This window comes from Conger conger, chromosome 14, assembly GCF_963514075.1.
Source record: "Conger conger chromosome 14, fConCon1.1, whole genome shotgun sequence".
NCBI lineage: Eukaryota > Metazoa > Chordata > Actinopteri > Anguilliformes > Congridae > Conger > Conger conger.
In genome coordinates this window covers 11,459,796-11,577,370 of record NC_083773.1, presented here as the reverse complement: position 1 = coordinate 11,577,370, position 117,575 = coordinate 11,459,796, and the positions used below count along the sequence as shown (strand labels likewise).

Here is a 117,575-nt window from a genome sequence, read left to right as displayed (position 1 = left end):
TGGAGGTACAACCACTGTAGAGTAGCTCCACAATGTACATACTCAAGCCCGTGCACCCTCAGTGCATTAGCAGTACAGCTACCATGGGGCAGCTCCACACATTCACATCCCTCACAGTCATGCCACACACACAGTGGTGCCGATAGTGGAGAGCAGCTGTTCCACTGCACAGGCCCGTAAGAGCAGAGATGTTCTCCAGAGCATTTCTGCAGTACCCTAACTCTTCACTAAGTCAAAAGTAGGTACTTTGGAAGTAATGGTTCCTCAACATGAAGCAAGTAAGTGTTGTCACTCCTGATTTAATATGTGCTGATTCTGCACTTTTTAAAGGCTAATTTCATTTAGGGATCAAACCAACAGGAATGAAATATAACCTCACAACTCTTTTTATATATTCCAAGTTTGTGTTGTCAATCTTATTCGCTGATATCTCTTGAATGCTGTTGTGATTAGTTTTATTCTGATGCTGTTTTTCAATTTTATTCCAATCAATAATGGTTGACGCACAAGAAGCATTGAACAGTTTTTTAATATAGAGAGATGCAAGTCAACCAATTTAAAGCAAAATAAAATTTCACATTTCAGGAAATTATAAATATATGTCAATTAGATAGGTACTAGAAAAGTCATTCATACCAAGAATCCCTCAAATATGCATTCCATTGCTTTGGATGGGAAATTGCTGGGGCCATTTCATCGTGGAGGAAAACTTTACCATTCCCATCAGGTCAACAATATTGGGAACTGAAAATGTAAATGTACATAAATTCAAAGTAATCCACATGTAGTACATTTATGGCCGCACCTGATTCAGATGAAGCTAATGTGCACAGGTAATGCTAATGTGCACAGGTAATGTGCGTGGAATTGCATCCCATGGCACCATGGTGCTCGGAGGTTCCAGGTAAGTGTTTCTTTTTGTGAAAATGTTACTTTCCAAGGATAAGAGCAACTTATTTTCTGGAACTAACAGATGTACTGAAACGGAAATCGAATATCGTTGCTTCGTTGTCGGCATACAAATCAGGCCATCGTGCAATTCTGAGGGCCAAATTAAAAAAAACATTGACTTTCCCATATAATATGTCTTCAGGACTTGATAGATTGGAAATGCTGGATCCTGTCTTCTCCCACAGGAAATAGAATTAACCTACAAATCTGTAGCTCTGCAACATGTAAATATAAATGATTGGCCTTTGAAGTTGCATGCTTAAATCTGTAATCTGCTAAAGGGATTACATTCTATTTAATCTGGTTTTCTTTCTTTTGAATTTACCCCTGAATTTACAGAACCAACAGTGGCCTTAACTGGCTATTTTACAAGTAAATATGGCAGCAGTTGCATCTTTTTGCTGCATAAAATATACAGTAATAATGCATGATTGATTGTTTGCAATACGCTGACTAAACGAAAGGCTTTATGAAATGGCGTCTCTGGCAGTCCTGCTTAAGAGCTCTTGTGATTAGATCAGATTCCAGGTATTGAACAGCAGGGTTCAATAATAAGCCATTAATAACTACAGGTCAAAGTATTTATGCTCAATAAATTCAAGCGATGGACGTGACCACAAGTCAGAGAGAAAGAGCAGGCTATTTACGGTTGAAGAATGTCAATGATCTTGTTATGAGCTAAATGAAATCCAATTTTTCTTTTCAGACGATTTTACATACAGTAATTCTTGATGTCAATCTATAGCTAAAGGTATTTACAGGTATGTGCTATAGCAATGTAATGCAATGGATAAAAGAATTGCTGAGACGTTAAGCCCAGCATTGCACTTATACACTTATACCACCCTAAAGCTAAATTAAATCTCCAATGTCCAACACATATATATTTTTAAAATCAATACATTAAAAAAAAATAATGAATAAATAAAATAAAATAAAATAAAGATTTATAGACAAAAGACCTTAGTGCTGTGCTAGGGGTAGCGACATGATTTATTGCCTTGGTTCATTTTTATATTTCATGTTTGATTAACAAAACCCCTCAGCTCTGTATTTTTGATTTGGCCTCCTCGAAGCAGCCGCGGTGATATTTCTGTCTGGAGTTAAGAGATCTCTCTTGTTACACTGAAGGCTTTCTGCATGTGATTTAGCTCTGTACGTGGGCCTGTAGACATCAGACCCCAGCCTTTAGTCATACCACTGTCAGGCTCTCTCAGCTTCAGCTTCAGTTAGGAGTCAGACTGTTACACTGTTCATACTTCACCTCTTTTATGATCATCTGCTCATACGGCTCTAACGGAGATATTCATGTATTATCCATAGCCGCCCATTCATTCTAGATTCATATTAAAGATTAAGTCAACAAAGAAAAAAGTGCACTGCATGCAACTATGTATTTTGTGCTCTCTCGCTCTCTCGCTCTCTCTCTCTCTCTCTCTCTCTCTCTCTCTCTCTCTCTCTCTCTATTCAATTCAATATGCATTATTATTTTATTATTTGCATGATAAATTTGTACATTTGTATTGTCAAAGCATGTTAGACCCATGAAAATATATTTAAAATAAACTAAAACAATAGAAGTAAATAGTAACAATAACAGTAAACATTTGCTCTCTCTCTCTCTCTCTCTCTCTCTCTCTCTCTCTCGCACACACACACACACACACACACACCACAGGATGATGAATATTGATTCTGTCTGGTTCTCTTAGTCAATACTAATTGATCACAGTAACATATTGTACTTCTAGGTAAATCTCAGGAAAGGCTGAATTAGTAGAGCTAGCCTAATCCCTGGGCATCCGGGTGTATTTTCCCATGAGAGGGTAGGGCAGATGCTGACAGACTGCTGACTACCAGAGACATAAATATAATCATTACAGTATGACCACAATTATTTTTTTCTTTTTTCTTTTTTCACCAGGAGGACGGGTGAAAATGATGACTACTGACTACTGAACAGTGGCATCAGATTCCAAAACTTTCTGTCAGGACTGAAAGCCTTTTGGTGAAGTGCATTTCCCAGTGCCAGCACCTAAATTTCCCTTGCGGCTAAGCTCCTTAACAGCTAAAACTGCTGCACCCTGAAGTCTAGCCATCGGCTATTGGACTGCAATGCGGGAATCTCATTCTTTCCACTGGAAAGTACAGGAATGAGGAGAGAGCTCCAACAGGCACAGAGCAGAAGGAGGAGGAGAACACATTCATTCATCTGAAGATAAAAATAAAAAAACAGCATCAAAGCAGAGTGTGTGATCGAACTAATCTCTCCGCATCAAGGGAGAATGTTCCGGAAATTGATTGCGAGTGCTTTTGTTTGCCTTATATGCCATATTGTTATCTCCCATTAAAGAGTGTGTACACAGCTTTCTCCCAGGACATAAATCATAGAGTCTAGGTTCAGTCAGCCTTGTAGAGAAGCAATCAATTACATTCCTGCAGACAGAGACAGTGCCACTTCCCTGGCTGGTCCTATTATCATAATGATTTCTTTTAAAGTAACGCAGATTAAAACCCACTATGAAAAACCATGTACGATCATTTCCAGCAGTCAAAAACAATAGGGCTATATGACAAGTTAGAGATAAATATAGAAACGATATGGGCAACTAAATATACGGAAATGTAAACTTGAACACTGTAGACAGTACCTAATAATGGTACTGTGACTTTCAATAATGTTTCAACGGGAATTTATATTAATATTTATGATTTATATATATACATATATAAATATGTATTATATATATGGCATGCTGCCAGAAACTTGAAACTGCATGTTCTAAGTATTCTTCATCACATGTAAAAACTGTATGGGCCAGTTGAAAACATGCAATATACTGAAATACTGAAATAATATACTTAAAAAAACAGAAAGGTAGTACTTCAAAGGTAGTAAATGCACAGTAAATCAAGAGGCTGCCTGGTTTTAATTGTTGTGCTCACGGCGTTTAATTCACTTTGTTCTATTAATCCCTAAAGCGGTTAGACTGAGCCTATCAGACTACATCAGTCTGACGTTGTGATGAGGATGAGGGAAGACTGAGGCAAAGTCAGGTCAGTGACCTCTGACCCCAGCGGTCATCCATGAGTGGACTTCACTCACCTGTGCTCTCTGTACTCCTTATACTCACTCAGCCAGATTAAAATAATGCTCCAACATGGACATCAAAATTAATTATCTGCTGCTAAAGCCAGTAGAGAATGACACATCTCGTGGCTCTCAGATGGAGACAAAAATAAAATAAATTTAAGTAACTATTGAATTAATGTAGCCCAAAACCAAATTTCTGTACAACAGAAGTTGTAGAGTATGGGTTCAAATTTGGATGCGGTGCGGTGCAGTTTGTGTGCCTGCGCATGAACAAATGTGTGAAAAGTCCAGGGTATTTGAAACAGATGGGGCGACCATCTTGTGAAAGATACTCAAAATTACCTCCAGTTTCGTGGTGCATCATGCAGAGCATTTTTATTCCTGCCATTTCTATAACCATATGCTTATATCTGTCACTTTTCACACAAGAAACACAATGTTTTTTTCTTGTTTTATCTTAATTATGCAAAGCCATGACAGCCAAGTTGGTGTGCTGTTACAGAACACCACAAAGCACTGTAGATTGGACAGAAAACAAATTCACAAAAAGTTATGTTTATCTAAAAAAAAATGAGTCCCTCCATCTGATAAGGTGTCCTTTGGTGGCCCTTGGTGTACTGTATACACCAATTAATCTAAGTAAGAAAATGGGTAAACAACCTTGTCCTTACAGGCAGATGTGACTCCCAGCATAAATTAAATGAATCAGATGCGAAACTTATTTATAGCTGCACACTTCTCTTTTCTGGGAATTCACTCTGCTTTTTTATATATTCTTAAACTTCACAAACCTCGCAACAGTTCACTGGTAACTGAAACTAAAAATATTTTTGAAGACAAATTAATTTTGGCATTCTTTGCATTTCTAAAGAAATTGTTTATGACTGAATCTAGTCTAGGGGTCAGTGTTAGAAACTGAATGATTTAGACCAAGAATAGTATTACAATAGAAGACCTATAGAGCAAACAAACTTCTTCTTGCAGCTTTAGTGAGGTATTGCTACTGTCTTGTTTTCTGTAAATCTGTATACTTGGTCCTACATGTCCTAAAAGCGGTATGTGTTTTTGTTCCCCCTCTCTGCTGTGGTATCCTGTTTGTGTATAGCCCTGGGAGCGTGTTGAGCCAGTTGTTTGTTTTGTATGGCATTATTATGGTACGCATCAAGCATCAGCAACAGTAGAGGAATCACTTGCACTGCAATACCGACTTGCACTCAGTGATCACTTTATTAAGTAGACCTGTTCTGTATTTGCTAATATTGCACCCCTTTTTTATGCATTTTTTACAGCCAGCGATAAATATGTTTCCATCCATCTTCTGATTAAAACAAATATCAAGAGTTTGCGTGTGAATGATAGTCTGTCGAAATCCAATCCATTGTGTCTGACCCACAGAGGACACAGCAGTCCCTGATTGGATGGTGCTATCTAATACTACTCCAGTCTTATCTTTCCCTGATATTGTCGATTGGCCTCTCTCCTTCTCTACTTTTGTTAGTCAGGAGATATTAGTGGCCATGAACAAACTCCATTCATCTGTGTAATGAAACAGGAGCATTTCATTCCTCTCTAATTTCTCAATTCCAGTCCTCAAAGGCAGGTGTACATTCATACTATGGTAATTTTTAGTGGCCATGTGATTCAGCACTGCACTTATTCACAGACTGGTTGGCTTAGGGCCCTTTTGAATTCACCTTAACCCCCAACCTGTTTTTTTTCCAAGACACTTTAAGAAACCCCTGAGACTTTTCTTTAGAGAAGACAAAGATATGTTTTATTCCTGGAAGCCAGTGAGGATGATGGCCTTGGTGTTGTCGTAGCAAAACTCGGATACATTGATATGCCAGTTTAGCCAAAAGTTTCCTCACAACAGGCAACCAATTTCCTTTCTGGGAAACTGTGAATACAATTCAGTGGATTTTAGTCCAGGGACACCATAACCTCTAGGCTGCCTATTGATCGAGTCTTGTGTGCTGAAAGGCAACTTGAAACTTCTCATTCTTTGCCAAAAATCTGCTTATACTCCTAAAAAAACTCCACACACAGGTAAGTAAGTGTGCCAAGGTTGAGATATCGGCCAAAGTACCCAGTGGAAACCAGGAAAACTAGGCCCATGTGAATAGACTGCACAAATAAAGACATAATAAGGGAACTTAATTAGCTTTTTAAGCTGCAGAAAAACAGAGCAGCAAGGTTCCTGGAAAAAAGCTGCTGTACAATAGTGATCACAATGGCAAGCACAAAACACACAATTCTCTCATGCTGTTGGAATACATTTGGTTTTCAAAATGGTAAATCCCAACAGCTTTCACAAAACCTGCTCCATTACCACTGTGTCTTTCTTTCTCTTCTGCAAAGATGTGCAGGGATTCAAACCACGGGGCTGTTTTCAGAAGCAATTTTACTCTATTAATTTCTTCAAAACCTCACTTTCCCTTTAAACAATTGCTTTACAGTGATTGATGAATGGATATTTTAACAGTTTTTGTACAAACTGAAAGCCAATTTTTACACAGCCACCCCTTTCTTCGTGTTATTTTACAAGAATAGCTTTGAAATGTCATTACCCCAACTGTGACCCCAGGTTTAGTTTTTCAAACTTCACAAACATGATTTTGAAACGGCAACCTGAAATCCTAAATGCGAACCATTCCAAGGAGCTGGTGAACCACTCGTCCCCAAATACGCAGTCTCTAAAGAACTACAGGACCATTCAAGTGAGTTATATAAAGTAACTGAAGAAGTGAAAATTAAGAAAAGATTTTGAAAATTCCGTTGGAGATTGCTTTGACAAAGGTCTGCCCTTTGTAAAGCCTTTATAAGCCCTCATTCTGGATTTTCTTTACTTTCTGTTTGTTATTATTTCAGATCCCACCACAGTATCCTTTCATACGCACACCCATCTGAATAAGGGAGGCCAGATTCCTGTCACAATGTCATATATTCCAAGAAATTAGTATCTGTAATAAACTGGTTCAGTGTTAAGACGGACCAATGTTAAGAGGCCCTGTAACTGGACACTGTTTTGGCAGGTTCACAAATATGTGGTAATCTCATTCTTTACAGTCATCAATCCCGAACCCTTCGAGAGAGGCATGTTAATCATCACAGCAATTGTGAAAAGGAGAAACCAAAAAACCCCCAAAAAACTTACACCACTGTTTTGAAAGCTCATCAAATATAAAACAATAATTTATTATTTCTCTCATTTTACAAGACATCAAATTGTTTTGCTAACTAAAAATTTGTTAAGCTGCAATATTTTGCTCAATACATGGAGTCCTACTAATGCATGGCTACTACAATGGGTTTTACTAACACAGAAAGATTTGGATATTAACAAATGTATGACAAAGGCTTTGTCTCTTTCTGTACATGCATAATGCTTTTATGTCATCAGTCAGCATCTGTAAAAAGATCAGACCATTTGTAGCATGATATACCTTCAGGAAAATGTCTTCCTTTATTCTGCAACAAACTAAAAAGCTGTTTGCATAAAAATGATAAATTCTGTTAAATTTACAAAAGTCCCTCTGAAAAAAGGATTCTGTGTTGACCTTGAAGCTTTTTTCCATATTTCTGTTTTTGTAATAAGCAAGACAAATGCATAAACAGTAAAATACTGATAAAAGATAATTGTTTCCAAAAAAGAATAAATGTTGGCTGTTAACTCTTGGCAAGCAGTTTTTTCCACCGCTGAAAAACCTGCGCAAGGTTTCAAAAGAAAAAAAAAAGGCATACGAATTGTAAGTTTTTTTTTGTTGTTTTTTTTACATATTATTTAAAATAACGAGTACAAAGGTAGAAAGGCTATCGAAAAGCGTGTGAAAACATTTTCATATCACCTTCAAAGTTTCACAGACCGTTCGCAAACCACTCTCTCAACCGTCTTTTCCACTTGCGGATTCTCGAGTTCCTCGGGAAAAAAAAAAAAGTCTCCCCTCGCTTCGTATTTACAAAAGAAAGTTGCCGCATTGAACGAGGCAGGTATCTCTACCCCAACCGGAGGTGTCCTATTTACAGTACATTACACAAAGAGGGGGGGGAGGGGCCGCCGATCCTACACGGTGGTGACGGACAGGAGCGAGTTGTACACCCGCGTCCCGTCGGGCGACTTGGTGCCGTGCGTCAGCAGTTCCTGGATGGTCATCCAGTTGTCGAAGATCTTCTTGTTCCTCTTCTTCATCATCTTCTTGTGGCTGAGCTCCAGGATGTTGGGCTCCCGGCGGTCCTCGGCGGCGCTCTGCTCCTTCAGGCAGTCGATGCGGCTCTGCTTCATGTGCTCCCGCCGCTGCCGCTGCTCCTTGGCGCGCACCACGTGCTGCTTGCGCTCCTCCTTGCTCCAGTAGCGGCCCATCTTCATCTCGCTGACGGCGTCGTCGTCCGTGGTCATGCCGCTGCGCTCCTCGCGGATGCGCAGGGCGCGCTCCTTCAGCAGCTTGTCGCGGACGGGCCGCTTGGTGATGTAGCGCGTGCCGTCGCTCCGCACCTTCACCTTCCACTCCATCTTGGGCTCCAGGTCGCCGGGGGACGCCGGGTCCCGGCACATGCTCACCAGGCTCATCTGGCTCTGGGCGTACTCCACCGCCGACTTCTGCTGTATCAGCTGCATGTAGCTCTGGTAGTGCTGGGCGTGGGCGGGGATGTGCGCGTGCTTGTAGGGCGAGCGGGGGTGGGGGGACAGAGAGCCCTTCTTGCCGGCCTCGCCCTGCTTGCACTCCTTCCCGTCCGGCTGGGGGCCGAGCTCGGCCTCCTTGGGCCGCGGCCTGGCGGGGCTGGCCTCCTGCACGGGCGACAGCAGCGGTTTAGGGAGCCGGGCGGCGGCCCCCGCGCCCTCGGGCCCGCCCTCGTCTCCGCGGCGCAGGGAGTTGTCGGGCGACAGCTCGAGGGTCAGCGGGGTGCTGCGGCAGCTCTCGCCCGTGTTGTAGGCGCTGGAGCTGTCCTTGTCCGACTTCTCGGGCAGCTCGGTGATGTCGGAGAGCTCGTGGCGGCGCGCGTCGATGCTGGTGTTGTAGTTGCGGAAGCCGCTGTTGTGCAGCATCCAGGACTCGCGGTACTGCTCGCGAAGCTGCTGCATGCGGTGCGCCCGCACGATGTTCAGGCACTCCAGCTCGATGCTGCGGAGCTCCTCGTTCAGCAGCTCCAGCTCCTTGTCCACGCCGGCCTCCTGGTCGCCGCCGGCGACGGCGCAGTACCCGCCCGCGCTCTTCACCTGGCACTTGAGCTCCAGAAGCTCCCGGAAGCGCTCGCACTCGTCCGCCGGGATGCCCAGGAAGTCGACGTCGGCGCAGTCGGCGGAGATGAAGGACTCGCCGCTGAAGGGCAGGTCCCCGCTGCCCAGCGTGTCCTGACTGTAGGCCAGCTTCCTGCCGCTGCCCAGCGTGTCCTGGCTGTAGGCCAGCTTCCTGCCGCAGCCCAGCGAGGCGCTGTGCTCGTCGCCCAGGTTCTCCTGCTCCGAGCTCTCGTCGTTGCGCGTGCTCTCGTCCGTCCGGCCCACCCCGCTGTCCTTCTCCAGATGGTTGGACAGGAGGGTGGCCGTGTCCGTGGTGCCCCCGTCTTCTTCGTGCTTCTTCTGAAACGAGTGAAAGACAAATCGAGATATTTAAAACTTAATACAGATATGATATGGCAACCAAATAATCAGTATATGCATCATAAGTATCAGGGGGTCATGATATGCTTGTCACACTCCACTGGGCTCCAGAGCAATGGCGTACAGATCTTTAAAGTGGTTAGCTTCAATGTTGAGGTGGCGGCTGGGTGTAGTTCTGCCCTGGGCCACTAGGAGGTGCCCACGCATTGGGTCCTCTGTGTGTAATTACCCCTGATGAGTTTCAGCCGTGTGAGCTCTATATTAGGCTCCCTGTTTCCTTGGCTCGGCAGACTCATTGGCAATTGCTACATAGCACTATCCTGTGTTGTCCTTCTAGTGTGTAGGGGTGCGCCAATCTGCAGAGGTTACCGTGTAAATCCAATCGACAAGATTTCAGCACCATTTAGTAGGTTCTCTCAACAGACCTAGTCTTAGCTCTGTGGAGGACCTCACTCTTTGCCCCCGTCAGACCCGCTTTACTGCGTATGTCTTTTTCCTTTGGCTTCCCTCTTGTTTCCCTCCCCTTTTGCCATTATATTGGATACTCATAGATACCCTTCTATCACTTACCGATTTCAGTGGTTATCCCTTTGGGTTAACTTATCGTATATTCTCTCGGTCTGTGACTGTGTCCCCGTCCCTAGTCCCCAGACAGTAGATGCAAAACAGAAGGTTTTGCAGCACTATAGCTACAACTTCATTTCGCATGACAGTGTGACAGATAATTAAGGTTAAGGGTCTGCTCACCAATGCTAGCAGGCAGATTTTAATATCAATATTTTTATGTATTTTTGAACAACACATTTTGTGATTCCATACTAAATGCCTCTGACTTCAAAGATTTAATAGGAATGAACACCACATTAACAAGTAACACACACACACACACATGCACAGGCACACACACACATATTCATAAATTGAGTGCAACCACACATGGCTTAAAATAAATGTACACGGAAACAACAAGTATGAGGTTGTAACTCTAATCTTTGAGACCTTCTGTACAGCATGGAAATATGACTCACTTGGATCATAGGTGACTCATTTAATCAAGGCTTTCCTTGAGGGCATAAGTTAGATGGCAGCAACGCAAGAACACATCAAATCAATGTACAATATAGGAAGTCATAAACTGATATAATTATGGCTGTGGGCACATTTTACTTTTTTATTTCTGTGGAAAATTGCAACGGAGAAGAAGGCACATTGATGGGCTACAAGGAGAGCTAGGCTTGATGATACTGTTTGATATAGTATATTGATGCAATAATCTGATAATCTGCTTTTGCCTTGTTACACAGGCCTTCTGTAATTTAGTATCTGGGGTAAAATCCTGGCTAGCAGTGGCTTTTCTGGCAGAGGATGCAAGGGAATATTTTACACTGTGGCCCGCTGGGGCATCTACACATAAATGCAAGAGGTGCATTTTAAAATGATCACCACTAATAAGATAATACTCCCAGGCAATAATTCATATTGCTCTGTCTTTGTGAATCAAAAAGTTAAATTAGGATGGAATGTCACCAATTCGAATTCTACCTAATCTTCATTCGATACAGTGTTGCTGGATTGGGCAAAATATACTCATGTTCTCTACATCAATTCCTCCAAATTGTACTTAAGTTCAGTAACAAAGTATTTCTATTAAAAGTATATTCTGTACTTCTGCCAATATTTTTGATGGCAATTGAATCATTCAAATGAGTAAGCACTAAATGTGTAAATGAATAAATTAATATCTAACACTCTCCTGAGGGAAGCTGCAGAGTGTGAGGAGAGAGAAATGAGCGTGCTTTCACATGCTGTTATTTTCAGAAGGAAAACATATATTTGTGATTTCTAAATAAATCCCGTTCCCCCAGACTAGATTGAGAGCACCACAGCAGACTGGGGATAATTACATTTTTCCCACAGGAAAAAAACATTGGGGAAGAAATTACATAGTCAGTAACATTGGAAAAGGTCTCTGAGTTCATTTTTAAAAAGTGGCTAAATTTGTGGCTAGGTGCATTTAGGGGAAGTTAAGCTAGGGGAGGCTGAAAGTGGTTAGATCAAGCCACAAAGTGGCTGAATTGGCACACTGAAGGTGGGGAGATTTATTTTCCCCCGATGGGAAGAAATTTCGCCAGGAACCCGGCTCTGGAGGGGGAGCCCTCCTCTGCTGGTCGACCCAGCGTGACACTTCCAGCTGAGTCCCAGCAGTGGACCCGGGAAGCCGTTTTACTGCGGAGGAAGCGCCCTGCCTGCCGTACCTGCTGCAGCATGCTGGCGGTGAACTGCATGGCCTGGTGGTGCTGTTGCTCCAGCATGTCCATGTGGAGGTCGTCCAGAAAGTCGTTCCTGTCATCGTCCATCCACCCCTCATCCAGCTGGGTCACACAAACGGGAAGTCACATTGTCACCCGCACCGCCCAGCCAGGTCTCTCTCAACAAGCCAGGAGGGGATGTGGAAATGCGCTTAAAGACCTCTGAGTCTCCGCAGCAGGCAAATGTGAATGACTAATCTGAGCACGAATTCACAGTGAGAGACAGGAGGGAGTTGTTTTTATAACATCCGACAAATGTTATGATTCAGCGTTCTTCGGTGCTGGACTAATGCTTGTCGAGCTCGATCTGAATGCTGGCCCAAAAGCTATACTCATGATGACAGACAGCCTCTGTCTGTTCTTGGTGTGGGTGGATGTGAAAGTGAGAGAGTGAGACATTTAGCTTCCCTTGAGGCATTTAGCTTTAGTCCCTGTCACTGCTGGCAGAAGCCAAATAAAGCGGTGGCAGCAACGGCTTTGGAGCTAGTTTCTTTGTCGGAAGGCTAGCCAATTAAACATTTTTTTTCTTTATTTAAACAGGGAAGGTTGACGAAGCACATGTGTTCATTTACAACAATGCCCTATTCATTTCCCATCCTCCAGTATCCCGAATTGTGGGAGGAAACCTGAGCAGGTTACCCTGAGGAAACCCACACAGCCATGGGGAGGACGTGCAAGCTCCACACATAATGGCCCCAGCCGGGATTCAAACCCAAGGCCTTCTTGCTGCGAGGCGACAGTGCTCTCCTAAATTGCTTCTATATCACCCAGATGTATACATAATAGCAGACATAACGCTCATGAAATTGTAAATCAAGTGTGTGACACCTGTTTTTCTGTCACCATTATGACAAACTGGCGACTGCTATACACAGTTTGTATGCATACTACAATGTCCTTTAACCTGCTTTATTGTATACGACTGACTATACTGCCACATCCCAGGTGGAGTATTGCATTGTGCCAGGTAGTTAACCTGCCTCGTTTCACAATAAATTGCAACCCCACGAATGATACAATCTTCGCAATGTAAGTCACCACTGACAAGGTTATCTACAATGAAAAAACTTGATATGCAGTGTAGAATAAGCTCAGCGATAGCAGCCCTGTATGCCCATGTGAAAGCCCCTTTCTGCGCGGTGTGTGTGCGGTGAGCGGCTGTGTGTACGCGTTACCTGCATCTCCGGCCGAGCCACGAGCAGGCACACGTTCTTGTTCTCCTCGCTGGTCAGCAGTGCCACTGCCTCCTCCCGGTTCTGCACCTCGATGCCATTGATCTTCAGAAACGGGGGAAACAATGAGCCGCACACTCGGGGAAACAGAAACCCAACTGCTGCTCGCACACAAAGAGAGCGGAGTGCACAGTACCTGGATAATCCGGTCTCCTTCTCTAATCCGACCGTCCTTCGCCGCAATGCTGTTCGGGTCAATCTAAACAAAACCAAAAAAACCCCAAAAAAACATTATTTCCCATCTTAAATACATTTATATCTTATCGTAAAGAGGATATTTATATGTTCAGAATTTGAATGTTACAGACTATTTAGGTTCTATTGGTAAAGCAGGACTGATTGCAGAGTAACCCTGTTGTTATCTGCATAAGTGATATTAAACATGCTGTGGTACCACCAGTAATCCTTTAAAAAGAGCTAATGAAGATTAATTTGGCTTAAAAAAAAAGTTGTCAACAACTCTGTTCATTTTAATTTATAACATTTCTAAATTATTACATCAGGCTAGAATTCAATTTCAATTGAAGTTTATACTGTCTGTGTATAAAAACATTTTGTATTCCTGGGGCAGACTTGGATGAAAGAGAAGATCATCTGTTTCTTTCCCAAGCGACATGATAAATGGCTTTCATTCATAAGAGTGCTTCTTGACATCGGAAAATTACAATTAATGATAAATTAGGCCCAACCCATATGTGATTGTATCTTGTTTCCAACATTGCCTGGCAAATATCTATTTGCTGTTTGTCTAGTTAAATGTGATTAATTAAAGTGAGGTATTTATTTTCTTTCACAGTATATTCCATGTATTACAGTGCTGTAAATGCTGTGCTGGGAGACCAAAATAAATAAATGAAAACAATAATTAAATTTTCATAAACCATAAATATGAATGAAGCAAGTGATTAACACATTGCTACTATTCTTATCTGGGCCACACATGAGAAGTAAGGAGTCATAAAAAAACAAAGTTAAAAAAATAAACCAAAGAAAAAAGATATAACCATGGTCCCCTGTCATTCACTCTGCACTCTTCTTGTGTTTGCTTTCTATTCTACCCACAATGCTGTTCTGCAACACACCTCGCTCACATAAATCCCAGTCTCATCTTCATCGTCAGTCCTGTAACAAACTGTCAGTCCCAGCTTGTCCTGGATATTTACTCTGTATAAATCCACTTCCTGAAAAGACGAAAGAGCAGAGTTGAACCATTTTTTAACAGAAGAGTACACTTACCAATTACAGTCATTACAATCCTGACATACAAACCGACAATTCATCACCTTCCTGACAACGGCAGTTGAGGGACTCTTACAACATAAGATACACAGACATCAATTTAAAACCATACACACCACAAAAACCCATACGCCTAAAAAAAAAAAACCACACAACCGAGAAAATATTTGCAGCAATCACTCTTGTTAAAAATGGACCGCAGCTGCAATTACGGGAACATGATTCTGAGCTTGTCAGATAGGGAGTCGTGACAGAATGAAAGATGTCTAATTTATTCACATATCAGAGGAACATCTGCCAGGCAGCGGTTGAGCGCTTTCCCCACTCTTCACCTGTCAGCACCTGTAATCTGTTAGATACGGGCGCATACACTGCCTCTCCTCTCTCTGTTGTGGAACGAGTTACTGCCCCAGTGAGGCTCAATTCTAGCTTTTCACAACAGCAAACTTTCATCTAGGTAAACAACAGAACAAGCGTGTACATGCCTATAATCTACAGGAGAGAATGCATAACCATTTCAGCCGAGACATGCTGACTACACAGAGCTTGAAATCACTGTATGAGATTTCTGCTTCTCTGGAACAGCTCTTTGTATAATACAGAATACAAAATGGGATTTTATTCATTTCAGTGGATTTATCTTCAAAATCTCTTCGACGTTATATCCAAGTACATTAGCACCTTTAGCAGATCTTTCAATCGCAGCCAAATGTGCTCAGTCATGAACTTTGACTAATGAATTCACTTCATTTTCTATAGAGCACATTAATGCTTTACTTTATTCTCAAAGGAACAATGACAAAATGGCAGCCTGTTCATTCCTTGATGTTAAAGATAGTGCACTGTGGCTCCGTTGAATAGAAGCCAAAAATCTTAAGCCAGGTGGAAGAAAAGTTGGATGCCATTCTAAAACCAACCAGCCAACCCCAAACTGCCGAGAAGACAACTCACAACAATGACCTCACAACAAATTAGCAGCTTCAGGACGGTTTTTACGACAAGGCCTGAGAGGAAGCTGTGGTGCTTGGGGAGCCCTGGAGTGCTTGCCTCTCCATTAGTGCTTGCCGCTGCACAGTGGTCTTCAGATGGGCTTCAGCGCAGTGATAGGGAACATTTATCAGTCCTAACAAAGCTCGAACCTGCAGGGGGCTGTTAGGGCTTTGTCACTGCCCCTGAACCAACCATTCATCTTTGTCTGCGGGATCTCGGCAAGGTTCCTCAGTGGTCTTCAGGTCTAGAGCGGGGTCGGGGGAAGGCGGGACAGTGTCCGTCTGCCCGGAAGCCTCAGAAGTTCACCTCTCGAGCCCACGGCACGTGTCGGAGACGCCGTTATTAATGGCGAGCACCCGGTGACCTTAAAAACTTCATTTTTTACATGCATATTTCTATCGGTGCTTTAATCATTGTTCACACACATCACGCCAGGCATCACTCTCCCATTGTCTCTGTCATCCAATTATCTTCTTCTTGGCCTGATCTGTGAGGAGCCTCCGGGCAGGTTGTGTCCAAAGATGTATTATTTGTTGTCACAAATAAATAATGACGTTACCGTCTGGCATCTGCTCGGGGTGCGCGGCGCGTGGCCTTCTCGATCGGTGTCTGGCCTGCACTTTAATCTCCATACAAGGATGAATTAGTGCGAGTTCATCAATAACACATATATCCTATAAGCCCCGGCGCTCTGGCGACACGGGTGTCCAAACACTGGAAACAAAGGCACTCTGAGCTGGGTGGGTTAGAAGGATATGGCTCCTGAGGGACCACACGTGGGAGAATGTTTGGTAGTGTGTGAGCGCATATATGCGCGTGTGTGTGTGGTGCATTTTTGGGTGCATGTGTGAGTGTGTATGTACGTGTGTGAGAAGCATTTTTGGGTGGACGTGTATGAGGGGTGTACTGGTTTTTGGGTGTGTGTGGGGGTGTACATGTGTGTGTGTGTGTGCGCGGATATGTGTGTGTGCGTGCAAGGCACATTTTTGGGTGCATGTGTGTGTGTGTGTGTGTATGTACATGTGTTAGAAGCATTTTTGGGTGGATGTGTATGAGGGGTGTACTGGTTTTTGGGTGTGTGTGTGGAGGTGTGCATGCGTGTGTGTATGTACATGTATGAGAAGCATTTTTTGGTGAACATGTGAGGGTGTGCACATACTTTTGGGTGTGTGTGTGTGTGTGTGTGTGAATCTGCATGTACATACACGTGTTTGGTAGAAGAGACAGTTACCTCGTATTCCAGCTCCTCTCTCTCCATGTCCTGCTGCATGCCCTCGAGGAAGTCACTGGGGTCAAAGTATTCATGGCCTGGAGAGTGTCTATGAAAACAATACCATCTCATATAAATATACACAAGGAAATAACACCCTCAGACACCCATAATGCACTACTGGGGAGAATTTTACAAGATCGTTCAATAATAAATGTATCATTACCAATGATATTGATGTGTAAAATTAATGTAGAAAATATTGCTTTCATGTTGAAAAACTAAAGCCAAGAGAGCAAAATACCCACAAAAGTGAGCAGGCATCAAGCTAACTGATCCCAAGTGCAATGAATTTACTAGCAGGCATTTCGAGCACAGTGAATGTACTTATATTACAGTGTTATTGAGTAGTTTTGATGCAGGCTGTTGGAAAAGTGATGCATTATTTCCCCCAGGCTATCGGTGCACCAGCAGGGGTTCTCAACCCTGACCTGGAGAGCTGTAGGGTCTGCCTTTTCTTTTCTTTTTTTAACCCAGCTCAGACACAAGAAGACAGATGAGGTGAGTTAACTGTGTCGTAAAGTGCTTTCACTGGCAAATGAAGTGCTGAGTAACAGGGAGACCTGGCGGACCGTGTGACCCTCCAGGTTGCGGTAAATGAGGCCTGTCTGAGTTTTTAGAGAGATTGCGGAGGGTGACGTCTCGTCTAGCCTGTCACGCATTCGCGAATTAGAAGAAGCTGTAATTGCGCTACCTGCCCTGGGCCTAAGCCCTGACAGGTGTAATACCTGTGTGCACTGCATCGCCGAGATATGAGTCGCAAAGCCAGCTTGTGGAAGAATGGCAGATTTTAATTTCCTTAACAAGCAGAAAGTTTTGTTTGAAGACTAAGAAGGCCCGAGGAGAGTCGCGAGGGCTTCCAGAACATTTCAAACCGCTCCGACCCTCCGACACAATGCGTACGTGGAAACTTCTGAGGGATATTTTCAGCTTGTCGTCGAATGCAAGGCTTTGAGAAGCTAAGAAGTCGGAACGGCTGGCTGTGATGTGGGGTGATGTGATGTGAGTACTGGGGGCTAGGCTGACATCACAAAGCGGAAGATCACACGCCACGCGGCAGGGACACACGGGCTCTGAGATAGCACGCATCGCGGCTGAATGGAGCGCTGACCCTGGCAGCTGTGTTTCCCTGATAAAGCCCATTTGGATTCTCCGTCCGCGTAACAATGCAGATCATGTCCGTCCCTATCCATCCCATCCATATTGTAGATGAGTGAGGTATGCAGATCTATCTCGAGTCATTGTGGAGACGGAGGATCATTTTGAAATTCATTATACAGTGTATTAAACAGCGATTGAGAAATATACTGTATTGTGAATGTGGAAATAATTCCAATTTCACATTTCTGCATATATTACAGTATAAAAGTGACACAATGTATATACATGGCATGACACATTCTATAGAATATGTAACTTGCTTAAGTCCCTTCATGTCCTTATTTAATCGGTTTGTCCCCTCTGATCATGCAAATATAAACATGGCATGGCATATAAGGACACATCCTTTATGTAACTGGTTTAAGTCCCCTTCTGTCCTTATTTAATCTGTCCTCTCTGAACACTCTCATGCCTGTATATACATGGCATGACATACACTCAATGAGCAATTTATTAGATAGACCTGTACACCAGCTTGTTAATGCAAATATTTAATCAGCCAATCATGTTGCAGCAATTAAAAGCATTAATGTTTGCAGATGTGGTCAAGAGGTTCAGCTGTTGTCCAGACCAAGTGTTAGAATGGGAAAGAAATCTGATCTAAGTGACTTTGACCATGGACATCCAATGAGTAGAAGTTCTGTGGGCAGTTCTGCGTCTTGTTAATGAGAGCTCAGAGAAGGGCCAGACTGGTCGAAGCTGACAGGAAGGTGACAGTAACGCAAATAACCACACATTACAACACTGGTATCCAGAAGAGCATCTCTGAACATATCAAACCTCTAAGTGGATAGGTTACAGCAGCAGAACACCAATAAGTAAAACAAAATAAGTCTAATAAATACCCAATAAAGTGCTCACTGAGTCTATAAGGACACATTCTTTAGAACATGGCTTAAGTCCCCTTATGTCTGTATTTAACCTGTCCTCTCTGAACACAGGACCCCAGCACAGACAGCCGCATGATTGACAGGTGTCACTCACTCCTCGGGCAGCAGGTACTGCTCCAGCACGTCGACAGGCGGGGTGGAGGCGGGCAGTTTGGTGAGGGCCATGATGTGCTGGAAGGTGATGTCCGTCTGCGTGCTGATGTCCACCACCAGGGCGTCAGAGGCGGGGCCCACGGCTTTGGGGCGGGGCGCCCGGCGCAGCACCTGGACCACGATTGGCTCCTTAGCCGTACGGAAGGCCTCCACCGCCTGGTCATGGGTGGCCTTGGATAGGTCCTTCCCATTCACCTGTGAGGACAGGAAACACATTTTACTTTCTCAAGTAAAAATATTCGCTTGTTTCAAAACAACCAAAAGGTTTGTTACTTTACTTTACTTTTAACTTTACTTTTTTTACCCCATTGGAACATTTTTTCACCTCATTGGAAATGTTTTTTATTAAAAATGTTATTTAGCAAAAAAAGTAATAGAAATAAGATTTTAAGACAAAAATGCTTGTTAAGATTGACTTCTTTTTTGTTTTTGACACTGTATATTTTGATTAACTCAAAAATATAGAAATGTTTGGTGACATAACATTTGGTGAATTAATGAATGGCTGTGTGTTGTTTTACATTCATTCAGTCATTTGGTTTTCAAACAATAGTAAAAAAATCACTTTGTACATTAAGTGTTGTCATTAGATCCCAGTAGGCTGTGATAAGCAAGCTCTGTAACTCTCCTTATAAAGAATTTAGCAGGAACAGCACTGCTACAGCCCAGAATCGATCCAGTCAATGCAAACATCACATGAGCTGACCCTAAATCAGCTCCTGAAAGCCTAGCTGTGGGTCAATGAGGTCACGGTTACCACGGAGCTGAGCGAATATTTGCCTTTTCCACCCTGGTCGTGTTGTATTGCTTTACAGATTATGCCGCTTAACCCAAAATGGCTGCTCTGACATTCCAAGTGCATAGTTCCCAGTAGCCACTGCAATACCTCCAATCATTCTAAACTGCTGTTGGAAATCTTCCCCCAGCACTAAAAGAACCCACCCAGGGACAGGACTCATCACAATAAGTGCAATAATGAGTGGATAAGTAGGTATTGAGAGGCTCAAACAATTAGGCCTGGAGAAAAGGATGGGTTCTGTTCTGTCTTTAATAAGCCAAGAGGAGTCATTCATCACAGGTGTTATTGAAGACGTGAAGGGCAGGACTGTTGAACTGACCTTTCCAGACTCTCACTGAAGCTACCGCACTGGGACAGAGAGGGAGAGAGGGGATGGGGGGAGACTTGTCTTTGTGTGGGGCTCATAACATCCTGATAAATAGGAAAAGGTGATTTATATCACTCTCTCTCTCTCTCTCTCTCTCACACTCTCTCTCTTGCACTCACACACACACACACACACACACAGATGCAGGACTAAGGGAGTATATTAAGCGATCTAAGGATGAACTAGTGGTGTTGATACAGCCTTTCATCACCTGAGTACATGTTTTTGTTGCTGATGAACAGCTGTACGGATCTTCCACTGCCTCACCTGGACTGTTCTCGTCCTCAAATCCCAGCAAAACAAACTTCAGCCAGCCCTGCCTTTAACTCGAAAATACCAAGCAAACTTCTGCAATAAATAAAACAACTTTATAAATAAAATATAGAGAACTAAAAGGTGGTAAGGCAACACTAGGATTTGGTGGACTACTCTATGTTAATTTCTTATGAATATTCAATTCCGGCGACGATGAGAAGTATGATAACTTGTTAATGCCTCTTATTGGTTTATCGGGTCAGAGCAGGACGAGGCAGAATGGGACGTTAATTAGAATGAGCCCCGGCTTTCATTAATAAAGGTCGTTAGGCAACTCGAAACGAGGTGCCCTCATTTAGCTAAGTAATTTCTGCCCGGTGAAAAATGTGGCTTCCCCTAGGAGGATTATCAGTGTGCAGTATGTTAACCTGCTAAGACTCATTTGCGGGAAAGGCTACGGCGTGTCGCTGAGATGAAGCTAATTAAGTGTGCATGAGCCACTCGACCCCGCGCCTGGCTGCAGCCAATGGCGGACGAGAGCACGCTGCTGCTGACAAGAGCCTCATAAGAACCCAGATACATGATACTGCGTGTTAATCGTTAGCATTTTATGCTAAACATTTCCTATGCACGAGTGAGCACTGTGAAAGCATTTCCGCAGCACTGTACTATTCAAAGTGTAGTAGTTCTCCTAACATCTTACCTGAAAAACATTTGACACTATGGGTTAATGGGACATACAACGAGTAGAAAGCACCAGGAAATTCAAGAGTGCCATCGCTGCCTTAGCCTCCACTATTTGTTCACAAACACAGTACAAAGCTTCAGATACAGCACACTTCAGAATGTTCTAATGGTCCAATGCAATATTACTGTAGCATAGACCAATGTAATCAATGTCAGTAATATGCATGATTGAATAGGTAAGTGCTGTATTGCACAGTATTCCTACAGAAGTGATGAAAACACTTCAGCTGTCAAAGAAACTCCATGTACCCGTAGACCTCAAATGTCATGTGAAGCACTGGCCTGTCTCATTAGATGTCCTTCATTTACAATGATAACTGACATGAGCAGAAATAAACATATTCATATGCACATGTAAATTTGTTTTCCCAGTATTGGAGTTCGAGAAGGAAGCCAGAAAGTATTATAGGTATAAAATATACAGAATAAATTAAGGATAAAGATCCTGTGATTTCAATCGTTTTGCCATGATTAACATGCAGACAAACAGAAAGTGGCATGAATAAGCTGAACTACTTAATCAAAGGCAACAGCCCAATGGCACACATCCATGGGAATAGCCCAGAGGAAGGGGCTAGCCGTTTGCAGGCTAACGCACTGGATCGCACAGCCTCATTAAAATGCTGGACACTAGAGCCGAGATCGCCCACCTGCTAACGGCGGATTTCGCTCGGGCCCAGATGACCGACCCTCAGCTTATCGCCGTTCCCACAACTACTCCAGGTCCCTTCCTCCATCCATGCGGCGTTTGGAATTTGTTCGTTTCTGATTCCAGGATGCGGGAGAGCTTAGGAGTAATCTGCACCCCGGGCTCTTTCTCATTTCAGATACGCGCTTGCTGCTAATGCTGCCGACCAGAACAGGCTTCCTCCAGGAGTGATGAAACCCTCGAAAATTCACATGAAATGTAGTGACGCAACAGTGGACAACCTGTGTTTTTACACGGGAAACAGTGGAATTCACACAGAGAGGTAATGACTAGCTACTGCTATTTCTGGTAAGGGTGATAACTTTTACCACTGACAACTTCTCATTCTCCTTTCCAGATCACGGCTTTGTAGTTATGAGATAACCCAACCGGAACTACAGGAATTTGTCAATCACGCCTACGTTTGAATTATAACACTGGCACACTTTTAGGCATTGTTTACATTCATTTATATTCATTGCTTTTAATACAAGGCTAGCGGGTCGGAGATTAACATGAGAATTTGGGTGCTTTTTTAACCCAGTGTCCAATATGTTTCACCCCCCGCTGATATCTACATTAACAGAAAGGAAAGTGCAGAGGGATGGGTGGAAATTGCGCTCTTCAACTTTGAAGAGGTTATGTGCTCGCTAATAACTAAAAAGGATTAATGCTAATCCGGGCCTGCAGGATAATTGGATCATCCCAGATGGGTTCAACTTCTACTTCAGAAACAGCAAAACTTGTCAAATAAGACATATACTTATTATATGTCTTCCAACATTTGCGTGCACAATTTGTAAGTTCAAGGCAATTGTATACGACTGCTATAACTGGATATTAATGTCAATGGTGATAATGCAATGGCAGGGATTGAATATGGAGGATGTAGGCATTCGATTAATACACTACTGCTATAAAATTGAACCCTTACCAAAGACATCATTTACAAAAACCACAGGAAAAGAACTGCTTCATAAGTTGGATGCTAGACACTATTCCCTGAGCTACATGGAGTCTTCATATACTGCTGAAAATAATGAACCTTTTCCTCATTAAAATCCAAGACACAACTTTGGCTTGAAAGTACACAAGCAAGAAGTAACATGCCTCCCCTCCCCCTTCTCTCTCTCTCTCTCCTCCCTCTCTCTCACACTCTCCGTCTCCCTCTCTCTCACATATACACACACACTCGCTCTCTCTCTCTCTCTCTCTCTCTCTCTCTCTCTCTCTCTCTCTCTCTCTCTCTCTCTCTCTCTCTCTCTCCTCTCTCTCTCTCTCTCTCCTCTCTCTCTCCTCTCTCTCTCTCTCTCTCTCTCTCTCTCTCTCTCTCTCTCTCTCTCTCTCTCTCTCTCTCTGGAGCAGTCCTTCCTGCAGTGTGAGGGAGTTGCAGTGGGAGGGATATAAGCTTCCCTATGTGGGTCTCCAGGCTTGTTCTCTGGACTCCGGGTGCCTTGTTGCCCTGGAATCCCACTGTTCCGTGTAGGCAGCGACCCCTGAATAGAGCCCCGCCCCTTCCACAGAGGCCACAGTATTCCACTTGAGTGCACACGAGGGGGGCATTCCCACCCTATGGGGGGGCTAAGCATGGTCCCCATTCACTGAACTCACCTCTGACACCACGCAGCTCTGCAGGGAGAGGCCGAAACTCTGCGCTCACCAGTGCTGCACTCCCCAACACTAAATGTGTTTGAACCCACCTCTGTTTCTAACACCTCATAGCACCTCTTTTAAACTAGACTGCTCATGCACCAACTGCCCATCGTGTGGCAGACCCACCATAGGAATTCCCAACAGAAGCTTCAGTAGAACAGAAGCAGTCTGCAGTATAGCTGACCAATCAAGAGTGATGCTTTTTTTTTTGCTGCACCACCTCACACAGTGCAGAATTGAGGAGCGTAAGCTTTCTTTCAAGTGAGGGAGTAACCCTGGATCAGGTGACGTAAGCTTACCCAATTCCTGCGGCAATTATCGCTAACATCTATCACTAACTGTCACCTTCCGTACGGTGTAATGTTAAAGCAGTCAGTTCAGGGGCAAAGACCTCGTAAACCCTTCTTAATGCGGGGCCGTGTGCGATATTCAAAGTGACGAATAGCAATGAGGTCTGATACCACAGCTCTGCGTACTTGTGGGTGTTGGGATACAAGGGAAATTTATTCAGCAGCCTGCCTAGTATTCAGAGGCCCTGATAGAGAAGCAGTGCCTCCTTCAATTAAGATATCAGGCCTGCATTGACTCGGTAGAGAAGTACAGGGTTTTTTTCCCCCTCTCGGTGGGGCGAGGCATCCCCCACCGGCTCCTGCTCAACTGCGGTGTGTCCTCGAAGCTTGCTACGATCCGTGCCTTCATCCCGGAAGCTAATTAAGAGCTTCCGATGGGAACGACAGCACGTTCCCCCACCCCTGCGCTGGACCCGGGGATGTGGACCAAGCCTGATTGAGTTCTCCATGCTTGGCAGCAGGTATGTGTGTGTGTGGGGCATAGCTTGGTCATCTGATCTGCTGCCAGAGAACACGCGCTGGACTTCACTGGAGCAACGGCTGATGAGAACACGAAGACTTCATAAGCAAACGCATACAAAATTGCCACCTGTATGATCCACGATTTACAAATTTATGGATGATTCCATGTGCTTATGCTTCTCTGAATTTTAGGCTTTGTTTTTCATATAGACCCTTTTTGACCCTAGAATGAGTAAGACATTTGCACTCAATCAGAACTTTATTAGGTAGACCTGTACACCAGCTCGTTAATGCAAATATCTAATCAGCCAATCGTGTGGCAGCAACTCAATGTGTAATAGCATGCAGACATGGTCAAGATGTTTAGTTGTGGTTCAGGCCAAACATCAGAATAAGGAAGAAATGCGACTGTGATTGCTGGTGCCAGACAGGGTGGTTTGAGTATCTCCTGGGATTTTCACAGACAACAGAATCGACAGTTTGCTGAGTAAAACAAAAAAACATCCAGTAGGCGGTAGTTCTGTGGGCAAAAATGTATTGTTAATGAGAGAGGTCAGAGGAGAAGGGCCAGATTGGATCAAGCTGACAGGAAGGCAACAGTAATTCAAATAACCATGAGTTACAACAGTGGTGTGCAGACCAGCGTCTGTGAACACACAACACATCCAACCTTGAAGTCGATGGGCTACAGCAGATGACCAATATGTAAAAAAAAGAAGCCTAATAAATACATAATAAAGTGGTCACTGAGCGTAGTTTAGTTGTACCAAGAACACACCATGTGACTAATTTCCCAATGGGAATGTCCATACAAATGGCACTACCATGTGTTTTTAAACAGCCTTTTAATGAGATATTAAGCAGACAACTTAAGTGTTGGCTTGCTCTACATCTCATGGCCTGGAGGAAGGGGCCAGACTCAGCCTCCTATGTGAGACTCTGAGTGAACGGGAGAGCTGCCAAGCAGAAGCAGGACAGACCTTCACTTGTACAGAACTGTGAGAGTCCTGGGAAACATAGTCTACACATGCCTGTTCAGCAGGCCACCAATGTCACATGCTCTTCTTTAAGTCTCTCTTTATGGTCCGATACACTTCTTAAGCAAATTCTTCAGTCCGTATTTTAAGAGGGGGGTGGGGGGCTCACAACGGCTGATTTGATAGAGAACACTGAAAGCTTACTTTGAGACGCTGGGCGGTTGAGTGGTGGAGGAAGTTCTAAATGTGGGTCAATTTTGCTTTAAACAACAGCTAATCCGTCTTTTCTTTCACATTTAACAGTTCTGACAAAAAAAAAAAAAACGCAACACAATTCTGTTAAGCCTGGTTATGGCCTTTCTCTGCATACGTGTTTTATTCTTTTCACTGACTGAGGAGAAACAGTTTCTCTGAAAGAGCGAATCTCCTCTGGGTTTGCTCGGAACACAGTGGCCATTATTTACCATAGGTTGCTGTGTTACCGGGGAACGCGGAACAAATAGAGCAAAACACAAGTATTTAATAGGCATAGCTGTCTGAAATAAAACACCATTATTTACTCTCTCCTAATCTCATTTAAGCAAACGACATTTGAGTTATCCTCAAAAAATCAATATCACTTCCTTCAGGCTTTTTGCACTGCTTTCCTTTCTTGATCAAAACTCCTTCAAGTGTTTATCAAAGCAAGTATTTTCCTTCTTTTTTTTCACACTCAAAGAAACAAATCAAAGCAGGCTTCACTCAGAGCTGTATGTGTATTTGAGTCAAGAACATGCCGGAAAATCCCCACTCTTCACACAAGCAGCCCCCAGAGCTTTTCACAGTGAAAAGAGCCAATGCTGTTGTGCGTTCTGAACGGAGAAGTAATCGGCACCCATTGAACGGACACTGGGCTCTTTCCAATCGCTTTATTTCATAATTTTTTTCAGAATTTTATTATTTTTTTCACCTCCTTCCTTTCCCTTCTCCTTTTCTTGCTCATGTTTTCTTGCTCACTTAACGGATTGGAATTTTCCTTAAAGATGGCGAACCTCAATCGATTTCCGGGTCAGGACATGAGCAAGGAGAAAGGTAAGAAATATGATTGAGCCCAGTGCCTGACTGATGTAGAGAGGGGAGTAGGAGAGGAGAGGGGGCGTTAGTAGGGCAGCAGTTTGAGTGAAGGGTCCTGTCTCCTGTTATTAGAGCACTAATCTCGGCTCTGAGCCTCCCAATCTCCGTGTGCCAGCCGGGAGACAAGCTCGCTTCACCCTGTCATCTGTGTAAGGCTCGACAGGAAGCCGTATTTCCCAGCTCAAATAAAAACGCTGCATCTCCCACCTCCAGACCTGGGTCACACACTCACACACACACACACACACACACATAAACACACACACGCACACACACATACATACACAAACGCGTAAGCGTGCACACACACACACATACACACACACAAAGAATGCACACACATACACACGTGGAAGCACGCACGCACGCACACACACTCACACAGAATGCTCACACACATACACACACACACGCACACTCTCACTGAATGCACACACACACACATACGCACACACAGTCCAGTCCTGTTTTCCAGATATCCCCATCTCACCCTGGTGCTGAAGTACTACACACATACAGGAGAGCCCCTGGTTTACAGAAGGGACCCAGCACCGGTCCCAGTTAAGGTAATGCACACAGTCCACTTTACCCCCATCCCCACCACTGTATTAACCCTTAATGAGGGGGCCTAAAAGCCGCGCTCTCCTTCCCACCGGCCACATGGGGTCCGCTCGGTCCGCAGACTGATAATGAGCAGTAATGGCACTCCATCACTGGCGTTTAAAAAGGCGCTGCGACTCGCTTCGCTTTAATAAGCGCTTAAATCCCGCAGTCCTCATCTTTTATTCATGACTCCTCCGCCGAATGCGGGGCCACATTGTTGTATTCACCGGGTACATGTGTACAAAGATGATTCATTCTCCTAATCAAGCGCTATTGCTGTCAAATGCCTTCTTGGCTGACGGTAAACAATTGAACACGGGAACATTTGCACTTCTCACTGGCAGGATATAACCATAAGACAGGCAGCGAAATTGCGTTGCTTTGAGTTTTGAAAGGAAAAATGAACGGGTTTTTCTCCCATAATGCGTACCGCAACATTACGCTAGCTCAATCTGATAGACAAACATTACATACTGTGACAAGTAACCTGCATAAATGCTGAAAACACAGACTGTATTTGATCATGACAGATTTTATCAACAGTAACAGCTGTTTTTGTTAATCCCTGTAAATCAGCTCTCTGATATGAGATTCAAATTTAGTTTGAAAAGACGTCATGCTGCCAGAAATGTGTCACATTGTTGCATCTCTCAGCTAATTCTGTTGCATGCAGTGACCCCTCTCTTGTGACTGTCAAAGGTTAACAAGGGCAAAGGACTGGTTTTCAAGAATGAAAGCCTACATCTTTTGTGTTTTCCTTAATAAAGCATATTATACCAATCTAAGTAACAGTATTAGCGATCCCATGGTCAATAATAAGATAATATTTGTGCACTTTTTCATGTACATCTCTTTTCGTGTAGCAAAATCTAAAGTGCTTTTCTCAGTACTTGTCTGTGTTGGTTTGTGTGCACATAACTCCAAACTGTGTTGAGTAATTTCCGCTTCGTGTTTTGTGTTGTGAGTACATACCTCTGTGTTTACTGTCTAATGTGTTGTTTTCTTGTGTATCAGTCCCATACGCTCTTACTGTGTTAAAGTGTAGAGCCAACATGGTGGTGATCCACCTGTGCAGATTAGTGTGTGCTAAACGTCACAGTGCTGTGATATGCCATGCTGCTCCATCTCTCCACTTTGCTTTGTTACACTGCAAAAAATGTTTCTTATATTAACACTTAAGATCTTATTATTTTCTCTTACTGTAACTAAAAAATGTTAGCTTGCTTTAAGATATTGTTTGCTAGACAAGTTAAATGTTCTTACCCCACTGGCAAATCTTGAAACGAGTCAGACCGTCTTACCTCATTGGTAATATTTCTCTTATTTGGCAAGACAGCAAAATAAATATGATTATGAATTTTATTTTAGTCTCAATATGAGACTAAAACCCTTACTGAGATTGACTGGTGTTTTGGTTTTTGCATTGTAAACTACACGTGCTGTGTGTTGCTGTGACTGGTGACACTGCAGACTGCAGAGGGCCTCTGAGCGCTCCCCTGTGGCTGAGAGCCACCTGCTCCTCTGGTGTTAAACAGATGTGGCGGCGCAGGGGTGAATCTGCCTGTTATTAAAGGGCCGGTGCCGCGTAGCGTAGCCCCCCTCCTCGTGCGCTAACGGCTTTGTTATTACACCCGGTCTCCCCCGACAGGCCTCATTAGGGTGTGCGCTGTCTCTGTCGCGGCTAACATTAAAGACAAAGCTGTCTTCGCCGCTTTTTTTCCCCTCGTGATAAGAGAGTAACTGTTCCTCCTTTTTTCCCAATGTCTTCCCCTCCGTCTGACTCTTGACGCGTCAGTAGTTACCTCCTACAGCGTGCCCAAATCCCACGTACCTCGTGCAGTCAGCCCTGTGTAAGTTTCACGGTCTTTTTTCAGGAGATTTAAAATGTCTGACGCAATTCTAATTAAACAACTCAAGCAGAATCGAGCGAAAGCTATGTTTAATGTTTCCACAGTGTATATTAAAACCGATTTAATGCTACTCCGCTGACATCGCTGAGAATAATTCATGTTGTGGTTAACAGAGAGAAAAGTGTTTTGGGTAATGAGCGACAGAGGACCTCTGGAGAACGTGTCTGCGGCTCACCTCTGTAAACACATATTAGAAAAGCTGACAATGAAAACGCACGTTCCGTAATTACATCGCCGTGGATGAAAATGTGCCATCGAACGTGGCCTCTGTTGCCTAGTCTGCTCCCGAATTACACACAAGACCCAACGCAAGCAAAAAACAAAAAGAAACTACAAAAAAACAAAGCCGAAGAGAAACAGCGAGCAATCAAACGGAGTAGATCGAGCAGACGACTGCAGGAGCGGCCTCGCTGTGAGTGCGTCTGGCTGGAGGACCTCGGCGGCCAGCTTTGCGGTTTTTTAAAGTCCTAATTAAACGGGAGTCTTGTGAAGCGCAGACAGGCGCCACGGCCATTACAGGCCACTTTAGGAGAGATTAGGAGCCTCCGGACTGTCAAACAGTGTTGTGGAGCTCTTTACCGCTGCCTCTCTGACGGAACCACTGGAGCTTGTATCTCTGCGTGGCACATACCTTTCCGCTTTGAAGAGGGAGCCCTGGGTTCAGCGCTGTTAGTGAGGTCAAGTTTACACAGGGAGCCCGAGCAGTCCCTGAGCATTGCTTTCCCCCTGCTCTAATTATCTTAACTGACAGAGAAAAGTGCCTTCAGGCAGCCTCTAAAACTCACTCGCTAATACTCTTTCTGCGAGGGCGGCCTCCAGGTCCGCTTCACGTGCCGTGAAAGTAATCATCGCTGCTGATATCGGGTGTTGTTTGTGTCCCTCGCACTGTAATTGCCTGAGAATAAGTTTGAATAAATATAAATAAAAAAAGCCGCGCGGCGTATGCAAACAATTCTGAATTATACGTTCATTAGCGCCAATTTTACGGGAGACGCGCCGGCTTAGCAAGCCGTGTTTTTCTGAGCAGAAAGCTCTAAAGAGCTGCGTTTTCATGTCAAAAGCCAACTCCCCCTGGCAAATTGAAGAAGCTAATGATGATGACTACGCACCAGTGACTACAACAGAATCAAAAGAACACAAATTAGCAAAGGGGGGAAGCCAATTCTTCACAGGGAGTTTTTCCATCGCAAAATAACAATGTTTTCACTGTTATCAGTGACAATAAGCAAGTAGCTATTACTTCTTTGCCTGATTGCAGAGCAATATGGTATGTGTGCAACAAGAGAGTAGAGAGGTGTTCTGCATCATTAAATCCCCAGAGATGTGAAAGGAAAATTCTGGCGGTGTGCCACATACCCGAATAAAGAGGAACTCTGTGAATGTGCATTATCTGTGTGTGAGGCAGGACCATGGCCCTGCTGCGTTAGAACCCCCACACCCTGTGATGTGTGTCCAGTGTTCCCATGAGCTGAGCTACACACAGACCAGTTAACACACTTACACACTGGCTGAGGCAGTGCACTGGACTTTGGAAGGTGCGCAAGTCACTTTTAAAATTCATGTGTCCATAAAGCTCTTTAGAGCCATACTCCACAAGCGTCTTTGACACCACTGACAAAAGGCAGCAATGGAACCAACGTTTAATTCACTAATACAAGGATACATCCCACATAATGGCAGAACATCTTTGGTCCTGAAAGTCCGAAATCAGCCAAACGGTTTCCTCAAACACATGACCGTACTACGTACCCAGCTGTGCCCTCTCCCTGCCCCCAAAACACCGGCGTCCATTTTGTGCAAGTCAATCCCGTTTTTTTTTGGGCCTTATCCTAAACTCATCAGGCGGGGCCGCGTCATGCCCCCAGGACACCAGAGCATCTTTATGACCTGTCAGTCGAGACGGCGGAGGGCTGCCACAAAACACCGCGCGCGTCGTCAACTGCGCCCGGGCGCTATCTGTGCAATCACAGGCACCTGAAATGGGGTGTCAGGGCGCGGTTTGGTGATAAATGGCGTGCGGGGCAGAACGCGGCGTGCCGGCTTTGTGTCCCTCGGCACTCCGACAGGTCAGGTGGCGCTCCCGGTCGGGGTAATTGGCAGACGAGGGAACGCCATAAGACTGCCAGCGTGGGTCCGTCGGCTAACGGCCAGCCAATCAATGGTAATTGACAGATAGCATGACAGACCCGCTGCTGATCAAGTGTGAGGACACAAAGGGTCTCATCCCCACGTTTGTCATGAGGAAGTCTGTCTATGCCTGCTCAGCTCACATCATCTGTTAGCTGTGTTGGGCAAACAAGCCATTAAGCATGACAAAACACAGCCTGCCAGTGTCAGGCAAACCTTTTAGTCCTCCGAGCAGAGCCGGGCATGATCAAAGCCCGGCTCTTTGAAGACGAAAAACTGAAATGCCAGGCGACACCTTGGAACCTTTGAGTAACGTGAAAGAACAGCTTTCTTTCTGTATAATACAGAGCGAAAAGTAAAAAAAGAAAGACAGCCAGCTCATTAAATTAACGTAAATAAATAAATTAATAAAAACAGACCCCGCATTCACTGTTCTCTAATGGGGCTGGAAATTACAGCTATACGAGTGTTCATCTTGTGTCTTTCACGGCTAGCGCAGAAAGGATGCCGTGGGAAGATGCGTTCCTTTCATGGTGATAAGTTAGCAGAATGCTATCAATGCTCTGAATGGCAAAGCTTGTGTTAATCCACAGGCCAGAGTTACGGTATCTTTCCAGTTAAACACAATATGATTGGTTCATAAATCCTTTTAGACCTCAGTGCTGCCATCCTATAGATACAGTACAGAGGGGAATATGAGGCAGGGGAGACATCATGGGAAATGGAGGCTTTAATTCTCCCCCTGCTGCTCAAAAGAGGAGATTTACTTCAGTACCTCCTCCCAGAATGTCCTCCATCTGTCTTCATCATTGACATACAACTTAAATAAATATGGAAACAACGAATCAAGTCCTCATGCCATGGTCAGCTTAGCTAAGTGACACCAGTAGAACGAAACACACGCTTTTACAACAGACAATGACACTTGACCACAGCACACACAGACACAGGGACACATGCTGATGTTCAGTTCACCTGAGGACACAGGAGATGGAGAGGACTTGTGATGCAGTGCACAATTTGCAGATTTCAATTTGTTTCTCAGCATAAAAATGATTAGACATAAATGAGGGTAGGCTACATACTGTATGTGTCTAATGAATTTTCAGTTGTAGCTGATTTGAACGAGGAGATGCTTGGAAAGCCTTAGGGGAGTGTTCTGGCTGTTAATTTCTGCATACTTCTTTAGCTTCTTTGCACATTCTCACAGCCCTTTAATTTGCCCCACACAAGCACATTTTCCATGCTGGACTTCCAAATCTCCATTTAATCACTAATCGCTTCAAAGACTAATCTAACAAAAACTTTTTTTTTTTGTTCATTCAGAAAGCATATTATGAAAGACAGGCCAAGTGAAAACGAGGTGGTTCCACACCACACCACAAGACAACACAAAACAAAACAAACCTAAACTAAAACACGCCGCATAAGTGGTTGCTCATTAAACATAAACCCGGGCAGGAGTCAAACTGGGGTTACAGGCTGGGCACCCCGCAGTCAGCACTCAGGAACACAGGAGGAGGGGGCGGGCTGGAAACTGCACGTGCGGACGGAAACATTCAGCCGCCTGTCACTGCTCCGGTCGCCCTCCTTCTTTCTAAAGTACGTGACCATGCCCCGACCCTGCGCTCACAGACCGCGGCTACTAAACACCCCCACCCCCGCCCCCACAGCCCCCACGCATACATTTCAGCCCTCCATGCTGTCACTCTAACTGCAAACTAACTGCAACAAACAGACACCGCTTACTTATTGCCCAGCAAAGGCACACCAAAAAAACTACAATCCCCAGGGTAGGAATATCATCCACCAACACTAGCAGTGATACTCAGAGATGTAGTTCATCCTGAAGTCACGCACATTCTAAAGCCCCTTCGGACAGCACAACGTTCCTCCTTAGCTTCGCATGCAGGACACACTGAATGAAAGTGGCAGGCGCTCCGTCTGCGTTACCTGACAGACTTCGTACAGCAGTTTGTACTGCTCCTCCGGCTTCTGCAGAGTACAGAGGCGGCATCCCATGGTGGAGAAGCGTCCCTCTCTTTTCCGAGCGGGGAAGAGAGAGACCTCAGCTGGCTTCTCCCACAGCGGGCTCACATGTGGCTGCTCTCCGTCTGCCCCTCTATCTCACTCCTTCTCTCACTTCCCCACTCCTTTTCGCTCCCTCGCTCTCTCTCTCCCCCGCTCTCTCTCGTGCTGAGGGTATGGGTTCGTCTAAATGGATTTACATGGATGCTGCAGGCTCTGGCCCCAGCATGTGAGTGTGTGTGTGGGTCCCTTACTTTCACTCACTCACTCTCTCCCTCTCTCTCCCTCTCGCTCCCTCTCGCTCGTTCCCTCAGTAAGTCAGACCCCCCTCTACTCCCTCCTCGAGGCTCACGGCTGCCTATATACACAGCCCCGCTCCTGCATATTAAGCGGCAGCTCATTGAATATTCATGAGGCTCTGCCTCATAGAAGGTGGAGTACGGGTGTAATTGCGGACTACAGCAAATTAAGTTTCATTAATTGACAATCATTACTTCCATTGTGCTGGCACACAATGGAGTGGAGATCTTTTATTACTGCCACGCACAAGCCTTTCTCCGGGCCAGACCCGCATATCCATTCCATAGTGAAAGCCTCTTTTATTAGGTTCACTCCATAGTCAATAAGCTGACCACAACAACCACTCAAGTAGAGAGCAGTTTATTTTTCTTCTTTTGGATGTAAAATCAGACATACATCTCTACTGAAGGAACATCATGGAATGAAAGCTCAGTGGTCAGTATTGACCCAAGGGGGGGGGGGGGGGGGGCATTAACTTTGCAATGGGAAACATGTAACCAGTTAAGAGGGCTTTCTTCTAGTGAAAGGCTTCCTTTTGTACTCCCAGCTCTGACCTTTGACATACATATTCTCCAGTAAAAGGTGAATAAAAGGGAAACTCATCTCTTCTAGAGCTGGACCGAACATATGGGGCCGCATACAAACAGAGAAGGCACAGGGACTGTCCGGCTGACGGAAAGGGACACACATTGGTAGCGACGGCGCTGTAGCCCTCGGTCGCGTTCGGAGAGGACGGTCACTCTGGGGACCTGGCGGTGGAGGTGGGCTCAGCCAGCGCAGATCTGGCATCCCGCTTGGCGTCTTGCCAGGTGCGAAGCGGCCAACCGACACAAAAGCCAATTACAGCACCCGGGGCGGGCGCAGGGGCACCCTCTCGCTGATTACGCCCCGACGGCATCGCCTCCCAACAACAGAGAGGCTTTGTCTGACGACGAGCCCCGCACTGCCTCACACAATTACTGAGTGCCTTGCCCGAGCCTCATGTCCCCGGACATTTTAATTACCGCCCTGGGACACTGACCACTCTGACCACCGTTCCGCATCCTCGGCCCGAGGTACTTTCCTTCCCTCAAAGAAGCCTGGAAGGCAGCAGCTCGGAGAACTAGAATCACGACGGGTTTAGCACACTAGCTGGCTGAGTAACGTAGATACGATGGCCGTGGTGGCAGACACCCTCCTTGATGGAATGTTTTAATACCGGGCTCGGCTGCAGAGGAAATTTGGTGGAGCCAAAAAATTTGGTCGAGCCGTCCTACCGTCTTATCTGTCCGTCGCGTTTACGAAATGTTGTTCCTGAAATTCAGCCACAGCCTTGCTCCACCCGTCTGGAGTCCAGCCTAATTCATACAGAATACGTCTCTAGACGAGAGATTAACTTCAGGTTGGCCGAGAAGACCGAAGCTTATATACCTGTATGGATTTCATGGTCTAATTCGGTCCGTGGTGTTTTTCATGGTTCGTGAGGAAAGGGAGATAGGAGCTTCCTGACTCCAGATGTTCCCACAGATTCTTATCCTTTAGAGATTCCTGTGGCTTCCCAGTGCCACCATGGCAACTGAAAAAATACAACCCCCTTTTATACGGACTGTAAACCCTTGGTTTAAAGTGTCAGTTAAAAATATTCACATTATTTCATCATTTTCCTTAAGTAATCACATTGACACCAGCAAAGGATTATGGTGTATTTTCCCACAACCTTGGCTTCAAAATTCTTAGACTGGTTCTCACACATTCAAGGTCATGGCAAGACATCCCATAATCCAACTACATAATGAGAACGGGGGAGAAAAATGCCAGAGGCATCTTGAAAGAGGTCAAAGTACAGTAATTGCAATTATACTTTAGCTCTTTATCTTTCACATTGTCCCAAAGGTTGTTTGTTTCTTTATCAAAATAATCGTCCTGATGGCTGCTGTCTGGGCACCATCATGGAAAGCACCTCGTATTTAGCTTAGCACAAGCCTGGGTAGCCTGCAGTCATGATGTAGAAGAGAGATTTAGAGATAGCTATCGCCACATTTACAGGTTTTCGAGGAGCTTAAACTATACACTCAGAAATAAAGGAAAGGTAGGAAAAGGTACAATTGCTTACCATTACCACAATACCTTATATGTGCATAAAATTGTACCCCTAGCCAGTAATATATAATTAATTTGTACCTTGTACTTTTTTGCTTGGAAATCATACTAATTTGTACCCAAAGAGAACTGCACATTCAGGGTAAAACTGGGAGATTTGATCCTTGAAGAGCAAAAATGTACCTCCACTGTCACTATAGTATAGGACCACAGCTACCTTTTCTTCAGTCTTCAGAAACGTGTATTTGGGGAGTTCAAAGGGCTGGCTAGCATACAGCTCCCAGAGCTTGAAAGAGCAGTTTGGAAAAGGGACCGAGATAAGGAAATGAACGAAGGGATAAATCAATAAGCGGACGGAAACAAAAGCCAATCTACGCCCACTCGTCGTCCTCCTCGGAGATGACAGTCGAGCGACACAAAAAAACACCCGTCACAAAACACACACTCCGCATTTGTCAAATTAATTTCTTGTTGCCGTGCCAACGTAGCGCCCCCCTCCCTCTGAACCACCAGGACACGGGGGCTGAAACCTGTGCTTTCGGTAAACACGCTTCAAACAGCGTTTTGATCCGCGGTGAACAGTGGCGGTGCTTAATTAGCGGGGAGCATATTCCTGCACTTCGCCGTCAGTAACAAGTGAAGCTAAAGGTAATGATGTAATCCCGCCTGTCGCGGGCGGAACGTGACAGAGGGGCGCGGGGGGTGGCGGGTGCCTGGGGAGGGGTACTGTGGTGTCCCCTCCCTAATTAACTAACTGATCCTTTAAAGTGTCAGACCCCAGCTCCATGCTCTGCCAGGTCATTCATATTCATAACCAGCCAGTCTGCACACATCAGGGTCCTGGCCTATCCAGGCAAACTGTGCTGTCTCTCTGATGTGTTTAAACAGTGTGTTAAATAGTGCGCTGGAGGATCAGGGGCCCACAGCGGACTCTCTCTCTCTCTCACTCTCTCTTTCTCTCCCTCTCATATTCTCTTTCTCTCTCTCCCTCTCTGTCACTATCTGTTTCTCTCTCTCTCTCACTCTTTCTCTTTGTCTGTTTTTCTCCCTCATTCCCGTCTCTCTGTTTTCCTGTCTGTCTCCATCTCTTCCCCCTTTCTCCCTTTCAATTTGAGGAACGGTGCTTGTCTGGATCTACTGACTAAATAATTTCCCTGGAGTTCATCAAATGTAACTAACCATTTTTTTCTCAGCACGAAACAGCACTTGATGCTCTTCAAGAGCAAAAACAAAGTGGTAAAACTTTCTCCGTCTCTGGTGGTGGTTGTGATGTTGTAGAGGCTGTCAGCTTTGAATTACCTCACACAGGCGCAGTTCATATCGGGCCAGGAACACGCTCCATTGGGAAATGTGGGAAGAGGTTATCATCACGTCTGTCGCGGTGTCTGATGCCGGGTCCGTGGCCCGCGCGTCCGTGGGAGGAGTTAATGCGCGCTGACCCCCCGCCATTTCCATGGACCCAGGGAAAATGTCAAGCTCTCAGGTTTATGATTGGCTGGCCCCGTCTGAAGAAAGTTCTCCAGATTTTAATCCGGATTTTATGAGGCGGATCAAAGAGCGCAGTGATTAAACTGCGGAGGGCCGCCGACTGATTAACTGGGTGTGAGGAGGTGACAATTTGGGGCACGGCGGTGACAAGTTGGCGGTGGGATAAAATAAATAGAACAAACTCCATGAAGCGATATCCAGACAGCGCTCCCTGTATAAAAACTTCAATCTCATTTCATCTTAAAAGATGCACAGGCAGCCTCAAAAATGAAAGTTAAGTGAAACTGAGAGACGACAAGAACTTTAGGATTAGTGTAAACAACTTTCCTCAGTTCACTTAAATACTAAATTTAAGGCAGCCTGGACACTAACTTTTTAAAGTTGAATCAATTATTTTTTTACAGAGATGGATAGTCTTTGTTTCACCCTGAGTGTCCACAAGCGACACGTGCACTAATGCCACCTTGTGAGTTATTTTGGCTGTGGCATGCCCCCTCTCTCTCTCGCCGTACTGCATGTCTGTCTCCCCTAAGCCTGCCAGACCCCGCTCTGCTGGGGGAAACAGGGGGAGGTAATCCCACGGTCCACAGAGACCGGCGATAGCGGGAGATTAGCGCCGTCTTCCACCCCACTGACGCGGGCCACAGACAGAGGTGTGTGCTTATTAGCCCCTAATCTACAGAGGATATGAGTCTGAACAGGGATCCTGTAATAGAACCTCACTGTTTGTACAACGGGGAGACCAGGTCAGAGCCGCTGGGGGGGGGGGGGGGGGGGGGGGGCGGAATGAGCTCTGCCACAGAATGCCCTGACCCCCTACCAGACTGGTCTCTCTGTCCACAACTGGAGCGATCGTGAGCATACATCATCAGACAGCTGTCACGCTGTTATCTACTGCGGTAAACACATCCCTGACGACACGGACAACAGTCAGGGGAATTGAAGCCGCTACATCATTTTAATTGGGGGAAAATAAAATAATAATGTCCTATCTGTCATTTAAAGCCATTAATGAGCCTGTCTGTGGTAATAGCCCAGTGTCGGGGTGAGCGGGGGTCTAGGGAGCCCCCTTATGCGTGTGGAGACAAAAGGCAAAGCAACACATAGCAGAAACGGTGCAGGACACCACCACAGCGATGCCACACACTCCACACACCACAGGCTCCATACACAGTATCAGGCCGTCTACAGACGTGCCTGTCAACAAACGTTTTTAAACCCCTATCAAAGAGACACAAAAGCATCCATCTTGTATCTCTCTACCGGATGTGGAAATACTACACACACGGTTTTAAACCCCTATCAAAGAAACACAAAAGCATCCGTCTTGTATCTCTTTACCGGATGTGAAAATACTACACACACGGTTTTGAGATGCCTCGTAATTCTCAAAGGAGGCTCTCAAGAAAGATGAAAAAGAAAATCATCAAACTAATATTTTTTTTTCTCAAACCGACATCAGTGTTGTGTTTCTGTCATGTTTAAATTTAGGAGGAAATCAAACGGTTGCACATAAAAGTAGGAATAAGCTGATAAAGACCTATCGAACGTTAGATAAACATGCAACAAAGGGCTCTGTGAGCGACACAGAAACATCCGGAAAGCTGTGTTAGGCAGAAACGTCTGGGCTGGGCAGCAGAGAGGAAGGACACGATGTGAGTTTGCAGGGGGTTTAATTCTCACCGCGGCCGCTGGACTGCTGAAGGGGAGAGGCCAGTCTCACATGAGGGATAAAGAAGGATTTGAATATAAATAAATTGGTGGGGGTGATGACAGCGCGTGAATCTGGTGGCGGTAAATGGATCCCTCCCCCGTCCTGGCTGACAGATCTAATATGTCTTCGGGGTTTGGCGGCCCTCCAATCCGTAAATGACAGACCGGTGCTCAAAGCGGAATTAGCGTGCGTATTAGGGCGGCTAAAACCGCGCCCTAACCTCTGCCGGTGCAGAAGTCCGCGAGGTAAACGGCCGCGACCAGACATAAAAACTATTTACGATTAATTACCTAAATGCCGCGGCATTCCTTCCCGCAGGTAAGTCATGCCGCTTGTCAACACGGTTATTAAGTGGGATATTAAGGAGTTCATATTTCATGTGCAGGGCTACAAGCGCCGGTGTCCCAGGCATGTGGACATAGGCAGTGGTGGGGCCTACTGCGCCTGCCTCCATCAACAGGAAGACAAGTCTGTCATGGCCCTGCTCCGTGTCACTGGGCTCGCTCCCATGGTGTTATTACTGTCGCGCTCCCCGGTGTATGAACCGAACGTAAGGTCATGGGCGTGCCCGAATCGCGTTTGCTCAGGCGCAGACGGACGTACCGCGCTGAGTGAATTGGTGTTACGGCGTTACCCGTCCTGTCCTGTCTCTAGGGGTTGAGTTATTGGCCGCCGATCTCGTTACATTACCGCGCTTTCAGAAACGAAGCCACCGACTGCAGGACACGAGCGGTGATGTCAGCGGCGGATGAAATCACGGCGTGTCAGTCCCGTCGTAAAAGATCCCGAACGAGGGCCGCAATTTGCGAAATGGAGCCGCGATGAGTGATGAGCGGTCGCAACGGCAAATACCGCAGACCATACTTTCATTTCATATTCAAAATTCTCCACCCTTTCAGTCCAGCTGTTCTTAGCTGTTTTAATGCCGCTAATCCTGAATTAAAAGTAAAAAAAAAAACTTGAATGTCCAAGATAAGAAACTATGTCGTCACTACAACACTGAAATATTCCATTTTGGTAACACCTGCCAATTAACTGGCACTAAGTTGAATTTAGAGACCACGCTGGAGATAATCTCTCGATGATAAGACACTGACAGGGGCAAGTGAGAAGCGGAATGAGCCTGAGAATAATGTGGGTCTATCCCCTCCTCTGCTGTACTGTAGCCATTTCACATCTGATGGGAAGTATCTCCACAGCCATCAGAGTCTGAGCCCGGATTCTAGATCGTTCCAAGCCATCACGATTCAGCCAGCCAGACGTTCAATTCAAAATCCCTTCCCAAAGACCCTTGCAGCTAATAGAATGCTCTGCCGCACATTGATAGTATGCAAATGTACCATGTTTCTGTATGTTTTAACAGTCAGGGGACCAATATACTACAGAAAATTATGTCTTTCTATGACATGTAGGCTAAATACGCCTGGAGCAACTGGGTTCGAAATTAAATTGAGTACAGGGCAGAAATGGACAGATAGGCTATAGTGAGAAAATGTGGGCACCATAATGTTATTGGGTGAGAGAAAGAGTTTAATTTCTTTTCTTTTTTTTTATATTATATTAGCCTTTACACGGATGGAAACAGCATGTCTTGTTGGATTCAGTAAGATAAAACACCCACACAAACACATAAGCATCCACATAATGGGAATGAACTCACATACACACCCACCCACACACACACACACACACACACCATTGCGCACACACACACCCATAACACACACACACCCCGTTCACAGCAATAGAATGCCTACTGCTCAGCCCTACTACAGAAAGCTCAGGTCCTGAGTATATAACCCCACTCATAACCCCACTCTCCACTGGAGCCACACAGAATCATCAGTTTTGTGACCTTGGGGTCAGAGTTCACACAAAGCATGACCCAGGGGATTCCCCAGCTCTGGGCTGTTTTTACCCCCTTCTACTGCTCGTCCACAAGCTAACTGTTCACCCACGGGGAAGACCTTTTCTCAAATGATCAGCGGAGATAAACATAAGATAAACATATTTCCCATTAAAAGGACAAAAACAGTTCTATAAAAATAAGAGTTTAAAAACACATTTTACATTTTACAAAAAAGCACCATCCTCTAAAATGATACCACTTTCAAACAATATTTGAACTTTCCCCAAAAAAATATTAAGACCTTTATGCTATTTAAGTTATCTTTTTCCTGGAATTAATGTGTTTGCCTGAAACTAACTGATTTGAAGCCTTTTGTTTCATGTCTCACAGTCAAACAGTGAACATTATTTAGTTTGTCTTTGACTCTCTAGAAATAAATAGATAAATACATATCAACCATGTCTTATGCGTCACAACTCATCCACACAGACAGAAGAAAATAAAGTTCCTCCAGCCATTTATTAATGGTGGGATCCTGGCAGAAATGAAATCATCAAAGCCGTATCGACGCAGGCCCATCTAGTACCTCGGGCGAGCTGTAGAACCTCGGCAAGCGCCCGCGTTTGATAGCTAAACTGATTACGCTAAACGGAAACTGAGAACAATCGCCCGACAAAGCTGACACTTTCACTTTCTTTCCTCTTTCTGTTCAATCCCACGATATTCGCACTGAACAATCAGCACTTCCCACAGCTTAACAGCAGCCTCTGGCGAGATAAATTACCGAGCGCCATCGATGAAAAATCCCCGCCGATAAAAACACACAAGCCTCCCAGCCCAGTGGAGCTGCGTTACTCTGCCATGCCGACCTGACTCACAGACGCACGCTTCTTTTCACCGGTGGAAATGGAGCGACATTATAGATATGCACTGAAGTGCGTTTCACGGCTGACCATCAGGGAGATAAAGGCACTAATGTAGTTATTTGTTCTGACTAGGTGTGCTCTAGCTATCCGAACACGCGGCTAAATTAATAGAGGTCTTCTGGTCAGTCGTTTGTCACTGGACAGACACCCGGGGGCTTTTGGTCGATGCGGACACTTCAGCTTCTACCCTCAAATGGACCTCTGGGACCCAGAATGCACCAGGGTGTCCCTGGGCGGACAGCCAGGCCACTGCTGCTTAGCCGCTGTGCGTCTAGCTGTCGCCTCCCCTAGCGCCCGCAACGCATCTGAACGATACAATGCAAACCTCATTTGGCTGATAAGTAAATTCAATAAGCCACTTCCAGCACATCAAAGTCCAATTTATCAGAGCTGCTCTTCCTGTTTGCCTCCTGAACGCTGATATTCAAATAGTGTTTGCTCTTAGGCTAAGAGAGGCTAATCCGTTTAGCAGCGATGAAAAATACATTTGTAACAGTTGGCGTTATTGAACTTTCAATCTCCATTTTTAACCACTCGTAATGCACTTTGCTGACGTACCGCTCAGCGAGAAGCCAATGGAAACAGGGCTTGGGGAACAGTAATAATTATTTAACAAATGTGAAAGGAAGAGTCTGGGCTGCATGACAATTCTTATCTCCTGTACTATATATTTTACCCAAATAGAAATTACACCTTTATTAAACATATATTGCAATTGTATCAGTAACAGTCTTATGCTTATGTATTATATCTTATTTATCTGGTCAAATAGAAAGCACCAAATCTCTCTTCCCTTCCCTGAAGACAGTGGGCTGTCATGCATTACCTCATCATGTAAAAGACTGTCTGTGTGCTGTAACGGGCAAAAATCACAGCTTTTCCTCTTAAAAGCCACACTGTCAGTGTCCACAGCGCATGCTGCCATTAGCGGTAATGTTATTCTCTGAGTGTGGTAACTGCACAAAGAAGCGGGGCTGTGTGAAGATAATAAACACCGCAAATTTCGCCTCTCACACACACCGCCGCACCCCCACTTCAACCCCAACACGCCGCCTATCTACCCAAATGGAATGGAAGAGCTTGTGTGTGTGTGGAGGGGGGGGTCTGGTTTAAAAGAACCTTGGTATATAATTTTCATCCAATCCAAACTTCATTTGAAGTGAAGAGCACAGAAAACACTGTCATTACGGAGCACAATGCTTCAGCACACTGAGAAGGGAGAGTGGAACCCATTAAACAAAGGACGGATCAGCAAAGGGTCTTATAGAGAGAGTGAGAGGGGGAAAGACAGACAGAGAGAGAGAGATAAATTAAACATCTTGTCACAGAACAGAGAGAGGCCCTCAGGTGTAATAAGGACAAGCTGCAGGACACAGACGGAACACCAGTGGCCTCTGACACTCACTCTGAAGTACATCTGCGCTTTGTCCGAGGTTCGGATGCAGGTGGGGGGAGAGGGCTATCAAAAGCAAGGAAATACAAAAGTAAAATAATATAAAAATACGCGAATGCTCCTCATTAAACACAGAGCTTGTGGAATAAATTGTTTCTGTCTCTAGCCCTCCAGGGTAGCTGTTTAGGCCCTGGCCCCATAATGAGTGAGTGTTATATTCAACCACACACTTACTGATTCATACAGTACAAAGTTGCACCCATTCTACTAGCAAAAAAGCTGTATTACTGGTGCTACAACACAAGGAGGAGTGTAAGGATACAAAACAGGGCCTTTCAAAATATATCGACACATCTCCAGATCCTACTATATCCACAGAGAAACACTGACCCACAGTTTATTTGAGATCAAAGTGTGAAAAAAAAAAAAAAAAATGAAATAAGCTTGGCATTTTGAACCATTCAGAATCTCAAATTTGTTGGAAACGTCCCAAGCATATTTCTTTCTCTTTCTTTCTAATTTCCATTTACTGTGCAGCCTAATGCTGGACCAGTCAAAACAGACAATGCTCCAGTGACTTGGCTCATGAAGTCTAGCTGTGTAATTGCAAAAAAAACTCCAGTACTCACAAGCTGATTTCTAATGACACATACAGACCTGGTAAAGTGTGAAGGTTGTTAACATTGCTCATTTGCATCGTGGCTTTAAAACAGAGTTGTTAATTGTTCCACGTGCACTTACAACTTAATGTACCAGCATAAAACAAATGTATTTAAAAGGTCTAAAGTGTGCTGTTTGCTTACGGCTTTCCTTAACCTAGGCTTTTCAAAAGTGAGCAGTTAGTCACGCTGGCATCGCAAGAAGCTATTTAACACCTTTTTATTGCACAGAGCATGACCGCATATCCTGTTATAACACACAACCTGAGCTAAATATTGCATCAATTGAAAGATCTATGTCCTAGGGGACAAATGTTGGGCAGTGGCTTTCCGCCTTGTATGTGTGTGAGTGAGTTTGCTAATGTCATTTACCCATTGGTCTGACAGTACAGCAGACCTGGGTTCAAATAGCATCTGTTTTGGATTCAAATATATTTCTGCATTTGACTACGCTTGTCTGGTGCATTGGAACAAATGAAATGATGCCAAAACTGTAAACCCTGTCCACCTGCTCCTGCTTGCAGGCTCCAATACACCAGGCAAGATCAATAGAGCACAGAAAAATAATTTCAATCCAAAACAAACACTATGTGAACCCAGGTCTGCAGTAGAGCTAGACCAGAAAGCCCAGTTACGTGTTCCCAGCTCTCCTACACACATTCACTGAGTAAGATCTGAGACAATCACAGCAAACAAAGCTTATCTTGCTAGTACCCTTCCTTCAATTTCCTTCAATTTCCCCCCAGAAGTGAGAGACTCACCCCTCCAGGACAAAAATCCTCCTTACTACAATTGATTAAACAGTTGGATTGGGATATTTGAATCATTTAGGATGTAAATAACAAATGCGACAACTGAAGGATAAGTTCAAGTTGACCTGATCTGAGCCACTCTGTATTAGAATATTTAGGCTAAACTCTATCAGACAAAAGACAAAACAAAACAGAATAATGATTATAAAAATATATTAAGATTGAACTATATTAACAAGTATTAAGAGATGAAGAATGGATTAAGAATATTAAGGATGAAGATCTGTGGTTGATTTTGTGCACTGAACAATTCAGTAGATGACATACTGTTACCTGGTGTCTAAAACACAGCAGTAGAGGTATTAGAAAGATTGTTCTAGCAGTACACTGCCTGGTAAGAAGAGTCTTAGAGCATCATTGCCCACAACCAATGACAACAACTGGGTACAGTCTTCATCAATACTTACTTCTAAAGTAGCTGGTTAGTATGGACTTCACGTACATAGTTACATACATATAGTTCATCATAAAAAATTCCCATTTACCCCCTGTGGTGCAAACTGGATCCATATACACTCAGAATTAATTGGCAAAAGGCTTCCGATATGCACCATCACAATAGGATTTAGAGAAGCTGTCCTTGAATTTTTCCTCTGTCGTATACAGTACTCCCAAGCAAATGTGTCATTTGGATAGCTGCTGTACTTATTTATACGCTACAATAGCACAGACGGTGTCAGGTAGGCGTAAGCGATAACTGAAGTTAATTTCTAATGTTGTTGCGAGGCTGGCAGTACTGTAGACGAGGCCCTGTAAATTGAAAGGTGAATCGCCACACCACCCCATTGGAACTGCACACATAAAACAAAGGTGGGTAGGTGGAAAGTGGCTTTACAGTACGTATAAATCTTCATGCCTGCAAATCAATAAACTGGTTTGTTTTTCCTCCTTTGCAAGCAGAACATCAAGCTGAAAATATGCCTTTGAGAACACAGAGGCGTGTTTAGCCAGAAGAAACACAAACCCTGCCCTCTACGTTCTCAAAGTGACATGGAGTGCGCAAAGTCTCCTCTGCCTTTCAACTAGACTGCACTTTTCCCAGTCCGTTAATAAACTTAACAGCAATGAACAAATTGCAGGGCAAACAAAACTAGGTTGCTTGATGAGGCACACACACATAATACCACTGCTCAAAAGGGAACAAAATCCTTTTGAAACCAGGCTTGAAATAATCAAATATCTTAACAGACACAGTTTCAAGGCTTCTACCTTGAGTTTCTAACCACAGAATTAGTCACTCACTCGCTTAATTTAAGTCTTTATGGAAACAGGAATACAAACTTTTTTCCCTGTCTAGACAAATTAATGGCACTTCAAAGCTACATACAGTAGCATATTGAAAGAGCAGGATTACACTTCTTTTGCCTGAAAGTCAATGTCAAACTGAGCCAGCATGCATGGAAAGGGATGTGAGGTGGATTTCTGGGGCCTAAAGCCTTGATGTTGTGTTCAGCAGCTTGACTCATCTGTCATCACCTACACACTCTGCTGAAAGAAACAGCTCAAGCTAGGTTTTGACCAGCTCCCAGCTCAACGTGGTTTTGCTGGTTGACCAGTTCAGACCAGCTCCCATGGTTTGACCAGCTCAAGCTATGTTTTGAAACAGCCGGTAGCTGGGTGACCAGCTCATACTCAGCTAGACCAATGTTATGACCAGCTTGGCCATGCTGGTTGACCAGCTCATACCCAGCTACACCAGCTTATGACCAGCTTCTCATGTTGGCTGACCTGCTCATACCCAGCTAGACCAGCTTGACCAGCTCAAAATTCCACTCAAGTCATCTGCAACATGTGTCAGATATCATGAGGTAGGAGTGTAGGTAACCATGGTCCTTGGGTATGACATGTTTTTGGTCCACCCAAGCATCCTGTGTGATGAGATTCAGTGTCAGAGTTAGTGACTGCAGGCGACATAGTGCAAGAGGTAGGCCTCCTTAACAATTCACCATTCTGGCTCAGAGTTAACAATCTATCAAACTGCTATGAAGCATAAATAAATCACACACCAAACATATCTGGCTCCCCAGGACCATGGTTACCTCTCCTTTCTTTATTCACACCAGAATAGCCACAGATTTTTAAATGGCACTCTGCTTTACTGCTTTAAGGATCCAGTAATGGATTGAAAATGCACCAAAGAGGCATTTCCACAGGGTAAATGTGTGACAGTATGAATAACCTCTCAGCATTACTCTGCATGCCGGTCTTGCCTCTTTCTAGCTGAGATTTCGCCCTCACAGGTCTCGGTCATACATTCACGCCTCGGGGCACAAACGTTCACCCCAAATGACTTAAATACGGGGTTTACGTTTTATATAAAAGCCCTGTTCCAGCCCCTGCTGAACTGTTTATACGCGGCTCTGAGAAAAAGCTTCGCCGGGGTCTCCGGTCACTGTTATCGGTCAGCTCATATTTACTCGAGCGCAACCTCCCTTTGCCACCAATTCAGTGTCTTCATTGTCACATGTTTTCAATTACTGCACGGGTGCACAAAGCCAGCCTCCGTGGCGATTCAATAAGAACACAATGGAGCGAGGGGGACCATGTGTCGCGCCCGGCGCATTGTCCGGGCGACGGATGAGTGACAGGGCCGATTCTGCCCCCTCTCTCTGGGGGAGCCCGGGGTAGTGAATCGTTACTTTGTACCTGTCACTCAAGCGCTGACACGGGGACCCCTCCGCGTTTTCAGAGGTGTCCCCCCAGATCAGGGGAGGTGAGGAGGTCCCCAAAATCAGCGGAGTGTCACAGGCGGCAGGTTTTTCTGCCTCACTCGACACCCCCCGAAATAGAGACGAAACAATTACCTTCACGTCACATAGAAAAAAACACAGAACAATTACCTTCTGATAAAAAACAACAACACTGAACAATTACCTTCACATCAGATCGGTGAACCAAAACATGGAATCACCTGCTAATCCCTAATTACGAACTGAATGAAATACACGGCCTACAATAGGAGAGCAAACATTATTAAACTGGGTTTTTCACTCTATGTCACACACACACACACACACACACACACACACAACCATTATAGTATGCACACACGCATAGAAAAAAAAAGTAGCTGTCTCTATCAGTTTTGATTGCCGGATAGATCAAGGTTTATCAGCGTATATTCATCTGTCATGTTCACTGGGACATGTTGTAGATTGATTGACTAAGTACAGCTTTCAACTGACATTCAGGTTCAGATACGCATCTCCCTCTCCCATCTGCTCCTCTCTCTCACCCAGACCCCTACTCCACCACACGCACGACTCATCTTCTGCCCTCCGCTCCATCAGGCTAATTATAATACAGCTTCATTTATGCAGAGGAGTCAATATGAAAGAGAACAAAACAATCAATTTCTACTGATTAATGACAAATGTGAAAGGCCATTATGCGCCAATCAAAGCTCCCCATGCTTTCAAATTAATGAGCACTGTTTCAGGCTGGGGTCACCAACAGGGCCAGAGAGTCGGACCGACTCAAGCTTTCTGAGCGCAGATTACATTAATGAAACCACGCTGGCAAAACAGGGACCGAAACCAGGGGAGAAAATGAACTGTGCTGGCCTTGGTAAACAGGATTACAGTCAAGTCCAGGTTCCTGCTTGTCGTGTAGCTGACTTTGGGAGGGACAAGCCAGGGGAAGAGGCGACTTTCTGTGGTAGAACGTCCTGACTATGCAGCTCTAAAAGATTACTGGTCATTCAGAACACAGCTCATGGGATAGCATACACTATGGTCCATGTATTTAAGCCACACTGTGGCTCACACATTGGTCCATGTATTTAAGCCACACTGTGGCTCACACATTGGTCCATGTATCTAAGCCACACTGTGGCTCACACTATGGTCCATGTATTTAAGCCACACTGTGGCTCACACTATGGTCCATGTATCTAAGCCACACTGTGGCTCACACATTGGTCCATGTAGCTACTGGTTGATATTCTCAAAAAGACTGTCAGAACAAGCTCACCAAACATGTCCCTTCACATGAATAGGTGCCTCTTCTTTGTGTTCTCCCAGTCTACTGTGTGCTGTGTGCTGGGTGGGATACAGCGCAGGTCAAGTGCAATGGATCATCTACGGCGTTGGTTCAGAGTGTAGGGTTAGTTAAAATACAGGTCCAGTGTGGTGGGTTAGTTAAAATACAGGTCCAGTGTGTTCCAGTGTGGTGGATTAGTTAAAATACAGGTCCAGTGTGGCGGGTTAGTTAAAATACAGGTCCAGTGTGGTGGGTTAGTTAAAATACAGGTCCAGTGTGTTCCAGTGTGTTGGGTTAGTTAAAATACAGGTCCGGTGTGGTGGGTTAGTTAAAATACAGGTCCAGTGTGTTCCAGTGTGTTGGGTTAGTTAAAGTACAGGTCCAGTGTGGTGGGTTAGTTAAAATACAGGTCCAGTCTGTTCCAGTGTGTTGGGTTAGTTTAAAAAAGAACAGGTCGAAGGTGTGGGTTAATCATGTAGCAGGTCTAGAGCATTGCATTAGCTATGAAGCAGTTCAGTGTGTCGGGTGAGTTGCAGTGCAGCTTCACTGCGTACACTGCAGAGCTCCACTGTATTAGTGGTGCTCAGCGTGTTGCAGTGACTACCTGCTCTCCCCTCTGATCAGCAGAGGTCCGGCTCCGCGGTGGGGAGTCATTAGAGCTCACACGGGATTGTGTTCCTGGGACTGATGGCACCTCATTACCACAAAGCCAGGCTGCTTTGATGCCGTTTTCACGCTTCGCAGGGCACCGAGCCCTAATGAGGCCAACAGGTGAACGCTCCTTTAAATCCGTTCGGAAAACAAACGGCACTCGCACACATACCCGGAGCGTGGCTGGGAACACCGGCAGTCACACGCATACGTGGAGCGTCGGAGGGAACACCAGCAGTCACACACACATACACGGAGCGTTGCTGAGAACATCGGCAATCACACTTATAAATGGAGCGGCGTTAGCAACGCCACAGTCACACACATACACGGATCATTGCTGAGAACATCGGTACTCACACGCATACACACAGCGTTGCTGGGAACACCAGCGCTCACACACATTCACGGATCATTGCTGAGAACACCAGCACAAACACATACACACGGAGCATCGCTGGGAACACAACACTCACACATATACACGGAGAGTCACTGGGAACACAACACTCACACATATACACGGAGAGTTGCTGGGAACACTGACACTCACACATACACACGGAGTGTTGCTGGGAACACCGACACACACATATACACGGGAGCATCATTTATTATCCCTGTTGTTTCTGCTGAAGCTTCTATGAGGTCAGCGTTCCCCATGGGCGTGACCGGTGGAGCAGAGAGCACCATGGGAGTAATATCTGGGGCACGTGCATTCTCCTCTTCGAGGAGCCTGGGCGCACGCATCGTGTTCCCAGGCCTGAGCAGACAGACGGACGGACAGACAGACTGCTGGTGTCTGAGAAGCAATAACAGGGGGCCGAGGGCAGTTGTCAAGGAAACGGGCACTGTTATTGTCTGTTACCATGGCACCTTGTCTGCCGAAAGCGCCTGGCGTTCTTTTTCCCGGAGAGTAGGAGGGTTTTAAGATGCTTCTGAAGGCGTCAACACATCACTAACTCAGAGTTGGCCTCTTTCATGCTCAATGCAAACATTCTCCCAAAGCACAGACTGCAGAAAGTGATCGTTTTTTTAATTCACTACAAGTTCAGTGCTGAGTGCGACACACTCACAAACCAGCCTTCTGCCTATGCTAAGACCCAACAAGTTTTGCTGACAGCATAAAAATGAATACCTTTTTGAAGAGCATGCTTTTCTACATCTTTGGGATGTAAGGTTTATTCCAGTGGGTAAGAAGGCACTCTGAAAATACATTTTAAATCAGTCGCTCCACATACTCATATTGGCCCCTGGTAATAAACTTTCGTGATAAATTCTGCACTTGACATTTCCCTTACGGAATTAATCAACTACTTTATCTTCTATATAAATATCCATTAGGGGTCATTTATTACCAAATCCAGTGATAAGAGCCATCCTAGAATCTCATCATTACATTTGAACATGGTTTATGTGGCAAATAAACCCATGTTTAAAACCTTATATTTCTTAGTTATGGCGGAGATTTATCACATGTCATATAGCCTAGGGTGAACACTTACAGAACATTACACTTCAAAAGTTATAGACACAGTATCACCTCTTTAATGTTTCTCACTGGTGTCCCTGTTTCAAAACGGCATTTGCTTGAGAGTGCAATGTCTTTATTTGGGCACCTAAATAAATATTACATTATTGGCATTTGGCATATTAAGCACTATACAACCAGTACTGCTGGCATTAATATTCATACTCAACTCTAAAAGAAACCTGTTAATAAAAACATCTTGCTTTGTACTAACCATCAACTTCCCAGCTTTTAGACATCTCCTAAACCCAGAGAGTCACTCCTAAATGGCACAGGGTGCAGGGTAGGCTTAGGGCACTCTGAGTACTAATGGTAAATGGTAAATGGCTGGCACTTATATTGCACCTTTTGCCAAAGCGCTGTACAATTGATGCTTCTCATTCATCCATTCATACGCACACTCACATACCAATGGCGATTGGAATACAAGGCACCAACCCGGCTCGTTTGCTAAGGAACACTTCGACACCACCAGGGCGGAATTGAACCGGCAACCCTCCGACTGCCAGGTGACTGCTCTCACCGCCTGAGCCAACGTCACCCTGAGTGAGTGTGCAGCTCAGGTGAGCTGGAGTTTTTCTCCACAGTGCGTGCACGGGTAATGAGATTATCAGTGAACATCAGTACTGCTGTAATGGCTGGGGCTAGACAGTCCGGATAGGGCTTGAACCGGAGGATCTATTCAGTGAAACTGCTGCGGGAAAGGGATTCATTCTTACTTACACAAGAAACCTGCATCCAGTTAAAGCTGGCCCCATTCTTCATTTCTATCTCGCGCTTCGGAAGTGCAGTAGATTATATCCCCTCGAGGATTTCGCTCACTTTGGGTACCGTGTGACATATGGAATCGGTGGAGTGCGTAACCTTAAGTGAGCGATGTAGTTACGCAGTCTCCGTATTTAAGGGTGTTCCGCGTGGAAACTGGAGAGAGGTGCTGGTTTATATTCCCCACTGAGAGGATTAATATACAGTTCAAAAGGTCATGTGACTATTTCCATCCTGCTCAGGGTAACTGCTGTAGCATTGTTCTCCCAGACTGCCTTCACTAACCTGAGACTGAGCTGAGACTACAGGAACAGGACTGTGCAGTACCAGTGGAGCACAAAGATACATGTACTCTATACTAGCAGTCTTCCTCAATAGTACCTTGGAAGTATATATCAACAATAACACATTTATTAATAAAAATAAATGCTCATTCATCGATCTCCTTCAGCCAATAAACTAATTGAACTCCGGAATGTTCGAAATGTACAGTATCATAGCATGAAAAAAAGATGCAGTCTAATGAGAAAGCCATGCCAGAATTTTCTCCCTGACAAAATGGTTCCCCTTTTTATTTAATCTTGGCTAATCTGATAGCATGCCTGAAAATGAATGTGTCGTGCATGCCTCTGCCATATGTGCAGTCCATCTTTTTACCAAAAGCATAAGGCAATCTGCTTCTCGTTTACTTGTGTAAACAACATTCTTCTTATAAAATTGCAAGCAGTATTTGTTTGTAGGGGCACTTAATGTCTCAATATATCTATATCTACAATACAGCAAATATTCTAAAAGAAAGAATAAAAAATAAATAAAGACTAAGGAGCCTCAATCTCCTGTCATTCACAAAATACACTGATAGAGGCTGTTTATGGAACTGCAATTCCAGGTCTCCTATGTATACATTAGCCAATGATTCACCTCTCTGCGAATGAAAGGCATGAGCGAGTGCACTAAAATATTAATGCCACTCAATGTACACCCAAAGGTATTTCTGGACTGGAATTGGAATTGAAATGGAATTTCTACAAACGAGAAATTCAAATCAAACTATGATGAGTTTAGTCATTTAAAATGTGTTTTATTATGTTATGCTCCCCCCTGCTGGTGATGCGTATTATTACAGTAATGTGATTGCGGGAAATTCAAAAGTATGCGTGGTAATTCGTTGACTGATTTGAGAGTGGGTGAAACTGCTTAGTGAAAACTTTAGAGAACACATTTACAGTGCTGAAACTAATTTATAGATGAGACCATTTATTTGAGATGCAAATAGGTATCCAGAGACTTTGTTCTGAAAAGTGTCAAGAGACACCAATGAAACATGTAAAAAAATTCCCATATTCTACATTTGAGATGCAATTTTTAGTAATAAATAAACCAAAAATAAATCAGAATCTACTACAAATGTTATGGCACAATAATCAATAAATGTGTTCATGCAGAGTGACACAGAGCCAAGGGGAGGCCAGACTTGGTGGATACAGAGCCGCGGAGTTTCGTACCAAACTGAAAATGTGTGCTAACAGTTTCAACAAGTGCCCTCATCGCAGGCCTGTGTCTTCTGCTGCTCTCTTATTTACCTGCTAGATTCTAGAGCAGGTTACCATGGCCACCGCCTACTCTTCCCTCGGTTTCCCTGTGCTTACACTCTCTCTCTCTCTCTCTCTCCCCAGCGTGCAAGAGCCAGAATGTGAATTTCTAGGTTAACCCCGGATGTAGCCTCGCTACGTCCTACTCGGCTAGAAAATGTTCACGTTTCAACCAAATGTAGCCCTCATCTGAAGGCCTAGACGGCATTCCATCACAGAAATGTGCTCCGAGTTGCTCTATCGCTCTCACTGTAAGATTGATCCACTCTCATAATTGCCGTGACGAGCCTAACGTGGCGTTTTGGAAGCACACGGCCGCATAAATCTCACAATCTCTCTCCTCTCTCTTCCCACCTCCTCCGTAACTGTCCACCCATTCCGCTATCTGCCACATCCTCCCCCCCTCCTTTCCTCTCCCTCCTCTCTCCCCCTGTCTTCCTCTCCTCCTCTCACCTCTCCCTCCTCTCCCCCCCTTCCTCTGTGGGAACAGCTGGATCTGAGCGGGGGTGTGGGAGGTGGGGGGAGGGGCGCCCTGGCTCCAGGAGTGTGACTCACACAGAGTGTGTCCCTCCCCCCAGGAGAACACCCGCCCTCCCCCCACTCCCTCCCCCCCCAAGCCTCCTGTAATTAACCAGGTAGCCCAGAGAGAGAACCGTTTAGAAAGAAAGGCTCACTTTCCCTTAACATCCGTTTCCATGACCCGGAGCACTCTCCGCTCTACACAACAACAACAGTCCGTTCGTCCGTAATTGCATTAGCGGGGACGTCTGTTTGGGATTTTCCCCCGGAACGCTCTGGTTTAGATGAATGAGAGGGCTGAGGGAAGATCGGACAGAGGGTGAGAAGTGTGGAGCCAAGGACTCGGTTTGGGAATGTGACACTCGGGAGAGCAAACGGGACAACGTCCCCACCGCTGACACTTTTACAGCCCAGGGGACACGGCCACCTGTTCAAACAGCGGCTAATGCTAACCTGAAGAAACCAGGACTCCCATTCCCTGGTCCTCACACAAAATCCTGCTTCCCGTGCAGTGTTTCCACAGCTGGTCCCCGGCCGGTCCGCCTGACTATCTGAACATCCAGTACGACAGCGAGTCCCCCTCAAAGCTGAATCATCTGACCTACTTCAGCACAAAATAATATTTTATCTACATTTTCAGGAGGAAAAGAAAATGTCAACATTAGAAAGTAAAGCTGTTTTTAATCTTGCTCTGGTGTACTTTTTTCCCAACTTTGAATTAACAAACATTCTCAGCGGTTATGCACTGTGGGCTTTAAAGTTTTTTGTAAATCGAGCAACCCGCAAACATTTTTTTAAATCAAATGAACAACAGTTGATTTTTTTAGGGCATTCATCTGCCAGTGTTGGTTCTGTAAGCTACATGTTTTAGAGGAGTGCCAAGTTTCAGAAGCAATGAAAGGCATTCTAAACACAAAAAAGGTACACAAACAAGATTAATTGCCATCTTGTTTTAATTCAATGTGTAATGAAGTCTGTACCCTGTGTGACCTTGCCAAGGGGTCTCTAGGTGATTTCCGCGTGATTTCCCACATTCCTGAGGAACGGCAGATTGAGGAAGGAGGCTGCAAGGCATGCTGGGTAATTACACCATGGTGTCACTCAGGCACCAGATAATGTGTGTTAAAAAAATAATAATAATCTGTCATACAGCAGTCTATACCTGCTCCACTCTACAGTAAACACCAGCAAAACAACCCCGATCGCCATAGCGATACCGATCGGGACCAATCAAATAAGGCACAGCAGGAGCCGACTGCAACCAAATGACATCACCCTCTTTATTAGGAGACTAATGCACTGCCTCCGCCGCCTATTACAACTACTAAACCAAACCAGGGGCTCGCCGGTTTAACAAGACTCCAAAACAAACAGAAGCAAGACCAACAGTCTCTCGCCCTACGACAGCGCTCGTACGATTCACCTCATCGGAACCCCGACAGGGCTGCCAGCCCAATTCCCGAGACAAGGATCGATAATAAGGACAAATTCCTGATGTCTTCGGCTGTATTCCGGACACATTTTTACTTATCGGCGGAATGTGCCGGAATGATATTTCTCTCCCGCGCTGACCTCGCATACTTTCTGCCCGCATTACCATTCCTCTCTCATCAGCGTGAGCTGCATTGGAGCTTCAATTAGTGCCGGCTAAATACCTGCCGTAAAACAGTTAATTAGCCAACCCGCTCTTGATTATTTAAGCGTTCATTTTAATAAGGATCTCCTCTCAGCTGCTTGTTTCCTTTTTAGATGATTTCATCTAATGTGGTGGAATTACCCTGGACACCTTCAAAATTAAATAATTTTTCATAATCACTGATCACAGCAGTGGCTTAATTGCAACAAATTTCCTTGATTATAAGAGAGGGATTGGAGATCTCGCTACATAAATAATTTTGATATTATGGATATTTTTATGCTCCAGATTGACACGGGACATGAGTCTTCTGATGGCTGATCCTTATTTTAACTGGTGCACTTTTTAAATACACAGCACACAATTACAACTAGCAGCCCAGGCCCACCAACCTTTTTTTAATAGATGCCACACTAATGTATAGTAGTTTACAGCCACCCTATTAAGCATGTTCCATGTGATTTAACATTGTGTAAATATTTAGAATATGTGTTCAGTGAACCGTAAAAGAAATCAATAAAAACACTGCATGCAAAGGTAAAATACTGGAATACGACACTGCTGCTTGAATCAATTAGGAGCACAAGGAGAGAAACATATATAACTGTGTCTGCATGGAAACTAAACATATCAATATTCAGCAGATTTAGCAATGAGATACTGTTTTGAATGGGGTGTGAAAGAACACTGCCAACATAGATTTGTCCACTGGGTGGCTCTATATTCCTCATCTGACATCTTTTATAGTCTGAATTCTTGCCAGATTGAACTGTGCCCAAATACTGCTGAGATTCTCCTTTGAATAAAGTGATTACCTCTACAAAACCTTTAGCGTTAAAACAGAGAAGTGAAACGAGGTTAAATAGATGACAGCTTCAATTACACTTGAAATGCTTTTTTTTCCAGAAAGCTTATAAACATTTTATGGTATTGCCAGAGCTGGCTCAAAGCCAAAAATATTCCCTTTGCCTTGTGAAAATATGAATGAAAACATTCAGGTCCTGTACTTGTAAGTTCAGCTAAATCTCCCATTTTGCCCTGGCCTGGTCACGCTCCCCTCGTATTGTGTAATGGCAGCAGCAGATCAGATTCTACAGCATGCAGCTACAGCTCACATGGCGGTCTGTGTGCACCGCACAACATGCAGCTCCTGACCGCGACAGCAAGAGGGTCAGGTCACATCCACGCGTTAAAACCCGCTTCTCTTACCGGCATGTACACGGCGCGCGTCGGAAAACACGGAGAAACGCGCAAACGCGCAAACGCTCGAGGCTCCGTCCTTTCCACACAGTCACAGTCACCGTCCAGATGTTTGTGACGTGCGCGTTGGTCAGCGGAATAGCTGAGCGAGTACGGGAAAAATGTGAGAAGACAGAGAAGAAAGATAGAGGGGGAGAAGGAGAGAGAGGGAGAGAGAGAAAGGGAGGGAGAGAGGGGGAGAGAAGCAGTGTGTGTGAGAGAGGGAGAGAGAGAGAGAGAGAGAGAGAGATAAACTGAAATCACTCCCAGTGGTCTCTTGGGGATAAAGAGCAGTGTCGACAGTGAACTCACAGTTGAGTAAACCCATCATGGACTCACTCGGGCTGCGGACAGGAAACACCTGGGCTCCCAGGCCGGCTCTCTGCGCTCCGTGAAGCAGCCCCACTGTACGCGGCGCATCAGCCCGACTGGAATAAATATCTGTCTCCTTGTTGCCCAACATTCAGCCTCCTCGCCTGTAAACAAACACAGCTCCTTCTGAAGCGGAGGGGCCTGGGGACAGGGCTCGGCGGTAATGCGTTCTCACTGCGCAGCCAGGGCCGGGAGGGGCCATATGGCGGGTCTATCAGAGGCAGACAAAGCGCCCCGGCCACACTCCACTTCCTCCCGAGCCTTGTGTCACGAGGCGAAACGCGGTTTGCGCTTTTCCTCGGCCTGTATCGACCATAGGCTGCTGAAAAATACGGCCCAAGTGCCTGTTACGTCACCCACTGTCTGTCCACGGGCTGGTGAAAAGGATTTTTGAAGCCCAGGAAGTTTAGAGGAGCCACCATGTTGTACAGTTTGGAGCCAGAGACTGCACAGTAGGGAAGCTGATGTGGCTCCTCCACTAAGCGTGAGAGAGAGTGATGTAGTCTGTCCCTGATTCGTCCACACAGTATTGCTGTATTGTCCTAATAACACAATACCTTAAAGAAAATCGGCACATGGGGAGACATTAGAAGACACTGATTACGACTACTTTTCTTGTCCACTTCTTATTTTCTTGTCGGGAAAAAAGTATTGACTTCGTATTTTGACCGCAATTGTACCATTGACTTTCCATTGAAGACATGTCTGAATGACCTATACTGGAGCCAAACACAGCTCTCAGCATGACTTGGAAATGAGCTTCAAAAGAGAAGCCCGGTTTTTCAACCCGAAAAAAACCATGGGCGATATCCATGCAGGTGTGGCCACTGGAAGGGGGTGGTGGGGATTGGGCATGGGGGTTAGGACACTGGAGGGGTCAGCGTGAGCCCTGTCTAACTCAGACTGCATGCGAAGCAGGCGAACGGCCCAATGTAAACAGCTTGTTTCAGCAGAGGAGGAGGGAGGGGGACCTGGGCTGGATAGCTCTTGTAATTATGTTGTTGGTATGACTGCTCGTGAGTGGAAGAAAGAAAAAAGGGCCCAGGCAATGATAGTGATCTTTATCTGCGGAAAATTCCCAGGGATTAATAAAAGCAGAGCCTGGAGTGGAGGGAGGGGGGAAAGAACAGTCACTGTTAGGGCTGAGGCAGTGGCTGAATGCTCCGAGCTCTTTTAGGTACTGCCAGTACACTGGAGGACATGTACATTAAGGTACATACAGAAGCTGATAGTTTGGAAAGGCCTACTTTTATCCAGTGCGCCTTTGGTTTCGATAAAACCGCCTCAGTTGTATGTCCTGAAAGAGTGACCTCATCTGCCTGAGAGCTGGATACTACATGTGGAATCTGTTTAAAAACATCTTCTGCTAACCAAATTTCTAATGTCTCCAACAGACCTTCAGGAAAAAGGGCTTCATACCTGCATATCAACACTGCACAGAGCCTCTGCTTTCTGGAAAACCTGTTTCTCATCTCTAATATCATAGTCAAGTCCAAAGAACATTTTTCAGAAGACATTTTTGCTAAATTACTCAAGCATAATATCTCCTAATTCTTCTTCTTTCTTTTCTTCTTCTTCTTCTTCTTCTCATAATAATAATAATCCTCCTCCTCATCTTCATGATAATAATACTACAACACTACAAGCTAATTGATGCTCAAGCTTTGCACAAGACAACTCTCTGCTTTCCCAGCTATTGAGTTGAGCCTTCTGTTCTGCATGGATGAATAGAGCCCTTTTCTCCAACATGAACTACAACTTGTTAACCAGAAGGAGCTCATATGTTTACCATTAAAAGTCCATTAGAAGGAGGTAATAACATGTGCCCCCAGCATTGTGTCCCAAACTCACACTTGCTGGAAGACTTTTTACTGAACATTAGGGAGCAAGAGAAGCACAAACACCATCAACAACACTAAATACCTACAGCCATGATGTTCTGCAACAGCTGCTTCTGGATATCTTTAAATGGAGTGACCACAAAATGGTAATATATTTTACATTGTATTTTGTTTTGTATTTTCTTGAAAATACTGTTAGTATTTATCTTGCTGTAACCCCCAAGACATTATCTGCATGATGCATAATTAAGACGACACGAAATACATCTGTTCTTCAGCTAAAATAGACAAACATAGTTTTTGCTCTGCCTTAACTGATGTCATCGTCTGCTCGGGCTTGGGGCCTCCTGATTGGGGGGGTGGTTATTGTTTGCATCCTTACAAGTGCAACAGGCAGACATGGGGCACAGACCTAGTGTCACTGTTTATTTCATGCGATCCCTCACCACACCAAACGAGTGCGTGCAGGGCTAGACCACGGCCCAGGATCACATTCTCGCTTTTTCAGAGGGAACTCGGAGGAAAGATCATGGCAATATGCAAACTAACTTGCGAGGCTCGTCTTGGCTGTACATGGTAACTCACAAGGCTCAGCTTGGCAACATGATCTGACACTCGACTGTCATGCAACTTAACTCTGAGGTCTGGGTAGGGTAAGGGGGCCACCCGTTTGAAATACCTACAGCCACGATGTTCAGCAACAGCTAGTTCTTGATATCTTTGAATGGAGTGACCATGAAACAGTAATCTACAAGCTAATCATGGTCACCAAGGTCTCCAGAACAGTACCATTGACTTTGCCCTCAACCTCATCTGACATTCTATTGTCATGTAACTTAATGGAATCTGAGGGGCAAGACTAGGTATGGAGAAGGGGGACCCTTTCTAAATACCTACAGCCATGATGTTCAGCAACAACTGGTTCTTGATGTCTTTGGATGGAGTGACCACACATTCATATATGGTCATCAAGCTCCTTAGAACACTACCATGGCTTTACCCTCAATGTGACTCAACTTTCTATTGTCGTGTCAACGTAGACTCTGAGGGAGAAGTCTGGATAGTCTGGTTATGGTGGGGGACCACCCTCTCTGTTCAGCAACAGCTGTTTCTTGATATCTTTGAAGATTGACCACAAAAGTATAATTTACAGGTCACACTTGGTCAACGAGCTCTTTAGAACACTGCCATTGACTTTGCCCTCAACATGATTACCCCCGACCTTGTATTGTCATGTAACTTAACAGACTCTAAGAGGGAAGTCTGAGTAGGGTCGGAGGAGGGGGGTGGCCACCCTTTCCGTACCCCACGCGATCGTCCAGGTCCCCCCGCACGTCAACCGGCCCTCTGGAACGCGTCTCCAGAGTTGGGGCCCCAGCTCTTGATGAACAGGCGAATGAGCTGGTGCGGAGATGTGGGATCAGGTAGCGGCGGAGGAGCGGGTGACCCCGACGCCAGGATTAAACCCCCCTTTATGCGCTGATTACACAGCACTTACCCCCGGAGCTGAGCATGTCAGGTGCGCCCCGCGAAGATTAGCGCAAAGCTCCCCGTAATGAAAGGGAGAATACCCCCTCTTCCTGCGTTCCGTTTGAAGTAAGATCAGTCCGTCCCAATAAAAGGAATTCCCGAGGAGGGGACCCCGGAGGAGACAGAGCCGGGCTGCCAGCTCCGGGCGGAGGCCGGGATTAGCTGATCCGCGCTCTTCCTTGTGTTTTAATTCAATTAAACGGGCGAAGGCAGAGTTAGGGCCCTTCTGACAGGCTGAGGTGGGGAGGACAGAGAGCAAAGTGTCTTTAATCTAATCGAATTCACTCTACTGGAAGCAGGCCAACACTTTTATAAGGTCGGCAGCAGCCAAGAAGCTAGATATACAGCTTATGAGAGCCGGGCTGCGTTCTGCTTTGGGAAAGGGGGCGAGGAGCTACAAAATGGAGCCGGCTTGTTGTGAGGGTGAAGCTTTCGCCCTTAAATTGAGCATGAAATACAGACTTTAATGAAACTGTGCTGAAAGAATGTGCTGGGGATGCAGAAAATAGGCAAAACGGAGCAGATGAAATAGTAATTGTGAATATGGAAAACAAAATAAACTTCAAAGGAGAAAGCTGAGCTGGCAACAGAAGGAGGAATTATCAAACAGAGACAGAGAGAGCCTGGGAGCTGCAGCGCGGGGCATGGCTGGGAAACGGAGGCCTGAGACTGACACGTCTGTGATTGCACTAACAAGGCTGCTGCAGCATCATGCACGTGTGCACAACAATCAGCCCCCACACACACATACACATACAAACACACACACACACATACACATACAAACACACACACACACCCACACTCTGACACTAACACACACATACACACACACACCCCCACACACATACACATGCAAACAGATACACACACGCACACACACACATACACACACAGACGCATGCAAACAGACACACATACACACACACACTCAGTAATGTGGAACAGCCCATTTTTCCCTCTCCCCATCACTCCTGTTTTGTCACAGGAGACATGCTCCAGTGCTCCCACCTGATACATGTCTTCTCTCTTCCGTAACAATGAATTTTAAGGAGACAACATGGTTCTAATTCTAACCGCCAAACTAAAGCGCTCTGAGTCACGGGCACTGCAAGGGCTAGAATGTTCTAGAATGCACTTATTTCCATGGCGCTCTCCCCAGCTGTGTGGCAGGAGAGTTATTAAAAGAACAGCAGAGAGAGAAAGAGAGAGAGAAAAAGGGAGAGAGAGATTAATGTGGCATTGTTCATTTTCACTGTCGTCTAATCCAGTACCTTTCCTTCTTATTCCTATTTTTCCAGCGTGAAGTTGAAGTTTACACTGTACCCTGCTAAAGTTTACACTGTACTGCCAAAATGAAACTACAGAGAGAAAAGAACTGCTCCCCACAGCAAGGAAAGCATTTCCCTTCCTCTCCCTTTAAATCTGGCCTGCAATATAGTTCCAAAGCACACAGCCAGCCCTGCATTGTGAATCAGCCAGTCAGATACGAATAAAAAGCACAAAGCATTCAGCTGTGCTATAGCAGGGCTACGCACCACACTGTACATCTTAAATCCCACCCACCTCCATATGCAGGCTCAGCCGAGCAATAAAAATATATTTTTACTTAAAGGAAGAAAGATCAGTAGAAGATTTCCTTTTGGCAGAAGTGACTCCTACTTGTTTAGCCCACGCTAGTTTCACCCTGACCACTGAATATGTTTGTGAAAACGCAGCGTATAAGAAGCAGATTGAGGTGCGATGCAGGTGGACTATCGGAGGTCCACGTATCGGAGAGAGAGCTCGCGGGAAGATAAGCTCTCCCATCAGGCAGGCAGATGGCCGGGGCTGTGGGCAGCTACAGTAATTATCCACGCTCGCTGCATGACTTGGCACATCTCCCCCTGCATGAGAACAGTCCGCTGCAATGCCTCAGCTCTTTAGCTCCCCCGTAGTCTCAAATAGCCTGGCAGCTCTGCCTTTCGTGTCAGCCATTTCCGACAGGCGGGGAAATAAGAGAAACGATCGGAGGCTTTAAACGTCGTCCCGACAGCAGCGCGCTTGTCGTTGTGCTGCTCGCTATGGAATCAAACGCTCCTATGTTCGTTTCTCAAACATTTAGTTTTCCCCAGTTCCTCAGATCTTGGTGTTTTGTCTTCCACAGCGAAAGTTCACCTCTGCCTTCTGTTCCAGATATGGAAATACATATGGGAGTCTCATTTTCAAGACGAGGGGGTGGGGAGTCTATAGCCAGATTATTCTTGTTTCAGAGCTTCTGAAAATCCTGAGTAAAATGTGACCTTTCACACTACTCTTTTGCCAGTGTTGAGAAATCACTGATGCACTCATATATTTATACAAGCAAGGCCACGCTCCCAACAGCACCATGGTTTGTTACTCAAAAGTGCCAAACTCAATATTAATATCCATTTTTCCAATGCAATACTTGGACCGGTACTGTAGCCAGCTCCGAATAAACACAATTAAATTAGGAATCTTCCTACGAAAGCCGTTTGCTCAACATGAATGTTTATGTAGTCTCTGCAAAAACGACAGAGCATTTAGTAAAATAAACATAATTACAGACGAGTATTAAAACTAAGAGAATCCTAATTTGACAGCGTTCCTTCACAGATCCTGGGAGCGAATGCCAGGTAAGTACGGACCGCCGTATAATTTTCTACCACATACTTCTTCAGCAGTGAGTCAGAGTAAGCCTAGAATGCCGTATGAGGATGATTTGTGGTCTGGGTTGGATATACGATGGTCTGGAAGAGAAACAAGGCCGCATATACAGCCGGTTTTACAGTGCCTCCAACTGCAGCGTTGAAAACTCAAGAGCATTTATTCTGAAGAAATGTAACCAAAAATTGAACATACAATTATCTAATAGCCTGGAAATTGGGTGAAACTCAGGGTGGGATCATCATTGCTCTATGGGAAACGCTACTAGTTAGCAAATATGACACAAAGAGACATTGTCTGCATTTAATCCCATGTAATCAACTGAAAGTAAATTCCAATGCAGTTGTCTATCCGAAAACAAGACCGTGCTACTGCTACACAGCGTGCTCCACTACCTGTGCTTGCACATTATTTAGCATGTTCAGCGTGTGATTTACACTGGCCAGGGCAACACACTGATGAAGTGCAGGAGAGGAGGGGAATAATGGAGTGTACTTTGTGGCAGCGTGCTTTACAAGAGGCAGACATCTCTGTAAAGTAGTTCAAAATGAAAGTATAACATTTATGGTAAGGAGTCTCATACTGCCTAAATGAATAGGATGTACAACTTGTCAACTACTACACACGTACGGACACAAATGCACGCACACACACACGCAAACACGCACAGGCACAGACACACACACTCTCACACACACACACACACACACACAGACACTGTAACAGAATTTTATTTCTTTTTCTTACAGTTTTTTTTTGGTTGTGATATCCTGGTGCAATGATAGTTGTTTATACTGTAGTAACAGAAGTTCAGCTCAATGAAAAAAAACAAGGTCGGATATGTTCAGAACCGCTATAAATCTCTTGTGGTTTCATTTAAACCTATAATACTTCACAGGACCTTTCATGAGTATTAACTGCATCTTAAATAAATAAAAAAAACACTCCAGTTAACAAATCAGTTGAAATCAATGGAAAAGAAAGGGAATGGTGAAACAGACTGATGCTTGCAATGCTTATTCCGGAGTCCGGGTGAGTAGTGAGAAGAGAAACAGCTCCTGAAGTAGTTGGAGAGGTACGCTATGTTCCTGCAACACAGCCAGCTGTTTACAGATCTTCCTGGCTCTGATAACTCAGGGTCATGTTTTCTTTCCCTGCAACTTGGGCGTCTTCACCGGGGAGAGGGGGGAGAGTACTTATCACCAGCTGCCAATTACTGACCTCCTGCTATCCCATACTCCCCTGCAGCAAGCCAGGGGTGACGCACGGGGGGCAGGGGCGGGGGAAGGGAGGGTTTCTGCCGACACCTCCCGAGGGACCTCCGCTCCGCTACTGCCCTCACCCCGAACACCGACAAAGCCCTCGCCGCATGAACGTATCTCCGTCCGCTCTTGATGTCTGCTCGACAGGCGCAACCAAACTCTTTGTTTTCCACTCCCCCCTCCTAAGCCTCCAGCGTCGCAATGCAGCGGGATTAAAATTCTCACATGCGTCTTTATCCCAGCCGCTATCGGCCTTGTAGTAATTACAGACACTCTGGAAGTTACTCTTTAGCGCGGATTATGCAAAAGAGTAAGTCAATACAGGTTAAGTCTCTATTATCGCTAAACCAATACCGTCGGTGCAAAATTGCGGACGGGTAAATGGCTCCTTTATGCCTCTAGAACAATAGACAAGAGATAGCGCGGGCTTGTGCCAGCAATCATGAGGCGTTGTTTGACCGACATGTCGGATTATGGTGTCATACCATCCCGCGATATGACAGATCAGGAGGAGCGGTAGCCGGCCGCAGACGATCCCAACGCTTTCCGGGGAAAGGCAGGCCTCGCCTTCATCCGTCACAACAGCTTTTATTCCAAAGTGCGGTGCATGTATAAGGCATGAGGGGAAACGCATTGTACAGTACTTACACTGCCGATCAGAGGCTTCAAGAACGAGCGGAGACTCACCTGCAACAAAGCAAAGACAAAAAAGGACTAAGTGAAAAGAAGAAGAGAAAAAAAAGATTTCCAAACAGATGTACATTTACATTTCTTTATACTGCGTTCATATTTCTTCTCTTTTTTTCTTTCCAATGCGACTTAAAAGGTCAAACAAACATGAAAAGTAGGTTACGGGTTTCTCTGAGCGATCTTTTTGGAGGGTTATTTGCATACTAATGTCCGGTGTCGGCGTTAGAGTGGCTCCTTTCTGTGTCAGCTGGCTGGGTCCTGAAACAATGGCCTTATTTGGTGCTGCGGGGCAGAGACGTCCATTAGCCGTGTCTGTTTAATAGCAGAGCGGGCTGGTCTCACCGGGCACTCTCCAGAGTTCCCATCCCATTTCGTCTACACCCCGTTCATCTCAAACAGATGTCCTCTTTTAGCTCTTGTGTTCCCCGCCACTCCTCCCGTGTGGCCTACATGGGGCTCCGATCCGGAGGAAAAGTACACCGTTTTCTCATTGTTTTCATATCGCGGCCTTTTCTCTCGTGTTTTCTTTAATCGCGCGCTTTCTCCGCACCCGGCTCCTTTCAACCCCGATCGACTTAATTATCCCCCGCCCTCCTGCAAAATCCCCAGGATTCCCCAGGCTTAGCTGAATAACATAAATCTAATTTGCGCCCTGTTAAGGACAAACTGAAATATTCCACACAGGGTGCCAGCAGGCTAGGAGGGCACGCAAGCTTTCTGAAAAGGCGTTTATTATACGCAGGAAAATATTAATCACAATGTCACGTACAATGATATATGATGCAGAAGCAGGGATAAATAACAGATTGAAATGGCAGCCAACTTGTGGAGGGTGAGGAATGGTCTGGGAAAGCCAATGACAACAATACGAAAAGCAAGAGAAAATGGCGGAGGAAGTATCCCAAACAATGTAACTGCATGCAATCTTACAAGAGTAAATTGGCCATGTCCTCTTTCCAAAGGTGAAGATAAGTGATTAGTAACCTCAGGAAAAAAATATAAAAATCATTTTGAATTCTTCATGCTGATTGGCCAGAGAAGGAGCTCCCTTCTGGCTTCGCCTGCTGACTGAGGGTTGCAGATTTAACAGGTCTGTTCCTAATCCCCGCAGCCCACTTCAAAGAGGGATTAGGGATTAGGGGCTGGAATGAAATGAGGCGAGGGAAAGGGGCGGGGAAAGACCAGGACGCAGTACCCAGCATCCTTTCTCTGCCAATTTCACAGGTTGCTAAGCACATTCTAGTGAAGCTAACACCCAGCGCACCATTAGCCTGGGCCTCAGTGTCTGGAGCCGTCTCCGAGGGTCTTGTGAATAGGGACACTGTTAACCCGCTCTTCAATTAGCCGCTCCACGAACTGTTTTCACCAGCGCGCTCCGTACCTTTTATCAAGCCCACTACTTGTTGCGTTACAAACCTGACTCCTGTTTGGCCTTAAGAACAAAGGCTTCACTCACTAACTTTCAAATCCAGAGGTGCAAACTGCACACCGGGCCCCCTAAAACAACGAGTGATGTCGCCGAAGATTTGGAGAGAGTTGCGCAGTTTATGGAATTACACCAGCATTCGATGTTGGCATCAATGCTAGCAAAAATGTTGTTCAGTTATCAGCCCAGATACTTAGCATTTGGCCTACCTCCCAACATGTTGGTTCTGAGACAGAACACAATTACCGGGGTTGGCTTGACTGCTACAGTGCCTCTCGTGAAGCCGGTCTCTGCCACACATTTTACATCCAGCGCCAGCTCGAAATTCGATCGCGGGCTACGAAAAGGTTGTGTCGTGCCCAGGAAATGGAAGGAGGGTTTTAGGCGAGCCGTGGCTCCCCCAGCGTGGGGTGACAGGCGGCGGGAACAGAGGCTGGCTGCGGGCGGGATGTGTCTGTCCACAGGTTTAAATTTAGAGCACCTCAGGCTCACGCTCATGCCATCACAAGCCTTCAGTCCGCCTGCAGTCAAAGGGGGCATTATCATTCTTGAGAGTCAGGCTACAAAGAAACACCCTGGGACAGTGCATACTAGCACGTTTTGTTAGCACGTTGTGTTAGCACCTGCGCTAGCTCATTGGCGAATCATGCTTCGAATGAATAATCGACCATTCAGATCTCTGCTGAAAACAGCTCACGCTAGGATCTGAAACAGCTGGTAGCTGCCAATTTCAAGCTGCTCATAGCTGGATTTTACACACACAGAATATTCTAGTTCCGCAGTTCAAAATGTGTTCACTTCATATTCTGTACATATTTTTATTTGACGGAGCGTCCAAGTTAATTTAGGCATCTGTAGCACGTTTTCCAAACAAAGGAAAGCAATCACCGCTAAGATGACACATTTTCTCAGTGAAGGATTAGAACCGAGGCTTGAGCTGAAGGAATGAAAATTGATTTGACCAAAAAAGACAAAATTGATATTCAACACCGTTTAAAAACCAAAATAGACCTTGCTGAATGTCATAGCTGTAGAAGTCTCTGAAGATCGTCCAAGCGGAAAGGCGGACAAGTGTGTTTACAGAATGCGACGCGCTTCCTTCCTCCTGCGCCGGTTTTCCTGATTCCGGTATTCGCTATCCGATTGCGGCTCATTAAAACGGAAAGATAAGGGCAACTGAGGCGGCGATGTCGCCTCTCATGTCAAACATTTGGATGCCTCATAAATCTTATCTGCGCCTGCCAGTTCTTTGTGTGCCTTAGAGCACAGAGTAGAGTGCTCTTGGCTTTCTGCTCCTCTGCTGGAATATTCCAGAACAGACTCTCTGGAGTCGATGCAGCTGTTTCGCACTGGCCGCAAAAGCAGCTTTTAATTGAATCTGAATGCAAAGGCAGAGGCTTTTAATTTGGCCGGGCTATAGAGACACGCACTGGGCATAGTGCGGGAGTGGGGGGGGGGGGGCAGCACCATCTTCCCAAATTTCACCCAGCCCTGACCATCCCCGCCCCTCCTCTTGCTGGTAAAAAAACATATATTGCTGCAATTATACACCTCTAATAGCTAACAATGACACCGGGTCTTTGGGAAAAGACAACAAATAATCATCCCATTAAACGGGCTCAGATTGCAGAGGGGTGTTTAAAGCAGCCTGCATAATGGTGTGTTTAGACTGGAGCGGATTTGAATAGTTTTGTCTCGAGCACGCAGAATGTACAGTTCGCCCCAAAGGCAGAGAAACTACGAGCTTCTGGAAGTGGAAGACTGGTCAGCCTTCGGCTGGGATTTTCCAAGGCCTGCGTGTTTATAAATAGGGTTAACTCTGTGATAAGTCAATCGGAGCCCTGTAGACATCGTGACGCAACATTGCTTTTCCTCTCTGAAAAGAAGGACCTGCACTTTAAAAACAATGGAAAACACTGCATGAGTAAAGATGGAAAGCCAAGCACAGAGCCTGGTAGATAGTCATATGGATTTCATTCCGACTCTGCTGTAGGTACGGGCAGGGGGAAATGGACTGAATGGTTTCACGTAATCAAACTCCAAATGACGGCTAACAAGCAATGGCACAGGTTTGTGGCACTCTAAAAGGTGCTGGCTTTACCTTCTGCCATCAACATACATATTTTTCCATTACAAAACTAATTCTGAGCAGCTCTCTGTCTTTCTCTTACCCTCCTTCTGTCTCCCTCTCTTTCTCTTTCTATCTCTATCTCTATCTCGCTCTTTCGCTTGCTCTATCGCTCTCTCTAGCTCTCTCGCTCTGTCTCTCTATTACTCTCTCTCTCTTTTGCTTTCTCAAATGTGGGACTGTTTAACTTTGCTGATGATCTCAGTCCATTTCAAAACAACCTTTCTCCCACCCCCCGAAGTAATGGTGGCACAAAGGCTGCTTAAGAATCTCACACACACACACACACACACACACACACACACACACACACACACACACACACACACACACACACACACGCAGACACACATCGGAGAGCATGTGATGACAGAGCAGAGCATGTGTTCTGTATCTGCCCGTGAAACAGCCACACTCTCTCTGTACGAGCCTCTCACTGTAGATGGGTTCGCACACTCAATTCAGCAGGGCGTTTTTTACGGCTCTTGGAGAAAAGGTCCAGTACATGTGAAAACTACACTACAGTAAGCAGACTGACCGACACACATTCTGGGGCTCAGCTCTGCCTGGTGCGGCCTGTTTCCACAAGCTCTGGAACACTGCCCGTGTAAATATGTGTTTATGTGTGCATCTTCCACATTCACTCCCGAGGCACACTACAGAAAGCTGGAGCAGCAGCAGCGAAGCCATTAAAATACAAAAAATACAGGCAAAGAAAATATTCAGCCTGAGAAAGGGTATTGGAAAGGTTAATTGTTTGTAGTACTTTGCTTTCTGATGCCACCGGCATATATAAACAAACACAGCACTCTTTATGGTAGGAAACAGAAAACAAAAAGATGCGTCACTTAAAAAAAAACATTTTAATGGTTTATCAGTGAGGTGTTAAAATGAATAAAGTCAACAGGAAGGGCCTTCAGCGAAGCCATTTTTGCTTGCATTTTCTTTTTTTCAAATTGCATCTGGAGATGTTTAAACGTCATTAAAATATGTGCTGGGTGAACCGGCGGGGCTCAAATTACTGCCAAAAACGGTCCGAGGAGCACGGATTCCTTCTGCTTTCCGACATGGCCGGGCTCTCTCCCGCGAGGCTCCCTCTCTCCGAACACCCATCGCTCCGGACGGACGGGCCAGCAGAAGGAATCCGTGCTCCTCGGACCGTCTTCCGGGGAGAAGGGGGCGAAGGCTTTAATGGGGGGTGGGGTGGGGTGGGGGGGGGCGCATGTTAAAACAAAGAAACTGGAGGAAAGAACAGACGGAGACGGTCGAACGGGAGAGAGAAAGTGGTCGGGAGCTCTCTCCCGCTCCTCTGCCAGAGACTGCGCTCGTCCCCCCGTGCCAAGAAAAACAAGGCCCGGGCGATCTGATTTCACCAGAGGAGCAGGGCAGGAAGTGCTGGGGTGGGGGGGGGGACACGCAGAGCTCCTCGAAATTCACTCTGCGCCCGACTCTCGCTGGGGTCCGCCGCTCCCCCGCCACGCCGCGGCTGGACAGAGGGGCCTTTGTGGGGTCCGCTCGCGCCCAACGCTGCCCGGACCCGTGCGGCAGGAAAGTTACCATTGTGTGATTGAGTTTTATATCGGCCCTGACAGACGGCACGGCACGGGTACTGTGTTACTGATCGCGGCAGGGGAGATGTGTCTCTGCAGAATAACTTATGTCCGGGAGAACGGAGAGCCGATATCTGCATCTGGATCTCAATCCCCAAAAAAAGTCAAAAATAAACATGGTTCGAGCCATATTCCCCTCACGTGATGATACTTTGCTCTTCTTTTCACTTTGCATGGAGTTGCACTTCTTCCTTTTGTTACCTTGTACTGTACATTCAAGATTACACCAGACTTGCACTGCAACATGCCAGACTGCCTGACAACTACTGCATGAAGGGCCTTGCTTATATTCATGTATCACTGCGGAGAAACATGGTAATCAAAACAGCCCGTGTCACCACGAATGCCCATTAGAGGTGGTGATATCTGAGGTGGTGAAAGAGAGAGAGAGAGAGAGAGAGAGAGAGAGAGGCAAGACCTACTGCTACTGAGCACAACCTGGGCCAGCCAATAACTATGGCAACCGTCATGAGAGAGCAGGAGCGATGTTGTCAGCTTACAGCAGAAAGCTGATGGTCTGATAAAGAGAAGAGAGAACTCACAGGAGGGGTGGGGTGGAGTACGAGACCATTTCCTCTCGCAAACATAGTTCATATCAGGCATTCTCTACGGACAACCTTGAATTTATCCCATTATATCCACACTTTAATAATGCTAGTGGGTGTTCATTTTAACAGCATTATGTTTATATTGTATATTGTTCCCTTTAGGGGCATCAGATGGGCTCCATAGCTAGGTGCATGCATATTTTGTGTTATGGAAAATAGACTATAATTGTCTATAATACAGATAATTTAACAATGGAAACCACAGGGGTACCGTGCGCCAGCAATTCTGTTTAACTAAATGATACAGGAGTGCTGAGAAACGGCTCCATGCCACGCTAGCAAAAAAGACAGGGGAGCGTATCTGCATATCTCCACACTACCAGCCTGAACCCCCCCCAACAGATAGACTGCACACACACACACACACACACACACACAAGCACACTCAGACACGCACACACACACACGCACACACAAGCACACTCATGCACGCACACACACACGCACACACACATGCACACACACACATACGCACATGCATACGCACACACACAGGCACATACATGCGCACATGCACACACACACACACACACGCATATGTACACACACACATATGCACGCACACACACACACACATGCACACACACACACACACACACACACATATGTACACACACACATATGCACGCACACACACATGCACATGCACACACGCACGCACATGCATGCACATGCACACACACACACACACACGCACATACATGCGCACATACACATATGCACGCACACTCGCACACGTACACATACACACACATACTCAGAAACATACACATATACTCACAAGCATACACATACACAGACACAACGGGGTTCGCGGAGGCGAGAGCCAGCCCCCCCCCAGGACCGGCGTGATTTAAACGCGGAAGAGGCGATACCAGATGTGGCCAATTGGCCCGATAAAGGGCTGTGACCCAAAGCACAGCTGGATGGAGAGCACACACACACACACACACACTAACTCCCCCTCCTGACTGTGCCGATAAGGACCCTGGGACCGGCTGTCCACTCCACCTCCTGCTGTCTACAGTAACGGGGGAGGGGGGTGGTGTCAGGACCAGCGAAGGTATTGGCTGCTCTGGGACATATGGGCGTAATGTGACATTTTCTTCGCCTCGCCAAGCAATTTCCAACACTAATCTCACCTCCAGCTGAACTCTTTTTCTAATCCAAATAATTTTTAATCCATTCCACTGTCCCGTGAAATGGCACATTTTGACAACCTCTTTAAAGCAGATGAAAAAGCTATGATTCATAACACAGAGGTGCTAGGGGCGTGTGGGAATTAGACAGCAGAAATTTACATACAGAGGGCGAGCCAAATGCTAGAGAAATGGAATTGTTGTTTAATTTAGTGTTCTTAGACACACTTCTGACCTGCACGGCAGTAAACTGAGGCTGTCTGTATATCACTTTTTGTGCTTTTCTGCAGTTTGGCGGGGAGACGGGGCAGCCAGGAGGGGAGAGGGAGGCTTATCAGTGGGAGTTGTTAATGCACTTCCCCAAAACGAATGCACGAGAGCAGCCAGTTCCATTAATGAGGTGGCTTAACATGTGCGGACATCTCTCCAGATGTGCTGCGGGCTAAAGGAAATTGCACGAGCGTTTCCACCTCTTGATTTAAAAAAAATAAAATAACGGTCACCGTTTCGCCTGGGGGACGTCGTCCCGAGGCGGGGAAGGTCTGAAATAGTCTGCATTCACATTTAAAAAATGAGATGCAGTTGAAAGTTTAGGAAGATTGGAGCACTTCACTGGAATATAAATCTCGCCCGTCCCCTGGCCTCCGTCACGTTTGTATTCTCCTTGATTGATTTCCCAAAAGCCAGAAACCAAGCTTTCCCCAAACATAATGTCCTCTGCAGAAATGTACTTAACAGCTTCTCAGAGGTATTTCTCACATTGTTCCCACGAGAGCTGACGCAGTTAAACTCAAGAACCGTACAAGAGCCGTTCTGTTCCTTCTCCTCGGGGCCGGGCCGCTCCAGCAGGCCTCGGTTCAGCCTTGACGTGGACGTTCGAGAGCCCTCCCGCGTAATTAAAACCCCATGCCGCACGCACTGCGTTTGGGCCCCCGAATAAAACTATGACTCAAGGGGGGGACGCGTGCGGCAAACAAACAGGCCAAGGGAGAGAGAGAGAGCCTGCCTGCACGGGCGTTCCCGTCTCTGAATCCCGCCCATTCCCTGCGCTCCCCGCTCCTTCGGACTCAGATTTCCTCCTCTTTCTCGAAAGCAGATCCCTGTCGTCCGTTCCACCGCGGCTGCGTCACACTCTCCCGGCCGAACGCCGCCGTTCGTTGGAAATCCGCTCGGAGAAGGACGCGTAGCCGCGTTTGCCGCCGCCGGCTCGCTGAGAAGGGGCCGAGGCGCTGATGCAAGCGGCTCGTGTGTCTGTGATTGGATCTGACGTTTTGAGGCCTTTCTGTAGCGGAACAGGCAACAGCAGAAGACAGCCGTTGAACGTGCTCGTAGGCGATGAAGCGGGTTTTCTGCATCGCGAAGGCCCGGGTGATCGGCGGACATCACCATGAGCCAGCGTATACACCTTTGCCGGGATTCAGGTCTGCCTATCATCAGGCACCGATATATCTTCAGGTGGATTTAACACTATCGTTGAGCGCTGTCATACTTTGATCTCTACGGGCATGGTGGAGCAACAGCTACAGTTCCCTCGGTTAATGAAGTCTGATTAATGGCACATCTTGGATAGATAATGTGTTACGTCAAACGGAGTTAACGGCAGCCCATAATTCCAAGGAGTAGACGCTCTTGAGTGCTGTCAGTGGAAGACAGCTGAGGTGCACTGTGAGAAGGTCAATGCTCCGTGCTAAAGTGCTGTGAATCTCATGTCACCACAGAAACAACACACATGCTGTACAAGAGCAACGAGGCAAACTCACTGCTCTTCCCAGACAATGATTCATCATTGATAATACAGTATAAACACAATGATTATATAACTGATTGAAAATCATGATATAGTACATAGGTCTACTGTACACTTGTGAGTTGGAATTAAGCAATTCCTAGTGTTTGAGTTAAATTATATACAATTTGACAGCATTCACTGAAGACACTGCAGGAAGAAGTAATGCTGTCAGTACTGTATGTGGTGGACACACTGAAGAAATCGACAGGGCTCCTTTCTAATCACACTTTAACATGGCACAGAAGAAACCAGAGTGCCTGGTAGTTATACAGCAGCCTATCACAGAAAGAGTCCTTTCCTAACACCATCTGGGAAGACAAAAGGCCAGGTAGGCAGGTGGTAGAAAGACATATTAGAAGCAAGGGAGATATGGTAGTGTGAGTGCTGTGGGCCTAAACAACAAAGAAGGAATTATATGTGGTTGTAGCCACAGGTCATGTAGCATCAACAACAGAAGCATTGAGAGACCTGTTAAAAACACTCATTATTATAACTTGCAGCACTACAATTACTGCAGATGTCTGTTCCATGTCAAGTTACTGTTTTGTCAACTAGAGTGAAAACAAAAATCAATTAGCTCCATTCTTCATAAAGGCTTGCCATGGCAAAAACAACACGGTGAAAACCAGTGGATACTTCATGAAAACCTCAGTTTCCACGCACTCCCACCAGCAACAGGGTCAACAGGTACATTCAGCCCGACCGCTCCTTGAAGCAGCCTCTTTGAAAACCGGGCCCTGCTGCAGGAGTTCAAGCACACTTCACTTGACACCGCCAACGAGATTTCAGGCTGAAAAAAAGGACCACACGGGCAATTCTGAGACAAATCTCAGCGGACGTGGCCTTAAGAGACAAAAATATTCCATCTGCTTCCCCTATTAACTCAAAACCAACCCTGTGAAGTAAGCTCAGCTCCAGCTGGAAGCGGAGGAAGAAGCCATAACTCAGCTCTCCCCACATTACGGATTATCCACATCCACAAATTAGCCAAATCAGCCAATCAGTCACACAGGGGGGGGAAAATAATTTGTATATTATCAGTGTGTTTGATCGGTTCTATTTCATTCATCACAAGTCCAGGCTGCCTGTTAGTCAAATTAGGAACAGAATTACTGGTGTGTGTACAGTCAGCATGCACCGGCTGGAATGCACAGGGAGATTTATGGACACCAGGAACGGGCAGATTTCTGTCCCAGTCTAAATCATGCACGTAGCTGCAGGTAGGTTTGCTAAGGAGGAAAGCAGACAGGCCGTTGGCCACGGAAGCGTGGGTCTGGGACGCAGGGAGGCCTGTCTCTCCTCTAGACCCCCGAGCCACAGGGGAACTGGCATCCCCCTCCGAATCATCCCAATCGCTAACCGCCAACGGCTTTCTGAGCGCAATTACTGTGTGCATATGTGCGCTGTTCCCTCAGAAATAACAGGGAAAAACAGGTGCATCACTGTGGTCTATACATATAAACATAAAAAATAATACAGTATAAACACAACTTATAACAAAAATACAATACAAATGTTAACTAATATTGGAGAAATGCACCTTTTTTTTCTAAATTTTTTTTATAGTTTTATAGTATATTTTTTAAAACACATTGTCATATGATTTGTTTAATGTAATCAGGGGCTTAAATATATTTGAGATATATTGCTGAAAGCCCAGACAGTAAATATTAATTCCACTCTAACATTTAGAGTCCAATGCGATTAAATATCGTCTATCAGATAAATTTTTTTACATCTTACTTGAATGTGATATTTCTACACCACATTCAACTAAGATGCTTAATCTTTATCTGACTGAGGATATTTGATCCCATTTGGACTCAAATAAACTGCGTTAGAGTGGAATTTAAACAGGAGTGGAAATCAACAGAGTGTCTTGCCAAACACACTCCAAGATAGACTCCAAAGAGTCTGAAAGAGCCCACTGTCACAAGGCAAACAAGAGTCACAACAGCACAATAAAAAGCATACCGTACAGAGGCTTTTTATTAAAGACCCAAGCAGAGTATTCCCTGTTCGCACATCTGAATTTCCCCAGTTTTATAAGTGCAGAGAGCATGTCACGGGCATGAGTAACATCCGTTTACGATCGAGACATTCCTAGGGACCGAACCAGGGACCTGAAGCCAGTACGGTCCATAGCTCCTGCCCCAACGGAGGACCATGTGTCTGCAATTTGCAAGCAGCTGATGTTGATTAGGCCAGGCATGACAATTCCCAAGCTCAGCTGTGTCCGAGCGAGAATGAAGAAAGCCCTAATTAAGCAGGGGTGCGTACACACTGGGCCCATCTGACGGCCAGCGGCCAACGGGCACCTCGGTCAGGGGAGCTACGGGGTTGTTACTCCATATGGGATCGGCTCTGTTGGGTAAATACTCCCCACCGCTCCCCGCCATGTGTTCAGACACTGGGGCTGATTTAAACGGCAGGGGCAGCGAGTTTGAGCTCCACAGATCACATCTGTCTGATTAGAAAAGCGCAGAAACAAAAACACAGGCTTCACCTCGCTGTGAGCTCGGGTCAAGGCGCTCCTCAGCTCCTGCTGTAAAATGGCTGCCATTCGCACGACATGGGAGACACGCCGCCTCCTTCTGATGGATTCTCATCGTGATTTACCTTCCCTAGTTTCAGGGCATGGATGTGACTGGATATACATGACACTTTCTGACAAGCTCTAACAAGGTATCCCTGCTGAAAAAAACAGCTGAACTACTATAGCTTTTGAAGAAGCTGGTAGCTGGTTGACCAGTTCAGACAAGTTCCCAGTTCGACACGGTGTAGTTGGTTGACCAGTTCCGACCATCTCTAAGCTTGACATGGTCTGACCAACTCAACCTATGTTTTGAAACAGCTGGTAGCTCATACCCAGCTAGGCCAGTTTATGACCAGCTTGACCAGCTCAATTTTCTGGTCAAGCTGGCATAGCTGGATTTTACAGCAGGAATGTGTTATATGTATAATGTTTATGTCAGTATATTAAAAACTTCTACAAAGCCCCACATTCTACAGTAACAGCCTTTGGTTTCTAGTTGCTGGAATTGTGTTTCTTCTCTTTCCCTAAATTGTTTGTGTGCTTGTGCTTATGTGTGTGTGTGTGTGACCCAGATATATGACAGGACATCAGATGATTGTGGGTGCTGTTTTGGTCGCAGGAGGGAACCTCTCAGCCCCAAATGCAGCTCCTCTCCCTGGCTTGTCTCCACAGGGCCTGTGGGAGTGTAATTACACGCAGGATTGCGCTCCTTAAGTCTGCTTTTCACAGAACACACGCAGTCACATACACCTTAAGCTGGGGGCTCACAGCGCTGTTGATTTTTCATTCTTTTAGCAGGCGTGGTGGGTCCTGTGTTTACAGCAAGCAGAGAAAATCTCCCATCCCTCAACATGGTTCCCCCCCCTTACGCCCAGACCACCACACTCTGTCTCAGTCACGCACTGATCGAGAGATAGCTCTAAGGTCATCCTCAAAGGACACAGGCTCCACTAAGGAATCTGAAGAATTAAAACTTTCTTGTTCACAAGGCAGGGAATGCTAGGTCTAATCAGCGTTGTAACATCACTGTAGTTATGGCCAATCAGTTAGGTAAGCACTCAGTAGGAACAGTTTTGATGAGAAGAAAGGTACAACCTTGAGCTAAATATGTTATATTTACTTTACACAAGTTGTTTTTCTCATTCTTTGGGAGAACTGAGGACACGATTGCAACTATTGGTAGCATTCATCTTTACCTCAGGCACTGAAATTGCCAAATTTCTGTAGCTACAATCCATCAATAAATCCTGAGCCCAACTGACTGAAGCCAGCAGGAGGAGGACAGACTGGAATTGGGTTCAAAAATCCATTAACAGCTTTTGACAACGAAGCTCAATTGCAAGTATTGAATTTCATGTAATGGCTATCCTATGGGAAATACCTATAACATTCCACAGGTAAGGATTGTTAAAATCTATATGTGCAGTGTGTGACATCACAGAGAGACCTATAGTGCTGTATACAGGCCCATAATAACACAGTATAGTGGAAGCTACTTTATCAGAGTGGAATGTAATCTATTTCACTTCTTTGTAGAGAAATCCAGTGCTGAAAAGCAGTTTGGAGAAACCAACCTTGGTACACAGCAAAGAGACAAACTCCCTGGTAGTGTAGCGAGACCAGTGTTACTCCAGTGCATCAAGGAGCATGAGACCAAGTGAAGTACAATGAAGTGAGGCCTACAGTACTGGGCCAACAGTGTGGAGAGATTTTCGACAGTACAAGAGAGATATACTGCAGAGCAATGAAGACAGTTACTGCCATACAGTAGAGAACACCACTACTGTAGAGTGGAGAGATGACCTACCATATACAGTAATAGAGCCAAACTACCTACAGTACAGTGAAGACACGTACGCCAGAACCGTGAACAAAGACTTGCAGTAGAGTAGCACTGCTGTGCAGGTAAGAGACCTGAGAGAGGATGTAATGCTGTATGAGTGCAGATAGATCTACTGAAGAACAATGGGGACTGCTGAGGCAGTGTATGAGAGACCTACAATAGACCTTACAGCAGAGGATCATGGTCCCTGTAGTTGAGTAAAAGTGGCCCCGCACCCCCTCTTGCCGGTGGTCTTCTTCCCCACGGCAGGAGTCAGCCGCCGCAGCCAGCACAGACCACACAAAGGGCTCAATGGGAGCCTTGGCTTAAAGTAAGCACTGGGTCAAAACTGAAGTAGCCACGCTTAAATAAGCAGAACAAGGCGGCCGTCCCTCCGGAACAATGCGCAGGCTCACCAGAGGCTTAGAGCCCTGCGCCCACCGAGCCGGGGCTCCTCCTCCACATCCGCTCCCACAGTGGACACGTGTGCCCGCAAACAGGACCTCCTCCGAGGCTCCAGGGCTCCCCGGGCCCTCTGCTCTCCGCCCCTGGGGAAAAGTCACTCTGCCACAGCCTCTTTTTCCACTCGACCGCAGGGCCGCAGAGAGCCGTCCCAATCGCGGCAGCGCCTCAAACCCTCTCCGCACTACAGACTTTGTCATCTGTTATAATTCACATTTTCTCTGGTTGGGTGGATTACCGTCATTTTCATTGGCACTGTTCTGCTGCCATTTAACAGAGCTCGCCACGTTATACTTCACTTATTTTTTTTATTATTTTTAGTCTGACATCTCGGATCACATCATGCCAGGAAATATTGTGTGTGACAATGGGATTCGATATATAGATATATATATAGTAGAAATTGAAGATGTTTTAGTAATTCAACCACAAATTTTTGGTACCATGAATAATTACATATAGACTTAGTCAACATAAAATTTTAGGTTAAAAATATAATCTTGGGTTTAAAAAATGCATATACATATACAAACTACACTGTGTCCATACATCCAGTGACACACATTACGCATAGTTTTCAACAGTGGAGGTCATGACATACTTTCCCTCAAGTCTTCCTTCTTCTCACTTCCTTGTCTCCTTTAAAAGAGACAATACTCTTTTCAGAGAGAGCCTGCAGCCCTGAACACCCTGCTGAAAAGCCATGACCTCGAACGTGCTAATCAACCCTTCTGACTTCCTTTGCAGAGAAGATATGGAATTTGGCCTTTTGCCTGGTAGAACCTGTGGATATCTCTGAAACACACGCTGAGAGCTAAAAATGAAAAGACAAGAAGATTCTATCAGCAAGTCAAGTTTTCAGACATCAGGCATTAGGATCATCAAACCTAATACCATACCAGTGTGCTGTATTACCTCTATGTTATCTTGTAATGCAAAAAGATACAACAATGTTAATAACTCATTTTTGTCCATTCTCAGCTTGCAAAAACGCAAACCATAATGCTGAAAGAGCCTATCTTTAAGAAACAGCCCTATCCAGTTATCAGTGTACCGTGAGAATAACCACGTAGGAAACATCAAGATAATTATACATTTCAAGTTATTCTGATCCTCTTTTCCTGTTAAAAAATAGTTATATGTGAAAATAAAATCCAGAAAAAAAACATTTACTGGGCGAGGCAGTCACAAATCAACTTTTTATGGGCCTTTGACTGGGTGTACATCTGGTTTGTCCAACTAAAGACTTTCACTGGGGTTCAGTTTCAAGACCTTTGCCAGAACATATAAAATATTGGCTCCATGTTAAATGATATCTGAAATGTGAACACAGGAAACTTCAGAGAAAAGCCCCAGGGCCAAGCCTAAGGCCAGTATCTCTTTTTATCAATCTTTCACATGGCTCTCCCTCATAATTTATTGCAATGGAAATTCATAGGTCTTCTATTGTAAATTATGCAAAGTGTCTGAAAATAACAGAATTCAGAATATAATTAGGTTTAGAAGTAGTTGGGTGTTGTGGCTATAGGGGAGTCAGTACATTGCAAAGCTAGATATTAATTTATGTTGAAAAAATAAAATAAAATAAAATACAAAAAAAACCTAATAATTCTGAAATCATAATGCATTCTGTGAATATAACAAGTCGACCAAGTAGCTGATTTGGTATAACATCAATGAAAACCTGCTGACATATTATGAGACAAGACTACATTGAAAAACCCACACACTGCCAACAGCATTTGGTAAATGGTAAATGGTTGGCATTGATATAGCGCCTTTATCCAAAGCGCTGTACAATTGATGCTTCTCATTCACCCATTCATACACACACTCACGCCGATTGGCTGCCATGCAAGGCACCGACCAGCTCGTCAGGAGCATTTAGGGGGTTAGGTGTCTTGCTCAGGGATACTTCGACACAGCCCGGGCAGGGGATCGAACCGGCAACCCTCCGACTGCCAGATGATCATTTGTATAATATTTATATAATATTTATATAATATTCACTGTTTATATTTTTCAAAAATGCTACATTTCTCTTTAAACACGCTCTGAGACATGACCCCAGCCTACATGAAGTGACCTGAAGGAAGCTGTCAGATAAATTTAATAAATTCAGCTACAGATCTGGCCCTTATCTAAGATCTTAGTCCCAGCTATAAACACTAGCAATTACAGGGCGTTATCACACCCAGGACCCCTGCTTGTCTCGAGCCGAAGCCCTGCAGTAGATGACGCCGTGTGTGTGCGCGTGTGTGTAGAGTATATGGGTGCATGTAAATGCGTTTCTATTTGTGAAATCCCTAATGGAAGCTCAGCGGTTGGGGGGGGGGGGGGGCTGGTCGCGGGTTAATCACATGTTTTGCTGCACGCTTGGATCGAGAGCCGCGGGGTTAGAGCCGTCGCTAACTCCTCCACTTCCACACCGCTGGGCTCTGGCGGGCGCAGGACCCGCTAGTTAATCAATTAGCGCTAAGTCTCTGGAATGAAGGGCTAAAAAGGAGGAATCTCGGAGGACGTATTAAAAGCGGCGTCAAACGAAGGGCCTAATTAAGTTAGCGGATCACGTGTTTTTCGCCGCCGCTGCTCGGCTCCAGATGAGCGGCTCCTGTCCTTGTGATTTGGGGGGGGAAAAACCGAGAGGGAGGGGGTGCAGTCATCTGTGAAATCCAACACAACCTGATTTTCGCAGGAGCAGCGACAACAGCAGGATCAGGGAGGACGCCGGGGCTAATCAGACCGGGGCTAATCGGGGGAGCGGTCCCGTTCCGAGCGACAGAACTGACCTGCAGCGAAGTCTGTTCCCTCCGTATGGGCGCTCCGCTTCTGCAGGGGGAGCGGAGAGGCTGATGACGGAGATAGCGACGGGATCGCATTCCTCCCTGAGCTGGATGTCTGCACGCCACACCGTGAGCAATAAACTCTTACACGGTACGCGACTCTCGGATTTCACTGGGCCTTATCTGAATGATGAGAGTGTGCATCGCGACTGTCAGTGAACGTGACAATATGCCAAAAGCTCTTATTTCTAAAGATAGTTCTTCTTGGGAGTAATTTAAGAGGGCGACCATTTCATCTTTCCCTTCGTTTTAAAATACGCATTTAATTATTTTCCACATTATACTATACAATTATACATTTAAAAGTATAATTGTAGATTCAATTACTGTATAAATTGTTTTCCAGAAATCAGTTTGAGGTGCCTGCCCTTAGACCGCATATGGTGTGAGCCAGTAACTTTTTCATCCTACTTCAGACTTTACCTAAAATACTTATTATTGAACATTTACTGTAGATTAGAGAGAGACATTCAAGAACCACAAAGTTGCATTTTTTCCCCTTGCAGTCATACTCCATCAGTCAGGAACTGGGCTGTCCAAGAGGGCAGTGGAAGGATAAAAAAGCCTCAGCCAGAACACAAGCTTGCTTCTTGTCATTTCAGCATGATAGCACACAGGCCTCTCAAAGGAAACCAGAATCATTTGCTCCTGCTGACCACTTAGAGACCGGAGTCTTGAGTCTGCCCTCCTAGAGCTACAGAATCATGTAATTTTACCCCATGAGCCAAAACACAACTCGTTTTTCCTTCTAATGCTTTCAAATGTTTGGCTCTGGGCCAGCACGACTCCAGAACTACCTGGGTTCCCATTTTTCAAATGACAGCTGTGGTCAGTCACGACACAGGCCTCTGGTTTTATACCAAATGGGCACTATGACTGATAATTACAGAAACCATAGGCAAACATATTTCCAGCAATTATAACTGCAGTCATCGCTTTTTGTTACCACGCATACTTCAGACCCGAAAGCCCTCTTCTCTCTACTTGCTGAGAGAAAATGTGGCTTTTTGTATTATTACCTTTAGCAACCACTTCCAACGCAACCTAGTTAGCCAGAAGTACAACAAAATGGTGGCTAAACAAACAGAATGCTCTTCTCAGAATGAGTCACATGTTCTCCTCGCTATCATATCAGATATGTCACTGAAGGTTTCCGAGCATGTCCATTTCATGTTGAGGTAATGTAGTTACACGTCCCGACCACGCTGCTAGAAACATGAATGAGCATTAAAAACAAAGGCTGCTGGGGCCTGTTCGGGGGAGAAATTGGCCCGATGTTTCGTCCAGTGTTCTGAGCCAAAACCGTCCTCTAAAGATTCCAATGCAGAACAGACATGTGCCACAGCAAATGCCGCTGCCATTCTCCACATCAAACGATGTCAATGTGACTAAATATGGGGGAAGACTTCCAAAGTATCTATTTAGAATAAAAATATGATGTTCTGCGTTCAAGTACTTACAAAATGGGTCAGGAATAACTAGTTATTTTCTTCTCCACTGTCCATGACGCATTTGATAATCACATTATGCTTGTCGTATGTCTTTAAAAAAACATTTACATTGGCTTTTAACACACTTTAGTAGTTCAAGGTTTCATGAGTAAGAAGGATATGAGATGAAGCAATTTGTGCAGTCAGAGGTTTTTCCCCAAACTGCCATGGATGCAGTGAATCACTCGAGAATGCTCCTCCGTCAAATTAACGGATAAGGCCATTAGGAGCTTCTGTGAGCAAATGATGTTTAGTGTCAGGGAAAGTTCAGGTTGAAAGACTCATTTGAACACCGCCGACTTTGTCTGAGAAATAAATATGCTTAAATATTTACCAAGTTTTGAGCATTGTGCGAATGGTACTAGAATGATAGTTGTAACATGACTAGATGAATTCCCAAGTCTTTAGAAGTACAGGCGATCATCACTTGATGAATTGCCAAAATTTTCTTCAAAGAAATTCCAACTTGAGGAGAATGTTTGTCCAGTTCTCTTTACTTGTGGCAAACAGTCATTCCCTCAACAGTTTAACAGATGCTTAGACTCTCAAAACAAAAACAACACACAGTCAAGTCAGCCTTTAAATGAACTGATGAAGGTGCCAATAAATGTGGTCATATATTTACATAGACCAAGGAGTCATGAACTGAACAGCAATGAAATTATGGGACTTTTGATTTGTATAATCCCATATGCCCTGTCATATGTGACATCATCTAACAGAAAACAAAGGATTTAACCAAAAACAGCTCTGGGCAATAACAACAATCTGTATCCTGAGTCAAGCCAAAGTATCCTGTAGAAACAATACATTATAATACATTGTCCCCTGCTGTTCCAAAAAATGACCATAACAAACTTTATCATTCAGAAGTTAGGAATGCAAAATGCAAAATGAGTAACAAAACACATTTCCATCAGTTTGTCATATGTACCTTGGAGACAGAAAACTATCATATTTGTACCATTACTGTGCTTTAACCACATCTTTTCGGGCAAACTTTTAAGAAAAGAAAATTAGAGCTATGTGCGCATTTTGAATATTCCCATTGTGTTCTTCTTGTTTTGCTCAGTGGTTCTGTGGGGTCACTGATTGTTTTATTGTATGTGATTGTTAGCATTAATTAGCAATGAATTGTCTCCTTCAGAGAGAATAATGACGTATTAACCCCCAGTAGAGAAGGTATCAAAATCTTGTCATTGCTATAGGTATCGTAAACTTTAAATACAACCAAAAATGACAAATGAAGAAGCAAGGACGCCTGAAAACAGACTGTAGATTTTCCCCTAGATTCCCCAAAAGCTAGTGCTCTTTGGATGAAAGACGAATTTGGCCTTAGCACTGTGTCTTTTGAATGCCTTTCTGGAAAATGAATGTGTGTTTGGGTTCCAGTGGCGTGTGTGTGCACATATGCTGGGGGGAGGCAGTGGAGAGGGCAGAGGGAAAACAGAGCACACTTTCATACTCTATATGCATACCTTTTAGTATAAAAGCAGCCAAACATGTGGTTCTCATTTTCATAACTTTACAGAAGTGATAATGTCTGAAAATATTTTCACAGGCATTCGCTTAAGCTGGTTTAGAACTGAAACCGAAATTCACGTGAAAGAAAAAGAAAAGCAAAGAAAGTTCAGACGTGGGAAATTAAAGGAAGTCGAAAAGTTAACTGCGATGATGTCACTTCCCGGTTTGCAATCGGGTACAGGGCGCAAAACACGGAAGGCTGAAACGTGAAGCGGCCAAACGGAGCGCGTGGCCACCGCGGCACACGGCACAGAGCTCCATTTTGAGAGCTTTGTGCTGAAGGCAGGATGCTGGCCTTAACTCTGGTCTGAGAAGAATAGGAGCCAAACCCTGAAAAAAAAGCTTTCACCCGCTGTGCGTCAGCACAAACTCCGCACACACAAGCTTACACTATCAGATAATGGCCACGCTCGAATGTGCCAGGGGACAGCTGCAAGCGGGCTCACATTTCTTGGCCATACGTCAAGGAATTCGCTCAGAAGTCGCTAGAGTCGAAACACTGTAACTGGTACTGCTGTGGACATCTGAGCCAGCCATTCTGGCCAAATATCGACATCACAAGAGCATCTGTTCGGAAAGCAAAGCAATTCCCCAGGATGACGTCTCTGCGTGAACGTGGCTCATTTAATTTGCTTTTCTGCGCTGTTGTTGAAAGAAAGTCTTGTGGAAAACGCCTGGTGATTTGCTATGAGGAGGCTGAAAGACCCAAATATAAAAAAAGGTCCTTGAATAAGGTCTGGTGCACTGGAAAACAAGGTCCAGGCAGCTAGCATGCCTTCACAATGAGACAGCAGCTGTTAGCCTGATATAGACTGACTGCAGAACAGGAGAGCTGAGCTGCCAGTGTCTGTCCTGCTGTCTGTACTTCTCCATGTTTCTCACGGTGACTGAGTCAGGGCACACATCTCTACACTCCGTCTTCTCTGTCTAACACTTAAATACTAGAGAGATAAAACAGAACAAGAAACTCCTTTGTCTCCCTAACTGTTCCTCAACCACAATGATAAATAGGCTACATAACAGTCAATCATGAATACCAGCCAGTGGGACCTCATTTAACCTCCCAAATGCTAGAAAAGGGGTTTTAAACCCACTCGTTTAGTGACGAACGGTGGATACTCTGGTGCCTAATGCAGTTTATCCATATCAGTCCTTTAGGTAAGCATTGCCTGAGATGAACTCCTGCACTGTAGAGTCTCATATGTTCCCTACTCTCAGATGATAACTAGTCCAGACAGAATGAAGCTAGATGGTGGCATACGATATGATAAGTAAGATCTCAGGCATAAATCTGTATGACTTTAGAGAGATGGTGACCTTGCAGTACTGGGAAGTCACCCAGAAGATGGAAAAAACAACTGTGCAAATGGGAGAGAGATAAAAAAAATAGATGATACAGGGAGACAGAGAAAGAGAGCAAGAGCCCGAGAGAGGAAAAGGAAAGGGATAGAGACAGCCCTTAAACCAATCACAAAGGAACAGTTGTCAGGCAGACCACACTGTCCGAAACCTGATGCCTCACACAGATGTTGGTTGGTTTATTTAACATTGTCTACCTTGTCCAAAAGAACATACACTAAATCCGGGTTACTCCAGTCTCAAGTCCCCACCTTTGGCCGGCCAAAAATCCCCGCCCCCCCCACCCTGACCCTAGTCTCCTCCCAGAATGATAAACAGCCACCTACCGGCCTGCTCTGTCTCATCTCCACCCAGAATTTCCCACACTTCTTCAGTAAGCCACCAGCTCTGAGCCCCCTGCTGTGGCAGCCTCGTATGGCAGAAGATACAGATACGAGAGTCTTTCTTTGGCATGGTGTGATCCCACACAGCTTGGCCCAGAAAAGCCCCATGCAGCCACGACAACCCCTGTCACACCCCTGTTCTTTCAGCTCCCTTCCACACAGAGGGTGGTCTTATCTGTATGTTGGAGATCAAGCCCTATTCTCTCTACCCGTCCCCTCCCTATGGCTTTTCTTTTCATCATCTTCTTTATTGGTGCTGCTAAATATCACGGAAAGCATTTAGCCAGCTATATATAGATAACTTAGCAAAGCATATCTTAAGACTTCTCAACTGTCCTAATAAGTTAGTTATGGAGTCAAATAATAATCTTCTAGGTAATTACTAACTATTAATTATATAGGTGGTATGTACAAAGACTACAGAAACCAATTATAGCATCAGCATTTGTGTGTAGAACCCTTGAGGCATTGGTGTCTTTCAGAGACAGAGAAACAACAGCAGAGCACTCGGTTTTTCCTGAGAAAATAAGATTATGATCTCCAACCTCTTTCATCATGTGTATGCATTTATGTCGCCAAGATTCCGAGATTTTCCATTTTTTATTCTCCGAAAATCCCTGAGAGAGCGAACATTCACATTTACTGCAATTTACCTGGACAGGGACGCTCTTAAAAATAAATCATTACATTTTAAATGGAATTAGGATGCTATTCATTCGGTTGTTGCTGAAATAGCAATTCTGCAGATGCTCTCATTGGCAGAGGGCTAATCGCCTCGGGCTAATTAAGCCAAAAGCACAATTTAATTGGCTTCTATGAAAACAGGCTTTCATGTTAGCGGGCCACAAAGCCCCACTGTCCAGCCAGGTCAAGCAGGGGGCTAAACAGGCGCAGCTGAATTACACGGCTTATTAATTTCCTGGAAGATTCTTCCTTTTGGTCATGCTGTTCCTTACAGAAGGAAATGGACAGAAAAAAAAACAACATGGCTTTCATGTTTGGAAGGAGCACTGACTCATGGGAACAGCCCCACCTGCACATGTCAATCACATTTCAGCAAAGCAATGACTTGGGGGAAAAGACAGGCCACACATTACCCAGTGAATAAAAATGTAAAAAATAAATATAAATAAAATATTAATAATAATAATAATAATAATAATACATGTATTCTGAGTTTCATTATTATTATTATTATTATTATTATTATTATTATTATTATTATGTAGTAGTAGTAGTAGTAGTAGTAGTAGTAGTATATGTTACAGACAGTATATAAGCTGGATATTGTATCATAGTTACTAAGCTACTAAGGTCAGTCACTTTGTTAGTACAGTACAACAACGCCAGCACTTATTAATCAGGCCCAAAGTCTTCTTTAAGCCGAGTTCCTTCAGCCACCTCCCTGGTCCCTTGATCTTGGGGGTGTGGTGGGAGGCTCTCATTAAAACCCAAGCTCCAGCCTGTCCCCAGGAGGTTAAGGCATCTCTTCTGACATTGACCTTGGTGCTCCGGCCCCTCCTCGGCTGGTGGTCTCAGCCTACACAGTCAGACTGCCTGCTGGTTCTCTTTTCCCTGATCTCCGCCGTATCGTGTGACATAATATCAAGAGGAATTTGTTTGCACAACCTTTTCAACTGCAGATTGAAATATACAGTGGGGGGACTTTGGCTGGGGCAAGAGTGCGGGAGAGTCTGTGTTCGTTTCAGATGTTTAACTGACTTATTGAAATGGAAGCCTGTGTTTAACGCGGGGAGGCTTATGAGGTTAGTGCACGTCTGGCTAAAAGCTTTACCATTAGTGTGTCAGATTTTGTAGTCTTGTTTCAGGGCCAACTATGACGGAAAAGCCCTTGTGCAACACGGCGAAAGGCCGTTTCATTTACAGTGACAATGGCTGTGTTTCAGTTACGTACTAAAAGTGCAACCTCGAGGCTTGGAGATGGGCAATACTATGCAGCAAAGCAAGACTGAAGCAAATCTTGTTTGTTTCTGAGGCTAAATCAGCTCTGAGCTCTCAGACAGGCAAATCTGATGACTAAGTAGTAGCTCCAGAGTTGTCTGTTTGTGTTGCGCATGGTCTGAACTTCTGGCCTCCTGCTTTGACCAAATTTGGTGAATCAGCAGCAAGGGCAGTTTGGCTCCAGGAGGGACAAGCCTGTGGTCAGACAGCTAGGCAGCTCTAACTGGTCTTGCCTTTTCTCCACCTCCTTTAAAAAAGTTCTGAATCCAACAAGAAGGTATATCATGAGGGATAATTTGTTTCTTGGGGGGGTCATTTGGTGGTGGGGGGAAGACCGGGGGTGAAAATGGGGCAGTGCTGACAATGACCCCAGCTGAAGGAACAATGTTTTCTATTTGCACATATTTGCATCATAAAAAAGCTGTGCTGCCATTGCTCCCACTTTGTTGGTGCGTGAAAGGATGTCCATTTAAATGCTCTTGAAGAAAAGCGGTAAAAGACAGGAACAGTAAATTCTAAAGCTGGCCCATGTTGTCAGGATTAGTGAGTGGCAGAGAGCATCAGACAATGGAGACCTGCCACCCTGAAGCATTGAATCATCAGACAGCTTCGCCGAGCTTCCGCTATGTGACTCCAGTGCATTTTGGGATAGCACATTGCAGCTCATGTTCAAAACCTTCAATCAGTCCAGAGAATAAGTGAAATCATAACTGAAGTATCTTATATTGTATACATTCAGTTTTATAGTTGATGTTCAAGGTCCTTCTTGTGTGAACTGTTTGCTTACCATTAATTCAACAGTTTTTTCATCTTCAGAATAATTTTTAGTGAAGCACAATGAAGTTATCTCTAAATGTTATTCACCAATGTAATGTAATGTAATATAGTGCACCAATGCAGAAAAATATAAAATATATAAAAAAGAAAGGTTTGAGCACAGGGATGTCTAATATATTTGACATAAGATGATTTGCTTCATTATTCTTGCTAAATGATGAATGTAAACACAAGCATAACATTTTCAAGACATTTGTATACAACATAAAAAGCTCATGTTCTAGACAAAAGATCTTTCTCTAGACTATGTCAGTTATGATGTATTTAATGACTATAATTTGTGATTGCGTAACAGTATACACAGGTAAATACACAAACACATAGACTGCACAGCAAATTCAAACATGTACAAAAACAGCGTAATTGTGAGTTGAAAACAGGAAAATCATGTCCATGTACCACCATAAATCTACTTTATGCCACCAGTGATCCAACTCCCTGCAATGACACGATCACTGCACTGTTTAAATCACTCCTCCAAATGATGACCCTCTAATTATTATGTCCCCGTAAAAACCATGATTAGCCAACAAATACAAACCACACAGCGCAGTTTCCATTCCTGCCACGCGATTCTCGGCAACGGACCCGATCTACTGGGGGGCGCTCAGTGGAGGGCTCATGGCCTCCCTCGCTCAACTCATCTCACTCCTGAACACCGCACGGGGCGGGGCTGAAGCCTCCGCCCTGGCCTTTCCTTCACGTGACGCGCCCACCAAATGGCGAAAGGGCTGAGCGGAGGAGTGCGTCTCCCTGCTCGGTCACCGTGGTGTGAACCGGCACAGGGGTGTGTGAAGTTTGCCCAGGCCGCCCCGGCCCTGCCCCTGTCTGCCTGCCCCTCGGGCCGAGCCGTGATTAACGGGCATGCGCTGGCCAGGACGCATTACTGACTGATGGACCTGGGAGGAAACGACATGAGGAAACAACCCAGGGTCCGCTAATCAGCCTATTAGCGCATAATTGAGGGTGGTTAATTAGGGAGGCAGAGGGCAGTCTGCGTGGGGGAAGGAGGGGTCTCGCAGAGTCAGCAGCTGGTGCGCAACCCGAGCCCATTGTTACCGATCTGTTTATACAAGCGCCGTGATTGATTGGCAGGAAAATTAGCTTTAATTACACAGGTCTATTTTTAGCCCTACCATTTGCAAACGCAGAAGCCGTAAATTAGCAGGACGACTTCTTCTTCTTCTTCTGAAAAGAGAAAACCTAACTGCGGCCCAGCCACCGCTTCTCTGTCCTTGAAAACCACCGTGGGTTCGGCATTCCTTTGAGGGCCAGGCACTTCTATCATCGTGAAGAGATTCGACGCTTTCCCCAACAGGCAACCTTGAGAAACGAGCAGAGTGTAAAAAACAAAACGAACAACGAAAGTGGACAAAGAGAGGTCGGCCAGCTTCGGTGCGGCACGAGCTCACCTAACGCTGCCTGAAGCCTGAAAGAAGCTCGGCCGGCTCGCAGTCCCATTAAAAAGGTGGAAAGGGGGAGAAAACAAAGATGTGCTTGTCTCCGCTCCAGCCAGTGGCCTTCTCGTCTCGGACCACAAAGCCGCGCATTCTGTCCCCGTGCGTGTGGCGGCCACCAGAAGCCGATTACGGTGCTTTAAAAGTTAGATTTGATTTAGCGTCCTGCATTAGGGGAGCCCAAAGGCGCTGGAACGCACCACTGAGTTGGTGACGGGACAGAGCACAAACGGATCTTGCGAAGAAGGGCTGGAGAAAAAACGTGGACTGCCGAGGAAAAAGGGCGGCAGGGCTGTGAGGAGGGAGAAATCCAATAAAGCCACTCACAAAGGCCCGCTTCTTGCCTTCAGATGCCAAACAGCATGTGATCCAGCTGAGAAATAACCAGTATTTCTGTTCTTCAATAACCGCCATTCCTGTTCTTCAGTAACTGCCATTTCTGTATTTCAATAACTGACATTTCTGTTCTTCAATAACCGCCATTCCTGTTCTTTAATAACTGCCATTTCTGTTCGTCAATAACTTCCATTTCTGTTCTTCAATAACCGCCATTCCTGTTCTTCAGTAATGGCCATTTCTGTTCTTCAATAACAGCCATGTTTGTTCTTCAATTCTCCATTCATGTTTTTCAGACCCTTTGTCAGAAACAGCGAACTTGTGATGCTTGCTGACTAGAATAGTGCTGTGGTCACACTTATTAGCAGCAGGCGAGGAGAACATCAGGACCAAGTGGGGGCTGCCGAAAAAGCTAGGCTCAAGATCCCAGTTAGACATGGTTTGACCAGCTCAAACTATGTTTTGAAACAGTTGCTAGCTGGCTAGACAAGCTTCCAGCACTAGCTGGTTGACAAGCTCATACCCAGCTAGACCAGCTTTATGAAAAACTTGGTCATGCTAGTTGACCAGCTCATACACAGCTAGACCAGCTTATGACCAGCTCGACCAGCTCAGTTTTCAAGCTCAAGCTGAAAAGCTGGCAAAGCTGGATTTTACAGCAGGGCACTTAATCAGCCCTTAAAAAGAAGGAAGTAGGGCCCTGTACCGAGAAGATAATCTGTCCACAGTTCATTCTGGACTTGAAAACCATTTTCCTTAATGCCAAACTGCTAATTCAGGTAGGTTTCCGTTTCAGTCAGGCTTCAGAAAGTGTCCCAAATTGAGGTAAGGACAAATACCCCTGATAACTGATCTGAACGTTGTGGGTGGTGACATTTAGTGCAACATTCCTCTGGCCTGAGACATGGCTTGGTGTGCAGTAGCATTGACTATCATACCCTGAAACAGTCCAAGAGTTGCTTGCGTGTGTAGAAAACAAAGAAAACAAATACAGCTGTCCATGCAAGGACTAAACAGAAAGCCGGCCTTTGTGCTTCATTTACAACAGAGCGGTTTTCATGTACACAAAGACTTTCTAATAAGTAGCTAGCTAAGTAGCTAACTAATTGCGAGCTACGTGCTTAATGGTTTTGTAGCACTCGGATAAAAACAGAGTAGCTGCGCACTTTGCTGTAGAGGAAGTCGCCTTCACAATTAATATGCACAGCAAAGCTTCTCATCTCTTGTTTTTACTTCAAGCTGTCCAAACAGCTTTGCCTCTAACCACCCCCCCCCCCCCCCCCCCAAGTCCCCCCTGCAAAGGAATGCTAATATTATCACTTCAAAAGGAATTAATGCTCATCAACATGCATGTACAGGGCCCCTTCCACACAGCTCACTTCACAATTCTATCAACATTTATTCACCAGTGCAGTGGCGCCATTGAGCTCCAGGTCTGGCAGGCGGAGATGACGCTAAAATAACTTGGGGAGGTATGGGGCGCTAAGTGCTGCTCTCTAGGTAACTTCACAGCTCTGCAGTCAGGGGAGATAAGGAGGAACTCTCTGGCCTCTAGGGATTCCAGTCACCGCTACATGCCCCAGTCAACAAGCCTCCACACTCGTGCTCAGAGAGACGTTCTACGTTCTACTCTTCATCAAACATCAAAAGCAACGGCAAACTGGGCCATTTTTCTTTACCAATATTTGTTTTCATGCCCTTAGCATGTTTCGTTCTTCAAACATCCGTTTCATTCTTCATTCAACTGTGTGAGAACTGTGATGAGACATGGAGGTACAGGATGCAAAAACATATTAAAATGTCAAATAGGTAAGCACTGCTATTTATTGTCACAGTTCACTGTCACGCCACTGGTGAATAGTTATTATGTTTTATCAGAAGTTTAAGCATTTGAGACAAACTAATGAAAACTGAAAGAAATCTGGTGGCAAAAAAAGTTTATAATCTCAACTGCATTTTCCCACAGAAACTATTTTATTTTATTTTTTAAGTTTCTGAAAGGTTGCAAGTTCAGATATAGAGTTACAATTTTGCGTTCATCCCTTGTTTTCAATGTGGTATCTGATCCAATAAATCTATCCCTGGCTTGGTTTCACATGGTTCACAGAGTTTAGTGGAGTGGGCAGTAACCTGATAACGCAGCATGGTGGGACAAGATTATGTCGACAAGGATGAAAGAAAACTGACGTGTGCACATAAATATAGCGTTTTATGTAGGTTTGTACAGATGTGTGGTACTGTAGTGGAAGCTTGAGCAATGCCTTATCACCATTGATATAGGGGACCAGTTAGTCTTGGTATCTCATAGAGAATAACTGCTTTCCGTTGCTCCCTGGAGTATATTTAATTATTTAAGCAATGTAATGATAAGAGGACCACAGTTTATCACAGTAGTCCAAAACAAGCCATTTATTTTTGTGAATTTATTGAGCTAGATATTGGTTTGGCTCATGCTGTTTCAAGATAAGAATCTCACAAATGAATCACTGGCCTGGATTTTTGAGACTACATTTCATATTCGTATTTGCAGTGCAAGTATTTCCCTACAGAAATAGAAGTGGAAGAAAACAGTCATTCATAATCTACGTTAGCACAGTGTTCAGCCTGCGCCGTTAACATGAAAACAGTAAGAAAAATACACCCTTCTTTTCGAGATAAGGATATGTCGCGCAGAACTTTGCAGAAGTCAACCATTACGTTTGAGTAAGTTTCACAAATTTCACCAGCGAAAACAACTTCTCCAAAGTGTTAAGATTTTCAGCTGGGGAAAAGTGGGGAAAGCAAACACAGCTCCAGGTTTTATGAGGAAACGTCTGTGTGGAACAAGGAGCTATTCATTCATTGATTTAGCACAGCCTGCAATCCTGCAGTAACAGCACATCTGCCTTAGCATTTAGCACTCATTTACCGAAAAACCAGTGCACACGGGCCCAGCATTTCGCGAACACACACACGCTGATTGGAACAAGCGCATTTCAAGGAAGAGAAGGAAAACAATTTATTTGGAAACTGACTCCTTTTCCCTCCCACAGAAGTACAATGGAAAACACTACTTAACCACCGCTGCTTTTCTTTCTTTTCTGTTCTCTTCTATGAGATTGTGCTCAACGGACTCCCACAGCCACAGGCTGACTAACGTGTTCTGCTCTCTATTTTACTTTTCTCATAACAAAACAGCAATTCTTAAAGGCCTATTTGACCAAACACAAAATCGAGTTGAAATGTGAGAAAAGAATAGGCAAAACTATAATTATGACTTTTCAACTGAAAGCAACAAGAAGGCAGTTATACGTGTAATAGGCTACTTAAGTGCAGTTTTTAAGAAAGTAATTAATGTGTTCAGCTAATGAAAACAGGGATGTTGTTACAGTACAGAAAGGGCTACATTTTTACTGGCTGACTCACTGTACTGAATGATTGTGTGTTTAGGCACTCGTCTTGAACACAAAGGAAAACATGAAAACAGCGAGCTAACAAAACAAAATCTACCCCAGTAATATTTTTTAAAGCACAATAAAAGAAGATATACATTGATTGTTGTGTGTGTGTGATGGTACAAAATAAAAAATTGTGCTGAGCTCCTGAAATGCTGAAGGCACATACCAAATACCCAGAACAGAATTTTATAAGAAATAATTTCCCGTTATTTTTGGTAACATTCATCTGTCTAATCTTGGTCGAAACAATAATTAAAAGAAAGCAAAACACCTAAACTGTTACTTTCTCCACACACAATAAAAAAGTTATCTCAGGATAACAAGCATAACACTGGCTAACCTGAAGCATTTTGCTAACAGATTTAAATATTCAAAATGGCCTTTTGCCCTAAAACGAGGCAAGCAGGAACGCTTGAAGCTACTGATTTAGCTATGTGGGCCCCAGAATCCAGAATCGCCCACAGCCTCTTATTCTATTTTCTGTCCTTATTATAATTTCTAATTAACAATTGGTAAAGCGCAGTAATTATATGCTGTGACTCGGAGGCGAAAGGCACAGAGCAGATATGAATGCACATTTCACTAAATCATCACCTGAGGTGCCGTGAACAGCTGACCCAGGGGCCCGAGACAGCTTTTCACGCAACACAACACAACTGCTGGCACTGAATCATCCACAACCCCTTTCTGTGTGGAATTAAATGTTCTTCCAGGCCAAGCAGAGCTGTGTGAAATTCTGACCAGAAACTGAACTTGCGTCACCAGAATCATCATAAAAAATACCTCCTAGTAGCCACTTGCAGTCATATAGCTTCACCAAATGCATCTGAACAAGACCCTTAAGAAGCCGTGTGGGACATTTCCCAATTAACCTTGCTAACCTTGCTCAGTCTAATAGCTGAGTCAAATGCAATATGATAATAAAATATGCCCCAAACATGAAAGGCAAACCACCCCACAGTAAAACACTGAAAAGTTCAAAAAGATGACACAGCTGTTCTAAGGAATAGCCCATTAAAGAGCATTGTGCTGACAGATATCTTCTCAGATGAGGTACTGTCTGAACTACATCTGGCCCCCTAACATCCACCAGTTTGTACCTAGTCTCCCGGTCTCTCTGTAACTCACATGGACAGTCTGCTTGGAGGCTGGTTCTATCCCACAGTTCTAACAAAAAGACCTATTCTGAGACCCTCTCTCAGTGAGAAATGCTGTTGGCATTGGTGGTTCTTTCTGTCTTTTCTGTCTTTTGTCAGGGCAGTATGATATAGAACGGAGTGAGCAGGTTTTTTTATCTGCTCCATGCAGCCGCTGTTTGAGTTAGGGTCGTCCTGGTGCCGTGTCCGGGAAGTGTTGCAATCCGACGGAATTAAATCTCGCTAATATTTCTCGTATGGTAAATCATGTTCATTTGAGATGCCTGAATTGTCCTCAGTTCAACCCTCGATTCGGCCTTTTTACTGCGTCCAGACAGGCAAATTTAGTGGAAGTGACATTTTTGAGAAGCCCCCGAGATCAGCCTCCAGCAGAAACACAGATTTGGTTATAATGCAGGAAAAAGGTTGTGTCACAGCAGTTCGATCATAAGGGATTCATGAGGCGGACAGCATGTGAAAGCCATTCTCTCATACAGTTAAACAATAAAGACAATCAGCCCCATGACATTGCTATATTGTGAGGTTCCAATACACTTGGCCTAGCCTGTCTGTGAATTATGGTGTTTCCAGGGAATAGAGCACTTGGACAGAGTTCCTAATGCATACCTCCATTATCCTGTCGTGGATCAGAAGCCCGCCCTCCTTGTCTGCCGGTCCGTTCTCCACTATTTTGGACACAAAGATCCCCTCGTTGGATGAGCCATCCTCATTTTCCTTGAAAAGAAAGAGACTGTGTTTAAGCGAGGCCAAAGCTTCATACTAAGGCCAAATTATTTGAAATGAATTTGAACTTTAGGCTATGTTAACCCAGATGTTAACCCAGATGTTAAGACCCAGAAATTCATTTTTGTTCCTTGTAGAGGTAACAAGTCCCTGGTCTTTGTCCTAAGAACCATAAATCCTACTATGCTGAAACCTACACTACAAGGGACGTTCAATAATAATAACATAAATAATATTTTTGAAAATGTTTTCACTGCAACATGTTTTATGTTGCCATAAATACATTTGTATTACGTATGTCAAAAAAATTTAATCTGAGTCTGCACGTTTCAATCAGCAACCACCGTGACCGCAAAAAGAAAAGAATAACGTCGTAGAAATTTTATTAACAGCATTGGTAAAGACCACATAATCTATTTAGAAAAGCACTGAGCGCAGTTTACAGTGGAAACCATACAGCCACATGAGAATAGTGAGGGACTAGCACAGGGCTCTCCTCCACAAACAGGGTCACAATCTCCCCAGGCTCCCCAAAACCCACACCGCTGCTGTCGTCAACGCCAACCGGTTACTCATTTAACCGAGGGGCTCCGCGTCCAAGAAACACTGGTAAGAGCAGGCAGACGTTACGCAGCTGAACACGGGCCTGCACACGCCGCCGGGATGTCGTGCCCTGGCGCATAGTTGGGGGGCCCGGGAGGTGCTAGCCCCTCGCGGCGAGGCTAATGCTGGCCGAACATGAGAAGGGCAGTTGTTCTGTATCTGTCAGTGGATCTGTGACCCAGCCGTGTCTGCGCAAAGTCGAAAACAGAGCCATAACAAGAGCCCTGCCCGCACCTCCTCCCAGCCCCCCCCCCCCCCCCCCTCCCCATCTCTCTCTCTCGCCACATCAAACCATCACCGCTTCCCCGTTCCCAGCTGTCCCCGACAGCGGCGAGTTTAATGAAGTGCGCTTTTCCTGCGTACCTGACTGGAAGCCACGGAAGTCAAGCTGTGAACATTCTAATGAATTCTTTTGTGTCTGCTTCCTATTTTTTTTTTTTCTCTCCGCAGCAGAAAAGTCGACGCCGGGATACTTTCTCTGTGTTGGGGGGGTGTCGCGGCTCGGTCGCCGGGGCGTCCAGACGCACTGTCACGTATCGCCCACCCCCCCCCCCCCCCGCCCGTGTCCTCGGCGTGGACGTGTTCGCCATGCGGCCAGCTCCTTAATTACAGCTGCTGCTCGCCAAAGCTGCTCGGCGCTTTTGGATGAAACAGCCAGGTGTCGGATGCTCTGAGGCTTTTCCTTTCACAGTAAATCGATGTTCCCGCAACCCGCTTTTTCAACGTCTTTTTAAAAAATGGTCTTGTGGACCTCAGAGCACCTGTGACAAAGTTCACAGCGTTCTCCCGGTCTTTGGAGGCTGAGCCTGATAAACGACTCTGTCGGGGGGAGCTGGAAAACCTGCAAATCAACGTGGTCGTGGGGTAAAAACAGCCTCAGATATTCAGGGCCTTTTATAGTTTCCTGCAGTAAAAGTTTTACTGTAATAATCCGTGTCGCTAAGGCCAAGTGCGTCACTGAAGCTTTTTTAATAAACCGCAGAGATAAAACAAACAGCACTGCATCACCCATGTTCCAGGTGGAACATACACTATGTGCAACGCTTCACTGGGTCTGGCTGTTGAAAACGGCCACACATACAGGAGATCAATACCATTCATATTTGTCCTCTGTAGGGGACACAAGTCTCTTGTCTTTATTGTGAGAACCATACTATGCTCATACCTACACTGGGACATTCAATAAAAAAGCATAAATAATTGTAACTGAAATATGCTTGTCATCTAAGACACTTGTATTTTGCAAAAAAAAAAACAGCTACAAAAATTCTGCTCAGGGGTCTCAGGAGGCTATGACGTCACATGTTGTGGTGAGACATGGGCCAGCTCATTAGGCCGAGGCAGTGCTTTTCACCCTGCATATGTTCAGGGCATCAATGTGGGCGACAACAGCTTCTCCATTGCAGTCCAAGACCTGGCAAAGCTGGACAGTCCCATGTGTAATAGTCACAGGCCTCATGCCACACTCATTATATAGCAGAGCTATGGGCTACAGGAGTGGGATAACCCCTGGATAACTTACCACAAAGGGGCCTTTTACACCCCACAATCTCAACTGCGCGCTCCACAACAGAGGAAACAACCGTGGCCACAGTTATAATCTTTAATTTAACACCCATATAAAGTAATTATAGCTTTTATGCGGAAAAACCAAATCCACTAAACCAAACCAGTCTACCAACCCAATAAAAATGTTTGATTCGTGTGGTCTGTCTCTGTCCTTGTAATAGAAGGAGGCACTGTCACTGTGTATGCAGGGAACCCGGTGAGGATGAAATGCTTCACTACGGCTATGTCAGTCTTTCTGCGCGTCCTTTATTCTCGAACCTACCCCGCACGGTCTGCCACCAACGATGTTAAATCCCAGAGATCCGGATTCTCGGTGAAGCAGCACTTTGATGTTCTTCGTCTCCCCGCCCTGTGGACAGAGATAGAACAGGTGGTTTACGGCTCGCCTGTGACACGCCGTTCCCCTGTGACCGGCTGTAATGGCGTCACCTGCATGGGCACGGGGGGGGGGGCTCCACATGAAACACAATGCTGAGGATTCCCCTAAATGCACCCCCAGACCCTCCCCCACTGCAGCACCACTTGAAGTCTTCAAAGAAAGGGCGGGTACATGACAAAAATGTACACTGTATGTATAGCTTTTTTAAGGTAATGTCTAGAAAAGCAAGACCCATCGAAAAAACTACAACAAACTATGTTTTTCTGTGTGTGTGTGTGCGTGTGTGTGTGTGTGTGTGTGGAAGCGAATGAGTGGTGGGAGCATAACTGCAGCTGTCCTTTCTGTAAGTCATGGCATACAGTAACTAAATATAAAGCAGGTATTAATGGAATGTTCGGCCTTCTGTTGCCCATTTTGTCTCAGGTCATATAGCCGTTTGTGACTGTGCAACCATAGGCCCGTTCATCAAGTCCAGAGAAAACATGTCAGGGGTGGTGCCATAGAATACTGAAGATTCAGACAGCCGAAGAGTCGAGTGAGAGAGCGGAGAGAAACTTTTCACGTGGACATGAGGGGATTGTAGTAATGTACTGTAGTCATGTTTGACTGTAAGGGTACTACATGTGTGAGATTCATGTTTGACTGTTAGGGTACTACATGTATTAGATTCTTGTTTGGTGCATAAAGTGGTCCCTCTGTAGAAACTGGCAAAGAATATGTGGTATCTACGATATTACACTGTTTATGCAATATTACACAGCACTATCTTGTAGTCTTTCAGAAAATATGTGATTTACAGTGTTAACAAGATCTATAGAACACATAAACCAAACTGAAGCAAAAAAAAACCCATAATATATTATTTGAAATATATATGAGTAAACGTGCTTAAAAACTATATAATAGTTCCCTCTCACTCTCAATTTTAGGCTTGGAAAGGATGGAAATGAATAATTTGCCGCTTATTAACAAGTACTTACAAGTTGCAAGCTGAAAAAAACTGAGCATCTTATGATGACAGAGGGAGTATGGAGCGATAAGGCGAGCTCGCTATCCCACAAAGCTTGTGTTGCCAGAGTCAAACAAAGAAACCGGTTGGAGCGGCACTTCACATCATCCGCGTATTCATTGCATTCTAAACAAAAAAAGCTGTGTTTTTATGGACAAGGCCCTAGGACCATGTTTGCCATTCAAATGCATCCAGATATGTCAATGCTTCACTTCATATTGAGTCTCGACTCTCGCCCATTACTTAAGTAATGCTGGCCCCAAAATATCTTTATTGTGGTACTTATTTGGTACCGCCCACACCTAACAACATTCCATTTGTTTGCAACGTAAATGTTTGCCTGTTGACAGACAGTGCCTTTGTAATTATTACTAGAGAGAAATCAATACAGAAAGATCACAATGAAAGCTGTTAAGCATTCCCAAAGCATGGGAGGTAAATGTATCCTTTTCTGAGCACTTTTTCATATTGCGACTCAGACCACAGACCAAACCGCTAGCTAGAAATATTAACATTTTTAAGTCAATTGCAGGCTATAACATTTTACACACCGTAGCCTAAACATACCAACTCGTGCTTCATTCTGTCTGGGCTCAGCGCAAATATACTGCTATATTTGGGATAGGCTAACATATCCTAGCTCTGAGTAAATTTGCTAAAGAAGTGCCCCGGGAGAAGCTGGCTCTAAGCACACCCCATGTGTAACAGACGTCCATCAGCACAATGGCCAGGCCAGTTCTGCGGCCTTCGCTATGCTGATGCCTATCAGCTGACTGACGGACCTTGCTGTGTGATAGAGTCAGGCTGCATTCCCACGCAGGTCAGCCACTCTTTCATCTCACACTACATGGCACCCGCTTTCTATACAGAGAGACTTCTCTTCTAACATGACAGGAGAAAGAAATGAGGATTCAAGGCAGCCAGATTTTTTCGCCTGTTAATGTGAGGTGTTTTGGGGGGGTGGGAGTTAAACATGACGCCGAATCTGGGAAAGGTCAAGAACGCCCGAGCCCTATTTCACGCGTGACTCGGCTACCGCTAGCTGTGGGAGTCGAACGGTGGCAGCCCGTAGGTCACCGGCCTCTGTCAGTTAATTCCACTTGTGTCTCTCTGTTTCATTCTGCCACATGTGCGCTAAAGTCATGGCAACCCAATCGCATCCATGCCGCATGACTGGATCCGAAGAAAAAAAATCCTCCAAATGAACTCCGTCATCTCAACGATGATGTTTCTTTCTTTCTTTTCGCCTCAGCTCTTTCACCTAGGTACTCTTTTTTATAATAGCGAGGGATCACTCCCTCAGAAAACTAGGATTATAACAATAACATACTGCATTCCTTCTCTTCCCACTATAATTTGCCTGAATATAATACACAGCCAAAATATCACAACAAAATTGTTCACCTAATTTCTCATTTACTAATTTGCTTCAGGTAAGTAGAACAGAAATGATAAGCTGTATTATGGAAGATTCTCAAAGAATTCAGTCAACAGTGTAATGCTGAACAGCTGGCGACATGCACCCTTCTCAAACATGTTTTAAAGACTTAACTGAGCTTACCATTGGCTAAAATCTTTGCATACAAAAGGGTAATTACCAAAACATCACATGACTGCTGAGCACTGAAGCATTATGGGTACATACACTCACTGAGCACAATGCAAATATATAATCAGCCAATCATGTGGCAGAAACTAAATGTATAAAAGCATGCAGACGTGGTCAAGAGGTTCAGCTGTTTTTCAGACCAGATGTCACAGTGGAGAAGAAATGTGAACTAAGTGACTTTGACCGTGGAATGATTATTGGAGCCAGCCAGGGTGGTTTGAGTATCTCAGAAACTGCTGATTTCTTGGGATTTTCACGTTCAACAGTCTCTACAGTTTGCAAAAAAACATCCAGTGAGCAGCAGTTCTGCGGGCAAAAACACCTTGTTAATGAGAGAGGTCAGAGGAGAAGGGCCAGACTGGTTGAAGCTGACAGGAAGGTAACAGTAACGCAAATACCCAATAACAACAGTGGTATGCAGAAGAGCATCTCTGAACACACAATGTATCAAACCTCTAAGTGGATAGGCTACAGCAGCAGAAGACATAATACGTCTAAACACTAGGTCTAATAAATGCCTAATAAAGTGCTCACTTGCATGATGGGAGAAAACAAGCTCCGCCACTCACAAGATAAGCACATGACAAAGAAAGACTCACTCTGCGGTCTCTTGTGACAACATAAGACCTCCCTGAGAATGTTGTAGAGGCCGCTATGTAGCTACATAATTGGCCACTGCCAGAAGCCAATTAGGAATTCTCAAGGCTTCTGTTCCATCCAATGAAGATGTTCAAAAGACACATTTCAAAGCATTTCAATTTTAAACGAGAAACATTAAGTGTGGAAAAAAACATCAGTGACAACGAAGAGAAGTTAGTGCCATGACTACAAGGCACTTTTGTGTTTTCTACTTATGTTTAACATGACTGCATGCTGTCAAATTGTGCTTGGAATTGGGTAAGGGTGCTTGGATCAAAAAATTTGTTTAGCCATTAGAATTTGAATGGCTGTTAAAAGGTGCATAAAGGTGAAATTACTTAAAAAGGCTTTAATGACTTTATGGCACATATATGGCACCAGTATAGCTAGAAACCGTAGCATTTGTTTATTCCTTTAGTCAATTTGTAAAGAATCAAAGAGAATAAAAATGATGTGAAAAGTGATACAGCGCTTTGCAACTTTTTTTTTTTTCCTAAATTTGACCATATTAGCCAACTACTTAATACATTCTTTGGTTAAAAAAAATGGCCACATAAAACAAATAACTTATATACTTGCCCAAAAAAAGCAAAAAAAGTCATAAAAAGTGAAAAAAACTAAAACATTATATTATTATTATTGTTGTTTTGTTGTTGTTGTTGTTGTTGTTGATATAATAATATAATAATAGTATTACTTAGTAGCAGTAGTAGTAGTAGTAGTAGTAGTAGTAGTAGTCATTTATTTGTTGTCTGTTTATTTAAAAGTTTATCGAACGCTGAGGACAATGACATAAACGTATGCGAAAAAAGTTTGTAAAAGTCTGGTTGGTGGGGTCGACGGAGTCGAGGGAGGGTAAATCGTGGCCTGGGTCTCGTGTGTACAGAACAGCAGTAAATATTTGCCCCTCCCCCTAGACTGCCAGCTGGCTAAGAGTGCAGCTGACAGACATGTCTCCAGGCAAGCCGAGGAGGGGAAAAAATGACCAACCATCAACCCTTCCAAGGTACTTATGCGTTGGAAATCACAGTAAATAACTTGAAATAATACACCACGTTTAACCACAGGAGACTCCAAGTCTAGTTGGAGAAACGGTCCGTCCTTGCTTGGCTCCCAAAGTAAGCATCTTCACAGACAACGTACCACTCAGGTTTTCCACTGACTTGGCACATTGTTAATATATAAATAAAACAATTACCAACTAAAATAACGTCTATAATACTGAACATGCTAATGGACTTCAGGGAATATTGGAGCATGGGGGAACTTGATACAACCTCTCCAATGTCCAACACCATTGTGCCCGAGACCTGTCTTACCTTGCATGGAGGAGCGAGGGTCTTCGTAAGCGAGTCGATCCTCGCACTGTATTCGGTGAATTTCTTCTGATACTTCAGCGCTGTCATTTGAAGCTCGTTGTGAACCGCAGAGAGTTGAGCCAGAAGTGATTTCTCTCGTTTGCTAGACTTCAGAGATTGCTTCTTGAACTCCTTATCCAAGCCCACCACTTTCGCTTGCAGCGCGCTGTTGTGAGTTTTCAGAGCTTTCAAACAGCAGTGGCTGCCTAATTTCTGCTCTTTGTGAATGAGCATCAATCCACATCCACTTTCGCAAATCCCGACCGGTCTGTAATCACAGGTTTCGCGCATGTGGGCATCCATGTCCTTCAGATTTAGTACTTCATTGCATCCCTTATTCCTGCATTTCGCTGGCGAGTAATCGCACATCTCGGCGTGTTCCGCAAGATGTTGCAGCTTCACTACTTTTTCGCAGCCCCTTGCATAGTTGTCACACTTTATGTCCAGTTTTAGAATAAGATTTTTCAGAGGGAGAACGTGGTTCAGCTCCTTCGTTGAGATTCTTTGGCACTTGACGGGGCAGCTGCTCTGCTGGACAACCCACGGCAACACACAACCAGCGCAAAATACGTGACCACACGGAGTTGTAAGCGGATCTTCCAAAACTTTATTACACAAGTTGCATTTAAAATCTGGGTCCACGGCCCCCTTAAAACGATCCAGCTCAAATCCCATGTTTTAAATAAATCCAAAAACGCACAGGGATTCCCACAAATAAGAGTAGGAGCACTGAATTACTTTAGCTTGTCATTGGAAGTACGCGGACTGACTGACTACAATCTCTCCTTACTGGCTAAACTAATTGCCCGAGACTTCCTCGGAAAAAAATGTAGAGGCATTTACTACCGTAATTACTGTATGAGCAGAGCCTCAAACAGGCTCTATGGGCCAGCGCAAGCGTGGGACTTAACTCCTTGATGTAGGCTAGTGGAGAAAAAAGGTTGCAGTTATATAATACGGTTAAAGTTTAAATCCTGAAGCATAAACTACGGTATGACGAAGATCATTATTATCATTATGGTTATATGATGTTTATGATGATGATGATGATTATTATTATTATTATTATTATTATTATTATTATTATTATTATTATTATTATTATTCATATGTAGATGTGCTGCATAATATTATTATTATGTCGATTGTGTTGGATGTGTATTCCACAGATTTCAGTTTATTTTCAAGGATGCATATATCAGTGGATCACATACAGTAAAGTATGCTACTGGGGTTTATTCTGTAATGATCACAGATACACTCACTGAGCACTTTATTAGGAACACTGACTTATTCATAGGATTATTTAATCAGCCAATCATGTAGCAGCAGTGCAATGCATAAAGTCATGCAGATATGGGTCAGGAGCTTCAGCTAATATTCACATCAACCATTGGAATGAGGGAAAAATTTGCCAGAAAGGGTGGTTTGAGTATCTTAGAATGCTGATATCCTTGGAGATTTTCATTCACAACAGTCTCTAGAGTTTGCAGAGAATGGTGTGAAAAACAAAAAAACATCCTGTGAACAGCAGTTCTGCGGGCAAAAACAACTAGTTAATGAGAGAGGTCAGAGGAGAGGGGCCAGACTGGTTGAGGCTGACAGGAAGGTGACAGTAATGCAAATACCCAATAACAACAGTGGTGTGCAGAAGAGCATCTCTGAACACACAACGCATCAAACCTCTAAGTAGATAGGCTACATCAGCTGAAGATTTAAAAAAATAGGTCTAATAAATACCTGATAAAGTGCTCACTGACTGTATGTCATTGATTCGATTTTTAGAACATTGCCCAACGACTCTGACAGAAACCTGAAAAGATTAGCTGTGTGGCGGGTTTCACTCTAGGAGTCCAATACATGGCACACCATTAATGATACAGAAGTTTAGCAGTGATGTGCAGGTCTGTGAATACGGCAGGGTGTTATTGACATGTTACGGGTGGCATAGTGAGGCATTGTTTAAATCATCCAGAGGACCCACTACTTGCATTTCACCTTTGCCTAGCTCTACGGTGTCTTGGGGGAGGCGTCAGTGGAAAATTATAACAAGTAGTATTTTTATTTCATCTAGCAGAAAAGGGAAGGCCGAAGAATGTATGGAGAAGTTTTTGCCTGCCGCGTGCGTTACATGCTGACAGCTCACATCATCACTCTGCTCTGAGACAATGGCTATTCTTCATGACTAACTCTATCTGCTCACACGCAAGCATGTCCAGCTGGAGAAAATGTCTCTTGGCAAGGATAAAGATGAGTAGGTTCTTATTTATTTTTCTGCAAAGCCTTTCTCTGAAAAGATGGTACCACTTGGTCAATTATTTTCCATGGAAGGCTCGATTTCTTGGAATGTGTCCCACAGCATCGACCAATGTGAATCAGAAGCAAAACTGCAAAGGAGGCACTTCTCTTTTCTGCAATTTCTGAGGACTTTTGTGATTCAATAGCGAAAAGAGAGCGATAACTAGCACTGTATGTGCAGGTGTTTGTGTGATACCACATGCCAGTACCGTATGTACAATTGAACGTTCAGTTCAATAGTATGTACAGTAAGCCATATACTATATAACTATTCCTATATGTACAATAGTGCATTATAAGTATATTACTGTACAACAGTGGGCTTACTGATTAATTCTTAGTTGTTTTGTGGTACACCTTTGAAGTTGGGATTTTTTTCAATAATTTAGCGTCAGAAGATCAGAGTGTTCTTTCTGTTTATACTAATCCTGTTTAAACTCCCTAACAGGATTTCATAAAGCTATGTGTAAAGATCTGCCTCATCCAAACGGGTTCAGTCTGTAACAGTTTGCCGAGCTTATCCAGGGCCCTCGTGCAAAGCTTGTACTGGAGGTACTGCCATATTTTATAGGCCAGAATGATTTATTTGAAGTACATGTTCAATAATTTCTTATGCTGTATAACATTGCGCACACACGCCCACACACACACACCCACACACATGCATGCGCACACATACACACGTGTGCACACACACACACACACACACACACACACACATACACACACACAAAGACACACACACACACACACACACACACACACACACACACACACACACACACACACACACACATTTAAAAGCTCTGTCATCAAAACATCATCTGATATAATCCCTGACCTTGAGGATTAGTGGTAGTGGTTGCTTTGCATCCAAAGTTTTTATTTTTTTATTTTATTTTTTACTTAATATAAATAATTTGGAATATGTGTGCCATTAATTTGATAAACTGGTGAGTTGTGATGACTGTGATATGCTTGAGTGATTCATTACAGAGGTGATTTGACACTGTTGATGAGATCACTTCATTATCAATCCTTAAGGGAAATATTGTAATGAACCACTATATCCTGCTTATCAAGATAATGATACCTCAATATTATTTAGGAGGCAGTCAAAAACCTAAATATTTTAAATAGGGCGACTCCACACACTAACCGGCACGCGCACACACACACATGCGCACGGGTACACACACACACACCTTTGTGAATTTTGGCTGTGCTACAGTACCAGTTAGATAGTGGTATAGTTGGGCAGTAATGGCGTGTCATTTGGCCGCTGGGGGGATTACTACAGACAGAGATTATAGTCACAGGTCTGCTCCTATTCTTCCATGCAATGGGAACAGCTGGAGAAAAAGAAGAAAAAAAAAACAGTTTTGTATATTGTTAGCTTTTGCCTTGGCTTTATTATTATTTATTTATTTATTTATTTTATTTTGGCATATAAAAAAGAACAATGCTTAATTATTTTCCTAAAAATACTTAAGTGAAATGTAGTTACAACTTTAAAACAACAATAGGGCCACTATTTATCCAATGGGCTTCCCATTTCCTTTATTTTTCTTGGTGGGGTTGATATGACCAGGGTTAATTCAGAGTTTAAAAAAAGAAAAGCAGAAACACATTTATGAACTAAAACAAATTCTCTTTTTGAAGAAACGGACTCAAGAGCTTATCAAAATTGTTTCTTTAACAGTTCTGCTCCGTGTAAATCTTTACATTTTCAAATAGCTTACATTTTATTTGTTGTCATGGCTTCCAGAACAGAAAACCATGGGGTTTGATTTAAAATACAGTTCCTTCACACACAGGCATTTTGAGGGATTTTCCATCTCGGCAGGAAGTATTACAGTCATAAAAGCATTTGAATTGTAAATGATGGCGAGCCGGTTTCGCGGGGCACACACAGTTGTGTGTGGCGAGGGAACAATAACGGCCAGCGTATGGGCAGCTTAACCATCTTTTGTGAGGCCATCTTTGAGAGGAGCCGCCAGCCTAACTGCAGATAGAAAACACACTTCTGCGTGAAGCGCACGCTCGGGAAATTCAAATAACGTGTGATGTCGTGCTTCGACAATTCAGTCCACATGTGAGCCATCGAAGATAAAACCTCGTGCTCATCGACAGTTGGAGGACAGGGACGGCAAGAGAGCGTGCTCTCCATCAGAAGCCGCAGTGATGTGGGCTGTCTCGTGCCTGCCAAGAAAATTGCAGTTAAAATGGCCGTCTCCCTGATTGGAACCTCACAGCGATAGTAGTTTTTGATATCGTCCTTCCATTATTCAGACTGTAACATTCCAAGGCACATCTTTGAAAATGAACGCTATTAAAATTAAAATAGCATTCATCAGCTGAAGGTGAAGGTGAATATTTATATTTATATGAATATTAATATGTAAAGAAGCAAAATTAAGCTACCGGCATTTAAACAGTTATATTCATTACATTGACTGGATTCATTTACTATTTTGAATGAAAATATCAGAACTTTCAATACGAGCACAATACAAGCACAAGTCATCATAATTATTTATTTCCCAGATGAACTGAAATGGTTCTGCGTATGGATCTGCATGCATGGTTATGTCAGGGTTTGGTAATGTACTGTAGAGATCTGTGGTGGTGAAACATTTGATTAACTTGGTGGGCTGAGCCGAGTCATGTGAATGGCTACCGCAAAGATGGTAAAGGAGAAAGATCGCAATCTCAACTATCAGCTCCTATTCTGCTTTAGCCTAGCTGTACGAGAGGTCGGGAAGTGCCATGAGCATGTATAGTTACATACGTCTGCTGTTCCTCTCTGAAAAATGTCAGAGGAACCATTCCATTTCAAGACACTGCTCCTGCTATATTTTACAAACTCTCGCTGAAAAAGTCATGAAAATGTTATCCATGTTGGTCTATCATTACCAATGCATTTGAGATATGAAAGCAAGCTATATTTTTTCACAATCTGTTTCATGTTATTATAACCTGTTACAATGTTCTCTGCATTGTCCCTGACAAATAAACAAATAAATAAATACAAAAATAAACTTGTGAATTCACAAGGTCTTCAGTAATCTGAAGAAAATAAATGTATATACTATCCCCTTGTACAGAATATATTGTGCTCTTACAATACAAACATGTATGTCTCACCTCTTCTGACTCCTTTCAAGACCTGGTTTCTTCTTTGTCAGGGGAACCATTCCATTTCAAGACACTGCTACTGCTATATTTTGCCCAAATAAACCTTCCATTTTGTACCTAACAATCTAGGATATCCAACGACTCGTGCAAACCCAATAAGGAGGACTCAAAAAGCACAGATGAACAGCTCATCGAAACTTTCCCATAGGGAACCATTGTAAAGACAGCACAGAGGACTACATAAGCAGATTTAAGCGTGAAGCAATTTAACCTCTAGGTTGGACGTCTCTCTATTGTTCCTCTATAGCTGCAGCATATATTTGACATTACGCAAATGCAAATGAATTCAATCAAAGATGTCATGCACCCTACACACACACAGGCACACACACACACTAGTTCTGCCACGGGTTGAGTAACACATTACTTTCAGCTAATTGAAGCAGATTCAGTTGTGTGAAAACAAGCAGTGGCATTGATGTACTGTATAAATTTCTTTAAATGTGTTTATTGCCTTATATCTAACCGCCACACTTGCATTTGCAAGTTCTCAAGACCAAGGTGTGCTTAGAATTTCTATTTCTGGGATGGTACTCATTTTGGGTTAGTCATAAATAGAATCTACAGCTCATGAAATCCACCATGACAGGAAGTGGTACACATAGTGCCAATGCAATAGACATCCAAATCCCCTGACTGATACTTATCCTATGCTATTGGATGTCATTGAACCTTTTATTTTGCAAAGTAATACGTGGAGACTGATATGTCTGTTATAGAGTTTTCTGTTTTTGATGCTTGAAAAGGCTTGTTTTCATTGTGTCAATTAAGGTTTTAAAATATGTTTCACATGTAGGTTAACTTTGGGCTTAAAAAGACTACTGGCTTTACACCAAAATATATGATTATGACCTGATCTAGAGGACATACCATTTTTACAGTTTACTCAAATAAACATGGTATTGGTCACCATCATCTTTGGCAAACTCAGTACAGGAGCTCAGCTGTGTTCGTAAGTGTTTTGTATTTGCGGTTTGACTGAACTTCCAGACAATCCAATGACGGCCCTGCACCGCAGTGATTGGATGTGCGAAAGAGAATATTCAGGGGGAGGACTGGGATAGGTTAGTAAAACCTTGAATGTGTTGGAATCCTGTTTCTGTGAGCTGGGCAGGGAGGGGCCCCTGGTCGGAACAGACAAGGCCACACATGTCTCTGCGGGGATGTTAAACACTTACTCTGCTCACCGGCATGAACTCATGAATAATGCTCTTTCTCTCATTTGTGAAATAGTAAAAAATACCACTTGTTGTTCTTGTTTTCATGGATTCAGAATGCTGCATGTGGAACCTCAATTTTGCGGACAATGATAAATTAATCATATTCCCTTTGGAAATTCTCTTGCCTGCATGAAGCCGAAGACGACCAAACATGCTGATGCTGTTCGAGTAGCTCTCCTAGACAGTTCAGAGACAAGCGGAATGTAGGTCAGAATAACATGTAAGGATAATCACAGCAAGGAAAATACTGAGCGAGGCTAATCTCAGTTTTGCACGAACAGAATCGTGAAGAAAATCTGACCCATTTCTAAAAATGCACGTATAACGGCTATTTACAACCGCTGTGCACAATAGCACCTGTGAAGATAACACATTTACAAACTCTCGCTGAAAAAGTCATGAAAATGTTATACATGTTGGTCTATCATTACCAATGCATTTGAGATTTGAAAGCAAACTATATTTTTTCACAATCTGTTCCATGTTATTATAACCTGTTACAGTGTTCTCTGCATTGTCCCTGACAAATAAACAAATAAATAAATACAAAAATAAACTTGTGAATTCACAAGGTCTTCAGTAATCTGAAGAAACTAAATGTATATACTATACCCCTTGTACAGAATATATTGTGCTCTTACAATACAAACATGTCTCACCTCTTCTGACTCCCTTCAAGACCTGGTTTCTTCTCTCTCGATAACTTGTCATTGAGAGCAGGAGTTTCATGCTTCGCATTAAGATGGTGATTAAGTAAATAGCTCACAAGTTACCACATATGAAAATATATCTAAAATCCTACATTTTTATATAAAAACTCAAGCAAAACTCTTTGATATTGCTTCACAATGAAGATTTCTGGTGAAAAGGGTTTGTATTGTGGTATTGTTTTGTGGTTTTGCGCTTGTTATGGGGAATGCCCTGTTGTCATTTTTGTGGGATTGTTTACGGAGGTGCTTCCCCGTTTGTTGTAGGTTGTGCCTCAATGCCCAGGGCTCTTCCTCTTTCAAAAAAATAAAGACGTTTTATTGGTATACTTACCATCTTCTAAAAATGAATCCTTCAGCACTAGATGGGCCCTACTATTAGTTTGGTTTTTCTGTATCACTATTTCACATTTTATAGTTGCAGGAGTAATGCCTGTTTGCACAGAGCCAGCTACTTTGAGCTTTTTATGTGATGCTTTTTTGTAGGATGTAACCTTACTCTTATAGGTAAACAGTGTGTAGTTAAGAATCCTCTTATATACTGTATCGTTTCATATTATTTAGCCTTTTAGTTCTTACTCAATATTATTCAAGCGAGGACAACTTGATGTGTTTATGCAAAACCTCTTTTGTTTTGTGAAAAGTGAAAATATCATTGGCAAAGTGTTTGTTGCATTCTGTGATGTCTCTAGACACACAAATGTGTTTTTGATTCAGCATTCAAAGATAAAAGCACTGCGAAAGGGAATTACTGGTTCCAACTTATCCTACGCTATAGCGTCACATGTAAAGACTTCAGACAGAACGGCACCAGTCGCATAAAGCTGAAAAACAAGTTTACATGGAAGTGATACGGAGAATACATTTACCTGAGAGAATGGTGCACTTTCCGAAGAATATATAACCTGTGCGATGTAATCTCAAGTCTCTGCTGCATAAAAGCTCTCAGCATTTTAGCTAATGGAATAATATAATGTGGTAGTTTCAGAGGGTTCCAGCAGAGGTGTGGGTAATACTAGAAACAGATGATGCTTGACCAAAATAATTCAAAGTAGGGGACATAAACTTTGGCAATTCCTGGGCCCAGTACAAAAATGGGAAGTGAACTACAAATTGGGTTTTGTCAGAAGATGAATGCTTCTGGAATTAGCTAAATCACTAAACACCACACTGGTATCTTGCACTTCCCCACTGTCCTGTGTATCTTCATTTAGACTATTTGGCTCAATGGTGGCAGTTGTTTATCCAACTTATTTTTGTTGCATCTTCCAATGTACCACATGTTCACACTTTTCCTTGGCTCATTGTGGTAATTCAAGTCGATTTTATGGATTATTTACTGGCTCCATATCCTGTGCGTGCTATCATTTAAGGGAATGTTGTTTACACTGGTTGTCTTTTGGCTGCATAAAATGGTTTGTTGAATGTATTTATGTTAAGACTTATGACAATAACATTCCTCAGGGCTTGGGAACATTGGATGTGTCAGTGAGGCAGGGTCGAGACGCTGAAAGGTATGCGGGCTCGTGCGACAAAGGGGACGGACGGGTCTCAAGGGTCCGGCACCAAGGGAGAGGTGGCAGCCAGGCAGAAACAGCATTTACACGCCACCTCAGTGAAAGGAGGGCGATAGCAGAGGTTAGCTCGCAAGCGCCTGAGACGGCGATGACAGGGCCATTGAACAGGGGCACGGGCCTCCCGCCGTTTCTCCACCGAGCTATGATGTCATCAGCACGAGACAGGACGGCCTCCCGCCCCATGTGTGTCGCTCCTCCACTCGCCGTTTCCCCATTGAGCGATGATGTCATCAACAGGAGACAGGATGGCCTCCCGCCCCATGTGTGTCACTCCTCAGCTCGCCGTTTCTCCACCGAGTGATGATGTCATCAGCGGGAGACAGGACGGCCTTCCGGGAGCGAGTCGACGTGAGAAGCTCGGAAACCGCAGGACCAGAATTGACGTGGTTCGGCTCGCAGAGGTCTGCAGACTTCTGACGGAACACAGGAAGCGTCTGAACGATGGAGAGGAGCTTAGGGTTTGCTTCATCGCTCATATAACCATCAGAGGATGGTGTTTGAGCAGCGCTGCTCTCGGTTTCTCAGTGTCTGGCTTGAAGTAGAAGCCGAAAACACAGTCATTCCCGTGCCTGCTGCAGGCCCTCCTGGGATACCTCAGGCTCCACGGAGCTTCCCAGCCGGTGAGAACACCAAGATTTCCGGGAACGCTCTTCCTGCACATGGAAGACTGCCAAGCGCAAATGCAGCTCTGTCCACAGGAAGCCGGTCAGGTAGCAGAGCAGCATTTCTCTTCATGGACCTCTGACATGAAAATGAAAATATTGTTTTTGAAAAACAAACTGAACAACACACCCCTATACACACATGCACACACACGCACACACACCTGCGTGCAAACATATACACACACACACACACACACTCTCTCTCTGACACACACACTCACATGCACATACACTAACACACACCTGTGCGCGAACATATACACACCCACACACTCTCACACACACACACACACACACTCACACTAACACACACCTGCACGCAAACATACACACACTCTCTCTCAAAGACACACATTCTCACTTACACACACACATACACTCTCACACCTACACTCACACTCTCTCTGTTATACACATTCTCACTTACACACACACATACACACACCCGCACATCCACACACATTCTCACTGACACACACACACTCTCACACCTACACTCATACTCTCTCTGTCACACACACTCACACACACACAATCCTATTTTCAGCTGGTAAGCAGACTCAGGTACAGGGACTATGGGAAAAGAGGTGACACGGAGTTGAGGCCATTTTCTCACAACGAGCCCGGCTTTCGTCTTTAGGGGCCCCAGTGCACTGAAAACCACGCGCTTTGAACAACAGAAACCGGCTGTATATCTTTATATCTTTCCCCTGGTGAAACCGAGCGTCAAAGTCAATTGACTGCCATTTATGATCTGAAAATAAGTTTTGACACAGCACATTGTAAAAGGTCTGTCCATACCTTGTGGCTACCCTTTGCCTGTCACATTTCAACACGTTTCCTGTTAACACAGCTGCTGGTTTGTTGTGATACCTGAGTCTCTCATTACATCACAATATGCTTAATCTCCAAAACGGTCCAGGAAAATCTTGTCGGTGTCTCACAGGGAAAGTCATCATTGCACTTTGACGTGACCTAGATAAGTTCTTATCTGGAGAATTCTGACAATATAGATCTCTTTAAAGCATGTCAGGTATCATCATAGATGTAAATGTGAATAAATGTGCATTTATGCTCTTATATAAAGCATTATGTTTGGTTCAATGAAGGTTCAATGTCCCTGCTTTTGTTATGTACTCTATATACCTTCTGATACATTTCTGGTGACATTTAATACTCTGATGCAATCATTTGTAAAATAAATGTATCAATTGAAATGAAAAACATAATTTCATTAACAATGTAATTTTGCTACTGATAGGAGAGCTGAATTGACCAAAATTAAATGTTCAGGTTGCGAGTGAAAAGATGTGAAAAGATTTCCATAAAAAAATACATTAATGTAATAATTTCTGAAATGGAACAGATTATATTAATACAATATTTAATAATGATCATTTGTGATCTTTTGTTATGGCTTGCAGCAGTCTCCAAGCACATTTGTGGCTGTATTTGCAGACCACAAACATTAATTACAGGACAGATATATACAGTATATTTTAATGAACCGAGACTTGCATAAAAGAGAAACATGAAAATAAGTTAAAGGACATTTCTTTTTCACTGTAGCAAAAAGAAAAGTTAAGCCACAGACAGACACACACAGACACACACACATGCAAGCAAGCATGCACGCACACACACACACACACACACACACACACACACATACACACACACCATTTTGAAAGAAAACAGACAGCAAGGCTATCTGAAATAATTAAGTGACCTAAATATTTTATTATGCAACTTGCTCACCACCAGGTCATTAGTGAAACCCACAGTGCAACAGAAAATTCAACCAAAAGACAAAATGATGTTCCTTTTATTTCCGGAAAAAATATTTTGATGCCTGTTCAGTTAAAATCCTCAGAATACATGGTGCAATGAATTGATTCCACTCCATGCTTCCAGATTTAAGATTCTGCTTGAACTCACAGCAGCTTGTATCTGGTCAATTGTAACGCTGTGCCCTCTTGACTGGGACATTACGTGCAAGGGAGCCGTTAATGGCCGCAGGAAAGAACGTAATGGTCTGAAGAAGAAACGCTGCAGCCAATCGGCATCAAGCCTTCTCTAACGGCGCATTATAACAATAACTGACTCATGACAGTGGATATTGTCAGTAGTAAAGTACTACCCAATTAAAGTTAAATCAGAATTGCTGAAATCAAGGGTCCAGAAATATGAGTTTCCTTTATTTGCTTAATGGAAGCCAATCTGCGTTGTTAAAATTGTATTCCTTCATCGTTCATCACAGTCACTGCATACAGTGTTGTGTCATCCTTGCTGACCGATTTCAGTTTCCTCATTGGTCCTGTAACATACTGTTTATGCCTTAATATACCTATACATTTTTAGTGATGTATGTACCAAAATATTGATGGCTAATTACTTGAATTATTAATTAATAAGACATACATAAATCATTGAGGAGAAAAAGCAGTAAATGACATTACTGTATGGTGTTGGTAACCAAGACTACCACAAACCACTTTTATCTATATCATTAGAGATGGCGAGATGCCATGCCATTAACCGACTATAGTTTCAGAATCTCTGTAGATTTTTAGTTTTTAATGATATGAAGGTTGAAAGTTTATATTTCATGGTTCAAGCTTTTCAATTCTTCCCATGAGGAAATTAAACAAACTATCATTTACGAAGAATGTGGTGAACGCACCGAGTTGTATCCCATGCTTGGATACGAGAGAATCAAAGATACGAGAGAGAGATAAAAGGTGAAAGATGAGAAATTGCCTGTCAGCACTGGGCTCACATAACATAATTATAGCTTGCAGGTTATCGGAAAAAACTGTGGGAACTGCAATCTTTTCTGCGGATACCTGGCAGAATGAGGGCTTCCCTCAGATAAGATAAATAATTGTGTGTGTGTGTGAGAGAGAGAGAGAGAGAGAGAGAGAGAGAGAGAGAGAGAGAGAGAGAGAGAGAGAGAGAGACATTGATATCGAAGAGAGACCATTCCACTGTTGTTATTGTGAACAAAAATGAAAGTGGAAAAATAAACAGTGAAAGTACAGTAATGACAAAAGCAAATAAATAAGTCAGAATCCTTCCAAGAGAACACCCTGCTCTCATCGAGCTGGTCTCTGCTGGGCTGTATGACCCAACAGCATGTTTGTCATGAGCTATGATATTTATAATATAACCAATGGCAACGAATGAATGTGAGCGATAGCACAGAACTAGTGGAAAAATGAATATTCCCAGACACAGCCGTGAGCACATTAAGTTTGGGCTTGATTCAGTGCTCATATCCAAATATGGCTGCACAGAAGGTGTGGGCATCTGTACCCAATGGGAAATCGCAGGCAATAAGCCAGGCCCAGTGAATGCAGAATGGCCACAGTTTTTCATTCCCTCCAAACAGTGTCCTCCTCTAGTGATCCAAGTTTGTTTCCTTCCAGTCCTGAACCTTTGTTGTCTACATAACTACAGGTATATTATGATCCAAACTTGTAGATCATGGGGCACATAATAAACGTTGTGCTAATTAGGAAATGCATTCACTAGTGCAACAACAACAAATGAGCTAATCATAATACTTAGTGCGCTGTGTTCAGTTTTATTGAATACTTTTACATACAAGTACAAATACCCTTGAATTTGAATAGGATTAGTTGTATCCTTTTTCTGAAAAAATGTCTTCAATGTCAAGTCCAGGTTTTCACTTTAATAGAGATGGACTATAGTGCACTATGCGAATGGTCCATTAGCAGCTATGTCCACCATTTCAGTAGCACGATGCTCCAAATATAGATTCCTTGCTCTCTATCACTGGCAATGACTCTGTTCAAAGCTCTGGAGTTTGTTTGCATAACCAGATGGGAGCTCGAGATAGCTTCTCTACTTTCCAGCCCTGCACAAGTGTAAAAACAAACAGCATACCACTGTGCGGAGGAAAGTTTGCTTATTTGTCCTTGTACCGAGAAGGCATTTCGCCCATAAATTATATGCTCGTTAAGGAGAGCGTGTCCAAACATTTGTGCTTCTCTGTTGGAAATATGACAATGTGAAGGGAGATATTGAGTCAGGAGACCCTGAGCTGTTCTTTGTGGCATGGCTTGTAGAGTTCTTTAAAGAGAGCACACAAACCTCTTTCCCCTGATCCTTTAAATGCTTTCTTTCTTTCAACAAACACAATTTTACTGCCTGTTGGGTTTCATCCCACATGCTTCTATTGATCGCAGTTCAGCGGTGAGTCAGCAGTTTACTGTGAGACATCTGTCACGCTCTGCGTGTGTGAAATGGAAGGACTGGTCATGGGCTTTTACATGAAGGTTTTTTACTGTAAGATTGCTGTACATGCAGTGATTCTACTGGTTATAATCATTCACTGTAAAATGAAATTACAATAAGTGTCATTATTGGTCATAATCCATCACTGTAAAATTACATTACAATAAGTGTCATTACTAGTCATTATCCTTCTCTGTTAGATTACATTACAATAAGTACCATTACTGGTTATATTTCTTCACTGTCAGATGCACTGATCATTGTGAGGCTGCTATGGTGTTATTTAGTTTTTCTGTATCCATAAGATGGTAAGATATTAAATGTTTTCAACTGTTTTTTTTTTCATTCTTTTTGAGACAATGGTCCAGGCGTATTTATTCACAGGAATTATATTATTAAGATTACATTAGACAGATATTTTCCATATATGATATGTTGTGTTTTAAACAATATATTATGTACATAATTTCTATTTCATATAACGAGCCATCTGGAAATTTCAAATCTGTGAAGTGCTCATATAACTCAGGCATTTATTGTTAAAAAGATAAAAAGCTTTTAATGTATGCCAGGTCATCAACAAATAAGTTTTAATGATAAATATGATGGAATATTCTCTGCAGACTCTAGAAATGTTGTGTGTGAAACCCACCGGAGATCAGCAGTTTCTGAGATACTCAAATCACTGTGTCTGGCAGCAAGAATAATTCCACGGTCAAAGTCACTTACATCACAAACAGCTGAACCTCTCAACCACGTCTGCATGCTTTTATGCATTTCGTTTCTGCCACATGATTGGCTGATTAAATATTTGCATTAACAAGCTGGTGTGCATGTCCGCCTAATAAATTGCTCAGTGAATGTATATAAATGCACTTGAACTACTTATGGCGCAGTGATGGATGAGGGGGAGTGGTGTGCTTCCAGGGTGCGGTATGACGCACAGTGTTACATCATCACCCCAGAGATCGCCCTGCAGCCAGTGGGCACAGCTCCGTG

General features: G+C 44.3%; 1 protein-coding gene across 4 annotated transcripts; it reads right to left on the bottom strand.

Moving 5' to 3' along the window:
• Positions 1-7,219: 7,219 nt before the first annotated feature.
• pdzrn3b (PDZ domain containing RING finger 3b) lies at positions 7,220-103,430 on the bottom strand. 4 transcript variants are annotated; one of them, XM_061219685.1, is made up of 10 exons: positions 102,613-103,430; positions 97,920-98,006; positions 95,369-95,476; positions 18,824-19,077; positions 16,640-16,727; positions 14,262-14,360; positions 13,316-13,378; positions 13,123-13,224; positions 11,894-12,010; positions 7,220-9,617 (listed from the first exon to the last, which is right to left on the bottom strand). In XM_061219685.1, exons 1-10 carry the CDS (start codon positions 103,324-103,326, stop codon positions 8,106-8,108), a joined length of 3,144 nt encoding a protein of 1,047 aa, XP_061075669.1. In that variant the 5' UTR covers positions 103,327-103,430; the 3' UTR covers positions 7,220-8,105. The 4 variants fall into 4 exon arrangements, with proteins under 4 accessions (XP_061075669.1, XP_061075672.1, XP_061075671.1 ...); XM_061219688.1 differs by lacking the exons at positions 95,369-95,476; positions 97,920-98,006; positions 102,613-103,430 and adding exons at positions 64,416-64,454; positions 64,662-64,670; XM_061219687.1 differs by lacking the exons at positions 95,369-95,476; positions 97,920-98,006; positions 102,613-103,430 and adding an exon at positions 56,408-56,457.
• Positions 103,431-117,575: the final 14,145 nt, after the last annotated feature.

Bases quoted from the DNA above. Each gene is read 5' to 3' on its own strand.
- pdzrn3b (XM_061219685.1), bottom strand. From the start codon at position 103,326: ATGGGATTTGAGCTGGATCGTTTTAAGGGGGCCGTGGACCCAGATTTT. The intron at 13,225-13,315 runs GTACTGTGCACT...CCGTTTCTGAAG, and splicing joins AAGGAGACCGGATTATCCAG to ATCAATGGCATCGAGGTGCA. The intron at 12,011-13,122 runs GTAACGCGTACA...TGTGTGACCCAG, and splicing joins TGGCTCGGCCGGAGATGCAG to CTGGATGAGGGGTGGATGGA.